The sequence below is a fragment of the Bos grunniens genome, chromosome 7 (genome assembly GCF_055505025.1).
Source record: "Bos grunniens cultivar Pamir isolate PY7600 chromosome 7, Bosgru_T2T1.0, whole genome shotgun sequence".
NCBI classification, from domain to species: domain Eukaryota; kingdom Metazoa; phylum Chordata; class Mammalia; order Artiodactyla; family Bovidae; genus Bos; species Bos grunniens.
This window is the reverse complement of record NC_141171.1, coordinates 7,869,036-7,990,931: the sequence shown is the minus strand read 5'-3', so window position 1 is coordinate 7,990,931 and position 121,896 is coordinate 7,869,036. Positions and strand designations below refer to the sequence as shown.

General features: G+C 50.7%; 5 protein-coding genes across 72 annotated transcripts; all 5 read right to left on the bottom strand.

Annotated features, from left to right (window-relative positions):
* Positions 1 to 1,369: 1,369 nt before the first annotated feature.
* On the bottom strand, positions 1,370 to 19,377 carry AKAP8 (A-kinase anchoring protein 8). Of its 5 annotated transcripts, none has more exons than XR_015166594.1 (14): positions 19,302 to 19,377; positions 16,309 to 16,347; positions 14,857 to 14,889; positions 14,071 to 14,347; positions 13,137 to 13,620; positions 12,479 to 12,608; positions 12,189 to 12,235; positions 10,955 to 10,988; positions 9,003 to 9,098; positions 6,967 to 7,108; positions 6,504 to 6,597; positions 5,928 to 6,058; positions 4,675 to 4,770; positions 1,370 to 3,025 (listed from the first exon to the last, which is right to left on the bottom strand). XR_015166594.1 is itself a non-coding variant. In XM_086408749.1 (14 exons), exons 1-14 carry the CDS (start codon positions 19,318 to 19,320, stop codon positions 2,588 to 2,590), a joined length of 2,052 nt encoding a protein of 683 aa, XP_086264875.1. In that variant the 5' UTR covers positions 19,321 to 19,377; the 3' UTR covers positions 1,370 to 2,587. The 5 variants fall into 5 exon arrangements, 3 of the variants coding, with proteins under 3 accessions (XP_086264875.1, XP_086264876.1, XP_086264878.1); XM_086408749.1 differs by having other exon boundaries at positions 9,011 to 9,098; XM_086408750.1 differs by lacking the exon at positions 19,302 to 19,377 and adding an exon at positions 18,607 to 19,107 and having other exon boundaries at positions 9,011 to 9,098.
* Positions 19,378 to 19,699: 322 nt separating this feature from the next.
* On the bottom strand, positions 19,700 to 51,682 carry AKAP8L (A-kinase anchoring protein 8 like). Of its 50 annotated transcripts, none has more exons than XR_015166583.1 (18): positions 51,348 to 51,682; positions 46,531 to 46,605; positions 41,882 to 41,914; positions 41,535 to 41,592; positions 41,352 to 41,432; positions 39,052 to 39,505; positions 38,864 to 38,960; positions 38,710 to 38,780; positions 38,278 to 38,341; positions 37,851 to 37,910; positions 37,344 to 37,653; positions 36,666 to 36,808; positions 35,750 to 35,891; positions 35,552 to 35,657; positions 35,407 to 35,456; positions 35,185 to 35,315; positions 20,167 to 20,262; positions 19,700 to 20,076 (listed from the first exon to the last, which is right to left on the bottom strand). XR_015166583.1 is itself a non-coding variant. In XM_086408743.1 (15 exons), exons 1-15 carry the CDS (start codon positions 51,544 to 51,546, stop codon positions 19,768 to 19,770), a joined length of 2,025 nt encoding a protein of 674 aa, XP_086264869.1. In that variant the 5' UTR covers positions 51,547 to 51,682; the 3' UTR covers positions 19,700 to 19,767. The 50 variants fall into 50 exon arrangements, 6 of the variants coding, with proteins under 6 accessions (XP_086264869.1, XP_086264871.1, XP_086264866.1 ...); XR_015166584.1 differs by having other exon boundaries at positions 37,344 to 37,452; XR_015166571.1 differs by having other exon boundaries at positions 41,352 to 41,592.
* Positions 51,683 to 54,410: 2,728 nt separating this feature from the next.
* Positions 54,411 to 80,521, bottom strand: WIZ (WIZ zinc finger). 15 transcript variants are annotated; one of them, XM_086408722.1, is made up of 14 exons: positions 80,363 to 80,508; positions 78,696 to 78,959; positions 73,561 to 73,633; positions 69,528 to 71,692; positions 68,123 to 68,446; positions 63,275 to 63,445; positions 61,870 to 62,373; positions 61,374 to 61,463; positions 60,427 to 60,825; positions 59,304 to 59,855; positions 57,652 to 58,179; positions 57,039 to 57,458; positions 56,577 to 56,772; positions 54,411 to 55,569 (listed from the first exon to the last, which is right to left on the bottom strand). In XM_086408722.1, the coding sequence occupies exons 2-14, from the start codon at positions 78,898 to 78,900 to the stop codon at positions 55,410 to 55,412; spliced, it is 5,787 nt and encodes a 1,928-aa protein (XP_086264848.1). In that variant the 5' UTR covers positions 78,901 to 78,959; positions 80,363 to 80,508; the 3' UTR covers positions 54,411 to 55,409. The 15 variants fall into 15 exon arrangements, with proteins under 15 accessions (XP_086264848.1, XP_086264849.1, XP_086264850.1 ...); XM_086408723.1 differs by lacking the exon at positions 80,363 to 80,508 and adding an exon at positions 79,728 to 80,149; XM_086408724.1 differs by lacking the exon at positions 61,374 to 61,463.
* A 1,895-nt stretch (positions 80,522 to 82,416) lies between these two features.
* RASAL3 (RAS protein activator like 3) lies at positions 82,417 to 94,001 on the bottom strand. The gene is made up of 18 exons (XM_086408739.1): positions 93,931 to 94,001; positions 93,454 to 93,788; positions 91,269 to 91,399; positions 91,041 to 91,119; positions 90,868 to 90,929; positions 90,030 to 90,100; positions 89,171 to 89,297; positions 88,987 to 89,085; positions 88,000 to 88,542; positions 87,518 to 87,662; positions 87,122 to 87,266; positions 85,772 to 86,008; positions 85,483 to 85,684; positions 85,259 to 85,377; positions 83,834 to 84,224; positions 83,393 to 83,550; positions 82,834 to 82,897; positions 82,417 to 82,727 (listed from the first exon to the last, which is right to left on the bottom strand). The coding sequence occupies exons 2-18, from the start codon at positions 93,773 to 93,775 to the stop codon at positions 82,584 to 82,586; spliced, it is 3,039 nt and encodes a 1,012-aa protein (XP_086264865.1). The 5' UTR covers positions 93,776 to 93,788; positions 93,931 to 94,001; the 3' UTR covers positions 82,417 to 82,583.
* Positions 94,002 to 96,875: 2,874 nt separating this feature from the next.
* Positions 96,876 to 102,996, bottom strand: PGLYRP2 (peptidoglycan recognition protein 2). The gene is made up of 6 exons (XM_086413592.1): positions 102,879 to 102,996; positions 102,141 to 102,264; positions 99,922 to 101,004; positions 99,204 to 99,414; positions 98,301 to 98,598; positions 96,876 to 97,337 (listed from the first exon to the last, which is right to left on the bottom strand). Exons 2-6 carry the CDS (start codon positions 102,229 to 102,231, stop codon positions 97,248 to 97,250), a joined length of 1,773 nt encoding a protein of 590 aa, XP_086269718.1. The 5' UTR covers positions 102,232 to 102,264; positions 102,879 to 102,996; the 3' UTR covers positions 96,876 to 97,247.
* Positions 102,997 to 121,896: the final 18,900 nt, after the last annotated feature.

Below are 121,896 nucleotides of genomic sequence, written 5' to 3'. Positions count from 1 at the left end.
TCAGCAAATGCGGAAAACTCAGCAGTGGCCACAGGACTGGAAGAGGTCAGTTTTCATTCCAACCTTAAAGGGCAGTGCCAAAGAATGTTCAGACTACTGTACAATTGTGCTCATTTCACATGCCAGTAAGGTTATGCTCAAAATCCTTCAAGCTAGGCCTCAGCAGTCCGTTCGAGCTTCTGGAACCGAGAACTTCCAGATATACAAGCTGGATTCAGAAAAGGCCTAGGAATCAGAGATCAAATTGCCAACATTTGTTGGATCATAGAGAAAGCAAGGGAATTTCAGAAAAACATCTACTCTGCTTCGTGAACAACACTAAAGCCTTTGTGGATCACAGCAAACTGTGGAAAATTCCTAGAGATGGGAATGCCAGATCACCTTACCTGTCTCCTAAGAAAACTGTATGCAGGTCAAGAAACGACAGAACCGGACGTAACAACTGACTGGTTCCAAATTGGGAAAGGAGTATGACAAGGCTGTGTATTGTCACCCTGCTTATTTAAGTTATATGCAGTGTACATCATGGGAAATGCCAGGCTCAAGCTGGAATCAAGATTGCCAGGAGAAATATCAGCAACCTCAGATATGCAGATGATACCACTCTAATGGCACAAAGTGAAGAGGAACTAGTCTCTTGATAAGGGTGAAAGAGAGTGAAAAAGCTGGCTTAAAACTCAATGTTCAAAAAATGAATATCATGGCATCTAGTCCCATCAGTTCAAGGCAAATAAGATGGGGAAAAAATGTAAACAGTGACAAGTTTTATTTTCTCGGGCTCCAAAATCACTGTGGACAGTGACAGCAGCCATGAAATTAAAAGGCGCTTGCTCCATGGAAGGAAATCTATGACAAACCTAGCGTATTAAAAAGTAGAGACATCACTTTGCCAACAAAGGTCCATACAGTCAAAGCTATGGGTTTTCCAGTAGTCTTATACAGATGTGAGTTAGACTATAAACAAGGCTGAACACCGAAGAATTGATTCTTTCAAACTGTGGTGTTGGAGAAGACTCTCGAGTCCCTTGGACAGCAAGATCAAACCAGTCAATCCTAAAGGAAGTCAACCCTGAAAGTTCCTTGGAAGGGCTGATGCTGAAGCTCCAATACTTTGGCCATCTGATTCGAAGAGCTGACTCATTGGAAAAGACCCTGATCCTGAAAAATTGAAGTAGGGGCTGGAAGAGAATGAGATGGTTAGATAACATTGTTGATTCAATGGACATGAATCTGGGCAAACTCTGGGAGATTGACAGGGGAGCCTGGCATGCTGGAGTCCATAGGGTTGCAAAGTCAGACGCAACTTAGTGACTGAACAAAACAAATGCAGTATTAAGGAATGATTAGTAGAAAAGATTCAGAGGCACCGTTTCTTGCTTACTAAGCAATTTATTTGCTTTTAGTTCTACCATTTGACTTTTTCATAAATACCCATCTCATGTCTCCAATAAGGCTCCTTGAGAGCAGTGCACACACCTAAGTTTTGTCATGAATCAGTTACCACCTGTTGTATACCAGGTGCTCTCTTTTCTATCACCTCTTTTCTAATAACGTCCCGCTGGCCAGTGCCTTCCTAAGTGTGACAGCTCAAAGGCTTACAGGAAAACAGACCCAGCAGTACCATTTCAAAAGGGCGGTTATCTTCCAGTTCTTTTGATTATATGAAAGTGTAACTGTTGCTTACTAACCTTCAACACATGCTAGCTTTTCTTTCTTACAGATTCAGAAACTTCCAAAGGAATATTTATCTAAAATAAAATGTTTATTCACTTTCCACAGATAGGTATCTCTATGGCAATTTATATTGATTTTCCATTCACAAGACATCAAATTTTCTTTTTAAATATATTTAAGTAAAAGTAACTCAATTTAAAGAAAAACAAGAAACCCTGAAGTAATGCAGAGGTGGGTCACAAATGAGGTAAAACATTGCAAAGGTGATTCACCAAGGACTAAAAGTTGGGAAACAATGCCCCAGGCAAAATATCCTCATTCTTGAGGGTAAGTAGGTGTGCTTCCAGTGGTTCACGTGTAAGATTCTTCAGGCCTTTGAGAATTCACTGATGTGACAGAATCAAATCACATGTTACCAAGATTCTGCTGCCTCTTGTGAAGGAGGACCACACACCACACAGTGCACCACAAAAGCAGAGATCAAAAACCGAAGCCAAAGTAAATTCTTGAAACTTTAACAAAAACAGTAAAAGCTTTATAAAGCAAGATACATCCTAGTATTGAACTGCTCCCAGACCAAAAAATAAAAAGGGGTGCATTCAGCCAGTGGCTGTATTTAACAAGCAAAGTATCAGCAAGGTCTAATTATCCAACTTTTATTATTCCAACTATCATGTAAAGAGAGATGTCACAGCCACTTGGGGGAATGTACAACTTTTACAGCCTTCACACCAAGGCAGAAAGCCACACGACTCTTTGAGACAAGCCTGTGAGGTACACTTTTCTGAAGGAAATGGCTGTGTCTCTTTGCCAAAATAATATTCCAGTATCACATACCCTAGTACTACTTACAAACCAAAGGAGAGAGAATAATGCATTATATAACATATCCCTTGAAACAGGGAAAGAAGGATCATTCTGTGGGAACAGCATCTTTGGACTCTGCATCAGTCTGTTCCACTGTGGCTTCTGCAGCAGCTGTGGCTGTCACGGTGCTTTCTGACTCTGCTGCCATGGCCTCCACTTCGACTCCAGCCTCCGCAGCTTCACCTGCAGCTTCTCCGTCAGTGCTGCCCTTCCCGGGCGCCACTCTGCAGGGAGTCTCTGCTTCGGGGTAGGGACTACTGGTGGCTTCGGCCGTGTCTGTGGGGCCGTCCCGTTCGGCCGGTATCTCACCACTTTCTGGAGCAGGAGCATCCTCACCATCCACTGCCCTCACTGCTGCCGTAACCACCTCAGCCAAGACCTGGGCCGCCACCTCCTCAGGGGTCTCCTCCTTATCCTCACTTCCTAAAGGCTCATCTCCTTCTATTTCTGCATCACCAGCTTCACTGGTGAAAGGGTCTTCACCCTGGCCAAGAAGAGGAAACCCAGGTTAGTGCGGTCTAAACAACTGTCCAAACGAGAGACTGAGGCTCAGGCTGCTGGGAGTTCATGTTTTCATGATGGGCAGAGTCAATAAGAGAAACATTTTAAATCACATCAAGTGAGTCCATCCTACACATGCTCAGAAAAAAACATCTCAGAAAAGCTTCATGAGCACTATTTTGCACTTGTTATTCAAGCATACAATGATGAGGAAAGGTTTAAAAAGTCATAGATATTCTTAACCCAATTAAAAAAAAAAAAAAAAAAAAAACCCAAAACCCCAAACCTCATTTTAACAGGAAGTTCAGGCTTTTTTTTTTTTTTAATGTGGACCATTTTTAAAGTTTTTATTGAATCTAACACAATACTACTTCTCTTTTGTATTTTGATTTTTTGGCCACGTGGCATGTAGGATCTTAGTTCTCTGACCTGGGATCAAACTAGCATCCCTTGCACTGGAAGGCATATTCTTCATCACTGGACCACAAGGAAAAGTCCCAAGGCTCTTTCTAAAGTTTCATTTAAGCACACAGCCCAGGCATGAAGGTTACCCCCATTTTACAGTGAAGAAAATGAGACTTACTAAACAATACCACTAGCAGATCAGAAAATGTTTTAAAATACAGTGTTTAGGACTTTCCTGGCAGTCCAGTGGTTAAGACTCCTAGCTTCCACTACAGGGGACGTGCGTTCGATCCCTGGTTGGGGAAACTAAGATCCCACATACCAAAAAAATAATGGTGTGTAGGGAGTTCCCTGGTGGCCTCACGCTTAGGATTCTGAGCTTTCACTGCCACGGCCTGGATTCACTCCTGGTCAGGGAACTGAGATTCCAGAAGCTATGAGGTAGGGCCAAAACGAAACCAAGTATTTAGAAGCTTGAGTTAACAGCTGACTCCAGTAACTTTAAGTCTGTCTAAGCCTCAAGGTAAAACACTGACCAGTCCTGGTTCTTACACTGGTTGTTTAAATTCTATCCCTTTACGGATGAAATGAATCTTCAAATACTGAAGCAATTAATAACTGAGAGGAGGGCAAACACGTCCTAGTCAGGTTATGCTGAATCTTAACTGCCAGCCCCAAACGTTGAAGTCGTGGGTCTGAGCACTTAGCAAAATGGGCTTCCGAAGGAGGAACCAGAGACTCTTCCAACCAGACTCCTCTCCAGGGTATCCTCCTTGGGATTTTTTTTTTATTACTCTGCTCCTGATACCATGGCACTGCTAGCTCTTCCCTCTTCCTTGTTCCCCATCTTACGGTTGTCTCTGCTAGCAAAAATATGTTTTAGCATCTACATGAAGAATTATCATCTACTTCGTTTTTTTGTTTTGTTGTAAGCATTTCACCATCATTTGGGTTGCTATTTTATGGAGAGACAGTCATGGTGATAGTCAGCACTACTGCACAGATTAATCAAGCAGGACCATTTCCCAGAGTTCCCAGACAAGCAGTGAGTCTCAGGGAATGCACAGTTGTGGAATCTCCAAGCCTGATACATTCCAACATCTCTCAATTCTTCAAAAGACTCAGAAATGCTAAACACTGCACTTTGGATAGAATTCCAAACCCAGAGAGTTAGTTCATCCTCCATTTCCAAAGCTTTTCCCATCTACTGGACTCTGAAGCACAAACCTTGAGGTATTTTTCCAGCATCTTCACTATATGTCTGTTGTTCAAAACACTCTTAGCCACATGGAGACTTGTTTTCTTGAACTGTTCAGCAGCCAACTACAAAGGGAATCAAACATGAGTTTTTAAAAATGGTGTGCACAGAGCAGCGAGAGAATAAACCAGCCTGGGTACACTGAGTTGTTCTGAGATTCGTCCTATGCAACTAAAATCTTTCTTCAGTATGGCAAGTCCCCAAGTGCTGGACTCCAATAATAAAAGCAAGCAAGCACTGGAGAAGAATCAGAACTGAGTCTGTGAAATAGTGGGGATAAGTCTGAGACCTTAAAAAGCGCAGGCACACCACTGATGTCCAAGTACCACACGTACAAGCAAGGAAGAAATAAAAACATTTACAGATCAGAAGCTATGTGGACTCAGTAGGGGAGAAGGCCAAGCTTTTTCTTTTCAGTTTTCTGAGTTATTCTGACTTTACAAGTAAATTCTATAGGAAAAGTCTGAATGCTGCAAACATTTGACTGTTTTAGAGCCTAACTCAGATGATAATCCCTTGTTTGTACAGTGGTTTTTGTCTGGTCTTTAGTAATACCAGGAGATGATGGGCAGCCAGGTAGCTCCAATCTGGTAGTCAGGTAAACTAACCACAAAGATGCTAAACCAGGGCTTGGCAAGCTAGAGCCTGCAGGCCAGATGCGGCCACACCCATTCCCTTTACTTAAGGCCTGTGGCCATTTCTGCCCATTAGCCACAGACTTGAGGATTAACAAGTTAAGGCAGGGACCTGATGGCTGGCAAAGCTAAAAATATTTACAGTTTGACCCTTTATTTAAAAACAACAACAACAACCTGCCAATACTCTGGCATTTAGCCTCAGGCCCCATCAGCTAGTAAGGATCAAACCAATCCCTGACCCTGAGTCCTCCAGACCATTCTGCTCTGAGTGGTCCTCAGCCTCAGCTTGTAAGAAATCCAGTTTTTCAGCAACTGGGGAATTTACTCATGTGACTTACAGGGAATATTCTCAACCTGGGAAAATTTCCAGCTACTGTGTTTAGTCAATCTTAAGCAACACATTTTCCTCACATTTTAATAGAAACTGGGGTGCATGTTACAATCACTTCATGAAATGATGGACTTGATGGAATATGGCAAAAGCCCCTAAAGATGTTCACTTCCACATGAGACACACAAAGTTCTGAACCCCTCGCACTACAGCCAGGACTGCTTGCCCCACCCCACACCAGGGGGGCACTCACCCGGCGATTGTGATTGTGGTCAACAGAGTGCAGGTGCCGCTGGAGGAGCTGGGGCTGCGCCGGGATCAGCATGTCACAGGCCAGGCAGTGAGCAGCCTCTATTTTCTTGAAGAAGTGCTCCTGGCCAATCCCTGTTGACAACACCCCAGTCTTGTGGGATTTGGGTCGGCATCCAAGTGATGCTTCTCTCCCACTCACTCCCCATCAGGGCTCACATTTTCTCCCCATGGCCCTAAGGATTTAGTAAGGCCAGAATCTGAGACACGCATGACCTGCCCTCCAGCAGGTGCATGGAGACAGAACACAAGGCCTCCGCACCTGGGAACTTTATTTTTAACTTTTCTCATCCTTCGGTCCTTTCTCTTCATGCTAAGGAGGAAAAACATCAGAGTGCTTAAATAGCACCCCAATAAGCTGCCTGTAGAGCTGTCATCTACCTTAGGCCACACATGAAGGTCTCCTTCCCCTGGTAAGCGCCCCTCCCATTTGTCTTCACTTTGTCACATTTTCAGCCACTCTGACCTGGGCTCTGTGATCTGGACTAACACCCACCCTCCACCTCAGATCGTAACTCACCTTTGAAAGGATCTGGTTTTGGTTTTGTACTTTCCTTCTCCATCAGTTCCTGACGCCGTTTCTCAATTTTCTTATTCCTGTTTATAATGTATTCCTAGAGAGGTTGGGAGTGAATGAGGGGAGAATGAAATGAGGGGAGATGGCGCATGTGGGTATTTTTTCAACTGTACCAGCGGCAGCTCACCAAGGGTGGCTGCCAAGCCCACGGTGGGTGGTGACAGCCTTATCTCAGCTGTCTTATCTTATCTCAGGATTGGAAGACAGCCATCAGAGCAGCTCCATGGGCAGAATTAATGCAAACTACAATGAGTGGAGCTCTCACTGTCCTTCTGCCTCAGGGACCTGCACACTGCTATTCTGGAAAAAGAAGTCTGGACCTAGTTTAGGCTTCCCTTCTCCGCCGGGGATTCAACACCTGCAGGATCACTGGGACACGCCGTGATGGAGGCTGAGTGTGATTTACCTGGAGGAATTCCACCGTCTTGTCAGGCAGCTTGGTACTTATAAAGCGCAGTGTCTCTTTGTGAAACTTGCTTTGCAAATGCTTCTGGATTTCTTCATCTTCAAAGCTACGGAACTTGCACACGGAACACGCAAACTGAATCCTGGAGAAGGAAGACAAAACGAAAAGCAGTGTTGGAGATAACCAGCTTATCTCTGCATCAGAGTAACAGTTACTCCAAGCTTCTCCATATTAAGAATCAGAGTACAAAGAAAAAAAAAAAAAGAATCAGAGTACAACCTTGCAAGTATTTCAGGAAAATGATTACTGTAGCACTTTACTACCATACCACTTTTTTTGGCCCAAAGAGGTGGAGACTTTTCAGAACTGTGGATTCCCTAAGTCTCTAGCCCATTGCTCTGAGGACCTAGAACCCAACTCCATAGCTTCTCAGATGTTTCTTTCTGCAGCCACTTGGAAGATACAAGACAACTGACCCCATTTAGTACCACAGAATTCCTGATGATCTCACAAAATTCAAAACTCACATGATCTCAGTTCTCCAATGGGACTCAACGGAAGGACACATGATACCTAAGGATGAAAACTGAGGTTTCTTCGTTGTGTGCTTTCAAAATCTCACCAGATACATACATGCCGTATGACAAGGGGAGAGCACCCTACAGACAGACTCCCAAACACCCAGAGCTGGGTGTTGCTTCCCTCAGCTCTGCTCCTCATGGGTCTAAGAGCAGAGGCCCTGTGCCACTCAGGAATCCTCCTCTGCCAAATCAGAGTTCTGCTGGACAAGTGCCACAAGACACCCTTGCCTTTGCAGATACCCCCGAAAGAGGAGTGAAGAGGAAAATCTCCTGGGTCCTGTGTGCACAACTGTCAGGAAGCCACCAAATAAATACAGGGTTCCCGGTTCTCTGCTGCATCTTGACCTCCCCTGTGACAGCTTCTCCAATTTTTTTGAGGATCATTAGTCACTAAGGCAGTCTAAGTGAAAGTCGCTCAGTCGTGTCTGACTGTTTGCGACCCCATGGACTGTCCCTGGAATTCTCCAGGCCAGAATACTGGAGTGGGTAGTCTTTCCCTCTCCAGGGGATCTTCCCAACCCAGGCATCAAACCCAGGTCTCCTGCATTGTGGGCGGATTCTTTACCAGCTGAGCCACAAGGGAAGTCCAGGCAGTCTAAAGATTCCTTTAAAATTAATCTCAGTTCCCATGTGGCATGAAAACAGATCTAGAATGACTGTCATTTTTATTCATCTGTTTAAAGATACGATTTCAGTGAATTCTGCAATACTTGGAACTCCTCCTTCCCCGCTTTCCAGCCTCTACTGTTTGTTCTTTTGCTAAGTGTTACTTGCACAGGAAAACCATTATCCCCATTTGAGCCTTAAGGGCAAGGATTTCCTCTCAAGTCTTCAAGAGAACCTGCGCACAGGGAAGTAGCCAGCTTGGTCAAGGCCTCATCAACCATGTACTCCAGTGGTTTATGAGGAGAGGTGCAGTGTGCTCATACCAATGCCCTTTGCGGTTTGCACTGCTGCTTTTAAATCTTGAAGTTTGACTTCTATACATGTCAAACTCCACAAGTGGTTTGGATTTACATGGACAAGGCACCCAGAACACCTTGGCAGCTTGGCTAAATACACTTCACCTGTCTGGGATGACAGCCAAGAGACAAGGGAACTCCTCACAGGCCTGCAGGAGGGCAAGCAACACCAACAAGGATAAGACTCAGTATGTTTCCCAAGTTTTGTCTCCCATTGACCTGATGACAAGGCTTTCCTGACACATACTCAGAGTCAGATGGTAGGCTGCTGGACTGGAAAAGCAAGATAGGGAAGGACACAGACAGCAGGTGGGCCGTAGTATGAGTGGGGTGGGCAGGCCGTGTCTCCCCAGCTCATCCCAACCTTATCAGGCCCTGAGGGGTGGGTGGGGGGGTTGGAAATGAGGTGATGAGGCCCCTCACCCCCAACACTACGGAGTGAAGACAGATGCGCTCAGGAGAGCCTTGACTATGCTCACCTCATCTGCCTCACCTCCTCACCTGTCAGCTGCTCGGTCTCGCATCCTGTCTCTCCTCCTCTGCTTTTCCCTTCTCTTCTTCACTTCATCGTCTTCGTCGTCCTTCTCTCCTGCAACAGAGAAGTCCCTTCCAGACCCTCTGAGGAGCCTGTAGAGGTGCTGAGCACCAGGGCTTTGACGGGGGCCACAGCTGTGCCACCATACCCCATGCCCTGCTGTGCCCTCCACGCATGGCAGGGTCAGGACACCCTGAGGCAGCAAGGGGCTGTCAAAGGCTCCCAAAAGGAGTGGGCCTTTGATGAGAACCCTGAGCAGTTCCCAGGGGAGTCACATCACTCCCCGCCAGGGCCTGATAAGGTTGGGATGGGCCAGGGACACGGCCCGCCCACCCCACTCACACTACGGCCCACTTGCTCTGTCCTTCCCTATGTTGCTTTTCCAGTCCAGCACCCTACCATTGGGTCTTCTCCCAATGTTACTTAAGGAGACAGAAGCGATTCTCCCCAGGCAGCAGCTGGACGGCTTCAGAGAGTGACGCCAGCCACTCTGCCGCCCTCTGTCCCGCTGCCAGGTGGGCTATGACAGCCGTCCTGCCAGCCTCCTCTGAGCTAGGGCCTCAGCAGGTCTGACAATCCCTGCTGGCCCAGACTCTACCTCCCACTCACAAGAAACCATCAATCTCTGGCTTTCCCAGCGATATGCAGGAAGCAATCCCAGAAATAAAAATGGGAAGAGACCAAACGGTCCTCCGTCCACCCCATGGGGCCAGCGCGGGAGCTCCGGAGAGAGCCGTGCAGCCCAGAGGTGCAGCCTGGGCCAGGCTGCCTCACCGTGGCTCAGGGCCAGGGCCGGACGCTGAAACAAGGTTGGATAAGCATCTGAACTGTAACCCCTACCCCTGATGCCAGTCACGAGACTGTCCCACGAAGATGGCGACCGGCGTGCGCTGCTCAGAAGCCTCTCAAAAGGGCGTGTGGGATTTTTGGCAAGAGATCACTGCCTGAAACTATTACTGCTGTTTAATAGCAAAGTCATCCCGGGTAGGCAGCAGGACCTGTGCGCAATAAACATGTCACCTTTGCTTTAGCATTTACCCCGCTGCACGAGCCGCTAAATGCTCTGTGGTCCCATGCTATGGATGTAATCGCTTCAATAAACAGGGCAGGAGGACCTCAGAGGGTTGGCTAAACCTGAACATGTAAGAGAAGGAGCATCTAAGTCAGGGCCTTCATAATTAATGGGAGCAGCCTGTGCGAAACCAGCTATGGACATACCCACAGGAACAGGAGAGAAACAAGTGGCTGCCTCTCCACACCCCTCCTAAAGGGCTCAACGTTCCTCTGTTCTTGCCACTCATTTGTGACTCTTAAGTCTCTCACACTGGAACTGCTGGGGCCTGCTGAGCAGTGCCTGCCTCTGGAGGATCCAGGCCCCCCACCCCCTGCGCCCCTCCCAGGCAGGCATCTGATCTCTGCCCCACACTGTGCCAGTGTCCCCACCACAGAGGCCAGAAGCACGGCCCTGGCCTGGCAAGCAAGGGAGCTGTGGACAGAATGAAGCCCAGGAGCAAACAGTACAGGGACCTGCACTGGCCAAAGGGGGAACAGAGAAGACAGGCTGGAGGGTGCCTTTTCTCTTCTCTCTTGCATTTCTGAGACTCTCTCCTCCCTACCATTTCAAGCTACTGCAGATACCCAGCGATGAGTTCCCCCTGCCTCCAGGGCCTGCATTGAGTGAGGCAAACAGACCCATTTCCAGCAAGTGTTGCTGCAAACACCAAGGCAAAGCCTCAGAGTGAGTGGCAAGGCCAAGGCCCACCTGGCAGCCACGGCCCCTCTTCTGCCCTGAGTCTCCAGCCCCTCCTCCAACCTTGCTCAGAAGCCCAGCTCAGCTGGGTATCAGGCAGTGAGTACAGGGCAGCTGGGCAGACACAAGAAAGCTCAAAGGGATGCTGGGGGATGCCTACCTCTCTGTCTCCCGGAGTCAAAGGATTCGTCCTCCTGAAAAAGGGCACAAAGGCACACTGTGAGGTGGAATTTTTAGAGCTCTCCACAAGCAGCCAAGCCCCCTGCCACCAGGAACACAGCCACAGCACGTCAGGACAAGTCCCAGGGCCACGGGACGGGGCCTGAGCGTCCTGCCACTAGTCCTGCTTGCCTTCTGAGGCTCTGTGCTAACAACTAACTTGCTTTTTTTAAATTAAAGACACAGACTAGCTTTCAGTTCTTTCTAAATCTAGAGAACTGCTGCTGCTGCTGCTACAGGCGTGTCCGCCTCTGTGTGACCCCGTGGACGGCAGCCCACCAGGCTCCTACCTCTGGCAAATGCACACCTCTGCACATGGGATACCCAAAGTGCATCCATCAACAATGTCGAGAAACCCCGATTTGTAGAAAAAGCTAGTCCTAGCACTCTTTCCTGAAAATGGGCTTTATGACATTTCCCAGCTACGTTTACATCTACCAAAAATGATAACGAGTCAGGTATAGATAAAAACTCATATAACTGAACCCAGTTCTTAGACATCAAGCTGATATACAGATCTATCAGCAGGTATACAGAAATTCCCAGACTCAACATCTAAACAATCTAGACAAGGGACAAGCAAGACAATCAGAGGAGCTGAAAAGTCACTGTACCCAGGGCCTTCCTCCCCGCCCCTAACCTCATCTGATCATCAGAAGCCCCGGGATGAAGCTTCACACGCCCAGATTTCCTGTCCTGCCCCAGACTTGGATTAGAGTTTGCAGGAGGCAGCAAAGGCTTGCACCCCAGGTACTTGTGCCTGGTCCTGGCTAAGAGCCAGCCTCTGACACCCATCTCCCATGACTGGTTTTAAGAGCTGAAGGACAGGGATACAACTCAGCACCAGCATACAGCTGGTAAGTAAATGAGTCTTCAGTGCCTATTTGAAAGCCTCAGCCTACGTGGCCACTGCAGTTACCACGTGGCAGCCAGGCACATCACTGTGAGGACCTAGGAATGGCTGGGGAGAGGGCTGGGAACGTTTTCAGGAAAACAAGGATTGTTTCAAGTGGAAAACTCTCAGAAACCGAGCTGCAAGTCTGATTATTAAATTGACTCATAAGGTGGAGTTGAATCTACCACAGCAGCTGTTCCTGCCTCTCTGTGAGGAAGACACTAAAGGAAGAAATCCCACACTAGAGACACTGGAGGTTGATCGGTAAAGGCGAACTTACACCCCTGAATTCTTCATCTCCTGATCGGAAGTCACCAGCTCCATCATCTACCAAACACAAAGGAATAAAGAAAGTCAGCCCCTGGCAGTGGGCCCACTCCCTGTTTTCACTTCCCAAACTCACTGTCCAGAGTGACTGTGCTCATCCTGACTACAGTGGGGACTGTGGCACTTCGAGTGACACATGTCATTGAGTTCCCCTGTGTGCGCTGTCCAGACAGGCAGGCAGAACACCAAACATGCAGCTGACCCATCTTATACCCACCCTGGCCTACTGGCCCCAGGGCATACCATTTTCAGAAAAATCTCCCTCACTGTCAGCTCGAGCTTGTTTGGTGTCAGGCTCATCATAAATCTGCAGCTGCTTCCGTTTCCTGCCCAAGCTTTCTGGGCCACAGCGATTGAACCCTCTCCGCCGAGGCTACAAAGAGAAGCACACTCCCATGTATTGCTTACTCTGATGGTCCCCATTTGTCCCCAGAGCAATGAAGAACAAAGGGATTGTCAGGTCAGAGAACAAGGGCAAAAAAGGTCTTTCAGAAAGCAAAGGAAGACACCATAGTTGGAACCTCTCCCACCCTCACCCCCCCGCCGAAACACAAAAACTTTATGCTGAGTGAAAGAAGCTGGACACAAAAGGCCACGTATTACATGACTGCCTTCATATGAAACGTCCAGAAGGACATCTAGAGAGACAAAAGCTAGATTAACTGTTGCCATGCATTGAGGGAGAGAAGAGGAAACGACAGGTTTCTTTCTGGGATGATGGAAACACTCTTAATTACATAATAGTGAAAAGTGAAGGTTGCACAACTCTGCACATTTTCACTAGAAGTTGAACTGCACTTTAAAAAAGTGACATAAGGTCTCGGAAGATCTCTAAAATACTTTAAAGATAAACATATAAAAAAACACAAACAAGGCAGGTTAGAGCTTGGCAAAGGCTTACCTGATCTCTTATCCGGGTCTGTGACCGGCCACATCCATAGGGCACAGAGTTGTCATAACCACCTGCCCCCTGCATGCCCATCATGCCAAAGTCAGGGGCCATGGACTGGGAGAAGAGGGAAGGTGGGGGCCTGCTGGGGGAGGGGCCTCCAAGGCCCCGCCCACCCACATAGTTCATCTCCGTCCACGGAGTAGAAAGAGGCTCAGAGGCAGCTGCAGGTGGCATGAAGGGGTCACTGCGCATAAATGTGCTGGGGTTGCTCCGGTCCTGGAAGCGGCCCTGGCCGCGGCCCCGCATGAAGCCATCGAGGGAGCCCCGCTCACGGGTTGGGTCCCGGCAGTCACTGTACTGACCACCAAAGCCACCATTGCGGTTGGGCCCCAGGTCAAAGTCATAGTCGTAGCTGTAGCTGGGGCGGTAGGGATTGTGCTCAGGCAGGCAAGGCCTGGAATCATAGGACTCAAACGACTGGAAGCGAAAGGAGCTGCAAAGAAAGCACAACCCATCACCACACTGTCCAGGCACGATCTCAACGCCTCCTGCAAAGCACACCTCCCTACATTCAGAGCAGCAAAACCAAACTGCCATGCACCCCTCTGAGATGCTCACAAAGTAAAACATACTGAATCCCTCTGAAACACCACTGAACAAGGGGAGTGAAACCCTGGCCGCAGGAACAGGGAGAAGATGCTGGGTGCCTGATGCAGAAGTAAGGGGTCTTACATAGTTGAGCTAACGGGCATGCCCTAAGGCCCACCACCCAGGAAACCAGCAAGTCCTACCAAATGCCTCTGCCCCAACAAAGGCTCAACTTATCTGCCCTACACTGAGGAGGGAGCTGGGGAAGAGCCCTCCCAGGACGAGCAGGTGCCCACTCCCTCTATACAAAGCGGGGCACGTGGGACCCCCGGGAAGGACTCAGGTCTATAATCACCTCTCCCGGTCCTGCATGCCCTCCCCACCGCTGCTGCTCCCGCCCCTTCCTCCTTCCTTGGACATCATGTCCAAACGCTGGTTGATCTTGGCGATGAGGGAGTCAGAACTGTCAGTGCATGGTTCTGGGCCGTAAGAAGCCATGTGCATGGCAGGGCCCCCAGGCGCCAGGCCGTCGCTGGCCTTGGTGGCCTCCCATGAGGCTGGGCCGTAGCTGTAAGTTGCTCCTGTGGTGACGCTGGTGTTCTGGGCACCATAGTAATTGTAGTTTTCATAACCTGATGGAGGGAGGAAGAGCTAAGTCAGATCTCAGCAGCTACAAGACCAGTCCCTGGGGGACAAGTCAGGCAAGGAGCACCCACTGCCTGTGAAGAAGGAAAAGGGTCCTGGGATCAAGGGCTGCTGCCCCTGCCCCAGCACTGCACACGTCACCTGCCAACAGGCGGCAGGAGGGCACGGCCTCAACTCTGAGCAGTGGGTTTTTTATACCGAATCATAGGACTTGCTTCTCATCCAAAGCCAGAGAGCCCAGGAGCTGGCAGTTGGAAGACTGATGGACCCACCAAAGAGCAGACCACCACCACAACCCTCCCTACCCGCTACCTCCAGTAAACTCCCTCGGAGGCCTGCCCCCAGCACTCCCCCATATCTCAGATCCAGTCTGCTGAGCCTTCAGGACAACTGTGAGCACACCAAGGATGGGAGATGGGGGTCCCTGCACCCCAGCCCCTCTAGGTAGCTGGTCAGAGGCCTACTTACCCACCCACAGACCCCTAGAAGGGCTTACCTTGCCAGCTGGCCACACCAGTTCCATATGTACCTTAAATTAGAAGAAACAAAAACATACAAGATGTCGGTTTACAAAACGAAGGCATGTAAGACCTAGTTCCACACCCCAACCCCAGCCCCAGCCCAGACACTGAAGGACGGTTGTCACCTCACTCCACCATCCACAGGGCCAGAGCCGGGGGTGGCTAGGTCAGTGCTGCAAGGAGGCCCCCTTGGTTGCCCACTGAGGTCAGGAAAGGTGCGGTCCACTAGCTGTAAAACTCACTTCCTACAGAAATGCTCAGCTAAGCATAACCAGGGCATCTCTCCTAAGTAAGCTGTCCTTTAGGGCAACAGAAAGGACACTACAGTCTTTTCCCAGGAAGCTTGTCCAGCGTGGGCCAGCAGCGAAGAGGCTGCCAGGCCAGGTCCCCAGGCAGAGCTGTTCTAAAGTGCCAGTTTTCACCCGGCGCCAGATCTAAGGCACCGCCAACAGCATGGAGTGCACTGGTGGAGAATCATGTCCCCAGCTCAACTGAGCAGGGACATTGTGTGCCTGAGCAACACAGAAGGCCTCCTGCTGGGAAACTAGGTGATGGGTGGAAAAGCGACTCAAAAGCGACCCTGCTGCCAGTGGGGCAAGGGCCAAGTCCCAGGCTCAGAAAACAAAGGAAACCTTCAACCAATCCCCTGGAACAAATGCTGGCAAAAAGCAGAAAACCTGGCCCACCAGAGAGCACATTCTAGTTCTTCAAACACACTAAGTACCATGATGAGGACTCCTGAGCAGCGTCCATGGACGGGCCCAGGGCCAAATCTAGTCCACAGCCCTGTTTTTGTAGGGCCCACAAGCTAAGAATGGGTTTTATGTTTTTAAACGAATACTCCATAAAATGCAAACTCTGACAAAGGACACATTTTCATATCTGTCAAAACTCACAAAACTGTGTAACAGAGTAAAAACTCATGTGAACTATAGACCATACATTGTATGAACACTGGCTTATAAACTGTAACACATTCTGCTAACTATAATAATTAGGGGAATTGTGCCTGGGTCGAAGATAGGCTGTGGGTGCGCATATGAAGTTCTATGTACTATCTGATCAATCCCATTAAGTCTACAACTACTGAAAAGTATTATTTATAAAAATCTTTGGTTATACCCTCAACTATTGACTTAAGATAGAACAACAGAAATTGTTAAAATAAAGACTGTTCGATGACATAATGGAAATCACATGGCATGCAAATCTCAGTGTCTTTATGTGAACATTACTGGCACAGAGTCCTACCTTCTTGTTTATAAACTGTCTATGGTGGCTTCTACACTGTAGAGACCATGTAGCCTGCAAAGTCAAAAAATTTACTATCTGGCCCTTTACAAAAAAGGCTTCCTGGTTCCAGCTATGTTCATGCTAGTGCTGGCGGGGGGTAGCCCATGCCTCCCTGACAAGCAGGTCTCACTTACCCTGGGTGTTGGTAGGTCCAGCACTCCACGCCCCATAACCTGTGAACATATTTGTGAGTTACAGTCATACTTGTCACACCAGAGAACAAGTGCTTCTGAGGAGCATAAAGGAATCTCCTTGAAGGGGATGAGTGCCAGCCTTACAAGAAGGCAGCACAACCACAACAATGCCCCCCAAGTCATCCCACAGCTGGCTTTTGCATTATCACACTCCACCTGCCTGAGGTCAAAGCAGAAAAAAGAGGAGGAGGATGGGCCTCCGCGCCAGTTTGGTCCATCGCCTGCTGAGGGACCTTGACCTAAGCCTCAACCCACAACTGAGGAAGACACAGGACTAGCTACCAGCTCACTCACCATTAGGACATAGTCCCCACCCCCAGCCCCTCCAGCAGCCGTAAGAACCTCATAACTGGGAACAAACTTTGATTATCTGGAGCCAACAGCTGTGCCTCTATAGGCCTTGCTTCTTTTGACTCTGAACTCTCCAATGCTCTCCTGGGCCTTGAAGTCCCAGGGCTTCAGCCTGGTCCTGAGGCATCAGATGGCATTCCTCTCTGGTGGCTCCCCCGGCCCCTCCGGACACTCCCATGACAGCATCTATCTGGTCCCTCTTCATCTGTGTCTCCAGCCTGGCACTGAGCTGGGCACAGGTAACCATTCACACCTGCTAAATGACTTCAACTCTGCAAAGCCTCCTCTCTCTCAAATACCTCCCTTCTCTCCTACCAGGACTGGAGTTGCTGCTGCTACTGCTAAGTCACTTCAGTCGTGTCTGACTCTGTGCGACCCCATAGAAGGCAGCCCACCAGGTTCCCCTGTCCCCGGGATTCTCCAGGCAAGAACAATGGAGTGGGTTGCCATTTCCTTCTCCAATGCATGAAAGTGAAAAGTGAAAGTGAAGTCGCTCAGTCATGTCCGACTCTTAGCGACCCCATGGACTGCAGCCCACCAGGCTCCTCCGTCCATGGGATTTTCCAGCAAGAGTACTGGAGTAGGGTGCCATTGCCTTCTCCGACCAGGACTGGAGTAGGAAATGGCAACTCATGCCGGTACTCTTGCCTGGAAAATCCCATGGACAGAAAAGTCTCGTGGATTGCAGTGCATGGGGTTGCAAGAGTTGGACGTCAGTTAGCGACTGAGCACGAATGTTCTTACCAAGACAATCCAAACCATTAGATGAATGCCTACTGTATGCCCACACGAGACTGACACTCAGCTGGTGATCCCAGAATGCCATTCAGAGGGAGGTAGGGAGCTAAGGCTCAGATGTTATGGGACTTGAACTGAAGTCACCCTGCTGAAGGTTATCTCCGGTCACACAGATTTCCACGTCTATGCAGCAGAAAAGCAGACTAGTGATTCTAACAGCAACTGACCAATTCTGTGGCACTGGTCTAACTAAGAAGCATAAACCGTTCACATAACCTCAAGACCCTTGAAATAGGTACTGTTCACTCTGTTGTACACAGGGGTTCCAGAGTATAAGTCACTTGCCCAAGAACATGTTAAGGAGCAGGAAGAGGAGGACCTGGACCCCGATCGAGGTGCCTCCGCTGGCCAAGGAGCAACTCTTAAACTGCAACAAGTCTTAAGAAATAAACAACTCTAGGTGGAAAAGCTACAGATTCTGGGAGGCCGTTGCACTTAAACCGAGCCTGAAAAGGTTTTTTGGTAGGTAGGAAGGGGAGCAGGGTGTAACCCCTCTAAGCTATGAGCACAGGTAAGGCAGGATTATTACTAGCTGAAAAGTCTGGTTAGGGAAGCAGGCAAAGAATGGTGAGATCCAGTCAGACTGCAGAAAAGACCGGAGAACCAGGCTGAACCACTCAACGACCTTGGAGCCACCCAAGCACACCAGGACACCAGGACCTTTCTGCTTCTCTGCAATTTCAGCTGCTGGCCTCCTGCTAATGCTGCCCTTTCAAAACACGCGCCTTCCCTGAAGCAGCCAAGATCTGATCGCCCGTGTCTGAACCTCACAAGCCCGGACAGAGATCCGCGCCGGGTCAAGCCCAGTCCTGCATATTCCAACTGTTCCCTGCAGGTAAACGCGGCTTCCAGCACGCAGCAAAGGCCTCCTAGGAGGCTCAGATTCCAGAGACAGAGCAGGTCGCTCGAGGTCCGTCCTGCCGCAGACCCTGAAATCCAAGTGGGTAAAGGGCACTTTCCACCTCACACAACCCCTCTGGCGTCTCCAGGCCACCACAGAAGACAACCTTTAGGAGAACCACCGTCTGTCACGACCCCAGAGCACAACGAGTTTCCAGGCTTTGATCAAGAAGGTACCCCGCATCTGACCCTCAGTATCTTGTCCCAGATGTGCTTGAGCCAGGTCCGCGACAGGCGCCCAGTGAGGCTAATCACTGCAGAGGCTGCACTAGGTCCCGCTGTCTGCACCGCCCGGCTGGCGGCAAGGGGTCGGAATCTGCGCAGCCCACACGGCCTTCGGGATCAGCGCCCCAGGCCTCCTGTGCCGTACGGAGGCCCCAGCCAACCCCGCAGGTTCCCAGACAGGCAGGCACGACAGCCCTGGAAGAGGCAGCGGTCTCGTCTCGGTCCCAAGCCACAGATCCCGTGCCCCACGAGTCCCGTCATAGCTCCGCCTCCCGGCGCCGCCATTTTGTGGCGTCTTCCAAAAGGGACACCGGGCCTGCGAGCGGCGGGGTTCGGCAGGGCCCGGCCGACCCAGCCGGGGCTGAAAAACTGAAACGACCCCGACTGCCTGAAGCGCCCCCCGAAGTCCGCCCCAGCGTCGGCTCGCCGAACTCGGCCAACGTCCTCAGGCCCCGTCGGCCAATCGCACGCAGCGCCCCGGGAACGACAGGGCCGAGGTCCAATGAGCTGCGCGCGCGCGTCCCGGCCGCCTCTCCGCAAAACCAAACTGCGGTAACCGCGCTCGGGTGTAGTCTCCGGCCCGCGGCCCCCTGCACCGCGTCGGAACTGTGCCCGGACACTACCTTCCCGCCCCACCCCGCAGAGTCGCCCACACCAACCTCCGTAGCCCTGATCCATGTCTTCAGCTCCGCCCGCCAAGCAGCTCCTTTTTCTAGGCTACCACAGGACGCATGCGCTCAACGCACTTCCCGCCGTCCTCTACTGGTAGACCACGCGCATACGTCACCCCTGTTACGCGATACCATTGGTCGTAGTTCACGGCGGGCCCTCCTTTACCACCCCGGCTTGCCTTCCGGTTGTTCCGGGTCGGTGTTCGTAGCTTGCTAGTTTTGCTCCTGTGCGAAGTGCCTCACCGCTCGCAGGCCTATCCCTTCTCGCCGCCAATGCGCAGGCGTAACCCAACAGCCCCAGGTCCCACCCGCAGACACACAGCCCAGCGGTGAGGCCTGCACCCGCCCAGGTGGACCGTGCAGCACACAGACAAAAGACGACGAGGTGGGATGGGAAGAACTTTTATTAGACTCAGCTTCCAGCCTCGGCCCCGCGAGCCCCGCCCGTGCCAAGTCATGGAGCGCCTCCTCCTCCCTCCTCCTCGTCGTCGTCAGCCTCCACGTCGAGGCCCGGGATGCCTCGGATCTGGCGCTCCAGCGCCCCGCCCAGTAGGGGCACGGCCTCCTCGTCCTCCTCCGGGGGCGGGGGCGGGGGCGCGGCACCGGGTACTGGCTCTGGAGGCACTGGGGGCTGCGCCGGCGCGGCCTCTGCACCCTCCGCGACCCCGGCCGCTTCGACCAGCGCCCCCTCATCAAGGGCACCTCCCTCGGCCTCCTCTTGTTCCTTCTCCTCCTCTGGGCTGTCAGTGAAAGGGTTCTCACCCTGCGGAGAGGGGCACGACATGAAGAAAGGGAGAACCCGCAGGGGTCACGGCTGGGGACTGGGCCGGCGTGCCAGGGGCGTGCACCTCACCTTCAGATAGCGCTCCAGCTTCTTACTGATTAGCTTGTTGTTTAGGATGCTGCGAGCCACCATGAGCGAGGACTTCTTAGACTGCTCCATCATGAGCTGCGGGCAAGGCAGGCAGGGCTGCAGAGGCTGACCCAGGCATTCCAAAGGAGCTTCCAACCCTCACACCGCCGGGTCGGGTAGAGCCCACACACCCGCACACCTCTCCACCTCCACCTCGGGACCCAGCACTGCCAGTGACTACAACCAGACTGCCTTAGGTCTGTAAGTGGACCCTTGAGTACAAGCGTGGGTTCACTCTACAAGCATGGAGCCACGACCAGATTTGATCTTTGCTCCAATGGTCCATCTTTCCACTCCATACTTAACTATAACTGATTAAAGTCATGTCTTTACAGCTGTACTGCAGCAATCTGATTTGCTTACATAAAAATTCATAAGCAGTGAACAAACATACTAAAAACCAAATGTGCAACTCCTAACAAGAGGGCAACTGCCCTAAAACACACACAACTCTGCAGGATAAACAGGGAGGATATAAAAGCAGGAAAAGAATGTCAAACAGTATGTTTAAGTGATATGAAAGTGTTAGTTGCTCAGTCGTCTCCAACTCTTTGCGACCCCATGGACTGTAGCCCCGTCAGGCTCCTCTATGGGATTCTCCGGACAAGAGTACTGGAGTAGGTTGCCATTCCCTTCTCCAGGGGATCTTACCCACCCAGGAACTGAAACCAGGTCTCCCACATTGCAGGCAGATTCTTTACGATCTGAGCCACCAGGGAAGCCCTTAAGGTGATATACATCCTTTTAATCCATAAGATTCCCAAGATAAAGAATTATACCCTCAAATGTAAAGGTTGAAAAGAGAGACACTTACACTCTTGGTGAGAGGCTCAAGTGTTTATTTTCTTAAAAATCATTGTGATAGAACTCATTGGTAAAGATTCTGATGCTGTGAAAGATGGAGGGCGACAGAGGATGAGATGGTTGGATGGCATCACTTACTCAATGGACATGAGTCTGTGCAACTCCAGGAGATAGTAAAGGACAAGGAAGCCTAGCATGCTGCAGTCCATGAGGTCGCAAAGAGCTGGACATGACTCATCGACTGAACAATAATCAAAAGTAAAAATTTCTCTCAGCAATTCCTCCCGGGAGTCTAGCCTAAATTTAAAATTGGGAACATGCAAGCACACTGGCTGCAGAGGTGAAAAATTGGAAAGCAGCTTAGTGTTCTTCAGTGGAAAAGTGGTTACGTAAACCAGATGTTCACAACACCACCATGCAGTCTTAAAACAGGGCTTCTCTCTCCCCTGGCATAAGATGTGTGATGGGACAGAGTGCGGAGCATGCCAGTGTCTGGGGGGATTTACATCAAAATGCTACATGATTTTCTCCATGAGTGAAGGCAACTCTCACTTCCATCATTAACGCAAGTAATGGTAACCCAAGTATAAAGTCATAAACAGGAAAAAAAAAAAAAAAAAGTAAAGCTATTTTTGGAGGGGTGGGGAAACTGACCTTTGGGACCTCTACTCAACCCTAGCCAATTCTTTACCTCGCATTTCAGAAAATCACTTCATTTGTCTGTTTCTATTCCCTTTCCCCACGTTCATCTTTTTTTCTTTTTTACTTGGGGAAAATAGTCCTCATGTATGCTTAAAATGAAACAAGTTAAAGATGCACAAAAGAAAACTGCCTACATACTGGTTTCCCCTGGTGGGGAATAAAAGGGATAACTGGTTCTAATCACAGGTGTAGTTGCGGGTTCTTTAAACTCTGGAGCACTTACAAGGCTGTAGTAGAAATGGATATCCTGTGGGTATTATATGTTAAATCATGTGTTATCTGTGGAATACGCACTCTCAATGTGCACACCGTTGACTACAGCTACAGAAGTGTTCCTTTAGCTGTGACTCAATTTTCTCTGGATAAGGGCAGAAACGTGTCACATTCCATTATTTGTAAAGTCACCAGCTGTTTGCTTTCATCACTTTTGCTACACTCATGTTCTTTGTATTCAGGTAACTCAAGAACAAATATACAAATATGCAATAAAAGTGAATTGCTTGATATCTATTACTTCATGTATATCAAGCACAGCAATAAAACAAAAATCTCATATGTTTAAATTTCAGGGTTTTTGCTTGTGACTTTTTTAAAAATATACTTGCCTAACATGCATATGCTGTAAAAAAAAAATAGTTAACATGGAAATAACTTGAGATGATGGCTTTGTTTAATGTCTTATAAGATTTTTATGAATAATCCAAATATAATGTGGAATAATTTTATGAATGGAAAAAAAAACTATGCACAATTAGGATACTACTACATCTTACTTGCTGACACACTATCTTTCGCCCTCTAGGTGCACAGACGGACACACCAGAATATCTCCCAACTGAGCAAACTTTAACATAGTTTTCAGATTTTTGCTATAATATCCAAATTAAGAATAAACTTAAATACTTCCATGCTAGTGTTTTTAATCCTACTAAACACGATCCCTGCAGTGACAGTGCCTGAGTACTCTGCAAAAACACTGCAGGCTGTGCTTCTTCCACCTGTCCTAAGACAGTGGACTTGTCCCCGCCTCTCCATCAGCATTAGAGGTTACCACTGTTGAATGTCTTTCCTGTAGGGTGAGAGAAAAGAATGTATGCTGCCTTCCGTGGCATTTCCCTGCCCACCAGCGAATCCGATATGCACACTTGAGCTGTCTGTCCGGATTTCTATGAAGTCATTTCTTCCACGGTCTCTTGGTTTCCTAGCTTGTTCAGGAAGGCTTCCTTTAATGTCAAGGTCAACAATCTTCGAAATGTTCTTTTCCCCCCACATTTAAGATCTTGAGAATTTAATATATAGTATGAGGTAGGAGTCCAACTTTCCTTTCCAGAAATGTGTAAGATAAACCATTGTTTCCCCCCATCAAATTGACATGGAGGTCTACAGTCCCTTATCTGCAAATCTGAAATCCAAAAGGAAAAGTTTTTCTTCTAAAATTCATTTGGTGCAAATGATGAGCTGACATATTTTTATACCATCTTTATTTATCCTATCTAAACAAGTCACTTGAAGAATTGTTGATGGTTTAACTGCAAGGCACTTTCCCAGATTCTGCTGGGGATGTTGGCAATACTATCATGTAGCTGTTCTGAAATCTAAAAATTATTTTAAAAAACATTCAGGTTTCTGATAAGAGATCTGCAACTGACTTTAATACTGAGTTCCAAAACCAAAGCAAAGAGGGCTATTTCATTAGACTCTATTCTTTAAATCACTATGCCAGTATCACTTATTTTCAATTACAATGACTCTACATGAGTCATATATCTGTCACAGCAAGTCCCTGTACTCACTGACTGCTGTATAATTTTCCTGGCTATTAGACTTAACTCTGTCAATAGTAATACGGGAGGAACTGGTTTTTGTTTTGTTTTGCTATTAAACCTCCCATCTAAGAACTTACTACTTCCTTCCATTCACTGAGGCCTTGCTTGTTTCATATCCTTGAATTTAAGATCCCATACCTTTCTTCTTTACATTCCCAGTTATTTCACACATTTTGTGGTTATTGTGAATAGATGTTTCCTCATTTATGTTTCTAATTGGTTATTACTATTAGAATGGATAAGAACTACTACTACTTTGAAAGTGAAAGTCTTTCAGTTGTGACTCTGCAACCCCAGATTCTTTGCAACTATACAGTCCATGGAATTCTCCAGGCCAGAATACTGAAGTGGGTAACCTATCCTTTCTCCAGCAGATCTTCCCAACCCCCAGAATCAAACCCAGGTCTCCCACAATGCAGGCAGATTCTTTACCAGCTGAGCCACAAGGGAAGCCCAAGAATATTGGAGTGGGTAACCTATCCCTTCTCCAGCAGAGATTCCCAACCCCCAGAATCAAACCCAGGTCTCCTGGATTGCAGGTGGATTTTTCACCAGCTGAGCTATCAGGAAAGCCTACTTTTGGTATGTCCTAACCCTCTATGGGGTTGCAAAAAGTCGGACACTACTGAGCGACTTTCACACTTTTTTTTCAACCCCTTAACAAATTCTATTAATTCTAAGAACACTTTTTTTTTTTTTTTTGCTGGAATCATCAGCTTTTCTAGGAATATAATCACATTATTTGCACATAAACAGTTTTCATTTCCAGGACTTTATACTGATAATGTTGCTAATTTCTTATTGAACCATCCTTGTATTCCAGAAGCAAATTTTACTTATAGTGTGTTACGTATTTGACTCACCACTAGATTGATAATTAGGAATATTTTGGGAATCCCTGGTGGCTCAGTGGTAAAGAATATACCTGCAATGCAGGAGATGTGAGTTTGATCCTTGGGCCGGGAAGATCCCCTGGAGAAGGAAATGGCAACCCACTCCAATATTCTTACCCAGAGAATCCCATGGACAGAAAAGGCTAGTGGGCTACAGTTCGTGGGGTCGGGAAACTTGTATATGACTCAGCGACTAAACCACCAACCACCACATCAATGGATGAAAGTTTCATTTGCTTCACATCCTTGACAACATAATTTTACTTAGCACTTTTATTCTTCAATGAACTAATCTATAGTTTCATCTCATTATTATCCTTACCAGATTTTTGGAATTAAGGTTAAAGAGACTTCCTAAAGGAATTCCCTGGTGGTCCAGTGGTTCATTCACCTGCCAATGCAGGGGACATGGGTTTGATCCCTGGTCTGGGAACTAAGATCCCAAATGCCACAGGGAAACTAAGAGCATGTACCCTACAGCCTGTGCTTCACAACAAGAGAAGCCTGTGCAATGAGAAGCCCACGCACCGCAACTAAGAGAATAGGTTCTGCTCATCCCAACTATAGAAAGCCCATGACCAGCAATGAAGAAGCCCTGTACCTCAACGAAGACCCAGCGCAGCCAATATATAATAATTAAAAACAACAACAGCAATAACAACAAAAAGGCCTCCCTCTCTACTCTGCTATCACCATTGAGGGGTGTATCTTCCCAGAAGCAGGACTGTAAACATTTCTCATCTTGTCCCTAACTGCCTGCTGCTGAGGCTAAGTTCTGGGCAAATTCAGCTGAAAGGTGGGGCTCCCTCCTATCGAGCCCCACTCATGGAATGGAAGTTTAACACCATGCATTGCTCTAACCCTGGCTTGTTCGTAAGGCAGAGGCCCCATGCCTAGAGAGGCAAACCAAACCAACTTGACCAGAGGCTACAGCTGCCTCCACACCTCTTCTCTCCTTTTTTTTTTTTTTTTTTAAATATATATATTTATTTGGCTACACTGGGTCTTATTTGCAGCACGGAGGATCTTTAGTTGACGCATGTGGCATCTAATTCCCCAAGAGAGTTTGAACCCGAGCCCCCTGCACTGGGAGCGCTGAGTCTTTGCACCACCAGGGAAATCCCAAACCCTTCTCTTCTAAAGCAGCAGAGTCCAGAGTCTTGTCACCACTCCTAGCTCAGAAGCCTGGACTCAGGAGTTTTGCCTGAGGGAAAGGCAGACTTTAAAACAATGAGCTCCCAAATCTCTGCCCAAAGGAACTCCTTTTTTTAAAGTGTGGGGAGTTCAAAACTAAGGGCTCTCTCAAAACAATGGAGGGTGTGGAGAAAAGCAATTAAAAGGATGGTAGATATACTTCCCAGGTGGCATAGCAGTAAAGAATCCACCTGCCGATGCAGGGTGGGAGAGATCCCCTGGAGGAGGAAATGGTAACCACTCCAGTATTCCTGCCTGGAAAATTCCGTGGACAGAGAAGCCTGGTGGGCTACAGTCCATAGCGTCACAAAGAGTCGGACGCGACTGAGCTGAACTGAACTGAGCATGGATTTGATAAGCAGCACAAACTAAGCCATTGCTGTCTCCAAAAAGAACCAGTAAAACAGGTAGAAGGAGCCTCCCTAGGGTTCAGGATAAATCTCAAACAATGAATTTAATTGGATTAAAGTTATTTAATTGGATTAGGTTAATTCAGTTGGATTAGAACAATTTAATGCCTTTAGGCATTGTTGAAAACAACAGAGCTATCAGCCAACAACTTATGGAGAAGAACAGCTTGGTGCAATATGAGAAAAAGACAAATGTGGTCCTATCAAAACTACCACCATCCCTACCACCAAAATACCACCACCATAGGCCAAGTGGCTGTGCACTTGGCCAATGGCTTCCTCTTCTGAGGTACAGTAACAGGCTTTGCACTGTGGGAATTAAAGAGATTTCACTAAAAGATTTTGACTATTCACTCAAACAAACACAATAACAAGACCTACAATAGGGGAGGTCTAGAACAAAGAGTTGCCAGAAGAGATTATATAAACTGTCTAGTTTTCAACAAAAAATTATGAGATGTGCAAAGGAAACTGACATTCAGGAAAAAAGGCAGGCAAACAACAGAAACTGCCTGTGCCCATGGCCAGATGTCAGACTTAAAGACTTAAAAGCAGCCATTATAAATCCATTTAAAGAACTAAAAGGAAACATGCTTGAAGTACAAGATGACACTGTCTCATCAAATAGGGAACATCAATAAAGGGACAGAAGTTAACTATATAAATCCTAGAGCTGAAAAATACAATGAACTGAAATGAAAAATTCACTGGAGGGGTTCAACAGTAGATCCGAACTGGCAGAATAAGCAAAATCTGTAGGTTGGCAGAGATCACACAATCTGGAGAATAGAAGAATGAATGAAGAAAAATGAATAATCTCAAACAACCCTTGACACCATTAGGTGACCCATCACACCCATAATGAGATTACCAGAAAGACAAAAGGAGCAGAAAAAAAAAAAATCTGAATAATGGCTATAAACTGTAAATCTCATGAAAAACTTTAAACCACACATCCAAAAAGCTAACAAACTCCAAATAAACATAAAAAGACCCACAAAAAGACATCTTATAATAAAAATGCTGAGAGCCAAAGACAATGGAAAAATCTTGACAGCAGCAAAAGAAAAATGAATCATTACTTAAAATGGAACCCCAGTAAAGTTAAAAGCTGATGTCTTACCAGAAATGGGGCCAGAAGGCAGTGGGATAACATACTTAAAATGCTCAAAGAAACTGTCAACCAAAAATCCTGTGCCCAGGAAAGCTATCTTTCAAAAGTGAAAGTGAAACAATAACAGTCCACAACAAACAACAATTGAGTTTGCTGTTGGCAGACCTTTAAAGAAATACCCAAGGAGGTCCTTCAAGATGAAAAGAAGTGATCCCAGATAGTAATGCAAATCCACAAAAAACAACAATAAAAATAATCATATAATTATAAAGAAATACTATAAATGCAGTATCTTTTCCTGTCCTCTCAACTAATTTAAAAGGAGTTATATAAAACAATAAATATTTAAATATTAAAAATATATATACCTCTTAAATCTATATAATTGTATTACTTGACCTGTAGTAACATAGAGAAATGTAATATATTTGCCAGTAAGAGCACAAAGAAGGTCGGGAGAATAAAACTGTATTGGGCTAATAAGGCAATGACTACAGATGGTAACTTGAATCCACAGGAAGAATTCAAAGACAACCAGAAATGAGCAATAAGAAGTCTAGTTTAATAAAAGCTAGAAATATGTAACTGCTATTCTTTCTTCTTTTGGCATCCTTAAAAGACAAATTATATAAAATAATAATTACATTGTATTACATTATTGGGTTTGTAACACATATAGATGTACCACTTTGTATAACAAAAACCTATGCAGAGAGAGGTTCACAGGAGTAACTTAATCCCACTGAAATGACTGTATCTAAAGGAAATTTTTGAAGTTAATATATATAAAATAAGGCCTAGAGAAACCACTAATAATGCCCCCCCGAATTTTTACAAAAAAACCATTAAAGAAGATAAATAAATATTTGAAAAAAATAGTAACGTTAAATGTAAATGGATTAAACAATCCAGTCAAAAGGCAAAGATGGTCAAACTGGACAGAAAAACAAGTTCAAATAATATGCTCTCCACAGGAGACAAACTTTAGATCCAATAGATTCAAAGATACAAATAAATAGAAAGGAAAAGGATGAGAAAAGATATACAAACATCAACCATAAGAAAATGAACTGACTATACTAATACCAGACGAACAGACTGTAAAAAATGTTACTAAGATAAAAAGGGACATTTTATAATGATAAAAGGGTCTCTCCATCGGGGGTATTTAAGTATAGACACACCGGACAACAATTCAACCATAGCTGATTTTAATATCCCACTGTCAATAATGCAAACAACAACTTGGCAGGAGATCAACAAGGAAATAAAAGGCTTGAACACTATAAAACCAAACAGGCATAACATATCTAAAGAACACTTTGCAACAATAACAGAATATCCATTCTTCTCAAATGTACAAAACAGCACAGACTCTATACTACTAGGCCATAAACCAAGCTTCAGTAAATGAAAAGGACTGAAATAATGGAATGTATACCGTCTGACTACACTGAAGAAAATTAGAAATCAATAACAGAGAGGAATTTTGGAAATTTAGAAGTATGTTAAAATTAAATGACACACTGCTGAATAACCAATGGGTCTAAGAAAAAGAAGGCAGAGGGAAATTAGAAAATAATTTGAGATGAGTGAAAGTGAGGACGAGACATACCAAAACTTATGGGATGCAGTGAAAGCAGTACTCAGAGGAAAACTTACAGTTATAAAAGGCTATATTAAAATAGAGAAAAACCTAAAGCAAGCAGAAGATTAAAACAGAAATTAATGAAGCAGAGAACACAAAAAAAAGAGCAAAAAACCCACAAAATCATAAGTTTGTTCTTTTTAAATGTCAGCAAAATTAAACCTCAGCAAGACTGATCAAGAAAAAAAAGACTCAAAGCAATCAGAAATGAAAGAAGGGGACTACTGACAATACAGAAATAAAAAGGATTATAATGGAACACTAGGAATAAATGCATGATAGTAAATTGAGTATTAGATTAAATGCACAGATTTCCAGAAAGACTTAAAACTGACTCAGAAAGAGAGGGAATTCCCTGACAGTCTAGTGGTTAGAACTCGGCACCTTCACTACTGGGGCCCAGGTTGAATATCAGGACAGGGAACTAAGATCCCAAGTGCAGAGAAATAAGGTGAAAAAAAAAAAAAAAGAAAAGTCTAAACAGACCAGTGACCGGCCTCTTGAGAAACCTATATGCAGGTCAGGAAGCAACAGTTAGAACTGGACATAGAACAACAGACTGGTTCCAAATAGGAAAAGGAGTACGTCAAGGCTGTATATTGTCACCCTGCTTATTTAACTTATATGCAGAGTACATCACGAGAAACGTTGGACTGGAAGAAGCACAAGCTGGAATCAAGATTGCCGGGAGAAGTATCAATAACCTCAGATATGCAGATGACACCACCCTTATGGCAGAAAGTGAAGAGGAACTCAAAAGCCCCTTGATGAAAGTCAAAGAGGAGAGTGAAAAAGTTGGCTTAAAGCTCAACATTCAGAAAAGTAAGATCATGGCATCTGGTCCCATAACTTCATGGAAAATAGATGGGGAAACAGTGGAAACCGTGTCAGACTTTATTTTTTGGGGCTCTAAAATCACTGCAGATGGTGACTGCAGCCATGAAATTAAAAGATGCTTACTCCTTGGAAGGAAAGTTATGACCAACCTAGATAGCATACTCAAAAGCAGAGACGTTACTTTGCCAACAAAGGTCCGTCTAGTCAAGGCTATGGTTTTTCCAGTGGTCATGTATGGATGTGAGAGTTGGATTATAAAGAAAGCTGAGTGCCGAAGAATTGATGCTTTTGAACTGTGGTGTTGGAGAAGACTCTTGAGAGTCCCTTGGACTGCAAGGAGATCCAAACAGTCCATTCTGAAGGAGATCAGCCCTGGGATTTCTTTGGAAGGACTGACGCTGAAGCTGAAACTCCAGTACTTTGGCCACCTCATGCGAAGAGTTGACTCGTTGGAAAAGACTCTGATGCTGGGAGGGTTTGGGGGCAGGAGGAGAAGGGGACGACAGAGGATGAGATGGCTGGATGGCATCATTGACTCGATGGACGTGAGTCTGGGTGAACTCCGGGAGATAGTGATGGACAGGGAGGCCTGGCGTGCTGCGATTCATGGGGTCGCAAAGAGTCGGACATGACTGAACGACTCAACTGAACTGAACTGAAGTACAGAAATTGAATTCGTAATTTAAAAAAAAAAAAAAAAGCTACTCACAAAGAACAGCCCAGGTCCAGACAGCTTCAGAGCACATTCTACCAATCTAATACCAATTCAATACCAATTCTTCGCAAACTTCCAAACAACAGGAAGGAAAACTTCTCAACTCATTTTTTGAGGCCAGTATTCAGTTCAGTTCAGTTTAGTCGCTCAGTTGTGTCCATCTCTTTGTGACCCCATGAACCACAGCACACCAGGCCTCCGTGTCCATCACCAACTCCTGGAGACCACCCAAACCCATGTCCATTGTGTGGGTGATGCCATCCAACCATCTCGTCTTCTGTTGTCCCCTTCTCCTTCTGCCCTCAATCTTTCCCAGCATCAGGGTCTTTTCAAATGCATCAGCTCTCCTCATCAGGTGGCCAAAGTATTGGAGTTTCAGCTTCAACATCAGTCCCTCCAATGAGGCCAGTATTACATTGATACCAAACCCATAAATATCACAAAAAAACATACAGACCAATATCTCATGAGTACACATACAAAAATTCTCAACAAAATATTAGCAAAGCCAATTCAACAACATTTAAAAAGAATTATACACCATGACCAAATAGGATTTTTCCCAACAACGCCAAGGGTGGCTTAACACCCTCAAGTCAATGAAATATACTGTATCAATAAATAAAAAACAAAAATCACACGATCATCTCAATAAATGCAGAAAAAGAATCTGACGAACTCCAATGCCATTCCAGAATAAAAACACTCAACAAGATGCAACCAGAAGGGAATTCAACAACCAGAAGGGAATTCAACGACCAGATTGGAATTCAACAACCAGAAGGGAACTCAACGACAAGACAGAGAGCACCTATGGGAAACCCACAGCTAAGCAGCGCACTCAACGGTCAGACCGATGCTCCCCCAGAGATAAGAGGAGGGGCGGTCAGACCGATGCTCCCCCAGAGACAAGAGGAGGTGTGGTCAGACCGATGCTCCCCCAGAGACAAGAGGAGGGGCGGTCAGATTGATGCTTCCCCCAGAGACAAGAGGAGGGGCGGTCAGACTGATGCTTCCCCCAGAGATAAGAGGAGGGGCGGTCAGATGGATGCTTCCCCCAGGGACAAGAGGAGGGGCAGGGAGGAACTTCTCTTCAAGGCTGTGTTGTATGTTCTAGCCAGGGCAATTAAACAAGAAAAAAAAAAAAAATTTAAACGGCATCCATATTGGCAAGGAAATAGTTAAACTATAACTATCTCTATCTGCAGACAACTGATATACAGAACATGCTAAAAAATCCATGATTAAAATTAATAAACAACTTCAGTGAGGTTATAGGATACAGTATCAACAAACAAAAATCAACTCTATTTTGAAACAGGTACAAAGAACAACTCAGAAATGGAATTAAAGAACACAATTCCATTTATATTAGTATCAAAAGAATGAAATACTTGGGAATAAACTAATAATCCCCCAAATAAAAAACTTATACACTGAAAACTGAAATATTGTTGAAAGAAATTAAAGATTCTGAATAAAGCAAAGACATTCCATTTTCATGGATTGGAAGACTTAATATTGCTGAGAAAGGAATACTCTCCAAACTGATACAGAAATTGAATATAGTCCCATTAGGACACCAGCTGGCTTCTTTGTAGAAACTGACATGTTGGTCCTAAAATTCATGGAATCTCAAGGAACACAGTATAGCCAAAACAATCTTGAAAAAAAAAAGAAGCAGAAGTTACAGGTGTCTGTTTCTGATGCTAAACCTTACTACAAAGTTACAGTATGCTAATGGCATAAGGATAAACACAGAGAACAATAGAATAAAGAGTCCAGAAATAAATCCAGGGAGCTGTAGTCAACTGACTTTTGGCAAGAGAGCCACGACCATTCAACAAAGAAAGAATACTTTCTTCTACAAACGATGTTGGGACAACTGGAAAATCACATGGACTAGAATGAAGTTGAACTTTACCTTACACCACATACAAAAATTAACTCAAATGCATTAAAAACCAAATTGTAGGAGCTAAAACTGTAAAACCCTTACTATAAGAAGGCAAAGGGATAAATCTTTGTGACCTTTTATTTGACAATGGATTCTTAGATGATACCCCAAGCACAAGAAAAAAATTTAGATAAACTGAACTTCATCAAAATTAAACTTTTGTGCTGCAAAGACACATCAAGGTGAAAAAACCCATGCCATGGGATGGGAGAAAATATTTGCAAATCATATGTCTGATTAAGAAGTTGTATCTAGAATATATAAAGAACCTTAACTCATAAAGACCACACAGTTAAAAAATAAAGTATCTGAACAGATATTTCTTCCCTTCCAAGCAGACAGACAAACGGCCAACAAGTCCATGATAAGATGCTAGAAATCATTGGTCAGTTATCAGGGAAATGCAAATGAAAAATACAACAGATACAACTCACTGCACACCTCAATGACTGAATGGCTGTTATCAAAAAGTCAGATAATAACAAGTATTGGTGAAGTACTGGTGACATATGAATAAATCAAAACTCACACATTGTTGTTGGGGATATACAATGGTACAGCCATTTTGGAAGATAAGCTGGCAGTTCCTGAAGAAGTTAAACTGTTACTATTTGACCCAGACATTCCACTCCTGTCTAAAAAAACCGTAACACATGTCCATACAAAAATTTGCATCATAATAGAATTACCCATAATAGCCAAGAGGTGGAAACAATCCAAATTCTAAAGCATGAATAAACTAAATGTGGTATAGATCCATACAAGAGAAAAGGTTTAGGCCACACAGAGGGATGAAGTTCTGATACGCTACACTATGGATGAACCTTGAACACATGCTCAACGGAAGAAGCCAATCACAAAAGACCACATACTATGGTGACTGCATTTATATGAAATGCCTAGAAATACATGGAGACAGACAGTAAATTAGTGGTTGCCTAAGGTTTGGGGAGTATGGTGGTTACAGAGTGACAGCTATAAGGTGTGGCTTTCTTTCTGAGGTGATGAAGATGTTCTATAATTGTGCTGACAGCTACACAACTGTGAATATATTAAAAACTACTGACTTGTATACCTTACATGGATGAATTGTATGGTATGGGAATTGAGCATCAATAAAACTGTTACCAAAATTAATAATAACTAGAAGCTTTTTATTTACTTCTAAATCTGGCATTTTACAGACTATAGTATTTATATTTGAACTCTCTATAACCAACTACTTCTGGTGTCTTCAAAGTATCTTTTAGTACCCTTCCAATCCCCTCTATGGCTGCTGGTTGTTACAGCTAATTTTTTTTTTTTGCAACTTGCTTTGGAATCAGTTTATATTTTGCTAGCTATCATTCATTTCACCTAAATTTTCCAAGTTTTAATACCATGCACTATCCAGTCTCTATAGTCTGCTCTCTGTTCTCTTTCAACCCTTATCAGCTACCAATCCAAGAATCTCACCATGGCAAGATCCCTACAGCTTCTCTGTTGCCAAAGCCAACGGACATTTTCTGTATCTTTTCAGATCTGTCAACGGTATGTGCCAATCCCGAATCTCCTCCACCACCCCAGCCAGATCTCTAAGCCCATCCCACTGTTGAGAATCACTGCACTGAGAAAGAACAGAGATGAATTTGATGGGCATGGAAAAAGGTTGAGAAATGATTCCTTACACTCCCCTTGACTGCTACATCTGCTCATAAGGTCTATCAGCATCATCCAGGGTGACGGTAGCCAGGCCTCTCTTTCTAGCCCAGACCTGGCCCTGGGCCTCCCAGCTCTCTCCCTACTGCAAAGCCCCACCCCGCTCATTTGATCTCTAACAGCCAGCTTTAATTCAGGATGTCACCGATTCAACCAAAAGAACACCCACTCTGGCTTCTGTGTTAGGCCCTGGGAATACACTGGAATGCAAGACAGAATTTTTTCAATTTCTTGCCAAACTCGCTCCTTTTCTTGTACCATATACTACCCCACCCTCCTCATCTTAGCAGCACCACTGTCCACCAGTTAAACAAGCCAGAAATCTGCAATAACCCAGACTTTCATCACTCCCTCATGCCGAACTCCTATTCACTTTCTTAAACTGCTCTTCCATCATCTCCCAAGGCCCTTCACTGATCCCACTTCCTTCCCAGAACAAGTACCCAAAGTCTCTAGTCTAATACCAACTCTAACCCTTCTGCTAAGTCACTTCAGTTGTGTCCGACTCTGTGCGACCCCATAGACAGCAGCCCACCAGGCTCCCCAGTCCCTGGGACTCTCCAGGCAAGAACACTGGAGTGGGTTGCCATTTCCTTCTCCAATGCATGAAAGGGAAATGTGAAAGTGAAGTCGGTCAGTCGTATCCAACTCTTAGCGACCCCATGGACTGCAGCCTACCAGGCTCCTCAGTCCATGGGTTTTCCAGGCAAGAGTACTGGAGTGGGGTGCCATTGCCTTCTCCCTAATCCTTCTAGTCCCCCACTTAAAAACTCTGCTGCCTACAGGAGCAAGACCAGGGCCCTCAGCCCAGCCCTTGTAAACCTATGTCCAATCCCTCCTCCAACAACACTTGTACCATATGCTTCTCCCTGTTTGGTGTCTGAACCTAATCTGGCCATTGGCCCTTATGCATACGCAGGTCCCCATTTCCCACAGCCTACTTCTTCTTAAGGTCTGGCTCTGATGCCACCACCTGCCAGGCAGAATCACCAATTCCCATCCCTCTGTAGCGTGGCTGACTGCTCTGGGCTGGAGATGTGTCTATTTTCCTGCCCCTGGCAGCTCTTCATGAGCAGGCAGGGGTCATGACTCCAGCACCTCCCCAGAGGCCTAAGCCAGTTAGCCCACAGGATGGTGGGAGGGCACTGGTGGCCACTCACCCTGCGGTTCCGGTTGTGATCCATGGTCTTGAGGTGCTTCTGAATGATCCCAAACTGCATGGGAATGAAGAGGTCACAGGCTGCGCAGTGGGCTGCCTCTACCTTCTTCACAAAATGTTCCATGGCAATTTCTGTAGAGGGGAGAAGGAGGGAGTCGCCACTGGTCCCAGACACCTAAGAAAGACCCAGGAGTTGGGGGAAAATGCCAGACCAGCTCCTCACCTCACCCTGCCATTTCCACGTGGGCCTGAGGTTGTTCTCACTGACCCTCCCTGGGGGAACAGAGGGGTGTTGTGACCCTACTCTGAAAACCAGAGGAGGGAAGGCTGAGGTCCGGCCTGGTAGGACTGGGATGGAACCTCCTCACCTTGTGTCAGATCTTGGTCTCTGTAGATCTGCTGGATCAGACCATCAAGGTCCTCCACGGTTTTTCTGAGCTCCTCTGTCTTCTTCGTCTTGTTGGCGACATATTCCTGCCGGATACACCAAGGAGATAGCAAGCTTTGTGTGGGCCACTCTATGTCTGCAGGGTAACAGCAGCTGTACCAACCACTCCAAGGCTCACCTGCAGAAAGTCAGCTGTCTGCTTGGGGAGCTTGGTGCCTACGTACTTAAAGTGTTCCTTGTGAAACTTGCTGTCAAGGTGGCTGGCCATCTCATCCTCATAAAAGGTTCGGTATTTGCAGAGAGAACACACGAACTGGATCCTGCCACAGGAGGGAAACGCAGAGCTGAGACCAAGAGGGTTCTGGGGAAGGGTGCTGTTGCCTCACCCAACCCAGCTGCGAGCCCTGAAACAGGCCTTGCTCATGGGCCTCTGAGGTGTGGTCCCAGCAGGGGGACAGGCTAGGACCGGTGGGGCTGGGAGTGCAAAGGGACAGAACATCTGCAGGCTGCAGTTACTGCAACGTAGGGGACAGGGCAGGAGCTCTTCCTTCCCACAGGCAGGAGGCTGAAGCCTGAGGCAGCAGCTGCTGCAACAGGCAAGGAGTCGCTGGAAGGTTGCTGGAGGGCCTCTCTACCGAGGCTGGGCAGGAGCTTGTGCACTTGGCCCAGCTGGGGAGCAGAAGGAAGGATGCCCTGGCGTGAGCCAGGTGGCCCTGAGTGCAGAGTGAAGTACGCAGTCCTGAGGCAGGGCCCGGAAAGGTGCTGCATCTTCCTTGTGGGGGCTGAGGGGCTCAAAGACCCAGCCCATCCTCTGCTCAGAATGCTTGGGGGTAGTGTCGGGAGGGATGGGAGGCAAGCAGGCCTGGGCACCTGCTGCCTCATCTTCCTCTTCTGAGAAGAGACCAGTCTGAGCTGGAAGGAGGGCGCCTGCCCGGCCTGCCAGAGGGCAGCCTGGAGTCACCTGAGCGAGGTGCTCTGTCTGGGCCGCGTGTCCACAGCAGAAGCCCGGGGTCTGGGGCCTGGGCCGGAGCAGGCCGCCGTGGCAAGGGGCGGAAGAGGCCAGCCGCCACCGAGGCCTCGGGGCAGGTCCCTACCTCTGCCGGACGTCCTTATCTGGGCCACGGGGTCAGCTTTGTCTGGAGAGCCCAGGGGCCGGGCGCCGGCGAGGCTGAGGAAGGTCCAGCAAGAGCAAGAGTCTGAGGCGGAGGAGGAGGAGGCAAGCGCCAGTGCGGGAGCCCTGAGGGCAGACAGACCCGACCAAGGGGCGTGAAGGGCTCAGCCGCAGACAGGCCCGGCCTGACAGGGCCGGCGGGCCGGGCAGAGGGCAGGCCCGAGGCTGCCACAGCCCACAGGTGCTGCCATCTCTCCTGAGCACGGTGACGGCCTCTTGGCAGCTAGCTGGGGTGGCACAGGCGCCTTGGACCTTGAGTCTCTGCTGAGCTGGCCCCCTCCCGCAGGGGCATCAGGCCCCCAGTACACCTCGGGGCTCATGTGCCGAGTGACCTAGCGCCGGAGCTTCTGGGCAACGGTGCTGAGCAGGGTGAGATCTCAGGCCAAAGTCGCTAGCGGTCGCCAGGCGGCCGCACAGGGGCAGGGGACGAATCAGGCCTTGGGAGCTGGGCCTGGCGGAAAGCAGGGTCCATGCACGGCCGAGCAGGTGACGGCTCCCAAGGGAGGCCAGAGGGCGGTGAGGCAGCAGAGCTATGGCCCTGCTCTCCTGGAGGCAGCCCCAGAGCGAGGCAGAGGCAAAGGGGTGGAGGGAAGCTGGTTACCTTTCCACCATGCGGTCTCGCTGCCGCTTTTTCTGCTTGTCCAGGCTCTTTTTGCCTGCCTGCAACTTGCGTTTGGCCTGGCCACTCTCATCCTGGGCGCTCAGGACCCCTGTGGGAACAGAAGGATACGGTTACCAGTCTACGGCCTCTGGCTGGATATCCACTGTCTACTCCAGGGGGTCCATTCTGAAAGCAGCTGTCCGAGCAAGGCCTCTGGCTGCGAGCAGGACCGGGTGCCCTGGGATGGGCGGGGAGTTGACCCCACTACGTTCCAGGACATCCACACTCTGCAGAGTGAGCCACAGGGAAGCTGGAAGGTAAAGAGAGGCTGTCTCAGTGGGGACACTGGCAAAAGTTCAGAGGACCCAGGTGGCAGAATGCAGGAAGGCCTCAGGTGGGGCCTGAGTGCAGCCCCCAAGGGTAAAGGCCCCAAAGCTCACATGGCCCTGCCCACCCACACTGGGTACCGCGGCAACAGTAGGCTGAGGCTGGATTTAGGTTAGGTACCTGCTGGCGCTCATCACTCGAATAGGGAGACACGGACTCCCAACAGGGGCTGTAGAGGTGCTAAGGGAAAGGACATGCAAACCAGAGCCGTAAAAACTGCACCGAGGGTCCCAGCTTGGACACCAGCCACTGAGGACTTGGAACTGCATGTTACTAAGGGCCTGAGGGCAGGGGTTGAGCCTGGGGTTCCCCCACACTTTTGCTTGCCCCGCCCACCTGAAGGCAAAACCAGTGTACTGTCTCGAGATCAGGGCCAGAGTAGGAACCAGGCAGAGGAAGAGAGGTTACTCCCTACCAGTACATAGTCAGCCACACCGGGACGATCCAAGTTGGGCATATTTCTGCCAAGACCCTGCCCTTGGCTGGCCCCCTCCCGCCACAAGCCATCTGGAAAAGTCCCCAGTGCCCGGCCACTCAGAAGACTCACCCTTCTCTGCATCCTCTTTGCCACCTTCCTTCCCCTCCTCTTTTCCCTCTTCGTCTTCTCCTTCCTAAGACACAATTTCAGACTGTCAGTGTTAAAGCCTGTGCAGTCGCTCCAAACAGCTGTAAATGACAAGGCCCTGTACCAGGCCGGCATAGAGCTGGCGCCTCACGGCCTCCCAGCAGGCCTTGCACAGAGGCCTCACTGGGCCATGTTCTGAAAAGGAAACCCAGCCTCTGATCAGTGGCTGCCGGCAGCCTGCGCCCTCTACCAGACCTCCACTCCCTTGTGCTAATCATGTCTGCATGCAGGGATAACTCAGGCTGGCCTGTGTTTCTTGGGAGAGGCCTGCTCTGGGGCGCCGGGGCTCAAGCAGCCCCCTGTCCGCAGGCCTCACCCACAGACAGACAAGAGTGCAGGGCTGGGGCCACTTACTGCTCTGGAGCCCTTCTCCACAGTCTCAGCGCCTTCCGTGCCCTCTGCAGCTTCCCCCTCTGTGCCCTCGTCTGAAAGGCAAGAGGAAGCAAGCTCAGTGCAGGAGGCCCATGGGGCAGAGGGCAAGGGTCATGGGCCCAGCACACGGGCTCACCGTTGTCTGAATCACTGTTATCAGAGCAGTCCGTCCGGGTGGCTTTGCTGTCTGGCTCGTCAGGACTGCCGCATTGCTTTCTCTTCTTTTTCTTGGTCTGGGTCAGAAAGAGCGAGCAGGGTCAGGGTAAACGGCTTCAGGCCCTTCACTTTCTCAGTCACAGACCAGGAGGGGCCCCTTTCACTCACCCGGAAGTCAGCCGTGGTCCAGGTCTTCCAGGTCCGCCTCATCTGCTTCATGCCATTGCCAAACCCAAAGCCAAATCGGGAGCCACCTGGGAAGGTGCCCCCGCCACGCATGCCCTGGAACATGCCGTACTCAGGGATGATGTTCTGGGAGAAGAGGGAGGGCAGCCGGGAGGCACCAGGCATGCACTGGCCCCGGGCCCCCATGGGGTCTTCCCACATGCGCCCATAGCCCGAGGCCATCGGCCGGCCACTTCGGGAGTCCCGGGCCCAGCCCTGAGCCCGTGGGCCAAAAGTGTCGCTGCCACGCATGCGGAACTGGTCGCGGTAGGCATCGTACTGGCCCTCATAGGCCATTTCCATATCAGGGTCAAGCTCTCCGTAGTCATAGCCCGAACGGTACAAGTCACGCTCGCTCAGGACAGCCCTCGAGTCACAGGCCTCGTAGGAATCATACCTGCAGAGGCAGATGACAAGCATCAAGGGGGCCTCGGGTCCCCTCACCCTTCTGTTCCTGCCTTCCAGCAAACCGTCCCGTTTCAGGGACAGAAGACCCACTCCAGCACTACCCCAGCCCACTGTAGAGAACCAACGTTTAGAAATGCCAACTTAAAAGGCTTCTCGGGGCAGACTTCTAGAAGCTAGCAGTTCCCCCCAGCTCATGTCCCCAAGCCTGCATATGACCACGCACCAGCTTTCAGACCCCAACAAGGACTGACTACTAGGGTAGAGTAGGTCTCAGGGGAAGAGCAGGGCCACAGGAAATGTGCATGTGTCTGTGGCAGTCACAATGCCCAAGGCCGCTCCTCGAGGGGCAGAGCCAAGCATCCCAACATCCCGTAATACGTGGGCAATCCAGAGCATCAGTGTTTTGTCCACTGGGGCTGGTAACTTTCACAGGAAACCTTCAAACCCCCTCACCACTGAAAACAAAAAAGAATACAGAACGTTTGCCAGGAAAGACGCTGCAAGCTTGCCCAATGACAAGAACAGAACTCTTATGAGCTCGTATAATCCCTGGTGCCCAGGACAGGGCATCATAGCCTACACAGCAAGTGGGAAAGCAAGCCAGACGTTCTGACTGTGGAATCAGAGACAGCTATTCTAACTTCGGCTGCAGCCCACAGGCCCAGGCCCCACACGTCTCTTTGCCAAAGCTGGGTAGTTAAGAAGCACCAGCAGCATGAAAGAAGAGGCCAGGGCGACCCAACTGTCACTCTGTCTCTGAACCCTGCTTTCCAGCTTTAGGTTGCTGCAAGATGGTACACAGGCAGCTGGCACCAGCAGCAATGTCAGCCCAACCACCCCCCAAGCCCCCCTGCCCCGGCCCCACCATCTGGCAGCCTCAGATCCAACACGATGACTATCAGGCACAAGGAGAGGGGATGTGCTGGGCCTCCCCTAACACTTTCTGCTTGCTAGAGAGCCCATGCAAGCAGAAGTCTCCTTGGCACCCTCAGCCCTAGTGCTCCTGGAGCCTCACTTGGCCCTATCAGTGTCTGGCCAGGCCCCTCCTTACTCTCTCCCATCTGTCAACTGGAGCCATTAGGCCACTTCACTCCATCCCGTGGTAGAAATACATGTGCCCTTCTCACCGAAACCTCTCACTAGGGCACAGAACTCCTGGGCCAGCACCAGATCAGACAAGCACAAACCTGAAGGCAGATCTGAGTGGGAGGCCCAGCTCCTGTGTGCCTCTGGGTAAGAGATGCAACCCATGGGCGCTTCACTTTCCTCATCTACAAAGTGAGGACATCAACAGCTCCCCACAGGGGCACTTCTGAGGCTCAACAGCTACACATTGATAAGGCACTAAGGGTGGCTAGGATGTGCCCCCATCTTTCCCGTGCCTTACGTGGGACGGCACAGCTCGCCGTGCTCAGCCCGAGGGCTCACCCCATCCTTCATACACAACCCAAACGGTCGTGCCCTGACAGAGTGCAGGGTGCAAAGTATTGCAAGGACTTCAAATGGCTGTCTCCAGAGGGAAGAGTCATTCAACAATGATCCTGAGAAGAGCCACTCAGAGGTCACAGTGAAACCAGCCCAGAGTGGGCTTGCTTGGCCCTCTGCAAGCTGGAAAAGAGGCTCACCACCAGGCAATGGGTGAGGATGGAGGGAGGACGGGACACAAGCCAGAGAAGGAATGTGAAACAGACCCTACACAGTCTCTGGGAAGCCCCAGCAGTACAGCAAAGAAGGAGAAAACAGACAGATATAACAGGAAGTTCAGGAGAGGGAGACTGCCAGGGGGCAGAGGGTGACCCTGCAAAGCCTTCGCCCCTAGGCTGGTGCCCACTCACCTTTCTCCACCTGAGCCGTACACGCCTCCTTGTATCATGTCCGTCTCCAAATGCGGCACCATATCTAAGCGTTGGTTAATTCTGGACAAAACGGAATCAGCACTGGCACTACCCATGGCACTAGGGTTTGCATCTGTGTCAGAGTTAGGCATTTCCCAAGAGTTTGAAGTGGCCATACCATACCCATAGTTGGTGGTGTTATCCTGGCCATAGCCATAGCCATAACCATAGTTCTCGTAGCCTGCAACGATGGAGACAGAAAGACAGACAGACAGACAAGATGGAGGGGGCGAGGAGAGACAGACAAACAAAGAGACAAGAACACCTTTGGTCACAGAGACAAGCCTGGATTTTAGCCACCCAAGGCTGGATGGGCCCAGCCTTCTGGGAAGGAACAGCCAGCCCCAGGGCACCTTGGACCCCCAAAGGCAAGCCCCATTCCGAAACCTTGGTTAAGCTGCACAGTGGCAGAAAGACTCAACCAGTCCAATCCCAAGGGAGAGAAGAGTGATCATGGGAATAATACTTGCCTCTGTTTGTCCCAGAGTTCCAAGTTCCATATCCTACAAAAAAGTAAAAGGGCAATTATATCTATAATTGCTTACAGTATGATGAGAGTCTAATTCCGGCATAAAAACAATGATTCCTAGAACCTGAGCGGTTATAGGAGGCTGAACCTCCCCTAACTGAGAAGCCTTGAGCTTGAGAGCACTATATAACTGACCCAGGCCACGTGTTGCCCTGGTGCCCAATCTTTCGTGGCTCTGACCATCTGCTATTTAAGGAACCCCCGACTCCTAACACTCTCAGGGAGTGTTGCAAGCTCCTATATGGCTTCCGCAATAAGTCAGAATTGGAAGATTACTCTCGCCCTTGGCTAAGCACCAATGAGAGGAGAGTCAAGCAGTTCTGGTGCCTCACACTGATTCCATGCTGTAAAAGAAGCTCAGCAAAGAGCTCATATCCACTCCAAAATCCTGTCAATCAGATCACCCGACAAAGCCAACTGGAGCAGAGAAAATAACCACCCTAGTCCCTCAAACGTCTGCCTTAACAGGGAGAACTATCAAGCCCTTGAATTGTGTAAGTATGCTGTGCTGGAACACATAAGCAGAGGGAAAGACAGGACACCACTCTTGAGAAGAATTGATGAAAATACAATTTGGCTTATAAACTAAATGTACTTTGCATTTTATTATAGCACATAAGAAAAATTGGTGATGGACAGGGAGGCCTGGCGTGCTGCGATTCATGGGGTTGCAAAGAGTCGGACATGACTGAGCGACTGAAACTGAACTGAACTGAACTGAACTGAAGAAAAATTCTTTCCTTCGAAAACATAAAGCCACTGAAAACTGACCAAGTGCAAAGCAAAGGGCAATCTCTGAGTCGAGCACACACGATTCTTTCCCAAGGAAGTACATGAGAACAGGAGACCACTTTCCCAGTGTCTCTGGTGGGACCTCAGAGTTATCTCCTATTCCACAATGTCTACCTTGCAGAGAGACAAGTCATCCTTGTCCCAGAACAGAGAGAGGACCAAAGCTCAGCAAGACAGGAGCGTGAGGAACAAAAGAATCCAGCCACAGGAAGGCAAGAGTGCATACACTGAGAAGATGAATCAGAGTGAACATGCGAGGTGGGGCAAGCTGAGATCCTATACTCAGGTTTCCCCTCGATCTACTGCACAAATGAATAGGGAGACACTGGAAACCAGCAACGACCTAGAGATGAACACTAATGAACCGTGGACATGCTAGAGCTCACAAAGCAAAAATCCTCTACAGCTGGGGAAATCAAAGCAGGGGCTTCTCATTCATTTGTTTATTCAACGATTATCATGCTCAGAGCACACAGAACAGAAGCTAGCAGTCCCAGGCACTCCTCAGGCCCAGAGCACTGTGTGGTAAAGCAGACCCTAAATAATTAGAGAGCAGCAAGGGACAGCAGGTGGAGATCATGCAAGGAGTGAGTGGTGAATGGGGCATTCAAACAGGCAAGAAGAGTGGCTGGCACAGCCACACAAGGAATAATGCACACTTAGTCCCAACAGCTAAAAGGGTCTGGCCACGTGGCTGTCTGCAACCAGGACAGTGGACACTGGCTATTCAAAAAGAGACAGGACTGGGAGACAAAGGCAGCCCATCGAGGCTATGCCTGAGTCCCAAATATGGTGTCCCTGCCCTACTCCAGGCTTCCACTACTGAGGACTTGCCAGACCAGCAAAGAAGCACAAAGAAAGGAAGCAGCAGTAGGCATTAACTCTGAACACAAGCACAGGCTGGTGGCTCCTGTGACAGCGGCAGGCAAGCACTCTCTATGTGCTACCTGCTATGCCTAGAGTAATCCTGGTGGGCTCCCCAGCCAGATCCCCTCAGGGGAAATCTTTGTCTACACTGTGTTCTTTGGTGACTCCCTTGCAAAAGAACACTGGAATTCACTTCATCTCCACAGAGATGAGACCATAGTTGACAGACTATTTTAAGAATGTAATTTATTTTTAAAAAGGAAACCAAAAAAAGAAAGAAGGAAAGAAAAAGTAAAGAAAAGGAGCTGGTTATAGAAAACAGTATTTAAAGAGCAAAAATAGAGAACTATGTAAATGTTTGACTTTAAGGTAATAGTTAATCACATTACGGTCAACCTACTCAGTAATATCACATAGGCATCAAAAAAGAAACTACTAAGCCTTATGCTGCCCAAGGAAACGCTCTAACAGCACAACAAAACAAGTTCTAGCCGCCTGTAAGTTATTCAACTACCTAAAATAACTATGCTGACAAGTATAAAATGGTGGGACCTTGGTTGACTGTTTTTCAAAATGTTATTTAAACGTTGTTATATTAGTCTTACAATTTAAGCCAGAAGTAAAACTATTCCTTCAAAACATGATGTAAAACTTCTCCAAAAAAAAAAAAAAAAAACTACAAAAAAAAGTTACTAGTGGAAAAAAAAGTTAACTTGTGAATAAGTGAGCTTAGCAAGGTTTTATTACAAGATCAACATACAAAAAGAAAAAAAAAATCAAATTTCTACATAACAGCAATGAACAATTGGAAACTGAATTTTTGAAAACTATCATATCCCATACCATTAAAGACATGAAATGCTTAGCTGTAAACTGAACAAAATATGTGTAAGATTTGTGTGCAAAAACTACAAAACACTAAAAAAAAAAAAAAAAAGACATGAACAAATGAAGTGACATACTGTGTTCACATATTAGAAGGCTTAATACTGTTAAGATTTCAATTCTCCCAAACTATAGATTCAAGACCATTCCACTCCAAATCTCCAGAGGAATTTTTATAGAAATTGACAAACTGATTCTAAAATTTATACTTACAAGCTAAGGAACAAGAATATCCAAGTCAATTTTGGAAAAAGAATAAACCTAGAGGACTCATATTCATAAATTTCAAGACTGACTATAGTGATCAAGACAGTAAGGTACTAGAGGAAACTTAAGACAGGCAAATCAATGAAAGAGAATTAGAATCCAGATACAGACCCACACATATACATTCAATTAATTTTCAACAAAGGTAACGAAGAATCTTGACTTACATTGTATACCTGGTAGAAATATTAACTCAAAATCACAAAATAAATGTAAAACCTAAGACTATGAAGCGCTTAAAATCTTTGTGACCTTGGGTTAAGTATAAATTTCCGAGATACAACTGGGGGGATTTCCCTGGTGATCCAGTGGTTGAGAATCTGCCTTCCAACGCAAGCAGGGGACTTGGGTTCAAACCCTGGTCAGGCAACTAAGCTCAAGAGTCACAACTAGAGAGTCCCATGTGCTGTAATTACTGAGCCCATGCGCTCTAGAGCCTGTGTTCTACAACTAGAGAAACATCTTGCAACTAGAGAAGCTCCTGCGCTGCAAAGAAGAGTCGGTGCAAAAAAAAAAAAAAGATTGGCATTTCCCTGGCAGTCCAGTGGTTAAGACTCAAGTTCAATCCCTGGTCAGGGAATTAAGATTCCACATGCCACACAGCACAGCTGCAAGATTTTTAAAACAAAAATAAAAGACTGATGAATTGGACTTCACCAAAATTAAGAATTTGTGTTCTTCAAAAGATACTATCAAGAGAACAAATAGATAAGCCCCAGCCTGGGAGAAAATATTTGCAAATGCCACATCTTATAAAATGCTCTGGACTAGAATATATAAACTTGAGAGAAAATGGTTCAAAAAAGATGTGTAATTTGGGATTATGTCTAATGAAAAGGGTTGAGGCAGGGAGGGCAGGACAGAGAAGCCATGCAAACAAAGTTTCTCCTCCTTATGAACTATTTGATACCTCCTTACTCATTTTCAGAACATTTTTTTAAGTCTCTCTCTCTCTCCCCTGGGACAATCTGACAATCCTTCAGGGAGTTTTACTTATTTCCATTTAATCAGTGACTCCTGAGAGAATGTGACTGTGTAGACTCAGTCTTTCCCTAGACCTTGGCAGTAAAACCAATTACCCATCTCAATAACCAAGGCAAAACCCTTTGAAGAAAGCTCCTTCATGACAGAGAACTAGGGTCATGGTCACAAATCACAGAGAAACAGCTTTACTGGCAGTTTTGGACTGCTGAGAGACACCAATAGAATATCTATGGATCCTTCTGAATTAGAGATTCAGTGTGTCTGTCCACAGTTGAGAAATCAATGAGAAACTTTCAACCCTGTGTGTGAGGAGCCTACCAGCCTGACTGTGTCTCTAAAAGCCATCTAGATTCAGACAGGCAGCCTCTCCTACACTGGAATCTCATGCACTACCCTGGGGTTAAGTTAATGGCTTGGTTTCTGCTCACATCAATCCTTTGGACTTTGATTGGCTACTCTCCTCCCCAGACCCTCCCTCGAGGGGATTTTCTGAACCTACATCTTTGTCACAGGCCACAAGTACTTCTAACAGTTTGTCAAAGGGTCAAAAGAACCAATCATATACAGTCAAGAATTCCAGCTTGCTCAATAACAGACCTCTTTCCCATAATTGCCCCCAAAGGGCAATTCTAACCCCCTGAAGCTATTCTAAGAGCCCACCATACCATTTCACACAAGTTTGCATTTGGAAAAGACAGTGTGACAGCACTGTTAAAGGCAACTAATAAACCAGTGGATTGCTCTGCCACTAAAAGCAGAGCACACACCCTCCAATTCCCAGGGGCCCACACTTACCGTAATCACAGGTGGGCTGGGCGCTTGTGTCTGAGTACGTTGACTGCAAAGTGGTTTCAGATCCCTGGACAAAGCCTAAATATATGTACAGTGTGGTTAATTTCTCCAAAAAAGCCACATGAAGATGACCTAAGACTACCCTTCAGTGGAGACTGCCTGGCAGACCCTCCCCTCACTGGAAAACCACCAAAACTTTTGGTTTCTGAACACCTCCAGAACATATCAACCAAAGGAAAGGCAGGCTATATTTAACTTGTTATGTCAGAAGAATTGGATAAACATTTTTAAATCTTTAAACCAGTACCCTGTTTTGATAAATGGGTACCCAAATTATTCAGGTAAATGAAGAAAGTGTTTATATCACTGAAAGGTGAGCTCCAATTCAAATAACAATGGGGGTTAATTTTGAACAATGTTAAGGTAAATAATACCTATTCCATTCCCCCAAATCTAAAGCTTATATATATTTTTCATCTGCCCATTAAAAAAAAAAAAAGTGTATTACAATTACCTCTTAAATGTAATTACTTGGGGTTAGCATGTTTATATGGAACAAGCATTATAGATTCTATGTATAATTTCCAATCTTCTCAAATCTTATACTATTTCTCAACTTCTAATGAATTAGTAACAAGTACAGAAAATCTGAACTTCTACCAGAAACTACTGGTCTCAAATGCTGATTATCTTTTAATCTACACTTTTAAAATATTTTTGTAAAATATTTTTAAGTGATTTGCCCTTAGCACTGAAATTATGATAGACACCGTAAGAGGCAACATTTGCCTGTTCCCATCAAGACCCAACTCATGACCTAAAAATTAAAGCCAGCACCTCCAGTAGCTTTCACAATAAAAGCATACACCAAGTGCCTTTCCCTGGGCAGGCATTCAAGTATTTGTTGACACTCTTTCTACTTCTCTTTTTTTTTTTTTTTTCCAGTTCATTTCTTAAGACCATAGCGACAAATAGGACAGCAACAGCAGCCAACACTGAACAAGTGTTTTTCCTGCAGGGTGCTAAGGGGTTCATCTGCATTATTTTGCTTCATCCTCACCACAGCCAACAAAAGGGACAGGGCCAAGATCCCTTACCCTGCCAATTCCAAAGTCCAAAAAGGTCTGAAAACCAAGTGTTTTCGTCAAATGTGGTGTCAACATGCATTTTGGGAAAAACTGACCCATGAGGACATTCTTTATCTTTCTTCATTTAATTACAAAGTGCTGCCCCAAACCCCACTACAGGTGTCATGCAATGTCCTTTTAAGCTAGAATTCCAAAACACACCCAGCTCCAAGGGTTTCAAACAAAGATCAGTGGATCCACACTTTACTTCCCAGAGGAGGGGGCTGAAACTGGGCACGGGGGAATAACAGAGCTGGTGACAGAAGCATATAAATCCAACATTTCCTACATACCCTAATTAAAGAGGGCACACTGGAATGGATTTCCTCCAGGGACCCAGAACCTTCCTGAGATGCCCAAACTGTAACCCTGATAATAACAATACACAAGAAACATTGAAAGTAATCTAAAGAAGGTTCACCTGTGGGGAAGGCTCCCAATGTAAGTACCACCTTACACTGGCCTTTTCCATTGTTTGGTCAACTAGCTTCTGGAAACCTGTTTGTTCAGCAATAGTGCCACTGGCAAAACAACTCCAGACTTTAGGTAACATGGTCTGAAGGTACTGCAGCTGCAACTAGAACGTACCACAAGCTAACAGGAATACATACTGGATTAAATACACAGTATTAAAGCTATAGAGCAAAAGATCTATGTATATTCAGGGGAGAGGGCCCTGATTCTTCTTTGAGAAAAAGGAAAGATAATTCATCAGTCAACCAAACCTTCAGAGTTCAAAGGCAAACTCAGCTCTAGTTCTGTCCTCTCTACATTAATATTCTGTGCCACAACACTGCCCCCAGGGCAGGACCTTCTTTAGCTAGTTATGCTCCAATTATGAACCAATTCTTATCTGGCTTGAGTATCGATCTTGTCTTGGTTCAATTTTTCAGCTTGATTAAATTCTGAATGAAAAAATAAGCTCTGAGTGAAAAAATAAAATAAGCAAATTTTTGGTCCTATAAAGTGAAAGGTCAGACCATGGGTTTATAACTGTGTATCACAGCCCCTCCCTACTGGCCAGCCTCTCTGATACCTTTTTTGCTCAAAAACACACAAAGCTTCTCTATTTTATTCTTTTCCTTCTTTTTTTAGAAGGGGATTCTTTGAAAAAATAATATCAAGTGACAAAAACTGGAAGACAATAGGAAAGAGGTTAGGTTGCAGCCAACCTCCACTATCCAGTGAAAATCAGCCTCCAAGATGGCCTCCAATGATTCTGGCCTTCTGACATCATGTTGTCTCTTCCCAAATAGATGGAGGCAGTTTAATAGAAGATATTGCAGAAATGACCCAGTGCAACTTTTGAGGCTTCCACCTCATTCTTTCTCAGATTATTCACTCTTACTATAAGCCAGCATATAGTAAGGACCCTCTAGTAGGCCTGTGGAGAGCTCCAGATAGTACAGAAATCAATAGCCAGCATCAACCTGTCAGGCACATTAGTCTGAGTCACCTTCAGCCCAAGTTCAGCCTTCAGATGTCTAAGGTCCCAACTAACATCCAAAATGTAACCTTATGAGAAATCCCAAGCCAGAGCCATCCAGCTAAACCACCTGTGCATTCCTAACACAGAGAAAATATATGACATGATGAATGTTCCTATAAAAAGACTGGTAGCATTTCAGACCTTTGTTTAAAGATCTGATTCTGGATTTTTTGTCCTGTTTTTCCACTGCTCCTATCTTCCTCCCCTTGGTGGTAGAGACAGAACCTTCTTTTTCAAGTATACATAATAAAATTAGATTAAAAAATTAGATAAGTTATCAAAAAGATACATTTTAAATCACCTTCTACCCTTACTAATAATGCTAACATTTGCTTTAAGGCCTCCAGAAATTCCTCTTAAAGGCAACGAGTTGTCTAAAATGTGACATAAAATGCCTGACATTCATTCATTCATTTATTTATTTATGACAGCACTTCCTGACATGTGGGGTCTTAGTTCCCCCACCAGGAACTGAACCAGTGGCCCTGCAGTGGAATCTTAACCATTGGATTGCCAGGGAAGTCCTCACATGCCTCTGACTTTAGTGGTCTGCTTCTTAAAAGGGAAAATCACACGTTATAAAGCAACTGTGGTTTTCAGTTGGTCAAGATCAGGGGAAAACTAATCATAACCTCATTAGCTTGGCTACCTCACTGCCAACTCAAACACAGAATTACAGCCTACAAGATATGGAGCTGAAATTCAAACTTGACCATCTGTGACCTGTATACATCAGCTTCCTTGTCTATGAAATTAAATGGATCATTATTAAGCTATCCACCAGCACCCAATCAGTCTTCCCCTGGTTTCTTCAGCAGTCCTGTCCCTAAGAACCACAAAACTGTCTTCCAGTTCTTGATAAGATTTGGTGAATAGGATCAGTTTTCAATTTCAGTTATGTTAGTATCAACCTGACTGACTTCCCTGGTGAACCAGAAAAGGTACACAAAGGCTAGGGCAGGGTTGCTCAACCTTGGCACTACTGATGTTTGAGGCCAGAAAATTCTTTAGGGTGGGGCCACCCTTTGCACTATAGCATGTTTTAGCAGCATTCCTGGCCTCTACCCACTAGATGCACATGTAGCAACTTCCACCCCAAGAAGTGACAACCGAATACCACGCTACAAACTTTGTCAATGTCCCCTGGAGGGCAAACTTGCCCTTGGTTGAGAACCACTGGGCTAAGGGATGGTTGCTTAAAAAAACTGGAGTTCTTGCCAAGCTCCTGACCTGGAGGAGGGACAGCTAACACTACCTTCTCATCTAAGGCCAACATACAGCTGTCTATGGAGCAGCCCCAGAGGCTCAGATTCCATTCTCAGTCCTAAACATTCCAAGTAGAATGCAGCTTACCCAGCAACCACACAAGCTCAAGCCCTATTAACAAGGGAAGCTCTTGGCTGAAAAGCCTCATCAGTTATTCTGAAAGCAGTCCCAGGCCAGCCTTTGAATTCATTCAGGGATGATTTGTAATCACCCAGGCATATCCTATGGCTTCCTCTCTAATCTCATCATCCCCTCCCTCCCCTTAGCTCAAGACCCACTGATCACCTTGGGCTGATCGTTTAACACGCCAGGCAGCTCCTGTCACTAGGTCTTTATATGGAGGGCCCCCTTGGCCAGATATCCCTAATTCCCACGTTCCATTCAGGTCTCTGCTCAAATGCTCAATGCTCTCCAGAGGTCCCCAACCACCCCCACGTAATAGAACAAGGTCCTCAGGGTACTGACTACTCCACAACACATACTACGTTCGTTTCCCGATTATGGTCTGCCCTCTTCTGTAAAACACTTGAGGAATTCCCGTCAGTATGTCAGTGTCTATTCAACCCCCGACGCCACAATGAATTTGACAGTTGTGCAATGAGTTAACACGGAAGCCAGCCGTTCTTCACAAGGCTCAGTCCCTAAGGATGCGAGGTTCCCCATTCGGCTCTAACGCTTCATGCATTTATTCACTCACATCCCCACTCTAGGGAGGGGCTGGCGCCTCTTCCAGCCTGGGGCAGGTAAAGGCGAGAGGGTGGGGCGGGCAACCACGGTATTTGCGGGGAAACTGCGCGGGGGACAATGGCGACGGCAGCCGAGTCCGCAGATCGACCTGAAGGGCCGAGGCCCGAGAAAGGGCGACCTGAGGCGACGAGGGCCCAGGGGGCCGGGCCAGGGACGGAGGCGAGAACTCAGGTGCCGAAACCAAGACTCACCGACACCGGCGACAGAAGCCAAAACTTCGGGCGGTCGGGAGCCGGGACGCAAGGTGGCCAGCACAAAGAACTGAGACGCCGAGGCGTGAGGGGCGCGATACTGAGGCGACGGGACCCCGGCGCCATTTTGTGACCGCAGAGAGGGCAGTGTCCAAGCCCCGTGGGAGGCACGGACGAGCCCGGCGCGGCTCCGGCACATCCCTATCCCTCTCCACCTGAAGCCTGACCCCTCTCCTCACCAACCCTGCCGGGCCCACCTGTATAGCTCATGGCAGCAGCGAAAACTGCACCCGAAGATTCTGGCAGCTGCTCCACACGTCGGACGCCGCCGCGTTAGCGGAGACAATCCCCCGAGCCCCTTCTACCCACAACTAAGCCCCGCCCCTCGACAGCATTGGCTCGCGCCGGACCCTGGCTTCACGCCTGTTGGATAGCCTCGCTGTCCATCTCTAAGCCTCCTTAGCCCCGTGGCTGAGGGCTCTGCCAATCTAATGAGAGCCCCGCCCTAATCCCGCCTCCCGTTATTTTGAGACCATGCGGATTGGCCTAGAGGAGACGGCCTGGAGGTGGACTCCCGCAGAGTTCGAAGGGGCGGAGCTGTTCACTACGGAAAGACCTGAGGCCCAAGCGCGGCCAGGCGGGAAAGGCCTGTGCCCTGGAGGCCCGCCAGAGGGAGCTGGGTCTACAGGACAGGGCACTCCTCCAGTCCCGGCTTTGCCACGGGGGTGTCGTGCCAATCTACTCTCTTTCCTAACTTCCCTGGCCTTCAGCTCCAAAACGAACAAGGTAAAGCCATGTTGGAATGAAAATTACATTTAAGTGCCAAACAAGATACTGGGCACAGTTTCAAATATGTGAAATAACATATGTGAAGAATTCAGTCCGGTGCCGGGTGATCTTAAGAAATGTTACATTTTGTTATCCACCGTTACATAAAGATAACAGATATACATCATGTTTATATCACTATATGTAATAAATATATATTTGTATTATTTCAAATGCTCTGTGAGGAAGTTGGTTTTTTTTTAACTCCCATTTAAAAAGATAAGAAAACTGAAGCTTGAAATTCATGACTTGCTCAGGGTCCTTGACACTTAAGTGTTAAAGCTGGAACTACTCACTCTAAACCCTTCTCCGTTTGTTCTGGACTTTAGAGATCCTACAGTAAGAAGCCCAGCCAGGCTCCAGCGCTGTGTCCTTAGCAGCCTCTTTGGACGTGTCCACTGTCAGAGCCATCTTATAGCTGCTAAGAGACGACTTGAGGGAGCTGCAGACACTGAAACTTGTGCTTAATGTGTTCGTGAAAATTCATCAAGCTGGGTGACTTGTACTTTTTTGTTTTAAAGTATGCCACTACTGACTTTTTGATATTAATCTCTCATTTCGATGGCACTTTTTAAAAGTCCGTATCCTTCAGAGAAATATGCTGAAACATTAAGAGATTAATTGGTCTGGTAACTGTAATTCATATGGAGACAAGGACATGAAGGGGCTGTAGCTGAAGAGATGGTCATGAGTTTACAACTGATGAGTAGGTGACAGTTCATTTTACTACTTCACTTTTGTGTGGTTAGGATTCTCCATGAAAGGCTTTAGCAACTCCTCCAACCCTGGGCCTATGCAAAACTTGCTGCCACGTGGGACAAAGTTCACAATGTATTGAAAAACTCCACATATGAAGTACATAAAGTTCTGCCTAGTGTGCATTCCAGTTGTGGGGCTCATTTCAGTGTCACCCTCAGGGAGACCTGCCTGCCCTCCAAACTAAGGCATAGCCCCAGGACACCTCTCCTGGATCCCATAGCTTCCTTCATGGCGTGTACCACAGCTATGTTTTACCCTCATATGTTGACTTCACTAATATCTAATGCTCTGCCTCTGAGACAAGTAGTAGAACTGCTTATGAGAAGGGGTGTGATCACAAGTTTTAGGGAAAGATCCCTCTGTGGCAAGAACAGCATTCAACCCTTTCGAGGACTGGCCCTTATCATGGCATCACTGTGGGTGGCGCAGGACCTCCTACTTTCTAAGTTCTTGTATAGTTTGAACTTTTTTACATCCAGCTTACATCACTTTTTAAAACTAATGTATTAGTTTAAAAAAAAAAACTTATGAAAAGCTGAAAGAGGTGGTGCCTTTGGGTCAGGTCTCATTCCAAGAGAGGCTTTACCAGCATTCAAAGTCTCACACTAGACATGAATAGTAGAGGGCCTCCTCCGGCAGGCAAGATATGTATCCTGATCTCATAGGAGCAGAAAAGCCAAGTGTGCAGGCCAAGACCACCCTTGGGGAGAGGGGGTACATACTGTCACAGCTTGTGAGTCCCCCGTTCCCAGTCAGGGGCATGGTTGGGGGCCCAGGATAATGGGGTTGGGGTAGGAGAGGCCTCTGCCCCAGGAGGTCATTCCCACTTTGCAGCCCCTGGCTGTGTGAAAATAATGAGCTAAAAAATCACATGCAATAAACAAGGAGCAGCCAACAAAATCTCTTAAAATCTCAGAAACGTTCAATAAACATTTGCAGAATGAGAAAATAAATAACAACGAAAAGGAGCCAGCAGCTCTTTTTCCCCCTTGTGTTAGTTGGGTTCAGGAAGCGTGTGTATCTCCCCACACAGGTCACATGTCTTGAAGGCAGGGCAGTCCCAGCGGCTGTGCACTTCACCCTCCCCACCAGTGAAGGTCCCCACACCCTCAATGGACAGCTCCTGCCCTCGGAGAGCCCTTTAGGCCTCAATCACGGCTCAATCCTGGCTCCCTTCCCAGACCAGCTGCCCAGGGCTCTGGTTCCTCTCCTTGGCTCACAGGAGCTGCCGCACCAGCTGGCCAGAGACCCACCCACCGCCCCCTCCCCCAACCACCAGCCATGCCACGGAGGGCCAACAGCTGGGAACTTGGGCTCATCCCCAGACAGGTCTGGTGGGCTTGGCAGCCAACAGGAAAACCCAGGGCTTCCAGGGGCTTTTGGCGGAGGTGCTTGATCCCAGCCCTGGCTGCCAGACAGACAATGCCAGCTTGTCCACTCGACAGAAAAACACAACGCTGGCTGCCTGCCCCGGGGTGTTTCCAGAAGAGAAATTTAATCTAATTTACATACTTCTAGGTACATCGATAACCAAAATGTGGCCACTGAAAAAAGTTAAAAGGGCAATCGGCTCCCGGTTTCTAGCTGGCCCAGGATTGCAAAATAAAAAGATCGACGTTCCTTATTCTCTACACAAAACGCGTTTTTAAAAAAGTGAAAGGTCTAGGGAGCTATACATAGAAAGCAACAGTGAAAAGGGGGGGGGGGTGAGGGTGGGGAAGGAGAGTCCCACCCCCACCCCCTCCCAGGCCCCAGAGCCCCCGAGACTCTGGGAGGGCCTTGACACGGCAGGAGGCAGCTGTCAGCTCTGAGCTCTTCCTGGCTGGGAAGGCCCCTCTTGCAAGGGATGAGGGGGAGGCGGCCAACAAGGATTTCCGTGGCATTGTGGGCTCAGGCAGGGGGCTCCCAGGCCCTGGCAGAGGGCCACAGAGGGAGTGTGCCTTCTCCTGAGCAAGCACCGTGGCGTGATGTGGTAGTCGTTCAACTCGGGAACTGGAGGGCTGGGGCCGATTCCCGGGTCTCACGAGGTCCGTGAGTGCGTGCGTGCTTGTGAGAGAGGATATTCACAGGGGCAAGGGCAAGAAGGAACCAGGACAGGGGTCCTTGGGGTCTTTGCAAGTGGCCACAGATGGCAAAAATAGCCCGCCTGGCTGCTGGACACGGGAGAACGCTGGTCTTCCTCCCTTGTGAACCGACTGGCTGCCGCCAGACACCTGGCCGCTGCCGCTGCTGAACCAAATGGGCAGGTGGGTGTGGGCTGGAGGAAGATGCCCTGTGTGTGGCCCCAGAGTCCTTGGGCTAGGGGAAGGGTGGCTAGCTGGCTTCCGGTGCCCCGGCTGTAGTGTGCCCGGCCCGTGAAAGGTACCGGTTTGAGGTTTTGGCTTGCTCCTTTGGAAACAGAAAAGAAAGAGGGAGGAAAGAGAGGAGAAGAAGGAGAGAAAGATGGCGTGAGAGGGGGTCTGGAATGCTTTTGTGTTAGGGTGCCTCTGCTGCCGCTGTCTGTGCCTGTGGGGCCTGAGGCTCCTCCGGCGGGGGGTCCGCTTTGGAGAAATTCATCTCTAGGATGTGCCGCTGTAAGTGCCGCACCCACTCCTCCTGGATGGAGAGGGGTCCCTGGAATTCCACCTCACAGAACCTGGGGGGGCATGGGGAACAGAGAGAGGAAAAAGTGGCCATTGCAGTAAGGAGAGGCAGAACCATAGCCCTGGCCGCACCCTGAGCATCAGGCACACCTGCTGCTCCTCACTGTGAACAGAGCAGGCCCAGGATGTGAGGGAAGGGGGACCCAGAAGTTAGGTGTCCTCCTATGTACAGCTACCTCTATCCATCACGGGGTCGTGCTAGGGCCCCCTGGAGAGACCCCCACTATGCTCAGGGCAGTCTGCCAGCTCAGGTGCTGGGTATGAGTCACTGAGCTTCCTAAACACCTCTGCCAGGTGACTGAAACACGTGCTCTGAGGCGGAGAGGGACCCCAGGGAAGCAAATGCAACCCTGCCAGGCCCCAGGAGAGAAGGATGGGAGCCAGGGAAAGGGGGGTTGGACACCAACTCCAACCCACCTGACTCACGCTCCCAATTCACCCACTCCTCACTCTCTCAGCCTCAAATACAGAACCCAAGCTCATGGTCCTGAGCCCTGGGTTTGAATCCTACTTCTGACTTGGCCTGTGTGGCCTGAGGCAGGCACACTGCATCCCAGACTCTCAGTTTCCTGGACACTGATGGATGCGTGGACTTTACTAACAATGAACTAAGACCTATTTTTTTCCTCCTTAATCCAGCAAACACTTGCCAACTGCTTACTATGTGACAGGTACAGTTTGAGTGTTTTGTAACTACACAACTTTTAATCCTGACAACAAATCTATTTGGTGGATCTGTTATCAATCCCATTTTATAGGTGGGAATATTGAGGTATGGAGCAAGAAACTCTTGCTCAAGGTCACTAAACTGTGTGTCAGAGCCGGCAACTGAACCCAGGTCTTGCAGGTTATAAAGCTCAAGGGCCTGAGGCTGTGGGGCATCGCTGTCTGTGAGGAGCCCCCACCCTGGGCCCAGCCACACCCCAGTCTGGCCCAGAGGCTCTGGAGGCCAAGCCCTGGGCGGGCGGTCTCCTCCCTCCCCCAGGGGAGGGCTGCATACCTGCACTTGAGGGTGTAGATGTTGCCAACGAACTTGACCAGTGATGTCTGGGGGGGCCGGGGCACCAGGGCGGGGACTGGCCTGACCCGGGGCGGAGGTTGCCGCACCTCCTCCAGCTTCTGGTGCAGGTCATTGGCCTCCTCACTGCCCCGGGCCGCAGAGGCATCTGGAGGGCGGGCTTGTCGGCGCTCAAATTCTGAGGTGGGGAAAAGCGGGGAGTGGGACGGGAGATGAGCCGGATGGCAAGGCCCCCGAAGAGGTTCCCGCCTTTAGCGAGTGAGGGGCAGATGCTGCGGGAATTTTAAGTCAGGATTGCTGGTGAATGGAAACCTCCTGGACCGTGGGACAGGTGGGACAGACGGTGGATGACTGAAGAGGAGGGTAGCTGGGAAAGTGACCTGAGGGGAGATGCATGGCAGAGGACCCGGGGGCAGCTCGTGACCCTCCTCCACCAGCACTCACTGTTGATGTTCTGACGCTGGTGCTCCTCGGCCTTCACGGTGCCTGGCGGGCTGGCCGCCAGAGGCCGCTCACCACTGTCGGCTGCCCGGCCAGCCTCGGGCCCTGGTTCACCCCCAGCACCGCGGCCCACCACAGCCAGGCCCCCAGGGGCCAGCCCCAGGGGCGGCCGCTTGTCGCCATCACGGCCGTGGCCGGCACTGCGAAACTTCTTGGTGAAGGGACGGCCGCTCTGGATGTAGCTCCGGTAGGCGCCCGCCTTCTGGGGCCGGTGCTTGATCCACTCACTCAGTGTCTCGATGGGTGAGCCGTTCACGCACCACTCGGTCACGCCGAACTGCCGCAGGTGCGCCCGGGCGTGACTGGCCAGAGCCTTGCGGTTTTCGAAGTAAAGGCCACACAGCTCACAGCAGGCCTCAGTGGCTGCAGGCAGAGGGGGTGCTGCTGAGCCCCAGCCCCGAGGGAGCAGGGGTACCCAGAAGGCACTGCCCAGGTCGGGAGTCAGTCCCGCCTCCCACAGGCGCCTTGACCCCCACTGGGGCTGAGCGACATGGCACTGCCCAGCCCAACAGGCCCTGGCAGATGCCCTCCCTGGACCCTGCCGCCCACTGCTTACAGGAGTGGGAGGTCTTCTCATGGAGGGTCTTTGCCTTGAAGGGCAGTTCAGTCTGGATGTAGGTCTTGGCCTTGACCTCTGCTGGGAGGAGGCGGTCCTCCTGCAGGGGCCGCTTGGCTGCCACAGAGCCCAGGTAGCCGGTGGCTGAATGCTTGGTGCCAGTGATGGGTGCCAGGGTGAGCTCACGGGGAATCTGGGCTGGCCCAGCTCCGGGTTTGCCTGGCCGGCCAGCCATTGGCGCCAGGGGCAAGGGGGCCTGCATGGGCCCAGGGGCCACTGTGGGAGGCCCGTCCTCGGTCAAGGCAGGGGCCAGGTCTCCAGCCGGCGGCTCCTTCTTTATGAGGCATGGCTTGGATTTCTTCTTGAGGATCTCCCGCAGCGTGTCGATGGGTGAGCCGTTGACAGACCACTCGGTCACACCCATCTGCCGCAGGTGTGAGCGTGCGTGGCTTGACAGGCCCTTTCGGTTCTCGAAGAACTCGCCGCAGAACTCACAGCGGATGTCACGCACCGGCTCTGCCCGGGATGCTGCAGTGGGTCGGGGTAGGGGGAGGAGAGGGAGGCGGCGGCTGTTGGCAGGAAGCCTCCAAGCTCAAGGTCAGCGTTAAGTGCCCCGCTGCCCATCCATGCAGTCCCAGACCTGAATGGACCCACTCCCTCATCTGCCTCCAGAGGCCCTTGAGTACATGATCCAGCCCTTCTGCTGCTTCTATCACCTCAAATTCTAGCTGGCTTCACGATGACTCCCTGACACTGTGATGGATTGAGGGGCAAGCGCTCCCTGGATCCTGGACTCAGCTGCAAGCTTGGCTATGACTCCCTATGTGAAGCTGGGAGTCTCAGTTTCCTCCTCTGCAAAATGGGAGATGGAAACCACCTCTCTTGTGTTCCTGGGGTCTAAAGCGGAGCAATTCAAAACATGTGGTTTACAGCAGTCGTGGAATGCATGTGAGCACTAAGGCAGAGGCCTGGGCCCTCCTTACCTGCTCGGCACACAGCAGCTCAACCAACTGGAGCAGAACGAACACAGTGAGAGTTCGAGAGGGGAGCACTCTTGCTTGCTGTAATAGGGATGTTACAACTACTGCATACGTGGAGCTTTGTTTCAGCGTTAAAGCTAAGTGCTTTACACCACTTCGGAAAACTGTAGAGTTGGGAGCATGAGCATCTCCATCTTCCAAAAGAGGAAACTGTCCAAAGTCACATACTGGTAGACTCTGGAGCAGCTGAGACCTTAACCTGAACTCCAAATGCCAAGTGCTTAGTGACCGGGAATATCAGAAAGACACTCATTTCCAGCACTTACACTCCTGCCCATGGCAGACATCACTGATTGATCCCTACAAGCGTGTTTTTTTTTCCCCTAGAAATCTGGATGGTAGCCACTACCAATCAAAGATGGCAGAGAGAATCTCTTTACCCCTGCCTAATGACACAATTCTGCCTCCTTCACAGGAATGTAGAATCATCAAGCAGCAGCTCACTCAGTTGGGGGTCTGCATAGCCGGAACTCTCAGTTAGCCCCTTGTCCTCTGGACCTATGTACTACTTCCTTTTCCATTTCAACCCTGGGTGTTCCGGGTACCCCCGAGGGAAGTGAGGGGAAGACCCCTCTACCTGTTCTCCCTGTCCTGCCCCAGGGTCACACTTACACAGGTTCAAGGGGGTCATGTCTTCCCGAGGTGCCACCCAGGGACCCTCGGATGGGTGCGGTTCCCCATGAAGGGCCCCCGGCAGCATCTCCCGCTTGATCTCAACCCTCATTTGTTCAGGCTTCAGCTTCTTGGGCAGGGAGGGTGAGGAGAGGCCTGGGAACATCTTCCGGGCCGTGGGAGGAGGAGAGACAGTTGGTGAGTGGCCCAGGGGGCTGCCTGGTGGCGGTGGCAACTTCTTGGCCAGGGGTGAGAGGTGAAGGTCCGCGGGACTGCGGGCTTCCAGTGAGCTGCCAGGACCTCCGCTGCTCACCACCTTGGCCAGAGCTTTGGGGCTAGGCCCTGATGGGTTGGGGGGTCCGCCAGGCCGGGACTGGGTCCGTCTCTTGAGGATCTCCCGCAGCGTGTCGATGGGTGAACCGTTGACGTACCACTCGGTTACGCCCATCTGACGCAGGTGCGAGCGGGCATGGCTCGACAGGCCCTTGCGGTTCTCGAAGAACTCTCCGCAGAACTCACAGCGGATGTCGCGTGCCGGCTCCGGGCCCGAGGCTGCAGCGGGAGAGAGGGGCGGTCAGCTTCACCGGCACTGTTAGCATCATCACCTGCGGGTCTCCTGGTCGGCTGGGCGTGGACAGCAGCATGTCCAGGGGCCGGGGTGGTGATGGAGGGTAAGTGCAAGGGAGGGAGCTGAGGAGCGGGCTGGGGGTGGGGGCAGACACCCGGCAGGAGCGCAGGGAGGCTCTAGAGAGAGCCTGCGGGCCTTGGGTCCTGGTGGAAAAAGGACAGAACCAAGACGCCACAGCCCTGAGGGTCCCAACCGGGATGGGGGCAGGAAGTGGTAGCCCTGCCATCCAGACCAGGGGCAACCATGGGCACCTTCTATACCAAGAGGCAGCACCCCACCCTTGGCCTTCATTCTGAGGGAAGGTCAAAGGCCGAGAGAGAAGGCCTAGCAGCCAACGGCCAGCAAGATCTCTGGGCAGAACTGGGCCACTGCTAAGGGCCCCTGTCCACTCCCGGCCTCAGCAGGGAAGGAGGAGGGACAGGGCTGTGACTCCCCACCCTGGGAGGGGCTCCAGGGCCCGCAGGGAGGACCGGGGCGGCTGAAGCGAGAACCTACAGAGGTTGAGAGGAGACGGCTCCACATCAGAGGCCCAGAAAATGCCAGCGGCTGCGGCGGCCGGGAGGTCCTGCTTCCCCCAGGGGCTGGCCGTACCCTTGGCCTTCAGCTTGGCCCTCTTGGCCGGCGGTGGGGGGGGGAGCAAGGAGAGGGCCGCAGAAGCGGGAGGAGGCCGCCCCAGCAGGGCCAGGGCGCCCCGCCCGAGTGGGAGGCGGATCTGGACGCCGGCCCTCCGGATGAGCCCGTGGAGCACGTCTATGGGGGATCCCTTGGCATCCGGGTCGCTGACGCCCAGGTGGCGCAGGTGGGCGCGGGCGTGGCTGGACAGGCCCCTGCGGGTCTCAAACCAGGCACCGCACAGCTGGCAGTCCAGCTCTCTGCCCCCGTCACTATCTAAAGCTGCGGAGACAAAACACAGGGGGGCGGTTCACGGCCGCCACCTCGGCCGGCCCTCCGGGACTGAGGCGGGAAGGCCTGGTGTGAGTCTCGGCGGCCCAGGCTGGTGGGAGTCCAAGACTCACTGCTGTGGATTTATGAGGTTTGGGGCAGCAGAAAGTCATGTTCCTTGCCTAGGCCTTTGGCGTCAAGGTGAGTGTAGAGAGCTTAAGGCTACGGAGACAGCGGGGTAGAGAGGCAGTGGCCCAGTTCTAATGGCACAATCTGAGGCTTCCAGGCCCCCTTCAGCCAGGGAAGCTGTGCAGGATGGGCTGGAGGTGACAAAGCAGGGGCACACTGGCTGCCAGGCATCATACAACCAAGGGCACACCTGCTCAGACCCTTGCTCCTGGAAGCACAGACCGTGGAAGCAGCTTCATTGGAACATGAGGTGCAACGGGGGTGCCCTGTTGGTCAGGGGGCCAGACCCTAGGCTCGCTCTCAGACCCTGAGGCCCACAAATGTGCGGGGAGGTCTGAATTCCTGAGATGGCCTTTGTTAAGTCTGCTCACCATGCCTGGGAGTTGCTTCCCAAGCCCTTCTTTGCCATGCCCACAGGCAGCCCAAGAGGTATAGTTCCAGCCCTGGGCACGGAGGTACCTCTGCAAAGGACACCAGGAACAAGAGGATGTGAAGACAGGGCCAAGCATGGGCCCACCTGGCTAGTGGACCACCTGTTTACCTGCAGGACCCCAGGTGCCCCATGGGAACCCTGGCTACCTTCACTGCCCCAACCCTCAGGCCCAGAGAAGGTCAAAAGCAGCCCTAAGGGGCAAGGATGACCCTGGCAGGCTTAGTAGCCACCGCCAGACTTCCAGGGGGAAGAATGGCGAAGTGAAATGGGAGACAGGTAATATGCCCAAACGGAGACACAGCACCTTAATTAACACGCTCTGACCCAGCCGACCCAGGATACGCAGGCGCTACGGTCCCCACTGCATCCGCCCCGAGCCCTGAGGCCCAGCCTGAGGCCCCACCCTTCCCTTGGCTCCCAGGACCCGCACTCACTGAGGTTCAGGGGCCCCTCGTCTTCAGACTGGGGCCACTGGGCCTTTGGAGAGGCTGGCCGGGGGCTCAGAGACAGCTGGGGGCTCTTGTCCTCAGGATTCTTATGGGTAGGGGAGCCCGCCAGGGCCAGCGATGCCTTCTTGAGGAGTGGGGAGTTGGGCGGGTGGGCCAGGCCCTTAGCTGAGAAGCCGGGAGGCGACTTGATGGCCTTGTTGACAGCAGGGGCATCGAGGGGCTTGGCCAGGGCGAGCAGACCAGGTCGTGGGGCTCCAGCGACTATCTCCTTCGGCGAGTTGGACTTCTTCGTCAGGCTTGGGGGCAGCCCGAGGGGTGTGTCAGGCAGGCCCTTCTGCTTCACAAGCTCGTAGAGGAGGTCAATGGGGGCACCGCTGCTCTCCGACTCGGCCACCCCCAGCTGCCGCAGGTGGGAGCGCGCATGGCTGGACAGGCCCTTGCGTGTCTCAAAGCAGGCACCGCAGACCTCGCAGGTGGTCAGGCTCTGGGCTGGAGGGTGAGACCGAGGCCGGGAGAGCTGTCTGTGAGGCTGTACAGGCTCTGCTCTCCCGCTGTTCCTCCCCCTGGGGTCCCGCTCACGCAGGCTCCTGGCTTCCGTCAGCCCCTCCCACACTTAAAATGACCCTAATGAGGCAGGACTTAGCCTGTTCAGTTTTCAAATATAGGAAACTGAGTCTCAGAGAGAGGGGGAGGAAAAGTTGTGCCCAAAGGCACACAGCAGGAGGCAGAGCCCTTGGTGGTCCACGCGGTGACATGCTGTTCACATTTCTAATGTACCAGGGTGTCCTGGCAGCAAGTTTTCACACAGACGCTGACCTGCTAGGCACACACTTTAAAGAGTAGCTTAACTCGTGCCCCAGATGCTAGGCTGGTGGCCTCAGCCATGGTCTCCGTGGGGCCCTGTCTGCACGCTTTTCTGCAGAGCCCTCATCTCTACTTCTCTGCCTTGCTGTCCCCCAACGGCAGTGACCCCCAAAGACAAAGGCCAGGTCTCTTTTGCGTCTCTCACATCCCAAGGGTCCAGCACAGTGCCTGCCATTCCTGAGTAACAACCTGAGAATCAACGGAAGGACAAGGCAGTTTCATGGAGAAGATCAGATAGCTACCGACAATTAAAGTCAGCACATGAACTGGGTCTGGGGGTGCGCTCCTGATGACAGTGCCCACTGCCTCTCTGGATGCCCCTCCCCTGACCAGGGCTCGAGGCCAAGCATGCCTGTGGCAGCAAAAACTCGAGAGAGAAGACAGCCGGGGGTCTCCTTGGTACCATGAGATGCCAGAGAGAAAGCTGTGGCTAACCGAGGGCCTCCCCCCCATTAACCCTCCAGCCCAAGAGCTTCCTGAGAGCATGACCAGCCTGGTCAGCACCCTTGTCACCTGCGCCACTCACCCTTGAGGTCCGGCAGCTCTTGCTTGCTGCCATGAGGAACCTCTGCAGCCATTTTGCTGCTCAGCCGATTGGCCACCTGCTCCAGGGGCCCAGGGACAGGCAGGCTCTTCTTGGGAAGCGGGGGGGAGCCCAAGTCCATGGCCACCATTGCGTTTTCCTCAGAACCCAGGCCTGTGAGGTTGGGAAGACAGGCTCAGCCCAGGTAAGGTGTGGGTTGTCTACCCCTGTGAGGACGGAGGGCCAGGGGCGTGGGGCTGGCAGTAGTGGGAGCCTTCTTCCTCATCCTTGGTGCCTGCTCTCACTCTGGGACGCAGCTCACCCCATGAAAGCTGAGGCTCCATCCATAACCCCGAGCTCCGATACGATGCAGGGATGTCGAGGCCGCCAACTGACAGCACAGACTAGGAACAGCTTCCACCTACCACAGCACAGACAGGTCACCGGACGCAGTGCTAATCTCAGAGAAAATATCTCTCCAGGCAGAGAGATGTCTCTGGGCTCCTCTCTGCGGAGCGGAGCATCTGTCAGTCATGGGGGTACGGGTAGGTGGCAGTCAGAAAGGGAATTCGGAAAGAAAAGGCCAAGGTCAGAGGCCACAGAGGCAGTGCAGAGGCAGGCAGCACAGGACTGGAAGGGAGGCTCCCAAAGACTTGTGGGGAATCTCCACCAGGCAAGACAACTGGGGGCCCTAGGTTGGTCTTCTAATCTCAAGCTAAGCCCAAGGAAAGGGTAAAAGTAAGAACTGTGAGCCTGGAACAGCCGGGGACCTGACTGGGGACAGTGAGAATGGGAATCACTGAACTTTCTCATAAGTTTCTGAGGCATCCATCAGGCTGGAAAGCTTCTCTGGGTAAGATGTATGAGAACACAGAATCAAAAGTGAGTTTTCATGGTCTAATTTTTTGGAGAAAGGGGCCTGAGAGGCCTGTTGAGTCCGAGTTTTAGCGTTCAGAGCATGGAGAGAGGTCAGAATGAAGGAATGGTGTGTCAGATGGGGCCCTGGAGGTGCTCCGTGTTATGAGCAGCGGGAGGTGGGGAGGGACGGACAGGTAGGTCCCGGGCTCAGTCTGAGTCCTACAGAGGCAAAGAGAAAGGAAGTTGGGGTTCGGCGGGGGTGGGCGCCTGGGACGCCTAGGACTTTGTCAAAGTCTCCGGGTGGAGTGGGCGCATCTGTCAGTCGGGGCAGCGACCGTGTCAAGGCTGAAGTGACTTGGAGTCGGTTTCCGCGCCGGAGGAACAGAGGCTGCGGTGAGAAGCAAACCACGGGCTCCAAGGAGCTTAGCGGCTATCTGTCAGATGGGGTGAGGGTTCAGCAAAGTGGCGGCGGAGAGTGTTCCTGAAGCTCGGGACCCTGCGAGCCGCGACAGGAGGCCCAGGGTCCCCGCGACTGGAGCGCTTGGGGGGAGGGGAAGTCCCGGAGACTGGACGGCGGGTGTCTGGGGCGGCGGCTGCAGCAGGGGCCGGGCGGGACGCCAATTCTGCCCTCCCCGCACCCTCCCCGGCGCGGGCTCTTACCCGGCGCGGGCGCGGGCCCGGGCCCCGGCTCCGGCTCGGCCTTGGGCCCGTCCCGCGACGGCGGCGGCGGCGGCGGGGGTGGGGGCGGCGGCGGCGGCGAGGGAAGAGCCGCGGGGCCCGGGCTCGGGGGGCCCGGCGGGGGCGCCCCCGCGGGCGCGCGCTCACGGGCGCCCCCCGCGCGCGGCCCCGCCGCCGCCTTGCTCTCCGCTTTTGTCACTCGGCACTGGGCGGTGGAGGCGGCCATCTTGGCTCCGGCGCACGCGGGGCGGCCGCCCCAGGCGAGAGCAGCCGAACGCCGAGTGCCGCCGCCGCAGAGCCTGCTCCGCTCCGCCCCACCCCTCGGGGTGCGCCCAGGGCAGCCAGCCGAGCGCCGAGCACCGCGAACGCACCCCCCCCCCCCACCCCCCGCCCCCCTTGTCCCCGCCCGACCAGAGGAGAGCTCGCGCACTCACGCACGCAGTGCTACTGGCGGCTGCCAATTGCTGCTCTAGCCGGGTCTCAACGGCCCGAGACATTCTCCCCGTACCCTGGACATCTCTAAGACTACGATGGGAATCCTCCGGCCACACGCATTCGCCTTAACAGCATCCAGGCTCCTAGAGCCCGACGGGCGAACCTAGGACCTGCCTGGGGACACTGTTTCATTCCCTTCCTTGGAAGTCTCCCCTCCGGGTCAGGAATCCTGGAAGACACCTGATTCCCAACCAGGAGGATCCCCCAACATCATGCTGGCATCCAGCTGTCCCCTGACGGCGCTCTCTGGCAATCCTACTGAACTCCACACAAGGCCGGCACCGCGCGTTTCAAGCGCAACCTGCTTCTCCCTCCCCCAAACTAAACGGATTGCCCCCAGCTGTTACTTGACAGCTGGGTGGGACTAGCATCTGACCACTGCCCCGCCCCCAACTTGGAGTCCGCTCCCCACCGCCCACTTTGGGAGGCATGGGAGATCCTTCTAAGAATGGCCGCTTCTCGTGGTTGGTGCCCGGACCTGGCCCTTCTGTTGGACATCGTTTCTCAAGGCTTCTAGGATCTTCTCAACCACTCCTTAACACCCTCACCCACAACATGTTCACTGAAAGACTGATCATACCCCTAACCCCCCAAGGACAGGGCCAGTGCGGTAGCAGGCTGACTCCTTTGTCCCAGTGACATGGTCAACTTCCTCAGCACTAACTGGGGGCTGGTACATTGGTCTTCTGGTAGAAACAGAACCTGGCTGCTGGTTGCGTGTTGTCATCCCCTGGGTGCCTGAACCGGGTGCCAAGTAAAGGGTGTAAGCCTGACATCCAGGACTCAGAGAAAGAAGGGGCCAAGGTTGGAGCCTATAAACTGCTTCCTGTCCCCTCCTTCACCTCCTTCCCCTCTCCCACCCACGACTAGCCATCTTCAGAGCAACCGCACCTCCCAGCCACCACTGAGACACCAGGAAACCTAGCCAGGTATCTGAGCTGATTGCCTAGGGGATAGCCTTCACAGAGGCAAGAAGCCTGAGGTCACGGCCCCACTCCGCCTCTCCCTGAAGTGTGACCTCAACCAACCACTATCCTCTCTCTGTGCCTCAAATCTCTTCCTTGTCCAAGGAGGGGAGAGGGCTTCAACAGCCACACTCTTCCCTTTGCAGACCCTCAAATGTCCTTCGGTCTTGTGGATGGATCCAGCAAAGGCAGAGTACAGATCTAGGGGTATGCGTGTGTGCGTGTGTGTGTGTGTGCGCGCGCGTGCGCGTGTGCGCTAAGTCACTACAGTCGTGTCTGACTCTTTGAGACCCTATGGACTGTAGCCCGCCAGGCTCCTCTGTCCACGGGATTCTCCAGGCAAGAATTCTGGAGTGGGTTGCCCTGCCCTTCTCCGGGGGATCTTCTTGACCAAGAGATTGAACCCACATCGTTTATATCTCCTGCATTGGCAGATGGGTGCTTTACCACTAGCACCACCTGGGAAGCCCAGGACCCTGAAAACTCCAGGTAGGAGAAACAGAAGGAACCCTTAGCCCCAAGCAGCCCCTGGACAATTCCCCTGTCCAGGTACCTTCTCCATTCCTCAGAGCCTACATTCTCCTCACTGCTGAGTTTTTCTCCTGTGAGGTTCAGTAAAGACTCCCACAAAGTCAGGCTTTGTCGGGCTGAGTCCTTCATATTTCCACTTCCTCCATGGAGTCCTGCCCCAGGCTCCTTCACCAAAATATTACTTCTGGATCACCCAAGCCTCTGACGGTAGCACCTAACGTGGTGCTCAGAAGTCTAGCTGTGCTGCTTGGTGGCTGTGGCAGAGCCGATGACCCACAGTTTCCTTATCCAAAATACAGGAACACAGAAACCCTTAGCTGCATGGAACTGTTTTGAGGTGTAGGTGAGGTGAAACCTTGGGACACAGCAAGCACTCACTTAAGGGAGGGGTTATCAGTGCTGCTGGACACAGTGCATACATGTGTGCTCGGTTGCTCAGTCGTGTCCGACTCTTTGTCACCCCGTGGATTATAGCCCACCAGGCTCCTCTCTCCACAGGATCATCCCAGCAAGAATACTAGAATGGTCGTCGTTTTCTCCTCCAGGGGATCTTCCTGACCTAAGGATCGAACCTGCATCCCTGTGGCTCCTGCATTGGCAGGCAGATTCTTTACCATTGAGCCATCTGGGAAGCCCAGATGGACACTGTAGGCACCACTGAAAATCTAGAATGTAAACTCTAGATCTACATTGTCCACTTGGATTACCACTAACCTTGTACTAACTGCCTTTGACTCAACAGCCATATGTGGCCAGTGGTGGTGACCCTGTAGGACAGTATGAGTCTCTAGAGAACATTTCCATTGCCTCAGGAAGTTCCACCAGACAGTGCTGCTCCAGGTAAAAGACATCATTAAGATCAAGGATTCTGAAGCTTATGCTTTCTGGGCTTTCAAACCCCAGCTCCACATGCTTTCAGCTGTATGACCTGGGGCATATTAATGAAGATCTCTGAGCCTCAGTTTCCTAATTGATAAAATGGGGATAATAACACCTGCCTTTAAAGGGTTGTTATGAGGATATAAATGAGTTCATATTTGTAAAAGGCTTAGAAGAGTATCTGGCTCCTAGTAAAGAGATCAGTAAGCCTCTGTTAAAACCACTGTCAGGCAGGGCAGGGAGGAACTGGACCTAGACAGAGCCCTGGCCCAGCCACTGAGTAAAATAGGACCCCTAAGTGGTGGGACAGTAGTCAACCTACTTGGTAAAGTGACTTGAAGACACTTGCAGGAAAGCAGAGTGGCGGCCCACCTCCCACTCCTCCATCCCTCCAGGCCCCTGGGAAGGGTCAGGGCTCCAGCCTGCCTGCCCCCTTTCCCCTTACCATCTCCGTAGGCTGGCCCAGGGTCCTCAGCCCAGGTGGGTGGGAAGGGCACTGTAAGAGGTAAACGGGGCCGGCGGGAGGTCAGGAAGCCACTAGGCGGCACCCCAGCTTCACGACACAGCGGGCTGGGGGGCCGCTCAGCAGCCGAGGTGGCCAGCAGCTCTTGCAGGATGTTGATGGGTGAGACAGTGAGCTCCCAGTTGGTGATGCCAAAGTCACGCAGGTGGGCCCGGGCGTGGCTGGACAGGCCGGCCCGAGTGTCAAAGCCGGCCCCGCAGAAGTCACAGCGCATCAGGCTGAAGGTGCCCGGGTCAAAGTTAGCCACTGTGGAGAGAGAGAGGACATAGACTGCCTGAGTAGGGGGCGGGGTGTGTGTGTGTGTTACTCTACATCCTCCGCTCTCCAGTTCCCAGGGCCACTGCCCCAGCGGATCACACACCCCGTGCTGGTCCTCACCCTGGATGCCTCCCTGCCCTTTGTTGTACATGCTCCTGCCTGCATCTGCTCGCTTAAAGAAGCTTTCTCTTCCTGGCCTTCTATTGTCTCCCTTCACACAACTCAAAGCATCAGGGACCTCACCCCCAGAAATACTTCTCCAGGATCGATTTGCAGTCATTTGGACAAGTGTTTGATTAATACCCTTCTTTCCTCCAGAGCTCATGTCTGTATCACCCCAGTGTTATCAATGAAACCTTGGCTGAATGAAGCAATGGATCAGTGGGTGGCATGCCTTCCTCTGGGAATCTGCTCAGATCCCCCAGAGTTGGGGATCTTCTCTGGGCTTCCCTAAACCCCTCCCTGAGCTGCCCCCATCACAGCCCAGGTCCCTTAACATTGTAACTGCCTAGTTTTGTGGCAGTCGGTCCCCTGCCCGTTCCCCACAGTGTGCATACACACACACCCTCTCAAACACCATACCAGCCCCTCCCCATGTAGGCTCCATGTCCGCCAGTATCAGAACTCCTCAGGGCACTCATGTGGAGACAGACCTCTGGAATCAGAACCTTGGTGCCTGGAAATCAGCATACCTCACAGGCAGCCCCAGGGGTTCTGAAGTCAGCCAGGGTCCCACCATGCCTCTGGCACTGTGCACTCCAGAAGGGCAGGGACTCCTGTTCTGTTCATTGTGGTGACCTCACTCAGTAAAGATTTGTCGAATGAAGGATTCAGTGATATTTTCTGCCTGGGGCTACACTCTAGCTACTGGAAGGGCCAGACAGTTGGGATGTCCCCATATCTCCTCTGATGTGGTGACCTTGGCCCCAGCTCCCTGCCTTCACCATGCTGGGCACTACAGGGAGGCTTTAGATTGAGGGTTTGTTGGTTCAGGACTCAGCCACCCAGCTGTGCATCTCCCCGGCCTTGGCCTCGGAGGGGGGTGGGTGCTGGAGTGGAGCCACCCTACCTTTTTTCTTCTTCTTTTGGAAGGAGAACCTGCGCTCGATGGCCTTTACCTCCTCAGCAGAGATGAAATGCCGCACATTGTAGCTGACACCCACGCGGTTCAGGTGGCCCCGCACGTGGTTGGCCAAGCCGATGCCATTGTGGAAGCGGTCAGGGCAATAGGGGCATTTCCGCTCCTCAGGCTTCAGTGTCACCCCTGGGTCCCCATCCAGGAATGGGTCCAGCCCCAGAGGGCCGCCCAGTGGCGTGTCCAGGAGCAGGAAGTCCAGGGGGTGGGCGCCCCCCAGCCCCAGCTCCTCAGGCTGCAGCCTTGGGGGGGCCCTGGCCGCCGCAGCCATGACTCGCGGCCCGAGTTTCGCCACCAGCACTACAGGCACCATCCCACAGAGCTGCTGCTGCTGTGCCCGCGAGGCCACCGCCGTCTGCAGGGCTTCTCGGAATGTCCGCTTCAGCTCCAGGGCTGACTGTGGGATGAGGCTGGGGCTGGCTGGCGGCGCAAAGACCCTGTTTTCAGGGGGAAAGTCCATTTCTGAGGCCAGCAGTAATTCTTCCTCCTCCTCCTCCTCCTCCTCATCTTCCTCTTCACTCCATGGGTGCCTCTGGTCCTCCAGGTGGCCTGGGAGCCCCTGAGGTTGGACAACACTCTTGCTTCTGCTTGCCTGTAAGGAGTAGGCGGCGGATGCTAGTGGCGAGGGGAAGGCTGGCCTTCCCAGGGGCCTCTGGCTCGAGCATTGTGGGAGTGGCTTTGACAGTGGGAAATCCCTCGTGCCCAGCTGCTGGCAGCCTGGGCCAAAGGCCAGGCTGGGGTCGTATCCAGCCGGATTCTCCTGCCACGTGGGGGCCAAGAGCGGCTCAGCTTTGCCAAAGTAGTCGGCGGCCTCAGAGAATCGGGTGTAGGCGTCCTGGCTGGTGCCCGGCCGGCTGGCAGGGCCCTCCTCCTCAAAAGCCTCACCATCCTCCTCCTCCCAGTGGGGATGGGCGTGCACCAGCCTCACATGCTCCCTGAGCAGGCTCTCACTGGGCGCAGGGAAGCCACAGAAAACACAGGCACTGAGGCCCGAGGGGTCCTCATAGGGCTGGTAGGCAAGGGAGGTGGCGTCGGGGCCTGGGCTACCCGCCCCGCTGCTGCCCCCGAAGGGCTCCTGGGCCGCTGGGCCCCGTGGCTCCTGTGCGTGCAGCTTGGCATGCTGCACGAAGGCCTTGGAGGAATTGGTGCCAAAGACGCATCTGGGGCACTGCAGCCGTGCCTCCCGGCCCGCGTCACCTGGGACCTGCTTTAGCTTCTGAATCTCCTCAATGATCTTTTCCCGGGAGGCCTGGTGCAGCTGGCGGTGCCGCTCGAGGGCACCGGGGTCAGCAAAGGCCCAGCCACACTCGCCACAGGCCAGCGGGGCCAGCTCAGCCGGTGGCTCCTGGCCCGGGGCTCGGCGGTGCTGGCTCATGTGCTCCAGGAGGTGCTCCTTTTGCTTGAAGTAGATGCTGCACTCGATGCATGGGAACACAGCTGGCTCCTCGTCTTCGTCCTCCTCGGGGCTGTCTGCCCCCTCGGCCACCTCCTCCAGGAGCTCACACAAGTAGGGCCTCGTCCGGATGGAGGACAGCAATGGCTGCAGCCGCTCCACAGATGCCTCTGAGTTCACCGTCCAGGTCTGCGTGGCCACCTCTGAGGCGGACCGGGGCAGGCTCCACTCGGACGGCTGGGTCAGGCCCTCCAGGCCTGCCAGGTGCTCTCTGGTGCCCACCACGGGCCCATCCAACGTCTTCATGGTATCATCTACGGGCATGAGCACTGTCCTGAAGGAGGTAAGGGGTGATGGCTGGGGAGGCAAGTCCATGTCCAGCCCCGCATCCTGGAGCGGGACCGCCTCATCTGCGTCTTGCAGCCAGTCGAACCTGGGGCGGCCCCGGGGGACCTTCTCAAATACCTTTGATTCCCCTTGGTGGTGGTACAAGAACCTTCTGGAGCCCTCCAGCTCAGCATGGGGCTTCACGGTTCTCATGATGACGGAGTCCTCAAACCTCTGCTCAGATGCGAGGTCCTCCCCAGCCTCCTGAATCAGGGGGCGCTCCCAAGGCCCCCGGCCATCCAGGGGGCCTGGGTAGTGGTCCAGGGGATGGGGTGAGGGGGAGCCTGGTTGGAAGTCCAGGCTGCCTCCATCCCAGCAGCTGCAAGGAAGGGCCAATGGGGACAGGTTAGCCACAGGCCTCGGTTTCTTTTCCTTGGGCAAGGGACAGTGAGGGGGTGGGGGGTGGTTCCCAGGCGGTCTGAGACAGGTTCCAGAGAACTCAGCCCACGGGGACTGAGGCGGGGAGTGTGTGGGTGTCAGCTGGGAGGTCGGGGGAGTATGTGTGGACCCTTCCAGAGCAGTTGGGTCAAATATGAGATTCAGCTCCCAGGGCTCATGCCTGTGTATGGAACCCAGCCCTGCTGCACTGTGGGGGGTGGGGGCAGGGGCGGAGTGTGCAGAGACCACAGCGGGGATCACAAGGAATGTCTCCAAGTCTGGTGGCACAGTCAACTCTCATCTGTCCCCTGGGAGGGTCCTAGATGACTTTCCCATTTCAGTTACGCTGCAGGCTGCTTTTTTTGTCTTGGTCCTCCCCAAATTGGAGTTATTTGTGCATTGAGTTTCCTCTTTCCAGCAAATTTGGTAAAACTCGGCAGCAGGAACCATTCAAGAGAATGCACTTTCCTCCCTGCGTCTCCCGTCTTGGGAGGAGGGCAGAGTCAGGCCCTGGGCAGCCTGTGGCTCCAGTGACCCTGACCTCCTTTGAGGGGCAAGGGGAGGCGCGGCAACCTCACTGAGCCTCAGTTTTCCAGCCCTAAAAATGGGGACAAGTCCCGAGAACCAAGAGCTTCCGTGCCTGTATGCAGTGACTGAGGGAGTTTTCTCACACCGTAATCAAAGAACACTTAACACGCTGCAGGTGCTTATTTAAATGATGGCAACCACAAGCTTTCAAATGGGAACCTTGACCCCGTGAAGTGCAGGGTGAATGTGACACAACTCAGTGCTGGGAAATGCTTCACTTGGCCTGAAGCCTAGCTCCCAGTAGGCCCACAACCAATGTGGGTTCTTATTATGACTGTTCCTGATCGATTTCTCTCATTTTCAAGATCTGGCCTCCATAAGCGGCTATGACTCACACCCATGGAACAGATGTGGAGATGGGCTCTACTGCGAGGCTGAGCAGAAATCATGGGGTTACCTCCATGTTAACGGGCCCACTCCCCACAGGGCTATGGCAAAGATTCAGTGGGGTAAAGTCCCACACTGAGAGCACAGTATACAGAAAGTGCTAAATAACAGAGCTATTATTAATCCCAATATGGATGTTGTTACACATTAGCGCCTGCCCATCCATTTAATAGGGGGCTTCACTGGTGGCTCAGATGGTAAAGAATCTGCCTGCAGTGCAGGAGACCTAGATTCAATCCCTGGGTCAGGAAGATCCCCTGGAGAAAGGAATGGCTACCCACTCCAGTATTCTTGCCTGGAGAATCCCATGGACAGAGGAGCCGGATGGGCTGCAGTCCATGGGGTTGCAAAGAGTCGGACATGACTGAACGACTAACAGTTTCACTTTCAAGCCATTTAATAAAAGGTTGCTGCCATCAGCACTGCTGTTGATTCCTGCTCCGACGCTACATCCCTCTGGTCTTCGAGGTGAGGTTGTGAGATGCACTACAAGGACTCCATTTACAGATGAGGAAACTGAGACTCAGAGAAGCCGAACCTTATTCTAAGGGTCACCTGGCAGAGACAGGACTCCGAGGGTCCAACCTCCAGGCTCCTGGCCTTCTGGCCCTGCTCCCGGCAGGGATAATGAGAGTTGACTGTCTGTGTTCATCCCAGTCCTCCCACCACCCCCTGCGAGCGCCCAGGGGCTTGCCTGAGAGGAGCCACCTCCTCCTGCCTAGCATCCTGATTCCCTCCTGACCCCGTCTCACTCCTAGGGGCTTCTCTTGGGCTTAGGTATGTCCTGCTCACCCCCCTGCCCTCCCTGAGGTCAGGGCCAGCGTGGCAACTCACCAGCTGCTGATCCGATGGGTGGCGGAGGTGGCACGGGGAAGGGCTTCGCTGAGGCCAGGGTGGGGCTGCCCATCTGCAACAGAGAGGGGAGACCCTGAGGGGCTGGGGTCCCCCTGGCTGGGGCCCTTCACAGCACCCCAGCTCTGGGAGCCCAACCGGGCACCTTGGAAGGGCCCAGCTAGCTCCCCATCCCTCTCCCCTGAGAGGCCTCTGGCCTCTGTACTCCTGAGCCCCGAAAGGGTTTCTCTGGAGGGGTCCTCTTGGCTTTCCTAGGGGACCATCAGGGCTTGCTGCCTTCAGTCTTTCTCTCTTTGTCCCCCACCTAGCAGCCAGGGTGATCTTTTTTTCTTTTTTTTAAGTCACACCCTGGTAAAAACTTGCCTGGCTTCTCATCATATCTCCAATAAAAGCCAGATTCCCAACTACCACCTGCAAGGCCCTGCGAGGTCAGACCTTTGCGGGTCTTTCCAGCTTCGCCGCCTTCTCCTCACCCCTCTCTCACTCTGCCCAGACAGCTCATGAAGCTTCAAGCCCACCTCACTGTTTTTGGCCTTGGGGCCTTTGCACTGGCTATTCCCTCTGCCTGGAGAACCCTTCCCTGGCCACCTGCTAAACTGAGCCTCTGTGATTCCTCACTCATTGCCTTTTTTCTTTTCTTTCCTTAGTACTCTCTGAAATTGCCAGGGTCCTCCACTGGCACATAAGCCACCCACCCCCACCCCAGGGGCCTCGCTCACTGCAGCATCTCAGTGCCTGGCACAGGGCAGGTACTCAACCAACAGCTGCCAGATGAAGAGTAAGGAGCCCTTGAGCCTGAGCTGCAGAGGGCCCATCCCTGCCTCCTGCCTCCCAGACCACCTTTCAGGCCTACGACTTGGAATCACGTCCCTCCTAGGAAACCTCACACAGATAGAGCCAACTCTCCATTATCCGCCTGTGGAGCCAATGCCTGGAGTGACCACAGGAATCCTGGCCTGTGCCTCCTCTGCCTGCCACGCCCGCCTGATGCAGGCAAGCATGCCAGTCGGGGCACAGGCCAATTGCTGGGGCCAAGGTTAACACACTGGGAGATCTTGTGCCCCATCCAGAGCCCAACAGATGCAATTGCTGGATCAGCTTCAATTTGAGGATGGTCCAGAAAGAGGGCTAAGTGCTGGGGTTAGTACTGATACTTTTCCCAATCCTCTACTTTCCAATTTGCCCAGGAGATTGAGAGCCGACTGTCAGGGGCCAAAGAATTCAGAGCTGACGAGGGTGGAGGGGAAGGGTCAGCAGGCTGTGATCACCGCCACAAGGGTCTTTCTGTGGAGCCTGAGAGAAGGCGCATGACTGGCACGTGGCCTCCAGGAGGTGAGAGTGTGATGGGGATACAGGAGTCTGCATCATTTAGAACAGTTTCTCAAACGTGGTGCTGCTCACTTGAGGGGCTGAATCATTCTCTGGAGTGGGGGGCATCCTGTGCGTTGTGGGATCTTCAGTAGCACCCCTGGGCTCCACCCACCAGACGCCAGGAGCCACCCCTATCCTTGAACCTGCCGTCATGACAATCAAAATTGTCTTCAGACACGGCCACAGTGTCCCCTGGGGGTAGAATCTCCTTCCTTTGAGAAGCTCTGTGGTAGACAGATGGGGAGCAGGGCCAGGTCAGGGTTGAGCCCGGATGCAAGGGTCAGGGGAGTGCTGGAGAGGGTTTGAGGTTTGGGGAATGAAGGCCTGGACCAGCTAAGGGAGTGAGACCCCAAGAAATGTGTCTCTTGAGAACACAAGAGTCCCAGACGTGAGTTTCGTGGGAGAGGCCAGCCAGTTCACGTAAGTCCGAGGGTCCAGATGTCCTGATTCTGAGATTCTGGGACCCCAAGCTCCTGAGATTCCGAGTGTCCCAGATTCGATGGTTCTGCGATTGCTGTTGTCTAAGAATTCCGCGAGCCAGGGGGCTGTACTGGCCTCTTTGTTTGAGCGGCTCCAGTGAAGCACCTATTTTTAGGTGCTTTGGAGGAAGCAGACCAAGCAGGGTGCCGTATCCAAGACTGTTGGGGGAACTGGGGGCTCATCCGCAGCTTCCACCATTGGAAGGGGGTTCAGAAGTCCCTATGGGTCAGACAAGGCACTCTGGATGCGGCCCCCAGTGATGGCTGTGCTGAGGCACCCTCGTTGGCTCCTGCCATCTGGGGTCTGTCCCCGAGAGGGTCTGAAAGTGAGCAACTGAAAATGAGAAGGGTGTCCGTGAGCAGCTTGAAGCCCAAGCCAGGCAGCTTGGCAAAGTGGCCAGGAGTCTAGACATCAGAGTCAGACAGATCCAGTTCAAGGCCATGCAGGAAACTGAAGGGCATGCCTTTTTCACTCCAAGCCTGTTTCCTCCTCGATATAAGGGCAACAGCTACGGCCCCAGTCTGGAAGGGCCAGAGACGGGCGCCAAGGGAGATCACAGAGTAAATGCTCAATCCAGAGAGTCGGCGGTGGGGGGAGGAAGGGGGGTGGTTTGCCCAGGTTGGGGTTTAGAGTTAGCTCAGACACCCCCCAAGTTGGAAGGTGGAGGCTTGACCGAGAACCTCAGGCCCACTCACTCCACACTCTGGGATCCCATGAGGGCAGAAAGGATGCATTGTTCGTCCTTTAGCTCCCTGGTCCCAATGCCAGGCATGCACCAGACTCTTCAGAAATCCATATGGACCATCCCAGCCCCCAAGCTTCAGGTGCACCCGGGAAGCCAACCAGAGAAGCCAAGCACTGGGTGAGGGGCTGCAGGTGAGGCCAAGGCCAACAGCTATAATGGAGGACAGAGGAGGCAGTGGACTCATCCATGTCTAGGTGGAGGAGTTTGCAGTAGCCCCTCCAGGGGTGCTCTTAAGGGCCTCCCAGGACTAGGTGGGGATGAGGGAGGACCCGGGCTTCAGCATGGAATGGCAGCCTCAGAGGCTGTTCCTATTTATAGGCATCACAAGACTCCTAGGGCAGGTGCCTAGGGAAGGCGGGGTGGAACGGGCTAAGAGGGCAGTGTGGCAGACACTCTGTCTGAAGCCCAGACCCTTCTCCACCTTCCAGGCCATGGCCTTACTCCAAGTCAAGCCCTCGCCCCATGCCCTAGATGCTCAGTGGTACCATTAGGAGTAGACCTGTCCCCTCTCAGCAGCCACAACCCTCCTTCTCCCCAGGCACATGCCCTGGACCCTGGTGGACTCCCCAGGGGGAGTGAGCACACATCTACCCACCTACCTACTTGCTCCCTCTCTCCAGACCTGCCATTCTTCTTTTTCTTTTTTGGCCACACCACATGGCACATGGGAATCTTAGTTCCCTGACCAGGAATTGAACCCACACCCTCTGCAGTGGAAGCGTGGAGTCTTAATCACTGGACCAGCAGGGAAGTCCTCAGACCTAGGACTTCTGCCAGGTAGAGCAGAATGCCCAGTTCCTCAGAGCCAGATCCAAAGAGGGTCCTAGGTCCCAAAGTCCGTTCCCCAGGACTCCCACAGAGTCAAAGTCCTGGACCTGCCCTGGTCAGCTGCATGACCTGGGACACAGTCTTGCCTTTCTTTGGGCCTTGGTTCCTAAGAGTATGGGGGAGGGTATGGTTCTTTGAGCAGGGGTCTTGCCCTCTCGTGCTCCTACATGACATCTTTGGGTACCACTAGTCACCTCCACACCACTGCATGCGTGGAGCCCCCTGTCTGGATGTCCCCTGTCCCCTGCCTGACTCACGGTTCCTCATCCAGGACTCTGGGATGTCCCCCAGCCTGGCCATCCCCCACTGCAACCTGTGCAAGTACGTCTTAACAGCTGGTGGCTGGTCTGTCTGTCTGACCCCAGATGGTAGGGTTCAGCAGGGGCGGAGGTGGTGTGTGTGCTTGGTCCCTGGCTGCGCACCAGTGTCCAGCCCCGAGGAGGTGAGCATGCCATGCTCTGTAAGTAACTGGACTTCATGAGCCTCACTAAGGTGAGCTGGGGCAGGTCAAGGATGCCCTGACATAGGGTGGTAGTGAAGGATGAAGGCTGTTAAGCCAGGTTACTACCTGGCTGTGGGCCCTTGGGAAACTGACTTGACACTTCAGGATCTGAGTTTCCCCATCTCTAACAATGGATAATAATAACTGAGGTTACCCCACACAGTTCTTTTGAGAATGACAGGAGATGATCACGTAAAGGGCTTGGCATGTAGGAGACCCATGATGAGGTGCTTGGAGATTCCTAGAAACCAAGGCCTTTAGAGCAGGCCAAGGAGATAAAGGGAGACACGGGGTACATCAGCCTACACCGCACCCACCACTCTTTAGCTACACCAGGCTCCTGCCTGGCCCTTGACTACACCAGGCTCCTCCTTACCATAGGGCCTCTGCACCTGCTGTTTCAAATTCCACTCCTTTAGGGAGGTTTTCCCAGGTTCCCCTAGGCATGATCCTGGCACTCTGTTTAATACCCTCACAGCACCTGTCACTACCTGCCCTTATGTTATTTGTGTAGTTGCTTGTTGTCTGTCTCCCCGACTAGAATGTCAGGTCCCTGAGGGCAGGGACTCTTGTCGCTTTTGCTTACAGCTGTATCCCCAGCAGCTAGAACGGAGCCTGGCACATGGTAGTTGCTGAGTATTTAATGAAGGAATGACAACTCTTTAGGTGGGGATGGTGCAAGATCCCCTTTTGATGGGAAACAGAGGCATAAAGGGATGGCTGTCATCCCTGACTGCCCAGTCTCTCCCCGGCCACTAGGGGGCATAAGCTGTTTGGGCCCCTGGCTCAGAAGTGGGACTCATCAAGACCTTGTAGCAAGACAGAACTGGAATAGACTGACGGGAATGGGGGCATACCTGGAGAACAAGTGGGTTCAGGGAGGGGAGCTCAGGGGTGCTAAGCTGAGCATCTGGACCCCATTAGTATGAGCAGAGAAGGAAGCCAGGCAGACCTGAGTCAAGTCCCAGCTCCTTGCTCTCCACTGGGGTGGACCTTAGTCAGGTCATTAGTTCCCGAGACCTCTGTTTTCACAACTGTAAAATGGGCAACCAAGCAGAAGGCAAAGGCTCTGAACCCAGGCAGACTCAGGATCCCAACTCAGCCCCTGATGGGCTGGGTGACTTGGCCCTCCCTGAGCCTTGGGGAACTGGCTGGATGCTCCCATCAGGGCCACAGGGCCCACCCTCTTACCAGAAATGCCACCTCTGCCATCCAGAATGTCTCGAGGGCCCTCCTTGGTGACAGGCAGGTAATGGGTAGACCGGAAGATGCAACCTTCCCCCTCAGCAACCTCGGCCCCACCTTCGATGTCCTCTCTCGGCGCTGGGCCAGGCAGTCTCTCAGGACCTCGAGGACGATCTGGGGCGGCCAGGCCGCCTGCCAGGGGCCCATCCATAGATGCTCTCTGCTTGGCTCCACTCAGCTGCTGGCCCGGCTCAGTGAGGCATTGTAGGTCTGGTGGGGGCAGAGAGACAGGTGCTCAGGGGAGGCTGGAAAGGGATTCTGCCTCAGTTTCTCCTTCCTCGAAGCCTCTGTCCTCACCCTTGTGGTTTGGTGCCTCAGTTTACCCCCAAGCACAGATGAGCAAGTCCCAGTGCTGAGGCCCTATCCCTACACATTGATCTCAATGGTCTCTAATCTCAGCACACCTTGGCTTTCGTCCACAACTCCTCTCTTTGCACTGCCTCAGTTTCCCCCACTTTACAGCATTCACGCTTAGACACCTTGCTTTCCTGCAGCATTAAACTTATTACTTCTCTTAGATGCCTCCCTTCATTCATTCATGGTTGCACTTTTCCCAGTTGTGAACTCACTTCCATGCACATGCATATCCTATGCGTGTGCCTCAGCACTGCTACACTCTGATCCCATACACTGTCTCAAGTCTCCCCATCATTACCCCTGCACTTTTCTCACTCCTGTTGCCCGGATCAGTTACCCCTCACTTTTCCCACACTCCAACCCTCCGTCCACACACAACCTTAGGGTTCTCCAGCATTAACCCTTTCACCCTCACGCTCAGCCGCAAGTGACCCCAGCCTTCACCCTCTTGCTTCACCCCAACGTTACCCCTCATGCATACCCAGCCTGGGTTCCTCCATCCCACCCTCCCAAGATCTCTCCAGTCTGCGGGCAAAAGGGAAGGATGGAGCTCCTGGTCCAGAAATGAGGACCCTGGGGAGGCCATGGGGGGTGGGGGCTGTCTTCTCCACCTATAAATACCTTCAAGGTAACGGCGGAAAGTGAAGGGCAGGAATGAGGCGCCCTCCCCAGGGAGATGGTAGGGAGGCCGATCCCAGGCAACCGGGGCGGGGCCGGGGCTCCAGGCCTGGCTGCAGGCGCTGCCCTCGAGGGCCTGGGGGCTCCCAGGGGGCCTATCCGTGGACTGGCCGTTGTGGTGGGGGTCCCTGCCCAGGCCCCGAGGAACCACCTGCGGGTGCCCACCGGGTGGGCACTGCCCGCGGGGAACCGGCGGGACCGCAACTTCGGAGCACTTTGGCAGCGTGGGGAAGGGGGTTCCCTCCTGGACGCCCCCGGAGGTCGTAAGGGTGGTGGCGGCGCCGCGCCAGCACACCCCTCGGGGCGCCAGGGTCCACGCGATGCGCCCTCCGCCCGTGCACCTCGGGGCGGGAGACCCCGCGGGACGCGCCGAGGTTGGGGGGGGGACACCTGCCCCAAGACCCCCGCTCCTCCCCCCAACCTGTGCGGCCCCGCCCCCGACCAGGCCCCGCCCCTACAGGCCCCGCCCCCGCCCCCCGCCCCGGGGGGTCCCGCCTGGCCCGGCCCGGCCCGGGCCTCCCCCTCCCAGTGCCGGCTCCGCCCCGCCCGCGGGCTCCCCAGGCCGGGCCGGGCCTCACCGGGGAGGCGGCGCCGCCAGCTGGGTGCCGGGGCTCGGCGCTCCCTTCTTTGGTGCGGCCGTCGCTGCCGCTACCGCCCTTGCGGCTCCCGGTGCCGGTGCCACGGCCTCCGCAGCCGCCGCCGCCTCCACCGCTCGGGGGACATTGTCCCTTTAAATCGCTCCCCCCGCCGCCCCGCCCCCCCGGCGCGCCGCCGTGACCTCAGCGCGACAGCCCCGCCGCGCCGCCATGATGGGGAGGTCCGGGGCGCCCCCCCGCGCCACCCCGGTGGGGGGGCAGCCAGCAGGCGCGCCGCCATTTTGGGAGTGGCCAGAAGGGTGACCCTTAAAGGGCCCGCGCGACCTGAGAGTCCAGGGAGAGGCTCTGTTACCATGACAACACTCTTGTCCTCCTGTCCCCAATGGCTCTTCATCACCCCACTGGTTCTTCCAACGCTAGGCCCGCTAATAGCACCAGAAGAGTGGGAGGGGGCAGAGAAGTTCCCCCATGGGTCATTCATAGGTCATTGAGGATTCCACATGGCCAATCCCTAGCCTTCAGACCCTTGCTACCTTCCAACCACAAGCTCGTTTCCTCCTTCCCCATTACCTACACTGGACTTCAGTACTTTCATGCCCCTAGAGCTGGCCTAGGTCCCCAGTGCAAAGCCCCCCTTTCCACCCAACCCCCAAGATCACAGTTGCCAAGGCGACCCCATAATGTACATAATGCTACTTCTCCCACCCATCACCCATCCACATATCCAAACTACCCATTCATCTCTCCACCCATTCACCCACACACCCAACAACTCATTTACCAATCCAGTCGATTAACCACCTAGCCGTCCACCTCTCCCACCACCTATCCATCCATCCATTCATCTATCCACCCATCCATCCACTCACTCACTCAATGACCATCCACCTCCCATCTACCTACTCATCCATCCACTACCAATGTAAATACCTACTTATCCATACAACCAAGCAAACATCCACCCATCTCTGCACATAATCCTTTCATAATCCTTTCATCCAGTCGCCCAAAAGTGAAGTCACTTAGTTGTGTCCGACTCTTTGTGACACCATGGACTGTAGCCTACCACGCTCCTCTGTCCATGGGATTTTCCAGGCAAGAGTATTGGAGTGGGTTGCCATTTCCTTCTCCAGAGGCTCTTCCCAACCCAGGGAATGAACCCGGGTCTTCCGAATTGTAAGCAGACAGTTTACCATTTGAGCCACCAGGGAAGATAGTCACCCAAACACCTATCCATCAATTGCATGTTTGTCTTCTCCACTAGAGTGTAAGCTCCATGAGTACAAGAGTCTGTTTGTGGAGTTCATTATTGTTTCCCCACTGCCCAGCCTGAGAGTGTCAGGAGACCTCAACAAATGTACATGCAGTACATATAACTGCTTGCTCATTTAATTCAAATATTTATTTCCTACTATGAACCAGGCCTTTTCCAGACAGACATACCCATCCCAGCTAACCACCTACTCAACTACTCACCTACCAGGACAAACATCCAGCAAATGCTAACCTATTCATCTGCCTATTGTCCTATCCACCCTCATCCTCACCCATTTACCCACTCATGATTCAAGTGCCCATTCATTTTTTTCAACCACCACACACAGAGCTTAACTTTCTACATATCTACCCACTCCTTTCATCTGTCTCCCAGACCCACGCCCTCACTGAATCAAGGAGCCAATGTTGGAATTGGAGTGTTATGAAGATGCTCTCATCCGAGACCTGGAAATTAGTGGAGATGAGATCTGGGCTTTACTGAGAATCAACTGCTACCCCTAACAATGACCGATACCTTTTATCAAACATTTTAAACTCTAGGTCTTTTACTGTATAAGGAACTTTAAATCAATTTTACAAATGAGGAGATCAAGGCTCTGAGAAAAGTGAGGGACTAAGGTCACAGAGCTCATGAGAATCTCCCTGCATCGCCCCACTCCCCTGAGACCTGCAATTTAGGGGAGAGTTTGAGAGAGCTGGATTGAGGGGATGGAGTTTGCTTTCTGATTGGCAAAATTCAGGGGCAAAAAAACCATCGATTTTTACTGAAATCAAGATTTTACTGGGGAACCTGATAGTGCCAGACTGTTTGGTACCTACAGCTCCACTCCCTACTGTAGGCCACGTGGGTTTGAGGCAGGGGGTGGACAGGCCCCTTAGACGGCTTTCTCTCTGCTCCCAAAGCACATCGGGCCGAGTGGGCAACTCAAGTGGTGTCTCCGTTGATGCAGGGAGCTTTGAGGGGCACGGGCTGGCTCTGGGACTCCGATGTCCTGGGAAGAAGCTGCAGGTTCTGGATGGTATCCTTCAGCTGGGCCTGAGTACTCTCTATCTCAGCTAGTCGGCACTCCTGGGGAGGCAGCGGCAGTAGACTCAGAGCCGGGTGAGGGTTGCATCCCAACTCGCGTTCCCTCACCCAGCCTAAATCTGTCCCAGGGCTAGGGCATGGGTCTCACCAGACTTTTCAGCCTGTGGCCCTCATTGGTTGAACGATCGCGCCCTGGATCCAACTTCGCGGTCCTGTAGGAATTACGGGTGAAAGGAAAGAGTCAGAGGCTGAGAGACTCCCCTAGAGCTCCTGGTTGGAGTCAGGGACTCCGGCGCGGAGCTTGAGATGGAGGTGGGGTTTATCCAGCCTGGGGGTGGGGCCTAGATACATTTCAAGAAGGGACTGCGGAATTAGAACCTGGACTGGCTGCGATGAAAGGACCAATCAACCAGTCCTGCGTGAGGTCGTGAGCAGGATAGGGGCGGGCCCAGACTAAGAGATAGCGGGTCTGTCCCAACTTGTTTGGAAGGAGCTGACTGAGGGACTGCTCGAGAGGACCTCCCAGCGACTTGGGGTGGATGGAGGTGACCAAGAAGCGGGTCTTAGATGTGTAGGGGCGGGTCTTACAGAGGGGGCGTGGCCGTGCCAGGCGTGATTTGGGTGGATTTACTGGGAGGCGGGGCCTGAGCCGATTTCTCTTTAGCAAGGCCGCCTGGGGCGGAGCTAATAGAGAGGGCGGGGCTTACCCTTCTCGGAGCCTGGAATCCAGGAGCTGAAGCTGGGTCCGAAGCTGCTCCTGCTGCTCGCTCAAGGACCGGATGTGGGTGCTGAGTGACTCCACGAGGCCGGACAGCATCTTCAGATCCTGACGCAGGGCAGCCACCTCGCACTGAAGCTCCGCCAGCTGTGGGGAGGGAGCAACTGTAACCTGAGCCACTGTCCTGCCCCTTCTCCCCACGGACACTGACTGACCTCCCTGTTCCGTTTGCTCTTCCTCCTAACCGCCCTATGGGGTAATGACGCTCTAATTGTACAGAAGAGGAAAACTGAGGCTCAGAGAGGGTTGGGTTAGGTCTGAATCACAGACCACAGGAAGCTCGGTGTTTGAACCGAGACCTGCCTATCTTTCAGTCTTTTTCCAATCCTGTTTCCCCACTCTATGCGCAGACCTGAGCTGTACACCTCACCTTGCCCACGGGTCGGTGGGTGCCCAGCGCCTGGTCTTTGTCTCTTGGCTGGTCCATCTGGCGCTGCCAGGGCACCGACGGCTTCCGAGGCAGCGATGCTGAGGCTCCAGTCCAGGGCCGGCCGCGGGGCGCGGGTCCCGCGTGTAGGGAGCCTTTGGGTCGCGGCCGCGGTCCGGCAGACGGGCGGCGGCGAGCGGGGCGGCCAGCCGGGACACTCTGAGTGCGCTTTACCGGCCGAGGCAGCCGAGGGGGCTGTTCCTCCTCCAGCCGCGGCCGGGCCCAACTACCTGCGCCGTGAACGCTGCGCAGGGACTGACTCTTGGAGATGAGAGGGGTGTGCTTGGGGAGGTCGCGGGGGGCCAGAAAGCCAGGCTTCTCCCCTGCAGAGATGCTGGGGGTGGGATGGGGAGCTCAGACTTCCACCGGTTTCTGAGCTGACCCCACCTCTACCTTCCACCAGAAATAACTCCACCCCTGATCTTTTACTTCTCTGCAAGCCCTGTGACTGAAGGGATCCCATTTTGACTTCTGATCCTGTCCTGGACTTCCGATAATACTGTCCCTTCTATGACCTCAATCTAATCTTTGATTCCTCTCTAGCCTTGTCCCGGAGCTCTGACACAGTGTTACCCTTGACTTGAGCCTCTGTGTAATCTCTACTTCCAACCTGCCGGAGCTTGTCTGCATGCTAAATCACTTCAGTCCTGCCTGACTCTTTGCAGTCCTAAGGACTGTAGCCCACCAGGCTCCTCTGTCCATGGGATTCTCCAGTCAAGAATACCGGAGTGGGTTCTCATGCCCTCCTTCAGAGAATCTTCCCAACCCAGGGGTCAAACCTGCATCTCTTACATCTCCTGAATTGGCAAGCAGGTTCTTTACCACTAGCACCACCTGAGAAGCCCCCTGGAGCTTGACCTGTGCTCAAAACTCTACCCTCTTCCTTCCCAATCTGACTCCCTCTTGTCCCCAACCTCTGACCTTCAACTGAACCTGTCTCTGCCTTCTGAAAGAACATGATCCCTGACTTCTGACCCCCAAAATGACTCTGCCCATAAACTTTGACCCCATCTCCCCCTGGGCCTGACCTGAGATCTGCCCCTCATTGCTGAAAGTGACAATGTCACTTTCTCTGACCCTAGACATCTCTCTGACCCTCTCTCTGCAATGCCTAATCCCCACCTCAGAGTCCAATCTGACCTGATGCCCCCCTCTCTGATGGCACTGTGAGCCTCTCCCTGACCCCCAAGATGACCCTGTCTCTAGCCTCTGACCTCCATCCTACAATGTCTCTGATGATGAACATGACCCTGTCTCTGATCCCTGACATGATCCTGTCTTCACCTCTGACCCTGTGCATGCCTTTGGCCCTTCCCCCACTCCCACCCATCAGAACTGGATCAGGTCAGACTTGAGGCAAGTAGATACCTGGAATGGCCCTGGGTGCGGGGTGCTGGGAGACACATTGGCACAGTCACAGGTACAGGTCGGCCCTCTTCGATGGCATGCAGGATAGTGGGCAGCGGTTCCAGGTTGTCCCGGGTGGCCTGGTAAAGCATGCAGGGAGGATGCTGAGCAAACTCTCCAGGACCAGAGACCCCTACTCTCTTGCCTCCCTACCTCATGTTCTGGGCTCTGTGCTCAGGCCACACCTGGTCAAGTTCAGCAAAGATAGTACAGAGCTGGGCATGCAGGACTGCCAGCTGGAGGGCCAGGTCACTGCTGCCCTGATAACCACTGGGTGCTGTGTCTGCATCCACCGTGGCCACCTGGTCCAGGAAATGTTGCATGGCAGGTCCATGATCCTCCAGAAAGGTGTTCATGAAGCTCATGTAGGCTTCCTTCTCACCAAACCTGCATCAGAGCCCAAGTGGGTGGGTCAGGTCCAGCATCTGCCACCCCCACCGCCCCAGTGTGGCTACCCAGCCTCCCAGCACCTACGGAGCACGGTTGGCAAGGTTCTGGATGACCTTGGCAATCAGTGTGAGGGTGCGGGCTGGGCCAGGTGCCGGGTGCTCTGGTGCTAGGCCGAAGAGGCTGGGTGACAGAATGGCAGGACACAGGAGCCGCAGAAAGAGAGAGGCACATACGAGTCGGGGCCCCAGTGCCTCAGAGCCACGTGCTTTGCATGCTTCTCGCCAGCCTGAGAACACAGTGCCCAGCTCTGCTGGGAACCAGCTGGGAGAGAAGAGGCAATAGTCAGAGGGGAAAGATATGAGCATAAGGTTCATGGATGATAGAAATCCTAAGGTTGGGGTCAATAGATGCCTGCATGCTAAGTTCCAGGATAGAAGACGTTGGGGATAATGATGGTTGGGGTTATAGGTCTCCTTGGGGTCAGGGCTTGTTGGTGGTATACTCATTGTGGTGACTTCTGGAGTCAGAAATCTTAGATTTGGGGGTATAGGTTCACAGGAGGACAGAAGTCATGAGCTTCATGTCCAGCTATAACTGGATATGAAACTGGGATGCCAGACAGAGTACATAATATGAAGTAGTATAAGATTGGGTCACAGAGTCATCTAGATTCAGAAATCATGAGATTGATGTCCTAGGTGACATGGGATTAGGCACACAGGTTAACCTAGGGTCAGAGGTCAAGGAATTGGAAGCTTAGGAATTCTAGTTACATGGGATTTGGGATACAGGGTTACTTAAAGTCAGGGATCATGGGATTGGGAGTATGGCATTACTGGAATCAGAGATCATAGGATTGAGTGAAAATGAAAGCGTTAGTTGCTGAATCCTGTCTGACTCTGCAACCCCATGGACTGAAGCCTGCCAGGCTCCTCTGTCCATTGAATTCTCCTGGCAAGAATACTAGAGTGGGGTTGCCATTCCCTTCTCCAGGGGATCTTCCCAAACCAGGGATCAAACCCGGGTCTTCTGCATTGCAGGCAGATTCTTTACTATCTGAGCTACCAGGGAAGCCCCAGTAGGATTGAGACCCTATGTTAACTGGGGTCAGGAGGCATGGAATTAGGGTATGGGGTCACCTGTAGTCTAGAAGACAAAGAATCAGGTCCTATGTTACTTGGGGTTAAGTAGCATGACATTGGAATGAGTTGCCAGATTTAGCAAATAAAACTTTAGGAAAAACAGTTAAAGTTGAATTTCAGATTTTAAAAAATTGAATACTTTTTTTAAGTATAAAAAGGTATGTCACAAATATGGTATCTCATTTAACTGGGCATCCTATATTTTATCTGGAAACCTTAATTTGGAGTCAGAGCTAGCATAGTGACTGAGAGCACTGACACTCACTTGTAGCAGTGGTGCCCTGACACTCACTTGTAGGAGTGGATGATGTTCTCAAAGACCTCCTTGCAGCTGTTTCGCAGTCTGCTCTGGTGCTGGGGCAGATCTGAGGCTGGGCATTTACTGGGGTCCACCTCACAGTCCTCAGTGGAGGCACAGAGACGCCGCACGACCTGTCCTGCAGTCCAGCACAACCAGAGAGGGCCTGGACCATGACCACAACCCACAGCACCCAGCCTCCAGTTCCATCTCCAACCTACTTCGGAGGCACCTAAAATCTTGGGGAACCTCCAGTTCGCTCTAGAATCCCAGCATCCCCAGGGCATCACCCACTACCAGAATCCAAGTTTACCCAAGGGTTCTCAGATTTCTCCTGGGTTGCCCTAGCGAGCTCAACTAAGCTTCTGACCCCTGCCCCACTCTGCTCACCCAGCGTCTCTTGGAGGTAATCCTGTGCCACCAGCTTCATGTACTCATCGATGGCCTTGGTGGCCAATGTGTTTTCCCGGAACAGCAGTGCCTCACGGCCTCCACTGCGTGCCAGCTCTGCGGTGCCCAGGTCTGTCACCAAGGCCTAGGCATAGTGGGGTTACATTGAGCTGGGCGCGGACTGAGTCGTGAGAATCCCTGCTCTTGGCGGGTCCCTCACCTTTGGGGCACAGGCCCTGCCCCTCGCAGCTGCTGCCCAGGCCCATTGGCCTCGCTGCTGGGGTTCTTAACTAAACGGGAACCTCCGCATCAAAGCAGAAACTTGGGTCTCACGGTGCAGAAGCTCAGTTCAGACCCCACCCCTCACGGTGCCCCGCCCCTCGAAAGTACCACTCTGGTGCTGGTCCCCGCCAACTCCCCCCTTGGAGCACACGATCTGTCAGCCCCTGGTCACCCGGGTTCGTCCCGTCGCGGCGCCGCACCTGAGCCCGGCCGGTTGCCCGCAGCACGCGCACCATGGCGGCGGCCAGCTCTTCCTTGGCTTGAGCGGACAGCGCGAGTTCGAGAGCCCCGCAGAGGCGCGCGTAGTGGAACGTGAGGAACTCCGCCAGCTCCTTGTAGCGCTCCGACGGCAGCACTCTCAGGCGCCGCGCCCGGATTCGTGCCCGCAGCGCCGCGCCGGCTGGCGCCCCGAGCAACGGGAACCAACGCTCCAGACCCGCGGCGGGCGCCCGGGGGATGCCCAGCTCTTCCAGCGCCAAGGCCACCCGGCCCAGTACCGCGTCCCCGGGGCCCGCTCCGCGTAGTCGCAGGGACAGACGACGCGCTGGCGGCAGCGCCTCAAAATGGAAGCGTTCTGCCCAGAAGAGCTGGCCCGGGCCGGCCCGCGGAGTCGTGCGCGCCAGCAGCGCTCCGTCCAACCACAGCTCCGTGCGCACTCCTGGCGCCGCCGCCGCCGCCCGGGGCAGCCCCTTCACTTCGTGCACCCACACGCTCAGCCACGTCTCTTCCCGCTCCACGTTGTCCTGCGGACCAAAGCAGAGACAGGAGCGTGGCTTCGGTGCTCCACATGGCGCACCAGAGGTGAGGCGCGGGACGCGTGCTCCCAGGAGGTTCGCTGGACCTCTGGGGGAAGACAGCGGGACTATGGGGATCCTACGATGATCCTCTAGCTTTTCTGGGTCCTCCCGGAAAGATCCGGGGTCCAGGGAATGGAGGAGTAACCGCGGGGTGGAAACTTGGCGACTCCCTGGGGTGCAAATAGGGCTTGGACTGAATACAATCCGAGCTGTGGAAGGGGCTGGTAATTCATGGAATAGGCGGAGGATCTCGGAGTGGTTGCAAAAGTGTAGGAAGGCAGATGTGTCCAAGGGGCAAAGTTTTGGCACGAGTGGGATTTGGGTTGGGTGGAAGGGGCGGGGCCCGGGCTGTGGGCGGGGCCTCCAAGCCCGAGCTTACGCACTACCGACCTGACTAGGCTGGAAGTGGCGACGAAGGTCCTCGATCCAGCGGTCTCTCTCGGCAGCTGAGCGACAGGAGAAGCAGCGACTCCCGCCCGCCCATGTTACCTGTTGAGGAGGGGGAGTCGAAGAGTGCGGTTGAGGCCAAAGGTTGAGCCAAAAGGTTGCGAGGTGGAGAGTTGCCTTTACTTACCTGGAAGCAGTGGGGCTCCTCCAGCAGGCTGGGGTGCAGTGGCCAGACCCGCACGTCCCGCTCGGCTCCGAGGTCCAGTTCGGAAATCGTGGCCAGGGATTCCCGGGAGCCCAGAGCACTGGGGGGCCTGGCGAAGGCGCACGTGAGCAAGCTGTCATTCCTACTCACTCCCTTGACCCCCACAACCTGCCCCCTACAGCCCAAAGGGTGGAAGGAAGCCAGAGGGAACTTGAACCTAAGTTGGATGTGAATCCATCCTTTGACACTGAATTCCTCACTGTCTGTGTACTCCAGTCACACTGGCCTTCTTTTTGTCACTTCATTTGTCCTCTTGACCTTTGCACTTGCTGTTCCTTCTGCCTGGAATGCTTTTCCTGTCCTTTTTGGCCTGATTAACTTCCATCTAGACTGACGTGACTTAGCAGCAGCAGCAGCAGCCTTCAAATCTCCCCGGAGGGAGGGAATGGCAAACCACTCTAGTATTCTTGCAAGGAAAATCCCACTGACAGAGGAGCCTGGTGGGCTACAGTCCGTGGCATTGCAAAGAGTCAGACATGACCACACACACACACACACATCCTTCACGTCTCAGATCAAGTGTCCCTTTCTGAGACACTCACTCCCAAACCAAGGCGTTGACTCGGCTGCTATTTTGGAGTTACTGTGTCACACTCTGCCCCCACCCTTCAGTGGAGGGCTGACTCCATGCTAAGGGTCTTTCAGTGGCACCAGCATTGCCCAACAAGGGGCAGGACACAGAGGCCCACAGGGTATATTTGGTGAAGATCAGAATTATCAGCAGGAGGAATGGAGGGGCAGTGTTGAATCCCAGCTCCTCTAGCTCCTCAGAGACCCTTACCCATCTCGGGAAGCACTGGCTCCTAGCTCTGACTTGGCCTTTTTCTTCTCTTTCAACCGCTTCAGCAGCCCCTGTGGGGAGGGTGACATCAGCTGGGCAGAACCCTATGTTCCCTCCTCAGGTCCTTTCCTCGCCCCACCCAGGATGTCCTGGAATATCTATTGATCTTGGGGGAAATCACAAGTTCAGACTACGTTTGCAGGAATATTAAAGGCAATCAACAGCTGCCATTTCTAAAGCACCTGACATAGTGCTTTCCTTCACTGTCTATAGGCTTTTCATAAACAGCCCCAAGAAGGAGCTTCTCTCACCAACTTCATTTGACAGATGGGGACACTATGGCCCAGAGAGGGTCAGTGACCTGGTCAAGATTGCCCAGGAGGATTTCCCTAGTGGTTCAGTGGGTAAGAATCCGTCTGCCATTGCAGGGGACACGGCTTCCGTCTCTGGTATGGGAAGATTCCACATGCTGTGGAGCAGCTAAGCCTGAGCATTGTATCACTGAGGCCAAGCTCTAGAGCCCACGATCTGCAACTACGGAGCCCAACTGGTGATTACTAAAGCCCATGTGCCTAGAGCTCATGCTCCACAATCAGGGAAGTCACTGCTATCAGAAGCCCACACACCTCCAGGAAGAGTAGCCCCTGCTCGCAGCAACTACAGAAAGCCCATGAGCAGTAACAAAGACCCAGCACAGCCAAGAATAAAAACAAATAAATTGAAAAAAATTTTTTTTAAAAATCCCAGGAAATTAATGAAAAAAGATCACCCAGGAAAAGTCTGCCCTTTCACCTCTGAGGGTCTGAAATCTTTCCTTTCCCCTCCACCCACCACTTACACGAACATTGTGGATCTGGTGGGGGCCAGCAGCCTCTGGATCTGTCTTTCCAGGGGTCCGATCTGTGGGTGGTCAGGGGTAGAAGATTGTGGGGGTGGGTGGGATCACCTTGGATTCTGCCCCACTTTAACAGGTTCCCAAATGCCCCAGCTCTCCCTGTCTCTCAAGCTTACCTGGATCCTTGAGATTCCCCGAGGCCACGTGGATGCTGCTCTCAGAGCTAGCGCTCCCCATCCGGGGCTGGCGAGGACCCTGTCCCCCAGCAGGAGTGGATGGTCAGAAAGGGGAGGCAGACAGACAGGAGAGGCAGACACCTTTCTGTTATACCCCTCATGCTCCCTTACTGCTGTTCTTGCTCCCTTCCTTTCTTCCCCTTCCCTTGCCTGTGTGGCCCCTCTTACCTCATCTTCATTCCCAAGCAGCACCAGCTTCCCATCAAGTAGTGTGAAGGCTTCGATGTTCCAGACGGGCACGTCGGGGGTGGGAGCCTCTGGGATCTGTGTGGCCAGGGGCTCCAGCTCCGGCTCAGGCTCTGGGTAGAGGAGGCGGTGCTGGGGGCCTGGGAGTCCTTTCTTCTCCCTCAGGACAACCTTTCCACTCACCAAGGCTCATCAAGGCTTCCCTCCTAAGTGCCTCCTCTTCCCAACCCACCCAGCAGTCATATCAGGTGGGGGACAAGCCTCTACCCCTCTCTGGGCCTTGTCTCCAGTAGCCCTGGGTAGTAATGGGGAGTGGATGCAGCCCCACAGACTATGTGCCCGGTACTGTACTTACTACTCCGCATTCCTTCTCTCATTTAATCCTCCAAAAGCCATTCAAAGGGCTATTATAACCCCCATTTTACCAAGGCTGCTGCCATTTGCTGCTTAATCACTAAGTCGTGTCTGACTTTTTGTGACCCTTTGGACTGTAGCCCACCAGGCTCCTCTGTCCATGGAATTCTCCAGGCAAGAATACTGCAGTGGGTTACTGTGCCCTCCTCCAGGGTATCTCCCTGACCAAGGGACTGAACTCAGGTCTCCTGCATTGCAGGCAGATTCTTTACCACTGAGCTACTTAGGGAAACCCCTTAACCACTGGACCACCAAGGAATGCCCTGCACTGGATCTTGAACAGCAGATTTGATTTGACAGAGATTGAGGAGATGGTAGCATGAACAGAGTGAGCAGGGTTTCTCAGCTGGCTCAGGGGTAAAGAACCTGCCTGCCAATGTAGGGGATGCAAGAGACGGAGTTTCAATCCTTGGGTTGAGAAGATGCTCTGGAGTAGGAAATGGCAACCTGCTCCAGTATTCTTGCTGGAAAATCCCATGGACAGAGGAGCCTGGTGAGTTACAGTCCACGGGATAACAGAGATTCGGAGATGACTGACCAACTGAGAGCACACACACACACACACACACACACACACACACACACACAGCTTGAGGAAAGGCTGGGATTTGGCATGTGGCCTGGTCCATTGAAATAAAGGGAGGCATGAGGAGGGCTTGGAGGGCTTAAAGGCTGGAGGGGAAGGTTAAGGAAGAGATTGGCAAAGCCTTGGGTGTCAGTTAGAGGAGATGGGGATTCATCTTGAAGGTATTAAGGAGCCATGGGAGGTGTTTGAGTAGGGGAAGAATTGGGGGGGGGCTTGTCAGAGAGCTCTCACCGGATGCTATGGAGTGGGCAATACCTGATACCCTGGAGGGGGCTGAAGGGATACCCCTGCAAAATGGGGATATGAGTGATGAGAATTAAATGAGCTTTCAGAAATGGGAGGACAGCATCAACCCTCCCAGAGGACCCATCTGTCCTACTGTTTTACCACCAGGGGAATAAGCGATAACTCCATTTGCTAACGATCACATAAAATGTGCTGAGTCCCAGGCATTCCTGAGCTCCAACCCTCATGGTACCCTTTGCAATTCTAGGTCTCTCTGTGTGACACTTAGCCCCATCTGTCATCTCCTCATTTACTTGTTTACTGCCTGTCACACTCACTGCACCATGAACTCCATGAGGCAGGCAGGCACTTTCCTCTGTTTTGTTCCTGCTGTGTCCTCAGTGTCTAAGTCAGGGCAGGCCTAGGACATAGTAAATGCTCACAGACCTCTGTTTGAATGACCAAATGAATGAATGATATACCCTTCAGGATAGGAGTCATGATTCCATTTTAACCAGTGGAGAAACTGAAGCTCAAGGAAGAGGAGATACTAAGACATTGAGGCTGGAGGGCAGGAGAGTAGGAGACAGCAGAAATGGGTATCCAGGCAGGAGAGAAGACGCCTGGGCCACTGAATATGAGGAGAGACCTACCAGGGCCAAGAGCCATTTGGCATCTGGACAGTGCTGCCCCATCAGTCTGTTCCCTGCCCCTTCCCCTGAATGGACCCCCAGCTCATAGGTTCCTAGTCACTCCCACCATGCCCAGGCCCCTGGGGTGAGGGGGAAAGAGGGAAGAGGGCAGCCAGCCGGGCCCCCAGCGACTTCCTGTTGGGCTTTTGCACTCCCCACAACTTCCTGTGTCTGTAAGGCTGATGCTCCGGAGGCAGACAAAACCTCCCTGCATCCGGGCCTCCCAGCCCTGGGTGGGGGAGCCATGTACCTGGGTTTTCTGGCTCCGGCTCTGAATCCAGCGGTGGGCTCTTGTTTTTCCCCCAGAGGCTCTTGGATATTTTCAGGCGGCTCGTGCGTGACTCCTTAGGGGGTGCAGAGAGGACGCGACGAAACAGCGAGCGCGGGGCCGGCTGGCTGCTGGCCGTGGTCTCCTGGTGGCTCTGTGCCCTCCCCCATCCTGCAAGGCGGCCCCAGCGGAACCCCCCAGCCCCCTTCTCCCCACCACCCCCTGAGTGCCAGCGGTAGGAGGTTAAAGGAGATGGGGCTGCAGGCTGGGTTTGGGAGGCCCGGCTTGGTGAAGGTGGGTCCATGGCAGAGATTCTCCTGGGGGAATGAGAGGGTGATAATTCTGTCCAGTGTCTGCCCACCAGACAGGGTTGTGCTGTCTTCGTTTCCGCCCCCTCCTCACCCTCAGCTCTGCCCCCAGGGAACCCCCTTTGGGGGCCACATGCACTCCCTTTCTTACCTTGATTTCCTGACCAGCCTCAGAATCAGCAGCCGTCTGCACCCTGCCCGGCTTCCTCCGGCTGAACGCAACTCCACGTGACCCTGTCTGTCCCACCCCACCCCACAGCCAGGCTGGGAGGGCACAACAGGGGGCAGGATGCTAGAGGAGAGGAGGTGACAGAGCAGAACCCAGAATCTCTCAGTGACCAGGAGGCAGCCTATGCCCCTCTTTGAGCCTCAGTTGCCTTCTCTGCAAAATGGGTACATGCAGATCAAATGCTGGAACTCTCATCCACCGCTGGTCAGAGGGTAGACCGACTCATCCAAGCTGGAAACCTGGTGTGATCTTTGAATATTGACCATATACCTCTTCTCTGACTCAGGAGTTCCACATATTGGGTGTATATGCTAGGTAAACACCCAACACACATGCCCACCAGCCCTATTCATAATGTGTGTGTGTGCTCTCAGTTGCTCAGTCATGTTCTACTCTTTGTCTTACTCTTTGCAAGCCCATGGACTATAGCCCACCAGGCTCCTCTGTCCATGGGATTTCCCAGGCAAGAATACTGGATTGAGTTGCCATTTCCTACCCCAGGGGATCTTCCCCACCCCGGGATCAAATCTAGGTCTCCTGTGTTGCCTGTATTAGCAGGTGGAGTCTTTACCACCGAGCCACCAGAGAAGCCCTTATAAAGATTGCATGCTTGCAGGCTAAATCGCTTCAGTTGTGTCCAACTCTGCAACGCTATGGACTTTAGCCTGCCAGGCTCCTCTGTCCATGGAATTCTCCAGGCAAGAATACTGGAGTGGGTTGCCATACCCTCCTGCAGAGGATCTCCCCCACCCAGGAATCGAACCCGTGTTTCCTGCGTTTCCTTCACTGGCAGGCAGATTCTTTACCACTGTGTCACCTGATACCCCAAACTGAAAACAACCAACATGTGCATATACAGTAAAATGGATAAATTGTGGTCTCTTCACATAGTGAAATATTATGTAACAATAAGAATAATCTAACTCAGATGAATCACAAACAATGCTGAACAAAAAAATACAAACAATGAAGATTAAACACTATGTATTTCCATTTATATGAAGTTCCAAAGCAGGCAAAACATGTGTAACAAGTCAGGAGACGTGTTTCCCTTTGGAGGGGCTGGAGACCGGGGAGGTGGAGGAGCACTAGGGAGCCTTTGGGGAGCCGATCACTTTTTTTAAATGAAGTGAACTTCACGTAGTATAAATATAACCTCTTTTATTTCTTGAGCTGAATGTTGGTTACATGGGTGTGTTCTGCTGTGAAAATTCATTAACCACACATTTGGGTGCTCTTTCTTGCATCTCTGTTATGCCACAATAAGTGTTCACTTGAAAAAAAAAAAGGGTGTCCAAATGCTGTTCAAAGGAATGAGTGAGTTAATGCGAGAATCAGTAGAATACTGGCCCACTGGTCCCAGGGTGAGTTTGAGTGCCAGCTGGTCCTTCTCTCACTGTGTGACCTCAGGCAAGTCACTTCCTCTCTCTGAGTCTTGGTTTCCTGATTTGTACAAGATGATAACATCAGTTTCAAAAGATTTATAATGGGACACCTTGTTTCTTCAACCAATGTTCCCTTCATGCCTGCTATGTGCTGGTACTGGAGAAGCGACAAGAAACAAGATGAACTTGATTCCTGCCTTTCTGGAACTCACAGTACAGCAAGACAGACAAGTCCTAAACATGACTTCTTCAAGTGTCCTAAACAGGACACTTCTACATTGGTGAGGAGGGAGGACTTAAAAGAAAACAAACAGACTAGAGCAGAGGCTGAGCACAAGAGACCCACTTTGAACTGGAAAAACCCAGGAGGGCCTCCATGATGAGCTGGCATTTGTGACCCGAAGCATGAGAAAAAGCTGGTCGTGTGAACAGCTTGTGCAAAGGCAAGGGTGACCAGCGTTTAGGTGATGGGATGGGTAGAACTGCCCTCATTAGCATGTGGCCTGTGCAGTCACCCAGGGCCCCATGCTCAGGGCTCTACACTGAGCTTGATTTAATGCTCTGCTGTTGCTGTCTTGAAGTTTCTGCTTTTTGGACAAAGGGCCTGCGTTTTCATTTTGCACAGGGCCTCGAACATTCTATAACCTGTCCTGAGGAGGAGGGTCTTCAATGAGGATCAAAAACCCTTGTCCAGGGGCTGGACATGTTCACGCAGGTGCACACACCTTAGCTACGCCCTCCTCATCCATGCGGCACTCGGTCCACTCACTGCACACTGCTTCTCCCAGGGTTCTGCTGGATCTCTGAGCCTTCACCTCTTCACTGTGCACTGGCCCCACTCCCTGCATTTTTGCTGGAGGACTTTTTTCTGACAGGTGGAGTCTACATTGCCCGTACAGCTAGCAATCCCAAAGTGTCAGCATGTTAACACCTCCCTGGGAGCTTGGGGCTTCCCAGGTGGCTTGGTGGTAAAGAATCCACCTGCCAAGCAAGAGACATGAGAAGATCCCCTGGAGAAGGAAATGGCAACCCACCCCAGTATTCTTGCCTGGGAAATCCCAAGGACAGAGGAGCCAAGTGGGCTACAGTCCATGGGGTTGCAAAGAGTTGGACACTACTGAGTGACTAAACAGAAAAAAGAGAAAATAACCAGGGGGCTGCCCTCAACCAATGACTATGGGACTTGGAGGATCAGTACTCCAGCTCCCTTGACCTTTAAGTGGGATGTCTGTGAGGTATATGCCCTACATGGTCCCCCAGACGTCCCCAGTAGGATGGAGCTCCATGTGCCTCCCATATCAACATGACTTCCCTTCCTTGTGTCATTTCCTTATTCCCCAGGTGATATGTCCTGGGATCACCACCCAGACAAACTACTTCCACTGGGATTCTTGTCCCAGGGTCTGCTTCTGGACAACCCCAAACTATAACTGAATGTGCAAATGCAGATGGTGCTTGAACACAGGCTTTCTATTCATGTCCTTTTTTTTTTTAATGTTTTTAAAAAATCATTTTATTTTCTGGTTGTGCTAGGTCTTTGTTGTTGTGGGTGGGCTTTCTCTAGTTTCAGCAAGTGGGGGCTTCTCTTCATTGCAGTGCTCAGGCGTCTCATTGTGGTGGCTTCTCTTGTGGAACACGGGGCTCTAGGTGTGCAAGGCTTCAATAGTTGCAGCACTCTGGTTCGATAGTTGTGACTTGCAGGCTCTAGAGCCGGGGTTCAATAGTTGTGACCACAGGCTTAGTTGCTCCACAGCATGTGGAATGTTCCCAGACCAGAGATCAAACCCATATCCCCTGCATTGGCAGGTGGATTCTCAATCACTGGACCACCAGGGAAGTCTCTCCAAGGTCTCTTTATTGGAGGTCAGTGGATAGCAGTATCGTTGGAGGTGGTCTTCTCTTGGATCTGCTGGAGGCCCTCCTGGCAGTTCTTGGTTTCACGTTCTGAAAAAGACAAGAGAGTTTAGGTGGGGATGGTGGTGGTGGTGGTGATAGTGGAGCTGGGTTTGCCCTCTTCATGGTGGCACCCTGGATGGGTAAGAGGACAGGGGCCCAAAATGAGGAAGTTGGTAAAACCTCAACTGCAAGCCAGCTTATTGAAATGGAGTGGTAGTTTGAAAGTGGAGCTTGATTGTACAGGGGTGATTATAGAGGTGGCTTTGTCATTATTGTTGGTGGTGTGGTGAGAATGTGCAGACTGGGCTTAGATTGCTCCAGCATAAAAGTTGTCATCAAGGGTCAGGGAGCCTGGGGCTGAACAAGCATCCTTGGGACTGAGATGCTCTGGGCAGAGGATTGCAACAACTGGGTTAGGGGCTGGGCAGAAGCTGTGTGGGCTTCCCAGGTGGTGCTAGTGGTAAAGAACCCACCTACCAATGCAGGAGACATGAAAGACTTGGGTTCCATCCCTGGGTTGGGAAGATCCCCTGGAGAAGGGCATGGCAACCTACTCCACTATTCTTGCCTGGAGAATCCCATGGACAGAGGAGCCTGGCAAGCTACAGGGTTGCAAACAGTCTGACATGACTGAAGTGACTTAGCATACAGCACAGAAGCTGTCCTATGCAAAGAGGTTTTCTGTAGAGGATCACAGGCTTGATCACTGTTGTGTGGACAGAGAGACTTTGGGTTGAGAGCAAGGGTGAGGGCAAGGTTGGGTGGCTGGGAGAGGGGCAGGGGCAGTAGGCTATGTTGCAAGCAGAATGACTGAAGAAGTCTGGGTCTAGATTGCCTGAATAGATTGCAAGGGAGTGAAGGGTCTTGGCTGAGGTTGTGGGCACAGGGTTACAGGAAGGAGTGAGAGGGGCCGGCTGGAGTTAGGCAAGCAGGCAAGGATCAGGGCACGCGCTGAGCTTGTGTGAACAGAGGGGCCTCAGGCCGAGGTAGTGCGGGCGTCGGGGGACTCACCTTGTCGAAGTGCGGCCAGGTGCGCAGCAAGTTGAAGAGCAGGTCGCCAGGGCACTCAGTGGGCACGAGCTGGCGGTGGCCTAGCAGCGCATAGTCTGGCCTCAGGAGGCCGGCGCGTATAGCGCAGCGCGGGAGCTCGTCTCGCACCGCTCGCAGCGCGGCCTCTGAGGGCAGCACCGCGGTGTAGTTGCCTATCAAGGCCACGCCGAAGCCGCGGGAGTTGTGGCCGAGTGTGTGAGCACCCACCCAGTGCCATCCGCGGCCCTCGTACACGTAGCCGTCTGAGCCCACCACGAAACTGCGGAGGAGAGGGAAGCAGGAACCAGACGGCGTGAGGTCTCGCTCCGCATCTGGCCCTCTACCCCAGTTTCCGCACCCGTGCCAAGGGCCACCGTCACCCCAAGTTTCCCCCGGTCACGCAGACTCCACCTGGTCCAGCCATGTCCCACTCTCCCTCCAAATGCCGCTCCAGAAATAGTCCCGTTTCTCTGGATCTGTCCTCAACATTAGCCCGGTCTCTTTCTACCCAGCTCCCTCCCCATTATTTCAAGTCTAACTCCTCTGCAATTCTGACCCTTTTCTGGCTGAGATCATATCCATCATTGCTCGGTCCCAGACTTAGCCGCTACCACAGGTCCTGTTCTTCTCCCAAGTCTGAACTCCTTTCCTGGTTCCCACCCCAGACTAAAAAGAGTCCCACTGTTGAGCTTTCTAGTAGACTCCAACCCCAGTCTAGGCCACGCCCCTCTCCACCCTGGCTCCACCCACCCTAAACTCCACCTCTGTTTTGTCTGCTACGCTCTGTTTCAAACCCTGCCCCCTGAGTCAGGCTCCGCCCATCCAGTCTTTCCACTGCACCGCCCCTTGGTCTGCCCTGCCAGCGCTCCGCAGGTTCCCGCCCACCTGTATCCTATGTCGGACCAGCCGCGTGTCTGCTGGTGGAAACGTTGCATAGAGCGCATGTCTGCGGCGCAGGTCTCAAAACTGGTGCAGGGTGGCGCGGGCAAGTACGTGTGGTGCACATAAAAGAACCCGAGCGGCAGCTTCAGCAACGTCGGGCGGCCCTGGTACGGTGCGGCACCCCAGCGGCAACGCGGGTGGATGGCTGGACACCCTGAGGGGAAGGGAATCCAGAGTGGGAGTCAGCGAGCATTTCTCTGCCTGCAGCCTTCTCTCACACTAAGAGGGCAAGTAAGGATCATCCGTCCAGTCTCCTCCCAGATTTGGGGACGGTTCATTCTCACATCAGTCTTCCCCAGTGCCTCAGATGGTAAAGAATCTGCCTGCAATGCAGGAGACCCGAGTTCAACCCCTGGGTGGGGAAGATGCCCTGGAGAAGGGAATGGCTACCCACTCCAGTAATTCTTGCTTGGAGGATCCCATGAACAGAGAAGCCTAGCCACTGTCCATGGAGTCACCAAGAGTCCAATGCGACTAACACTTTTTACTTTTTTCACTTTTCAATCACACCACTCTGGCCCCCACTGGGAACTAAATCTAACAGCATCCTAGTCCTGTCAGCCCCCTCTGGAATCCCCTAACCATAGATCCCACTGACCTGTCTGGCACTGAGGAGGTATCTGTGAGAAGGATTGTCTCAGTGGGTGGGGGTCCTACTCACCTAGGAAAGCCTCAGTGAACTCCTTGGTAGCGTGGGTGGCCACCTGTGCCAGCTCTTCTTGGCTCATGCCCTGTAGATGAGGGTGTGCTGGCTCTAGTCTCTGTAGCAGGATGAGGGCCCCCCATACTTGCTGGGTCAGGCTTGGGGCCGAAGTCAAAGCAGCTCCGTTGTGCCGTCGAAAGTTGCTTCGAAATCCTGGGTCTCCGGCTACCCCGGCTCCATAGTACTGGCTCAGCAGGTGACTGAGGGGTGGCCGGGGCTCAGGGGTCCGGCTCAGGTAGTCACCAAGGAGGGCTCCGTCCAGGGCACCGTTAAGGAAAGCCGTGGTGAGGGGTGATGCCTCAGGATCCAGGAGCATGAAGGTCCTGGGAACAGAGAGCTGGTCCCAGCATCCCTCAGTTCCCAGTCCAGAATGATTCCAGGTCTGGGGGCCCTGGAGGAAGTTCAGGCCCAGGCCTCTGGCCAGGGTGACCACAAGGAGGCTGTCCACAGCAGTTGGTAACTTGGCCTTGGTATCTGGAGAGGAGGCCTGGACATCTGGAGAACCAGGTCTAACTTCTGGAGAGGTGGCTCCGACATCTGTATCTTTGGTGCTAACATTTGGAGACACGGCTCTGACATCCCCAGAGGTGACATCAGGAGAGGCATCGCTGAGCCCTGGGGAGGTGGGTCCAAGGTCTGGAAAGGTGACTCCAGCATCCGGAGGGGTGGCCGTGCTCTCTGAGAGGTTTACGATTCTGTGTCCCTGAAGCCCTGCCCAAAGCCCTGCCAGAAGAGGCTCCACAGCCACCGTCGAGCCATCGGGTGCTAGTACCACCCCATATTCCTTCCCATCCTGCACGCTGTGTCTCGCCACCTCTCCCATCAGGCCTCGAAGCTCTGGGCTCAGCGAAGGAGGATCCAGCTCGGTGGTGTTGAGACTCTTCCCCTCCAGCAGGAAGTGATAGAGGGGACTGTGGGTACCAGAGCCCTGGGCTGTCAGCAGCCATGCAGCGGCACTATGGCCAGCCTCAGTGGCTGGCGCCTTCTGCTCCAGCTCAGCCAGGGCCTGGATGACAGAGTCCATGAGCAGGGGCAGGGTCGCTGTGGGAGGAAGGATGGCATTAACCCAACAGCCCAGTACCCCTTGTTCCTCAGCCTCCTCCTGCTGCTCCTGCATCTTCTCAATGCCCCCAGCTCTTTGTTGGACAACTTTACGATGTCTGACACTGCCCTTGTGTAGGTGAGGAATCTGAGACACAGACAAAAGGTTAAGGAGCTTAGACTATCCGTGGGCACTGTGGAGCCAGGACAGCTTCATGAGCATGAGAGATACACCGCCAGGTTGAAATTCTAAGATTGCTCTTTTGAGTGCTGTATGAAGAATATAATTTTTTGGAGGGCAGATCAGAGTAGAGAAGGGGAGAGAGGGTGGAGGTAAGTAGTGAAGGTGGCTGAAGCCAGGATGGTGATGCTGTGAAGGATAAGAGTGGGCAGTGTCTCCAGGTATCTTGAGGGAATGATGGACAGTTTTTCTTAGTGGATTGGAGTTTGCACAAGTATAGAGGGAATGGTGTCTTGAAGGGTGCCCAGGGGAGGGGGAGCCTGTGCCATGTGGGAGAAATGTCAGTGGCTGAACTTGGAACTTAGAAGTGTGGGGCTCAGAGCTAGGGTGAGTTGTTGAATAACAGCTGACATTAATTAAATATTTACTATGTGCCAGGCACCATTGTAGGTGACTTATATAACTGAACACATCTAATCTTCGCAAGGACCCTATGAGCGTGAAGAGGTTAAATTACCTACCTAAGATCACACAGCGAGGAAGTGGCAGAGGCAGCATTTGAACACAGGAAGTCCTAATCCTTACACTCCACCATCTGCTGCAATTCAGACTCTTCTCCAGACAGTTCACATAGTAATTCCTCTATAACTTTGCTTTACTCTCTGCCTAAAATGTCCTTTACTGCTTCACCACCAAGTAAAATTCTTCTTCCTGTCCTAGATTTATGTCCCCTCCTCCAGGAAGTCTTCCTAATTTTTGCTCTCTTGGCTCCAGTTTCTTCCCCCAACCCTTGCCCGGATCCTATGGGGATGGGAACATCTGTGTTCCCAGACTGGAGTTTCCTAGAGACTTGAGCCTTGTGAGTCCAACCTCACCCTATAAAGAGCTGGGCACAGAGGGGCAGTAATATACTGAACTAAGAGTCCTGGCTTCAGGCCTCTGCCTTCTGACCCACCTGTCCCTGGCTCCGGCTGCAGCAGCAATCCATACAGGATCCAGAGTATACCCTGGACCACCACTGTGGGCTTCCAGTTTCCAAAGGACATAGCCGGTTGACCTCAGTGGAGATCTCAGCAGAGCTGGAAGGAGACAGGGAAAACAAATAGTACCTTTGGCTACTGTCAAAGTCCAGCGGTGAATGACACGGCTGCCACTTGTAGAGCTGTGGACCTGAGGCAGCAGAGGCATGGGTACAGAGTGCCGTGCCTCAAGGTCATCTGGGTCTCAGGGGCTCCCCTAGCCTATCCCATTCCTCCCAGGCTGAGGTCAAGGATCAGTAAGTTCCAGGAAGGGCGTTGGAAACCAGATAGTTCAGACTCCATCAGAGTCAGCCCATTCCCCAAGAGAGGTAGACTGAGGCCCATCCAGCATTCCACCCTTCCTATGGTGATAGTTTTGTGGCTGCTTCTGGCCACCAGAGGGGACTCTCAAGTGCCTGCCCAACTGGTAGGACAGGCTGTGCTGAGAGTGGAGAGAGGAGAGGCCTGCCTGAAGTTGACAATACCTCCTGCCTTATCTGATGCCAGTGCTTTAGCCTCAGGCAGAGGGAGCGTAGGGGGACTCGGAGATGTCACCTCTCATCTGGTTCCAGCTCCGGATCCCATGCCACTAGGGATAGCTGAGAGCAGGAATTGGGCTCGGGGGAGGTGTTCGGGACCCTGACTCTGTCCCCGGACCTGACTTCTGGGCTCACCTGGGCTGGTGGTGAGGGGTTCTCTCCCTTTTCCTCTGGTGTCCGTGGCCAAGTCCTGCTGAAGAGAGCCCGTCTCCCCTTTATCTGGTGTCAGGTGGGATGGGCTCAACGTGACTGGGGCTGCCATGGATATTGCTTCACTGTGGGCCTCCCATCTCGAAACCAGCCCGGGGAGTTTCCAGGAGACCCACCAGGCTGGGCATTCAACAGAGGGCGGGCCCTGGGCGGGCCTGGGAATAATCAGGCTGAGCCAGGCCTGGGATTCCCCAGGGGGCCTACTTAGCTATTGAGAGTCCTCTTTCTGGTCACCCAGCATGGGCTTCCTTGGTGGCTCAGTGGTTAAAAATCCACCTGCCAATGCAGGATATGCAGGAGATACGGGTTGGTCTCTGGGTTAGGAAGGTGATCCCTGGGTCGGGAAGATCCCCTGGAGAAGGAAATGGCCACCCACTCCGGTATTCTTGCCTGGGAAATCCTATGGACAGAGAAACATGGAGGGCTACAGTCCATGGGGTCGCAAAGAGTCGGACGCAACCAAGTAGGCACCTCAAATTTGCCAAAATTCCAAAATTTGAAGCATGGCTTAGCACAAATCTGGGCACACAGTGGGGGCTCATAGTTAGGTGCTAAGGGAGGGGGGTGCTTAGCCCAAAGCCTGCTCCCCAGGAGATTCTGAGGAAATCTCCTCCCCCAAGCCCCAGTTTCTGAGGATTTGGGGTCAAGGGCTCTGCCTGGTAGAACCATGTGGAGGATGTGGGCTGTGTGTCTGTTGGGTGCAGGACTAGAGTGGGGAGTGTAGAATTTAAGGTGGTGGTGGAAATCTCAGCCATCAAGATAATAATATTCTAATGCAATTGTTTATTCTGGCTGTGCCCCGAGGCATGTGGGATCCTTGTTGCCAGACCTGGGATGGAACCTACACCACCTGCATTGTAAGATGGAGTCTTAACCACTGGACCACCAGGGAAGTCCTGCTACATTTATTTATTTTAAAAGATTTATTAATTTATTTTAATTGGAGGATAATTTCTTTACAATATTGTGATGATTTTTGCCATATGTCAGTATGAATCAGCCACAGGTATACATGTGTCCCCCATCCTGAATCCCCCTCCCACCTCCCTCCTCATCCTATCCCTCTATGCTGTCACAGAGCACCAGCTTTCAGTGCCCTACTTCATAATGCAATGTTTTAAAAGACTAAAAGCAAAGCAAAAAAAAAAAAATCCATGATGAACAAATTAGCAACATTTTAGTAAAGACAGGATCAGGGGCAGTGCTGTGCTCAGACATATTGGAGCCAGAGGTGAAAGGAAAAACATCAGAAAAACATCAGAGCCTTTGTGGCTCACTTACTTTATCTTCATTCAGGCCCTGGATCCACTGGGGGTACCCCCCAGGGGCTGCCAGGTAGACCGTCCCATGAGATTCCTAGCCTGGAAATGACCTTGATGAGGCCTCATGAACCCTGGGTTTGTCTCTCTGATTCTTGTGGCTGTCGGGGGACACTTGCAGTTTTATTAAAAATAATTTTTCTGTTGGTCATCCATTTTATTTTTTTAAACTTTTTATTTTATATCAAAGTATAGCAGATTATGGAGAAGGTGATGGCACCCCACTCCAGTACTCTTGCCTGGAAAATCCCATGGAAGGAGGAGCGTGGTAGGCTGCAGTCCATAGGGTCGCAAAGAGTCGGACGTGACTGAGCGACTTCACTTTCACTTTTCACTTTCATACATTGGAGAAGGAAATGGCAACCCACTCCAGTGTTCTTCCCTGGAGAGCCCCAGGGACGGGGGAGCCTGGTGGGCTGCCATCTATGGGGTCGCACAGAGTCGGACACGACTGAACCGACTTAGCAGCAGCAGCAGCAGCAGCAGCAGCAGCATAGCCGATTAACAAAGTTGTGATAGTTTCAGGTGGACAGCGGAGGGACTCAGCCATTTGTATATCATGTATTCATTCTTCCTCAAACTCCCCTCCCATCCAGGCTGGCACATAACATGAGCAGAGCTCCCCGTGCTATACAGTAGGTCCTTGTTGGTTATCCATTTTAAATATAGCCGTGTGGACATGTCCATCCCAAACTCTGTAACTATCCCTTTCTACCATCCCCTTCCTGTGGTAACCATAAGTTTGTTCTCTAAGTCCCTTGAAGTTTTACTTAACCACCCACTGATGCTCATTTTACCCAGCAGGAGGGTGAGCTCAAAGAGGTTAAATAACTTGCCCAAGGTCACACAGTGAGAACCTGGGGAGAGCTCCAAGCTCAGTGGTGTGTTCACCATCCTGTGGCGAGATCAGGGTCAGAGGCAAGACTGGCGACAGATCAACTTCACACCCAGTAATTCTTGGGCCAGATGGGCAGCCTTGATACCCTTTTAAAGCTTGAAGTTTGTGGTAGGAGCTTGGTTGTTTTGGAGCCAGGGACACGGCCAGCCAGCATTTCCCTAAGGGTCCGTCTGGGATTAGTGACTTTCTTGGGTAGGACCCTTCCTCCAGGAAACCTCCCTGATTACCCCTGGCCCCCAGTTTCTCCATTCTGGTTCCCTAGCCCAGGATTCCTACCTTTGACCCAGACCTATTCATACAAAACCCTGAGTTTCTCTGTCTGGGGTTCCATCTCCCCCAGACTAGAAGATGTTGAATTTTCTTAGGCTGTCCAAGAATGCCCACCACAGCTCAGAGACCAGATAGGTAGCAGGGAGTGACTGTTGAATATAGGATAGGCCTTCTTGAGGACGTAGGGTCAGTTTGAGGGCAGGCTCTAAAACACAGGCACATGCAGGCACCCACACACCAGGGCACCTGGGCTGGGCTGGGCCTGGGAGGCGACAGGAAGGCTGGAATTCCCATGATGAGTCATCCCCCGCCCCCGCGTCCCTCCCACCTCTGTGAAGCCCAGTGGCAGAGAAGGTCAAGGCCCCTCCAGGCTGAGGACAGGCCAGGGGTCTTATGAGAGTACCTGGCGCCTGGGTCCAGGCTCAGCACACACCGGCAGAGCCCTGGAATCTGGATCTAAAGTGACGCTGGGATCAAGGCCAGAGGACAGAGAAAAAGGAGCTTGGGGGCAGGGCTGGGTTTGGGGCCAAGATTGGAGTTAATAACTTTCTCTCTGGTAACAGTGGGCTTCCCTGGTAGCTCAGATGGTAAAGAATGTGCCTGCAATCCAGGAGACCCTGGTTCGATCCCTGGGTTCGGGAGGCGTGGCAATCCACTCCAGTGTTCTTGCCTGGAGAATCCCATGGACCGAGAAGCCTGAACTTTGTGACAGTCCACAGGGTCACAAAGAGTTGGACATGACTGAACAACTAACACTTTCACTACACTTCCTTTGGTAACAGTAATGATAATAAGAGTGAAGACCCTGATAAATTTGTGTACGGGTCTCTGAGAGAAGGTTTTATTTATTTATTTTTAAAATAATTTTCTTGATCTATTTTTGGCTGTGCAGGCTCTTTGTGGTTGCTTAGGCTTTTCTCTAGTTGTTGAAAGCGGGGGCTACTCTCCAGTGGCGGACCCCAGGCTTCTCATTTCAGTGGCTTCTCTTGTTGCAGAGCACAGGCTCTGGGGTAAGTGTGGGCTTCAGCAGTTGGAGCACATGGACTCAGTAGTTGCGGCTCCTGGGCTCCAGAGCACAAGCTCAGTAGGTGTGGAGCACGGGCTTATTTGCTCTGAGACATATGGGATCTTTCTGGATCAGAGGTTGAACTTGTGTCTCCTGCATTGGCAGGGGGATTCTTTATCATTGAGCATCATGGAAGGCCAAGATAAGATTTCATACGCCCATGTTAAACATTTTTTTTCTTTACAGGAATACAGCTGATTTACAATGTCGTGTCAGTGTCTGCTATACAGCAAAGTGACTCAGTTATACACATATACATACTATTTTTTAGAACTTTCTTTTCCATTATGGTTTATTATAGAATATTGAATATAGTTCCCTGTGACATACAGTAAGACCTTGTTGTTTATTCATCTTATGTATAATAGTTTACATCTGCTAATCCTGGGGGGGGGGGGTCAGAAAGATCCCCTGGAGAAGGAAATGGCAACCCACTCCAGTATTCTTGCCTGGGAAATCCCATGGGCAGAGGAGCCTGGTGGGCTACAGTCCGTGGGGCCACAAGAGTCAGACATGACTTAGTGACTAAACAACAACAATCCTGGAATCCTTCACTCCTCCACCTTTCCCCTTCAGCGTCCGAAAGTTTGTCCTCTATGTCTGTGAGTCTGTTGCTGTTTTGTAGAGAAGTTCATGTGTGCCGTATTTTAGATTCCACGTATAAATGATATCGTGTGGTATTGATATTTGTTCTTCTCTTTCTAACTTACTTCATTATAGTATGATAATCTCTAGTCATACCCATCCTGTCTGATTCTCTGGATCAAACCCAGGTCTCTCGCATTGTAGACAGATTCTTTACTATCTGAGCCATCAGAGAAACCCCTCTAATTGTACCCACATCATTGCAAATGACATCATTTCATTCCTATTCACGACTGAGTAGTATTCCATTGTACATATGTATCACATCTTTATCCATTCGATGGTCATTTAAATTGTTTCTATGTTTTGTATAAGCCTACATTTTTAAGTTCAGCTCTGGGTTTTGTGAAGAGATGTTTTAAAGCAGGAGTGGCCACAGTCTGTGGATTGATCATCTGTTTTTGTAAACAGTTGTTTTTTGTTTTCAAGGTGAAATTCACCTAACATAAAGCAAACCACTTAAAAGTGTACAGTTCTGTGGCATTATTACATTTATAATTTTGTTCAGCCATCACCTGTATCTGATCTACCAAAATTTTCATCATCCCAATATAAAACCCTGTACCCAATAAACAGTTACTTTTTCATCATTTACCAGCCCCTGACAATTGCCAATCTTTTGGTCTCTGGATTTACCTATTATGTATATTTCATATCAATGTAATCATATAATATGTGATTTTTGTGTCTGGCTTTTTCTTTTCATGGAGCATAATGTTTTCAAATTTCATTTATGTTGTAGCCTGAATCAATGCATTTTATTATGAATCACTCTTTATATGGCTAGTAACATTCCATTCTATGGATGTAGCACAATTTGTTTATGTAAAAGGAAGATTTCTTGGAATACATTTTCTCCCACTTGTTTCCACATTAGCCTATGACTATTTCCATGCTCTAACAGCAGAGTGGTGTCCCTGCAATGGGGACCATTTGCTGTGCAAAGTTGAAAATGCTTACAATGTGCATCCTCCACCTCCAGCTTTATTGAGATATAATTGACATAAAACACTGTGTAAGTTTAAGGCATGCAACGTGATGATTTCATGCAGGTATATATTGCAAAATGATTACCATAACAAGGTTAGTTAACACGTCCAACACCTCACCTCACAGAGTTATCATTTTATGTGTAGGTGGTGAGAGTGTTTAAGATCTACTCTTTCAGCAGGTTTCAAGAATACAAAATTGGTGACTGTAGTCGCCGTGCTGTCCATTAGGTTCTCAGAAGTTATTTATCTTATAGCTAAAAGTCTGTACACTTTGACCAACATCATCCCGTTTCCCCTACTTGCTGCCCTTGGCAACCACCATTCTACTCTCTGTTTCTATGAGTTCATTTTTTCTTTTGTAGATTCCACATATAAGCAAGACCAAACAGTATTTGTCTTTCTGTCTGACTTGTTTTACTTACCATAATGCCATCAACTTCCATTCATGCCGTTGCAAATGGCAGGACTTTCTTATATTTTATGCCTGAATTGTACATATCACAATTTATATAAATACAAATAAATATATAATATATATCACATTTGTGATATATATATATATATAATATGCATACATGCTTAGTCTCTCAGTCATGTTTGACTCTTTGCAACTCTTTAGACTGTAGCCTGCCAGGCTCCTCTGCCCATGGGATTCTCCAGGCAAGAATACTGGAGCGGGTTGCCATTTCCTTCTCCAGGGAATCTTCTCAACCTAGGGATCAAACCCAAATCTCTTGTGTCTCCTGCATTGCAGGCAGATTCTTTACCCACTGAGCCATCAGGGAAGCCCTTGTATATTATAAGCATATTACATTTTCTTTATCCATTGAGGGGCACTTAGCTTGTTTCCCTGTTTTGGCTATTATGAAAAAAAATGCATCAATGAACATGGGGTGCAGAAACCTTTCTTGCCGGGAGCCGGTGAGGCATTCCACTCGTGACAAAGGTCATGAGGAAGGAGGCTCGGCATACGCAAAGGCGGGATCGAGCCTCAGGAGTCCGCCCGGATATTCTCGAGCATTTTCCCCCCAAAAACCAGAGTCTGCCTACTTTATTGCTTTGTGCTCTCACCTCTGACTTTACTGGGGGCTGTCCCCTACCACCATCTCTCTCTCTCTGTCAAAGAGTTAACTTACAGCTCCAATTAATAAAGTTCCTGGGCAATTAGGAGTGTTTAAATCCAAACCCCTCAGATGGCTCTCTAACTCGCCTGACAAGTTTACCCGGACTCCTGCAGCTATGCATACGATTGTTTACAGTCTCCTAGCCTCCAGAGGCACGGGAAGCTTAAGATATTCAAATAGCTTAGAGCCTCTCAGAGAGTTAAAAACTGTCAGAATAAACTAGTAAAGGATTTCATTGATGAGTCAATGTCAATGCTTGTTGCCAAGTTTTCACATCCCCTAAATTGTATCCTTGAATGTGTATTAATTAATAGTTGGTATATAGAAAAAATAAGTAGTGGCCTTGGTGTTAGTAACTTTAGACCCTTAAGGTAATAAATTATTTTCTTTGTTGTAAGCCCATTACACATCCGCCCTATAGGAATGCAATTTTATCTTTGGAAGATGGCGCCAAACCTTAAAATAATTACTCTTAGAGAAAATAAGTCTTTGTTGATAAGTTCTTGTCAAGAGTCATAAAATGTTAGTAGGCCTTCTGGCCAGAAGATGATGTAAATCACCTAAACCATTTGTATACGATAAATTTGCAGGAAAGTAACCTTGGTTTTTGATAAGAATCAAAGACTGCTGACTTTGCATCCCCTATTATCCTCTATGTGTAACTTAGGGTATAAAAGCCCCTGTTAAAAATAAAGCTACGGGCCTTGCTCACCAACGCTTGGTCTCCCCATGTCATTCTTCCCTTTAACTTCCAGCTGAGTCTCCATCTGGAGCGCGGAACCCACCACGCTTACTAATTATGCCTGGGCTTCTAAGACCCACTCGAGAAGGTGTCTAGGGTGGGGCACCTTCCGCTATTCGAGAGGGCGCCTGCGGCCTACGTAAGTGGTGCAAACTTCTTGTCTTGAAGTTTTATTGGTCTCCCGCGTAAACCAAGCTACTCAGCCTCTTTTCTCCACTGAATTTTCCTACTGAGCTATCCTCATTCTATTACTCTTTATATCTTTGATAAATAAATAAATAGTCGCCGATGCCGTCTCCCCTTCGAATACCCTGGATCAGCCGGGGCTGGTCCTCGGCACTTTCTGGGGAGTAATTTCATTTCATTCAGCTTCATGTGGCCTTTAGATAAAATTTGCTGACTCCTGCTGAGCCAGCCCACCCAGATTCCTATTCTCACTCTGTTCCTTACTAACTAGAGAAAGACTTAGTCTTGAGCCCCCATTTTGCCCATCTCTGAAGTGGAAGAGTAGTATCAACCTCATAGGGTTATTGTGAGAGTTAAATGGGCTTCCCTGGTGGCTCAGAGAGTTAAATGAGGACATCCATGCAAAATGGATTGAAGGACCATGCCTTCAAACTGTGGTGCTGGAAAAGACGCTTGAGAGTCCCCTGGACTGCAAGATCAATCAATCCTAAAGGAAATCAACCTGAATATTCATTGGCAGGACTGATGGTGAAGCTAAAGCTCCAATACTTTGGCCACCTGACCCAAAGAGCCAACTCATTGGAAAAGATCCTGATGCTGGAAAAGATTGAGGGCAGGAGGAGAAGGGGGCGACAGAGGACAAGATGGTTTGATGGCATCATCGACTCAATGGACATGAGTTTGAGCAAACCCCTGGAGACAGTGAAGGACAGGGACACCTAGCGTGCGTCCCTAGTCCATGGGGTCACAAAGAATCTGACATAACTGAACGACTGAACAATAACTGTGCCAGGGTGTGGAAAGTATTCAATAAGTAGAGTCATTTCTGCCCATCTACCTGATTGTCCCGGCCTCCCCAGCAGAGGGCCAGCCCACAGGACAATCTATTATGGCCAGACTCCCACATCCTGGATGAGTCCAGACTCACAGTCATTTACTATTTCTGCATCTGGGGCCCTTATCAAGCCAAGTCTTCCCCACTGGCCCCCTCCCAGCACCTCTAGCAGCCAGCTAGGCCTTAGACAGTCTGAAACCACAGCCAAATTGTTACATCCAGGGCAGACTGCTCCAAGAATTGATCAGATCTATTTTGCAAAGGGGAAAACAACTTGTGATGTGTAAGAGTGACCTCACAGCTTCCAGCTGGTGTTATTCTACACTCTCCAGTGGGCAAAGGTTGACTTCAGTTGCTTTTCTCTGGGGGACTAGAGGTGAGATTTAATCTCTCAACACCTGGAATTAGAGAGGAGGGGGTTTTGCAACTGAGCACTCTGGATATTGCAGCAAAATCGTGAGCTCGACCCTCGTCGGTATGCTAGAGGTCAAGAGTGAGTGTGAGGTAAACGGGTCAGATGTTGGCACTTCCTGAGAAATGTTTCCCCAGCACCAATGAGCTCCTAATCACCCTGCTTTGAGGAAATGATACAGGGCAAAATAATTTTTAACCTTTTTTCCTAAACAGAACATTTCAAGTGTATTCAAAAATGTGGAGAATTGGGCTTCCCGGGTGGCTCAGTGGTAAAGAATCTTCCTGCCACAACAGGAGACATGGGTTCAATCCCTGGTCTGGGAAGATCCCACATGTTGCAGAGCAACTAAGCCCATGCACCATAACTACGGAGCCTGTGCTCTAGAGCCCCGGAGCTGCAACTATGGAGCCTGCGTGCAGCAACTACTGTGACTCTCTCTTCCTAGAGCCTGTGCTGTGCAACAAGAGAAGCCACTGCAATGAGAAGCCCGTGCATCAAACTGCAGAAAAAGCCTGTAAAGCAGTGAAGACTCAACACAGCCAAAATAAATAAATAAATAAATAAAATTGTAAAAAAAGTTGCAAATGAAACAACTGACAAAGGATTAATCTTCAAAATATATAAGCAACTCATACAGCTCCACATCAGGAAAACAAACCGCCTAGTCAAAAAATGGGCAGAAGACCTAAGCAGACATTTCTCCAAAGAAGATGTATAAATGGCTAATAAGCACCGGAAAGGAGAAGGCAATGGCACCCCACTCCAGTACTCTTGCCTGGAAAATCCCATGGACGGAGGAGCCTGGTGGGCTGCAGTCCATGGGGTTGCTAAGAGTCAGACACGACTGAGCGACTTCACTTTCACTTTTCACTTTCATGCATTGGAGAAGGAAATGGCAACCCACTGCAGTGTTCTTGCCTGGAGAATCCCAGGGACGGGGGAGCCTGGTGGGCTGCCATCTATGGGGTCGCACAGAGTCGGACACGACTGAAGCGACTTAGCAGCAGCAAGCACCGGAAAAGATGCTCAAAGTTGCTCATTATTAGACAAATGCAAATGTAACTACAATGAGGTATCACCTCACACCAGTCAGAATGGCCATCATCAAAAAATCTATGAACAGTAATTGCTGGAGAGGGTGTGGAGAAAAGAGAACACTTTTGCACTGTTGGTGTAAATGTAAATGGATACAGTCGCTATGGAGAACAGTATGGAGATTCCTTAAAAAACTAGGAATAAAACTACCATATGACCCAGCAATCCCACTATTGGGCATATATGGTGAGGAAACCAAAATTGAAAAAGATACCTGTACCCCAGTGTTCCTTGAAGCACTATTTATGATAGCCAGGACATGGAAGCAGCCTAGATGTCCATTGACAGATGAATGGATAAAGAAGTTGTAGTAATATATAAAATGGAATATTACTCAGCTATAAAAAAGAATGCATCTGAGTCAGTTCTAATGAGGTGGATGAACCTCGAGCCTATTATATACTGAAGTAAGTCAGAAAGAAAAACAAATATCATTTACTAATGTATATATATATGGAATCTAGAAAGATGGAACTGATGAACCTATTTGCAGGGCAGCAATGGAGGTGCAGATATAATGAACAGACTTGTGGACACAGAGGGTGAGATGAACTGGGAGAGTAGCCCTGAAACGTATACATTACCGTATGTGACACAGATAGCCGGTGGGAGTTTGCTGTGTGACTCAGGGACTGAAACTTGGTGCTCTGTGACGACCTAGAAGGGCGGGATGGGGTGGGATGTGGGGGGGAGGTTCAAGAGGGAGGGGACAGCAGAGACCAATGCAATATTGTGAAGCAATTATCGTCCAATTAAAAATAAACACATTTTTAAAAAGTAGAGAGAATTGGATTGGCCAAAAAGTTCCTTCAGTTATTAAGTTAAACATAAAAAGCACATTTTTCATTTCTACCAAGAACTTTATTGAACAGCGTATTCACCGTTTCGTCCGCTACCTGCTGCCATTTTCCAGGCAACTTCATAATTCCATCTTCCCCAAAATTTTTTATATTTTTGAGCAAGGAACTGTTCGAGGTGTCTTTTACAGTCTTCCAGGGAAGTGAAATTTTTTTCACTAAGAGTATTTTAAAGACTAAAATGAATGCAAATCCAAAGGTGCAATGTCAGGTGAATATGGCAGATGAGCAGACCTTCCCAGTCAATCGGTAGCAATTTTTGCCTTGTCATCAAAGAAATAAAAGGTCTTGCATTATGCTGATGGAAGATTATGTGTTTACTGTTGACTAATTCTGGACATTTTTTGTTAAGTGCTGCTTTCAGTTGGTCTAACTGGGAGCAGTACTTGCTGGAATTAATAGTTTGGTTTTTCAGAAAGAGCTTATCATAGAGCACTCCCTTCCAATCTCACCATATACACAACATCACCTTCTTTGGATGAAGACCAGCCTTTGGTGTGGTTGATTTCACTTGCCCCATGACCCCTTCTGTTCCACATTATTATATGGTATCTGCTTTTCACTGCCTGTCGCAATTTGTTTTAAAAAATGGAACATTTTTGTTATGCTTTTTAAAAAACAAGGTAGTTTTAATTTATTCGTGTATTTTTGGCTACCATGGGTCTTTGTTGTTGCATGCAAGCTTTCTGTAGTTGTGGAGAGTGGAGGTTACTCTCTAGCTGTGGTTCATGGGCTGCTCATTGTGGTGATTTCTCTTGCTGTGGAGCACTGGCTCCAGGGCTCCCAGGCTTCAGTAGTCGCTACCCATGGGCTCAGTAGTTGTGGCTCATGGGCTTAGTTGCTTCGCAGCATGTGGAATCTTCCCTAACCAGGGATGGAACCGGTGTCGCCAGCAATGGCAGGTGGATTCTTAACCCCTGAAGCAACAGGAAAGCCCTGTTCGTTATGTTTAAGTAAAGAATCGCATGTGGAAATAGGATCAAGAAGGTTTTTTTCACTTAAATTGTGTGGAGCCCAAACATCAAAGTGATTATCATAACCATGCTGGTGCAAATGATTTTCAATGCTTGATTTGGGTATTTTGAGTATGTCGGCTATCTCCCACATGGTGCAATATTGGCTGTTCTCAATGAATGTCTTGATTTGAATGCTATCAGCTTCGATTAGTCTGCCTGACCATGGAGCGTCATCCAGAGAGAAATCTCCAGCACAAAACTTCGCGAACTGCTTTTGACATGCTTCGTCAGTCACAGCACCCTCTCCATGCTTCTCTGGTGGCTCAGATGGTAAAGAATCCACCTGCAATGCTGGAAACCTGGGTTCAATCCCTGGGTTGGGTAGATCCCCTGGAGAAGGCCATGGCAACCCACTCCAGTATTCTTGCCTAGAGAATCCCATGGGCAGAGTAGCCTGGCGGGCTACAGTCTGTGGGGCTGAAAAAGAGTCGGATGCAACTAAGCATACACACACACCACTTTCTCCATACACTGCACAGGTCGTTTTTTTGTTTTGTTTTGTTTCAGTTGCATTTTTGCCTTTCTTGAAATAATAAAGTATAATATTCCAAAATGTTGCTTTTTTCTTTCCCATTTTCAATATTAAAATAGCTACATGAACTTCACCAATTTTGATGTTAAAATTTAAATGCAGGCTGATACAACAGCTGTCACAATACAATAAAAAATTGTTCCAAATAAAGTTAAAGACAATAAAGTGCTGCTGCTGCTGCTGCTAAGTTGCTTCAGTCGTGTCCGACTCTGTGCGACCCCATAGATGGCAGCCCACCAGGCTCCCCCATCCCTGGGATTCTCCAGGCAAGAACATTGGAGTGGGTTGCCATTTCCTTCTCCAATGCATGAAAGTGAAAAGTGAAAGTGAAGTCGCTCAGTCGTGTCCGACTCTTCGCGACCCCATGGACTGCAGCCTACTAGGCTCCTCCGCCCATGGGATTTTCCAGGCAAGAGTACTGGAGTGGGTTGCCATTGCCTTCTCCAATAAAGTGCTAGTAGAGCCATCTTATGGAAAAAACTGAACACACCTTTTGGCCAACCCAATATAATGAACCTCCATGAATATCCATCACCCAGGTGATATATGTCGACTCATGAGGCATCTTATACTTCCATAACCTCCACTCACTGTCTCTTCTCTGCAATGCTATCTGCTATTGATGATTATTGCCTAGATCTATTAGTTCATTGGTTTCCCAAATGGCTGAGTGGTAAAGAATCTGCCTGAAATGCAGGAAACCTGGATTTGATCCCTGACTCAGGAAGATCGTCTGGAGGAGGGAATGACAATCCACTCCAGTATTCTTGCCTGGAGAATTCCACAGACAAAGGAGCCTGGCAGGCTACAGTCCATAGAGTTGCGAAGAGTTGGATGCAACTGAGCCACCGACAAACACACATATTGCAGTCTTTATCATGCAGTTGCAGTTTCAGTTTAGTTGCTCAGTTGTGTCCGACTTTTTGCGACCCCATGGAGTGCAGCACGCTAGGCTTCCCCGTCCAGCACCAACTCCCAGAGCTTGCTCAAACTCATGTCCATTGAGTCGGTGATGCCATCCAACGATCTCATCCTCTGTCATCCCCTTCTCCTCCTGCCCTCAATCTTTTCCAGCATCAGGGTCTTTTCCAGTGAGTCGGTTCTTTGCATCAGGTGGCCAAAGTATTGGAGTTTCTGCTTCAGCATCAGTCCTTCCAATGAACACCTAGGACTGATTTCTTTTAGGATGGACTGGTTGGATCTCCTTGCAGTCCAAGGGACTCTCAGGAGTCTTCTCCAACACCACAGTTCAAACGCATCAATTCTTTGGTGCTCAACTTTCTATATAGTCCAACTCTCACATCCATACATGACTACTGGAAAAAACACAGCTTTGACTAATCAAATTATTTTCCCTTCTCTGGCCAATGGGAGGCTGTTCACATTGACTCCTGAGCTCTTTTGGACAGGACTCTTAGGTAGCTTCCTTGTTATATGATGTAACAAGATAAGGGACATCTTGTACATTTCTTGCCTCAAGCATGGAATCAGCCATTTCTCCAAGGAGATCTTGTTCCTTTGATTGGAAAGTGGTCTACACACCACAGCCAAGGGTGCTCATGGCTAATGGGTTTTTAGTTGTTTCTAGTGTTTTCATTGGACAGAAATAGGAAATTCCTCAGTATTTAAAAAAATAAAAAAAAATACATCATGAACTTATATCGATACTTCCAATTCATATTTAGGGTTATATGACTTACTTCATCCGATAAATCTTATACCTATATTCCCCATGCTGAAAATTCAAAGTCTCAATGACACTGGCATTTCCTTTATTCCACAAGGCACATATATCATCTCAGAATAACAAAACAGTGCCTGAAACAGTATGATTATTGAAAATCCATTGAAGTGTTTTTTTTTCTCCTTTTTGTCCTTTGGGTATATCCCATTGGGAATGTGCTGTCAAATTACTGTCCTGCATATTCACTTGAGGGTCTTCCCTAGTAGCTCAGTAGTAAAGAATCTGCCTGCCAATGCAGGAGACACAGGAGACAATGGTTCAATCCCTGGGTCAGAAAGATCCCTTGGAGGAGGAAATGGCTACTCACTCCAGTATTCTTGCCTGGAAAATCCCATGGACAGAGGAGCCTGGGCGGCTAGAGTCCACAGGGTCCCAAAGTGTCGGCCATGACTGAGGGGCTGAGCATGCATGCAATGTCACTTGAAGTAGCTTCATTTTGTACTGTTACATCTCTAACCTGAAGCTTTCAATTTTTAGGAAATTTCTTTCTAACGACAGAAAGTTTTTATTTTTTTTAAACCATAAAACAAAAACAGCATAAGATTGTGCAATTGGAAACAATGTGTGATTAGAAAATATCTCAAGTAATAGGGTTTATGTTATAATAATAATTATTAGCCTGCTATTATTATTGAAACATTCACATCACTATTCCACCACCCCATTTAAAGCTATCTCTGAGTACTGTGGATCACAACAAGCTGTGGAAAATTCTTCAAGAGCTGGGAGTACCAGACCACCTTACCTGCCTCCTGAGAAATCTGTATGCAGGTCAGGAAGCAACAGTGAGGACTGGACATGGAACAACAGACTGGTTCCAAATAGGAAAAGGAGTACGTCAAGGCTGTATATTGTCACCCTGCTTATTTAACTTACATGCAGAGTACATCATGAGAAACGCTGGGCTGGAAGAAGCACAAGCTGGAATCAAGATTGCTGGGAGAAATATCAATAACAGATATGGAGATGACACTATTCTTATGGCAGAAAGCGAAGAGGAACTGAAGAGCCTCTTGATGAAGGTGAAGGAGGAAAGTGAAAAAGCTGGTTTAAAACTCAACATTCAAAAAACTAAGATCATGGTATCCAGTCCCATCACTTCATGGCAAATAGATGGGGAAACAATGGAAACAGTGACAGACTTTATATTCTTGGGCTCCAAAATCACTACAGCCATAAAATTAGAAGACACTTGCTCCTTGGAAGAAAAGCTACGACAAAACTAGGTAGTAAGAAAAAAAAAAAAAAGAAGCGATCCCCTTGCCAACAAATTTCCGTATATTCTTAGCTATGGTTTTCCAGTAATTGTGTATGGATGTGACAGTTGGGTCATAAAGAAGAATGAGTGCTGAAGGATTGATGCTTTTGAACTGTGCTGTTGAAGAAGACTCTTGAGAGTCGCTTGGACTGTAAGGAGATCAAACCAGTCAATCCTAAAGGAAATCAACCCTGAATATGCATTGGAAGGACTGATGCCGAAGCTGAAACTCCAACACTTTGGCCACCTGATGTGAAGAGCTGACTTATTGGAAATGACCCTGATGATGGGAAAGATTGAGGGTAGGAGGAGAAGGGGACGACAGAAGATGAGATGGTTGGATGGCATCACCGATTCAATGGACATGATCTTGAACAAGCTCCAGGAGATAGTGAAGGACAGGGAAGCCTGGCATGCTGAAATCCATGGGGTCGCAAAGAGTCCAACACCACTGAATGACTGAACAAAAACTGAATATTGTACTATAAAAAATGCAGCTTAGTTCTGCTATGAATATGCATGTACAACATCTATTTAGGTTCCTGCTTTGACTTCTTTCGGGTGTATATCCAGGAGTGAAATTGCTGGATCATGTGGTAATTGTATGTTTACTTCTTTGAGGAACATCATTCTCTTCTCCAGAGTGGCTGCACCATATTACCAACCATGTACATGGTTCTGATTTCTCCACATCTTCACCAACACTTGTTATTTTCTTTTTTTTTTATATTAGCTATCTTAATGGGTATGAAGTGAGGGGACTGATTTTTAAATCTAATATGATTTTGTTGTTGTTCAGTTGCTCAGTCATGTCCAACTTATTGCGACCCCATGGACAGCAGCACACCAGGCTCGCATGTCCTTCACAATCTCCCAGAGTCTGCTCAAACTCATGTCAGTGATGCCATCCAATCACCTCATCCTCTGTCACCCACTTCTCCTCTTGCCCTCAAAATACTTGTATGGTTCCAAAATCAGATCTACAGCATAAGATATATAGAGAGACATCTAGCTTCTATTCTTGGATGGAGAACCCTCCATCATGTTCTTTCCCGTCCTTTCAGTAACAATTTACAATTTTTCATGTTTTTTTTCTCTCTTTCTCTCCCTTTCTTGTATACAGAGCACTTCATCTTTCTTTTTTACAGCTGCGTAGTGCTCCACCATGTGATCGTGCCACAGTTTATTCAACTGCTCCCTACCGTTGGACATATGGAACTTTCCAATATTTTGGCAATTTAAATGGTGCTGCTATGAAAAACTTTTTTCACTCATCCTTTCTTTTTTATTTAAAAAATTTATTTATTTTAGTTGGAGGTTAACTACTTTACAGTATGGTATTATTTTGCCATACATTGATATGAATCAGCCATGGGTGTACATGTATTCCCCATCCTGAACCCCCCCTCCCACCTCCTTCCCCATCCCATCCCTCTGGGTCATCCCAGTGCACCAGCCCCGAGCACCTGTCTCATGCATCGAACCTGGACTGGTGATCTGTTTCACATATGGTAATATACATGTTTCAGTGCTATTCTCTCGGATCATCCCACCCTTGCCCTCTCCCACAGAGTCCATAAGACTGTTCTATACATCTGTGTCACTTTTGCTGTCTCACATATAGGGTTATCGTTACTATCTATCTAAATTCCATATATATGTGTTAGTATACAGTATTGGTGTTTTTCTTTCTGACTTAACTTCACTCTGTATAATAGGCTCCAGTTTCATCCACCTCATTAGAACTGATTCAAGTGTATTCTTTTTAACAGCTGAGTAATGTTCCATTGTGTATATGTACCACAGATTTCTTATCCATTTATCTGCCGATGGACATCTAGGTTGCTTCCATGTCCTGGCTATTGTACACAGTGCTGTGATGAACATTGGGGTACACATGTCTCTTTCAATTCTGGTTTTCTCTGTGTGTATGCCCAGTAGTGGGATCGATGGGTCATAAGGCAGTTCTATTTCCAGTTTTTTAAGGAATCTCCACACTGTTCTCCATAGTGGTTGTACTAGTTTGCATTTCCACCAACAGTGTAAGAGGGTTCCCTTTTCTCCACACCCTCTCCAGCATTTATTGCTTGTAGCCTTTTGGATCACAGCCATTCTGACTGGTGTGAAATGGTACCTCATAGTGGTTTTGATTTGCATTTCTCTGATAATGAATAATGTTGAGCATCTTTTCATGTGTTTGTTAGCCATCTGTATGTCTTCTTTGGAGAAATGTCTGTTTAGTTATTTGGCCCATTTTTTGATTGGGTCATTTATTTTTCTGGAATTGAGCTGCAGGAATTGCTTGTATATTTTTGAGATTAATTCTTTGTCAGTTGCTTTGTTTGCTATTATTTTCTCCCATTCTGAAGACTGTCTTTTCACCTTGCTTATAGTTTCCTTTGTTGTGAAAAAGCTTTTATTGGGGTATATTCCTCTAAGTGGATAAATACATGTATAATTTTGCCAGATATTTACTAATTTCCCCCCTCCAGGACGCATATCACTTTGCATTCTCCCTAGTAAAGTATGTGAGTGTGTAAAATACTCACAAGCTTTTTCATTTGACCTGATGGACTCCTATGCATGCGTGTGTGCTAAGTCGCCTCTGTCGTGTCTGACTCTCTGTGACCCTATGGACCACAGCCTGCCAGATTCCTCTGTTCATGGGATTCTCCAGGCAAGAATACTGGAGTGGGTTGCCATTTCCTTCTCCAAGGGATCTTCTCAACCCAAGGATTGAACCCATGTCTTCTGTGTCTCCTGCATTGGCAGGGGGGTTCTTTACCACTAGTGCCACCTGGGATCCCTGATGGACTCCTATACATACTTCAAAACCCACCCCCAACATCCAGGAAGGCTTCCCTTCTCCTCAGGCTTCCCCTTCTTGCCTTTCCCAGCTCCAGAGTCCTTCCTCTGGTTCAGTCCTGACATCGAGAGGCTGAGAGTGTCTCAAGCTCCATATTTTCCAGACTGGGAGCTCCTTGATTGCTGGCTCCAGAATTGAGTCTTAACGCAACCCCGTACTCTTGCCTGGAAAACCCCATGGACGGAGGAGCCTGGTGGGCTGCACTCCATGGGGTCGCTAAGAGTCAGACACGACTGAGTGACTTCACTTTGACTTTTCACTTTCATGCATTGGAGAAGAAAATGGCAACCCACTCCAGTGTTCTTGCCTGGAGAATCCCAGGGACGGGGGAGCCTTGGTGGGCTGCCATCTATGGGGTCGCACAGAGTCGGACACGACTGAAGCGACTTAGCAGCAGCAGGGGCATTCAGCACAGGACTGAGAACAGAAAGGTGACAATAACAGAAGGTTTTCTGCCTGAACACAGGACAGTCCCTTAGCTCTGGGCCTCCCCAGCTGGTCCTCCTGGGCCAGAGGAAAAGAACCAGGTCAAGCTAGCCAGTATTCTGGATTCTCCTGTTTGCCCTCTTGCTAAATCACCTGTGCTCTAAGGCTGATGTGTTCACTGTGAGTCACCCGTTTGGCTTCCAGGCAGAGGAGTGGAGCATGATTGAGGGCAGAGAGACCCCAGGTCCAATTCGGGCCTCCCTACTCCCTGGGTGGAGCCCCTCCTTTCTCTGTGCCTTAATTTTTCCATCTCTAAATGTGAATAATAATGTATCTATCTTATGCTTGGAGCAAAGGTATGAATGATATGAAATAACATCAACCTACTTATGAATTATATCTAATTTATTTATTAATGAGGTGAAATCCATGTACCATAAAGTTAATCATTTCGAAGTGAACAATCCAGTATCATTTAGTACATTCACAATGTTGGGCAGCTATTATCTCTATCTAGTTCCAAAACATTCATCACCCTAGATGGAAACCTCATACTGATTAAGTAATCACTCCCCATTTCCTCCTTCCCCTCTCCCTCCCCAGCCTCTGGCAACCACTAATCTGCTTCCTGTCTCTAAGAATTACCTATTCTGGGCA

Excerpts from the sequence above, each read along its gene's own strand:
- AKAP8 (XM_086408749.1), bottom strand. Across the intron at positions 12,236-12,478 it reads GGGAGATTTTTCTGAAAATG|ATGATGGAGCTGGTGACTTC; the intron begins GTATGCCCTGGG and ends TGTGTTTGGTAG. Across the intron at positions 6,059-6,503 it reads AAAACCAGATCCTTTCAAAG|GGATTGGCCAGGAGCACTTC; the intron begins GTGAGTTACGAT and ends TGTTGTCAACAG.
- AKAP8L (XM_086408740.1), bottom strand. The coding sequence starts at position 51,546 with ATGTGCCGGAGCCGCGCCGGGCTCGTCCGTGCCTCCCACGGGGCTTGG. Across the intron at positions 35,892-37,343 it reads CGAGACCGCATGGTGGAAAG|GATCCAGTTCGTGTGTTCTC; the intron begins GTAACCAGCTTC and ends CTCCTGTGGCAG. Across the intron at positions 20,263-35,184 it reads ATCACAACCGGAACCGCAGG|CTCATGATGGAGCAGTCTAA; the intron begins GTGAGTGGCCAC and ends CCTTGCCCGCAG.
- WIZ (XM_086408722.1), bottom strand. The coding sequence starts at position 78,900 with ATGGATGGGCCCCTGGCAGGCGGCCTGGCCGCCCCAGATCGTCCTCGA. Across the intron at positions 71,693-73,560 it reads ACCCATCGGATCAGCAGCTG|CTGCTGGGATGGAGGCAGCC; the intron begins GTGAGTTGCCAC and ends CCTTCCTTGCAG. Across the intron at positions 59,856-60,426 it reads GCCGTCTCCTCTCAACCTCT|CCTCGGGCCCGGAGCCGGCA; the intron begins GTAGGTTCTCGC and ends CTCCCGCTGCAG.
- RASAL3 (XM_086408739.1), bottom strand. The coding sequence starts at position 93,775 with ATGGACCCACCTTCACCAAGCCGGGCCTCCCAAACCCAGCCTGCAGCC. Across the intron at positions 87,267-87,517 it reads TTACCTCCAAGAGACGCTGG|GACAGGTCGTGCGGCGTCTC; the intron begins GTGAGCAGAGTG and ends GCTGGACTGCAG. Across the intron at positions 84,225-85,258 it reads CGCACCCAGGGCCATTCCAG|CATCTCTGCAGGGGAGAAGC; the intron begins GTATCTACTTGC and ends TCCCACCCCCAG.
- PGLYRP2 (XM_086413592.1), bottom strand. The coding sequence starts at position 102,231 with ATGTCCTTTGGAAACTGGAAGCCCACAGTGGTGGTCCAGGGTATACTC. Across the intron at positions 101,005-102,140 it reads GCAGCCGGAGCCAGGGACAG|CGACCCTGCCCCTGCTCATG; the intron begins GTGGGTCAGAAG and ends TTCCTCCCACAG. Across the intron at positions 97,338-98,300 it reads CCTGGCCGCACTTCGACAAG|AACGTGAAACCAAGAACTGC; the intron begins GTGAGTCCCCCG and ends TGTCTTTTTCAG.